General features: G+C 42.1%; 2 protein-coding genes across 7 annotated transcripts; one reads left to right on the forward strand and one right to left on the reverse strand.

The window, feature by feature from the left end:
* Positions 1–31,055: 31,055 nt before the first annotated feature.
* Positions 31,056–92,014, reverse strand: EPDR1 (ependymin related 1). 2 transcript variants are annotated; one of them, XM_048839185.2, is made up of 3 exons: positions 91,338–92,014; positions 58,458–58,666; positions 31,056–31,891 (listed from the first exon to the last, which is right to left on the reverse strand). In XM_048839185.2, exons 1-3 carry the CDS (start codon positions 92,012–92,014, stop codon positions 31,785–31,787), a joined length of 993 nt encoding a protein of 330 aa, XP_048695142.1. In that variant the 3' UTR covers positions 31,056–31,784. The 2 variants fall into 2 exon arrangements, with proteins under 2 accessions (XP_048695142.1, XP_048695141.1); XM_048839184.2 differs by lacking the exon at positions 31,056–31,891 and adding an exon at positions 48,433–50,451.
* Positions 91,536–105,483, forward strand: SFRP4 (secreted frizzled related protein 4). 5 transcript variants are annotated; one of them, XM_048839189.2, is made up of 8 exons: positions 91,536–91,635; positions 93,584–93,676; positions 94,073–94,979; positions 95,868–95,948; positions 96,052–96,117; positions 99,133–99,331; positions 102,353–102,416; positions 104,973–105,483. In XM_048839189.2, exons 3-8 carry the CDS (start codon positions 94,538–94,540, stop codon positions 105,159–105,161), a joined length of 1,041 nt encoding a protein of 346 aa, XP_048695146.1. In that variant the 5' UTR covers positions 91,536–91,635; positions 93,584–93,676; positions 94,073–94,537; the 3' UTR covers positions 105,162–105,483. The 5 variants fall into 5 exon arrangements, with proteins under 5 accessions (XP_048695146.1, XP_048695147.1, XP_074981718.1 ...); XM_048839190.2 differs by having other exon boundaries at positions 94,373–94,979; XM_075125617.1 differs by having other exon boundaries at positions 91,620–91,635; positions 93,581–94,979.
* The last annotated feature ends 4,890 nt before the right edge of the window (positions 105,484–110,373 follow it).

A 110,373-nucleotide genomic window follows, 5' to 3' on the forward strand; every position in this document is an offset into this window, starting at 1 on the left:
ACCCGTGTCCCCTTTGGCTTACCCTTTGGCTGCGTGGAAACCGAATTCATAGGATATCAGGATTGGAAGGGACCTCAGGAGGTCATCTAGTCCAACCCCCTGCTCAAAGCAGGACAAATCCCCAACTAAATCATCCCAGCCAGGGCTTTGTCAAGCCGGACCTTAAAAACTTCTAAGGAAGGAGATTCCACCACCTCCCTAGGTAACCCATTCCAGTGCTTCACCACCCTCCTAGTGAAAAAGTTTTTCCTAATATCCAACCTAAACCTCCCCCACTGCAACTTGAGACCATTACTCCTCGTTCTGTCATCTGCTACCACTGAGAACAGTCTAGAGCCATCCCCTTTGGAACGCCCTTTCAGGTAGTTGAAAGCAGCTATCAAATGCCCCCTCATTCTTCTCTTCCACAGACTAAACAATCCCAGTTCCCTCAGCCTCTCCTCAGAAGTCATGTGTTCCAGTCCCCTAATCATTTTTGTTGCCCTCCACTGAACGTTTTCCAATTTTTCCACATCCTTCTTGTAGTGTGGGGCCCAAAACTAGACACAGTACTCCAGATGAGACCTCACCAATGTCGAATAGAGGGGAACAATCACGTCCCTCGATCTGCTGGCAATGCCCCTACTTATACATCCCAAAATACCATTGACCTTCTTGGCAACAATGGCACACTGTTGACTCATATCCAGCTTCTCGTCCACTGTAACCCCTAGGTCCTTTTCTGCAGAACTGCTGCCGAGTCATTCGGTCCCCAGTCTGTAGCGGTGCATGGGATTCTTCCGTCTTAAGTGCAGGACTCTGCACTTCTCCTTGTTGAACCTCATCAGATTTCTTTTGGCCCAATCCTCTCATTTGTCTAGGTCCCTCTGTATCCTATCCCTACCCTCAAGCGTATCTACCCCTCCTCCCAGTTTAGTGTCATCTACAAACTTGCTGAGGGTGCAATCCACACCATCCTCCATATCATTAAAGATATTGAACAAAACCAGACGAGGACCGACCTTTGGGGCACTCCACTTGATACCGGCTGCCAACTAGACATGGAGCCATTGATCACTACCCGTTGAGCCCAACAATCTAGCCAACTTTCTATCCACCTTATAGTCCATTCATCCAGCCCATACTTCTTTAACTTGCTGGCAAGAATACTGTGGGAGACAATGTCAAAAGCTTTGCTAAAGTCAAAGAACAACACATCCACTGCTTTCCCCTCATCCACAGAGCCAGTTATCTCGTCATAGAAGGCAATTAGATTAGTCAGGCATGACTTGCCCTTGGTGAATCCATGCTGACTGTTCCTGATCACTTTCCTCTCCTCTAAGTGCTTCAGAATTGATTCCTTGAGGACCTGCTCCATGATTTTTCCAGGGACTGAGGTGAGGCTGACTGGCCTGTAGTTCCCAGCATCCTCCTTCTTCCCTTTTTTAAAGATGGGCACTACATTAGCCTTTTTCCAGTCGTCCGGGACCTCCCCCGATCGCCATGAGTTTTCAAAGATAATAGCCAATGGCTCTGCAATGACATCCGCCAATTCCTTTAGCACTCTCGGATGCAGCGCATCCGGCCCTATGGACTTGTGCTCGTCCAGCTTTTCTAAATAGTCCCGAACCACTTCTTTCTTCACAGAGGGCTGGTCACCTCCTTCCCATGCTGTGCTGCCTAGTGCAACAGTCTAGGAGCTGACCTTGTTCAGGAAGACAGAGGCAAAAAAAGCATTGAGTATATTAGCTTTTTCCACATCCTCTGTCACTAGGTTGCCTCCCTCATTCAGTAAGGGGCCCACACTTTCCTTGACTTTCTTCTTGTTGCTAACATACCTGAAGAAACCCTTCTTGTTACTCTTAACATCTCTTGCTAGCTGCACCTCCAGGTGTGATTTGGCCTTCCTGATTTCACTCCTGCATGCCCGAGCAATATTTTTATACTCTTCCCTGACCATTTGTCCAATCTTCCACTTCTTTTAAACTTCTTTTTTGTGTTTAAGATCAGCAAGGATTTCACTGTTAAGCCAAGCTGGTCGCCGCCATATTTACTATTCTTTCTATACATCGGGATGGTTTGTCCCTGTAACCTCAATAAGGATTCTTTAAAATACAGCCAGCTCTCCTGGACTCCTTTCCCCATCATGTTATTCTCCCAGAGGATCCTGCTCATCAGTTTCCTGAGGTTGTCAAAATCTGCTTTTCTGAAGTCCAGGGTCCGTATTCTGCTGCTCTCCTTTCTTCCTTGTGTCAGGATCCTGAACTCAACCATCTCATGGTCACTGCCTCCCAGGTTCCCATTCACTTTTGCTTCCCCTACTAATTCTTCCCGGTTTGTGAGCAGCAGGTCAAGAAGAGCTCTGACCCTAGTTCGTTCCTCCAGCACTTGCAGCAGGAAATTGTCCCCTACACTTTCCAAAAACTTCCTGGATTGTCTGTGCACCGCTGTATTGCTCTCCCAGCAGATATCAGGGTGATTGAAGTCTCCCCTGAGAACCGGGGCCTGCGATCTAGTAACTTCCGTGAGTTGCCGGAAGAAAGCCTCGTCCACCTCATCCCCCTGATCCGGTGGTCTATAGCAGATTCCCACCACGACATCACCCTTGTTGCTCACGCTTCTAAACTTAATCCAGAGACACTCAGGTTTTTCTGCAGTTTCATACCAGAGCTCTGAGCAGTCATACTGCTCTCTTACATACAATGCAACTCCCCCACCTTTTCTGCCCTGCCTGTCCTTCCTGAACAGTTTATATCCATCCATGACAGTACTCCAGTCATGTGAGTTATCCCATCAAGTCTCTGTTATTCCAATCACATCATAATTCCTTGACTGTGCCAGGACTTCCAGTTCTCCCTGCTTGTTTCCCAGGCTTCTTGCATTTGTGTATAGGCACTTGAGATAACTTGCTCTATGTCCTGCTTTCTTAGTATGAGGCAGGAGCCCTCCCCTTTCGCGTTCTCCTGATCGTGCTTCCTCCGGGTATCCCATGTCCCCACTTACCTCAGGGCTTTGGTCTCCTTCCCCCGGTGAACCTAGTTTAAAGCCCTCCTCACTAGGTTAGCCAGCCTGCTTCCAAAGATGCTTTTTGCCTCTGTTTTCCTCAATGCTTTTTTTGCCTCTGTTTTCACTAACAAGGTCAGCTCCCAGACTGCTACGCTGGGCATCACAAAATGGGGAAGAGATGGCCAGCCCTCTGTGGAGATAGAGGTGGTTAGGGACTTTTTAGAAAAGCTGGACGTGCACAAGTCCATGGGACCGGACGAGTTGCATCCGAGAGTGCTGAAGGAACTGGCAGCTGTGATTGCAGAGCCATTGGCCATTATCTTTGAAAACTCGTGGCGAACCGGGGAAGTCCCGGATGACTGGAAAAAGGCTAATGTAGTGCCAATCTTTAAAAAAGGGAAGAAGGAGGATCCTGGGAACTACAGGCCAGTCAGCCTCACTTCAGTCCCTGGAAAAATCATGGAGCAGGTCCTCAAAGAATCAATCCTGAAGCACTTACATGAGAGGAAAGTGATCAGGAACAGCCAGCATGGATTCACCAAGGGAAGGTCATGCCTGACTAATCTAATCGCCTTCTATGATGAGATTACTGGTTCTGTGGATGAAGGGAAAGCAGTGGATGTATTGTTTCTTGACTTTAGCAAAGCTTTTGACACGGTCTCCCACAGTATTCTTGTCAGCAAGTTAAGGAAGTATGGGCTGGATGAATGCACTACAAGGTGGGTAGAAAGCTGGCTAGATTGTCGGGCTCAACGGGTAGTGATCAATGGCTCCATGTCTAGTTGGCAGCCGGTATCAAGTGGTGTGCCCCAAGGGTCGGTCCTGGGGCCGGTTTTGTTCAATATCTTCATAAATGATCTGGAGGATGGTGTGGATTGCACTCTCAGCAAATTTGTGGATGATACTAAACTGGGAGGAGTGGTAGATACGCTGGAGGGGAGGGATAGGATACAGAAGGACCTAGACAAATTGGAGGATTGGGCCAAAAGAAATCTGATGAGGTTCAATAAGGATAAGTGCAGGGTCCTGCACTTAGGACGGAAGAACCCAATGCACAGCTACAGACTAGGGACCGAATGGCTAGGCAGCAGTTCTGCGGAAAAGGACCTAGGGGTGACAGTGGACGAGAAGCTGGATATGAGTCAGCAGTGTGCCCTTGTTGCCAAGAAGGCCAATGGCATTTTGGGATGTATAAGTAGGGGCATAGCGAGCAGATCGAGGGACGTGATCGTTCCCCTCTATTCGACATTGGTGAGGCCTCATCTGGAGTACTGTGTCCAGTTTTGGGCCCCACACTTCAAGAAGGATGTGGATAAATTGGAGAGAGTCCAGCGAAGGGCAACAAAAATGATTAGGGGTCTGGAACATATGAGTTATGAGGAGAGGCTGAGGGAGCTGGGATTGTTTAGCCTGCAGAAGAGAAGAATGAGGGGGGATTTGATAGCTGTTTTCAACTACCTGAAAGGGGGTTCCAAAGAGGATGGCTCTAGACTGTTCTCAATGGTATCAGATGACAGAACGAGGAGTAATGGTCTCAAGTTGCAGTGGGGGAGGTTTAGATTGGATATTAGGAAAAACTTTTTCACTAAGAGGGTAGTGAAACACTGGAATGCGTTACCTAGGGAGGTGGTAGAATCTCCTTCCTTAGAGATTTTTAAGGTCAGGCTTGACAAAGCCCTGGCTGGGATGATTTAACTGGGAATTGGTCCTGCTTTGAGCAGGGGGTTGGACTAGATGACCTTCTGGGGTCCCTTCCAACCCTTATATTCTATGATTCTATGATTCTATGCTCTTCCCTCTCTTCATTAGGTGGAGCCCATCTCTGCCTAGCACTCCTTCTTCTTGGAGCACCATCCCACGGTCAAAAAATCCAAAGCCTTCTCTCTGACACCACCTGCGTAGCCATTCGTTGACTTCCACGATTCGATGGTCTCTACCCAGGCCTTTTCCTTCTACAGGGAGGATGGACGAAACCACCACTTGCACCTCAAATTCCTTTATCCTTCTTTCCAGAGCCATGTAGTCCGCAGTGATCCGCTCAAGGTCATTATTGGCAGTACCATTGGTGCCCACGTGGAGACGCAGGAAGGGGTAGCAATCCAAGGGCTTGATGAGTCTTGGCAGTCTCTCCGTCACATCGTGAATCCTAGCTCCTGGCAAGCAGCAGACTTCTCGGTTTTCCCGGTCGGGGTGGGAGATAGATGACTCAGTCCCCCTGAGGAGAATTCTGTTGCCCAGCTGTGTGTGATGTTCAATATAAAAGGCAAAATGCGACCTTGTACCTAAAGCACATGTGCTGTCTGCTGTGAATTGCTTGATTCACTGTGAAAGAGTCTCCCTTTTGTTCTCAGAAATGTATCATTGAAATTTTACTCTCCCTTTCTATCCCCCTGCAGGTGCAAATGTTTCTATGCTCCCCCTATCATCTCCGTCCCTGAGGTTATCGCAGATTACAAGGCGGAAAAAAAATGCACTTGCAATGACATATTTTCCGAGCTTATGCAGTTCTCCTGCACTGATAGGGCACAGCTGAATGCATGGAGGCATTCAGTGGCAGAGTCCAGGAAAGCATTAAGTGAGCACGATGAGGTGAGGCAGGATGCAGTGCTGAGGCTAATGGGAGAGCAAACGGACATGATGATGAAGCATCTGTTGGAGCTGCAGGAAAGCCAACAAGAGCACAGACTGCGTGCCCTCCTCCCCAAGTTCCATATCCTCCTCACCCAGACACCCAAGAATGCGGCGGGGGGGGGAGGGGAGAGCCTCCAGGCACCCAGCCAATCCACTCCAGAGGATGGCCCAAGCAACAGAACGCCCACTCCAAATTGATTCCTGACTGACCGGTAGCAGTCAGGCGTTGCAAGCTTCCACAGGACACTTCAGGGTGGGGGAAAGCAACTCACAGAGTTCCAGGAAAATAACTTTACGCATGCAAAAGTTTCGCAGCCACTGAAAATCATCCCATACCTGCAAGACTATGCAGTCCCACCAGTCTGTGCTTATTTGTTGGGCCCAGAATCGGTGTTCCACTGTTTTAAGCAGCCCCACTGCCACCATGATGTCCCAATTGCCACATCCCATGCTTTCAGGAACGTCTGTGTCCATGTCCTCCTCACAATCATCCTCGTGCTGCCGTCTCTTAGCCAGGTTCTGCACATACTGCAGTATAATGTGCAAGGTGTTTACAACGCTCGGAACAGCAGCAGTGAGCTGAGCGGGTTCCATGCTTGCTGTGCTATGGCGTCTGCACGGGTAATCCAGGAAAAAAGATGCAAAATGATTGTCCACAATTGCTTTCACAAAGGGAGGGAGGAAGGGGAGACTGACGACATGTACCCAAAACCACCCGCGACAATGTTTTTGCCCCATCAGACATTGGGAGCTTAACCCAGAATTCCAGTGGGCAGCGGAGACTGCGGGAACTGTGGGATAGCTTCCCACTGTGCACCGCTCCATGAGTTGATACTAGCCATGGTAGTGAGGACGCACTTCGCCGACTTAATGTGCTTCACGGGGACATACAATTGACTGTATAAAACTGATTTCTAAAAATCGACTTCTATAAAATTGACCTAATTTTGTAATGTAGACATACCCCTCGAGAAACATGCAGAGAGTCTCCTACCTCTAGGTACTGCACTGTGAACTGCAGACCACTAATACGGTTTTATGCCCAGTGAAAGACCATACCGCACTTTTTTTCCAGTATCCACTGTTTGTGGTCCCAGTACAGCTCCTGCAGCTCTCCCTATTGCTCCAAGAGATTTAAACTTATTGTTGGGACCATGACAATTTAGGATAATCTGAATGATGCTGGACTCAAAACCAGAAGCTAGCATATCGGGGACATACTAGCATATGAAGTATGAATCCTGTATGGGAGATTTTTAAAAATTCACAAAACCAGGGGTAAACATGGTTTGGATTGTCCATCTGTGAGATGGAGTTCTACTTCCAAGGCAGTGGGAGGGAACCTGTCCTTCCCAGAAATCTTAAGAGCCAACCTGGATGAATTTCTGAGACACACTTAAGTGACTGATTATGCTGGAAGATAAAGCATTCACCTGGAATGGATTGCTTCATTGATAAAAGGTGGGTGAGGGAATATCAAAAAATTCTATGTAAACCTGAAAACTTATCTGTTTCACCCACAGAAATTGGTCTAATAAAGGTATTACCTCACCTACTACAGTACTTGCTTCACTGACTCAGACATTGCTTAATTACTTAGTAATAATCCAAGATCCAGCACAGCCCTTGTGGCTTTCCCTACTCATTTCAATGAATCAGAGCCTGGCTTGAGTGGAATGGGATGCGGGGAGGTCAGCTAGGAGCAGCAACAAATTAATGTGGGGCCCAGGGCCCAAGCTGTAGCAGGTAGCATGGTCTGAGAGAGACTTTCTGAGTAAGTCCTCTGTGGCGAGAAAAGGTTAGTTTAAGACAGCTATACATTTTTAGCAGTGCAAAACCAGTTCATAAATAGGTCATGCACTGGGGACACAGTAAAAACAGTGCCCTCGTGTGCATGAGGAAGACTGGTGCTGGTTGGTAAGATAATACCCAAAGCCCTGAAGGCTCAGTCAAACATTCAGCAGTGTTTGTTGACTTTAAAAGCATATCCAGAAGTCAGTCTTTTTATGGTTTTTCCCCTCACTTGTGGAAAGTGGAGCACTAAGAACTGCACCCTCCTTACCTAATTAGGCATTAATTGTGGCAAGACATTCAAGAGAACACCTGAAAAAAAAAGTTTTCTATAACCAATGCTGCCTATATTAGATACAATCAATTCTGACTGACAGATTTTATCCTTCGTCTTACCTCACTGGTTATTTCAAACTGCTCTTGATTTTTAAATTTATTATAAAGTCTTAAATTTCATTTGACCTATTGATCATACCACAGCTGCCACTGGCATGCAGCACACACCTGCTATTTAATTTTAGCTCATGCATTTTAATGTTACGTTCCATTTCACTACACTTGTCACCATTCCTATCACCTTTAGGCCTAGCTCCACACTGAAGCTGAACCAGTATAAAAGCTCTCCTCTTTTCAGCATGAACTGTGCGTGGCTGTATAACTTGCTTTCTCCCTCAGTGCTCTCCCATGAATGACTCTCTGGCCTTCCACTGATAGAAATCAGTCTGCTTCATAATTAAAGCAACTCTGTATGAGTGGGACTTAACTCTGCTTATTGGCAGGGTAGAGGCATCTGACTTCCCATTTAAAATGCCAGTGAAAGCAGTCCTCCCACTGGTGTCCCACAGTGCACTGCTCACCGTAGCCATGACCCCATCCATTTACTTTTCTTCATTCTAATACTCTGGACTAGAAGTTAACTACCGGCTCCAGAAGCACTGAAACACAGAGGAGTCTAATTTGCAAGCCACTTTTATACAGTAAATGCACAACATTTCAGAGAATCCAAAGCTTCATTACTGTGCCTTATGTCTGCCTGGAGTTAAACAACAGCTTCACTTGGGAGAGTTGGGGACAGGGGGAAGCGGGGAGTGTAATCCCAGATAGAAAGCAGTTGCAGAGTGCATCTGACCAGATGGCAGCGGTGGGCAGTTAGACGAGCATGCCACTGTCTGGTCTATCTGTTTTCACTAAATGATAGAGCAGACTGGCTGCAAAGTAGCAAGGAAAAGGCACTTGCACAAAAGCAACAGGACACCTTGCCATCTAGTTAGTGTTCTGCAGGGGTAGATGATTGAGGTTTTTTACTGTCCCCACTACCTGATGAGCCAGGATGGAACCATCCCGGGGTTGAGTAGCTTTGAAGGTGTAATAATATCAAAGGAATTCAAGTACAGATATCATGGAGCAGCAGCTGGCATAAAAAAGTCTGGATATAATCGGAGTATAACAAATTTTAAATCTTTGGAATGTTCTTATTGCAGCCAGGTGGGACACAAGGCAAGGGAGTGACAACTGGAGGAAAAAAGTTAGAAAAGGAACCTGTGTTCTCCACAAGAGGAATCCAGTACCAGCCATCTAGATGTTAATTTCCTTCTATTTATGCATACTTAAGAGGCCTCCTAGGAGAGCCTGAGTAGTCCTTTATCCACAGCAAGTAAATGCTATTTAACATGTTAAAGCATTTTATGCTATAAAAACCCTCTTGCATCTCAAATTAAGATAGGAAGATAGTCTCCTGTTAATCTGGGTAAGAGTTCTTGTATCAACCAGGCAGTTTTTAGATTTTATTATTGTAATTTCACATTGTTTAATAATGCTTAACATGGTAAAATGTGTAAATTTATTTTCTACATGGGTGTTTGAAGACTTAACTTTAACACCTCCTCACAGCAGGCATCTCCCACTGCATCTTATTGACATGATTCCTTGTTCTTTCCACCTTCCTTGGGAGCACTGAGCAGAGAACAGTTTCCATAGTAGTGGTTGTGTGGTCTTAGGCTAGTTTGTTAATTGTTTTTAAAAAGCATTCTCTTTGGTTTAATATATTATACAAACCTCTGATCAGTTACTGCAGTAGAGAGATCAGAAACTTGGTCTGGTGGGTAAAGTTTTGGTTCTAAATTGGCTACTTAATTAAGGAGAAGTAACTTTTCATCTGTGACCCTGCATAGTGTTTTTCTTCTAAAACTATGAAAGCAGATCATCTGGAGCCATTGTATAAAACCATTTCATTCCCCCACCTCCCTATCCTAGCCATTTCTTTAGGTCACAGTGTCTTCTTCACATGAATCAGTGACAAATATGAACCATCTCGAAGACAAAACACACAGTCTTAGTTTACTGAGCTATAAAATAAATAAGTGAAACCCTTAATTCAAGTCCAAATGTTAGTTAGCACCAAAGTTTTGCTCTTTTGAACTGGAGCAGTCTCAAGGTTACTTCATTGATGTGAGGTGGTCAGGTATTGGCACAAGGGGGATGAACAACCTCAAAGTCTATAGCACACTGCTATAGATTAGGATGCATTCTAAACTTTACTATCAGCACTTGTAACTTCCAAAGCCTTGGAAATATTAAGTGACTGCCACAGTATTTAGTCTCCAAAGAGATTGTTACAGGGCAAATTGATTCCATCAAGTCTTAAATTCTGAAGTATGAAGAGTGTATGCCAGGCCTCCACAGAACACTACAAAGAATGGAAGTTCCAGAATGACAAGTGTTAGTCTGAGAAATACATTTGGCACAGGTCTATCTGAAGTCATATTTTGCACTTACCATTGTGCAATTCTTTATCCAAATAGCATCTCATAACACTGCACAAAAGATAATCACTATTTTAGAGACAGGAAACCAAAGCAGAGATTATTTGCTTAAACTCTGTCAGTGGCAGAATTGGGAACACAACCCATGTCTCCTGACCTAGTCACTTGCCTCTTCCTTGATCTAAACTCCAGTTTTTAAGAGAGCTATAGCTAGTGTCTGCAAGTAATTCTAAAATTTAGTCTTATGCACATTTGTGTGAAAAACCCAACCGTTTAACAAGCAGTATATTATTAATTTGCTTTGCAGTAGCCCTTAGGAGCTCTGGTCACAGATCAAGACCCAGAATAAAATTGGAAGAATGATTCATCAGATGTCTGCAATCGTTCCTTGTTCCTAGTTAAGTCTGACACCACTAACACCTATGAGTCAGCAGAGACTTGTTGGGAGTATGGTTTGCCTGCCCTGTTTTCAGTCTGCTACAGCAGGATCTTTACCCAGTGCTGGAAACCGGCTTTCAACACTCCTGTCACTTTTTCCTATCCATTATCAAATATCACCAGCTTTGACTATGAGGAAAGGTCTATTACTGTACTCCAAGATGTCTGCAATATGGCTATAATATTTAGCCACGTATCTTTCCATGCAACTCAGTAGGAGTTTATACCCTCCAAGGAGCGACTGCCTTTTAAAGTTATGACTAAAGATTTTAAGTAAACCTTTAATTATATTCAAGTCTACAGTCACCATCTGATTGGATCATGGTTTGTTGGCACAAGCCACGAAGGTATCTTATGTATTTCTTATCTCCAGATTAAACTACAATACTTTCTCTACATAAGGCTACATCCTAAATTTCAAGTTATAGACGGTGTAGAATTCGGTAACTTCTTTGTTTGTTACAGGGTATATCTTTTCCAGGATACCTGACACCACTGGTTTTGGATCTGCTATTTACTTGCTACTGGGCAGAATTTAAAAGGTGTTGGATTTGACCTACAAGCCCTAAATGACTTAGGACCTATTTCTGAAACCCCACCTCTTCCTCAGGGACACTGCCACAGTCATGGTCAGCAGAGCTGGACCATACCCATGTGAGGGGACAGTTGGAGGGTATTCTTTGTGACTACCCCTAAGCTTCGGAACTTCCAAACTCCATTGATATGAAATAGTCCTGCTTTAATGAACCCTCAGCCCATGCTACAAGACACATTTTCCTGAACTGAGAGGACTCTGGGGATATCATAAAAATAAGTGGTTTTAGCTGCTGGTTTGTTATTTACTGAAGATTGGGCAAAAGGGAAGTGCTTGGATTAATCTATTTAGATAAATTTTTTTTAAATAAATCAAAGAGCAGCTAGAGCAAAGGAAAGGTGCATTTTTAATGGAATGTGTCCATAACTTTATATGTATTTTACTCCATGTAATCCACTTCAAAATTTACATCTTCTAATTCAGGGCTGTACTGCTTTGCCTGAGCCTGTATTTCCCAATAGGGAGGTGGTAGGTGAACAAAAGTTCACCTGAGGGTTGACGATCACTATCTGATTTAGAGGCCATCATAATTTGTAGTCTAAGATATTTCTCATCTCATTCATAGATTGTCTAGGCCAGAGGGATTTAAAAAGGAAAAGCTCCCTATACAGATTCAGTGGAAAGATTACGAATTTACCCATTCTCAGGACTGAGTAGAGTATGGAAATCTCCCCAAAGAACAAAGTTGCTATATGAGTACTTTTCTATAAAAGAATCAATGAGAGATTCAAGCTGTCCCCAGAAAGACTCATTGTAGAAGGAGGTTAAATATTCATGGCTAATAAAAACAAATGTATCTGAAAAGAAAACTGATGGCCAGGAAATAGGGGTTATTTGTTTTAATGGAAACAAAAGGCTAGAGGGCATGTATACCCCCCTTAGCATGCTTAATACTCCCTTATAAAAGAGATTCAAAGCCTGGAAGACAAAAAGGCTCGCCATTAGATAGCCAAATTTCTTGAAGGGAAAGTAATCAGATTGGGATAAAATGATTTCTGTGTTCCATATCCTGAGATTTGCTTTTGGGACCACCAGTATTCCAGGAGGCAATCATCATGCAATATTTTAATGTAGTCTTGCTCAGGCCCATCTCCTAGTCATTCTACCTCCTTCTCCAGAGTCTTGGTTAGAAGACTGCGTTGGTAAACAGCTCCATTGGCTTTATAATTAGGGTTATATCTCTCAGAATTACAGTCTTTAACCCTATGATTAACTCATGGGATTGAGCAATAGTGCCTAAATTTGGACCATTTGATTTTACCTGAGTAGTACGGTTTTGGCAGAGTTTACTTGAATAATTTGACCATTCATTTTGTTATCTGGAGCTGAAATTCTCTTCAACTGAACATTTTTAGACTGTTTCCCTTTTACCCTTTCTATCAGGTAGCCTCTGTAGCTAAGGAGTGCTCTCATACTCCAGATTTTCTTAACAGCTCAGCAGTCCTTAAAATTCCATCTCCATGTTTGTGGTTCTACATGAGAAAGAACCTTCTGACTTGGTATCTGGGTAGAGATCACACTACTTGCTCCAAAATGTGCATACTCTGTGCTGCAGTTGGACCTCTGACTCATCCTTTCCCCCAGAAATATAAACACCAGGGACACGGCCTAATTATGCTTTTATTTCTTAATCTTGATTCTGAAATACTTTCAATTAAACAAAGATGAGAGGTTGGAATAATTCCTGGGAAAATATGAGGCTGCTCTCTAACCTCAGAAATATGAGAGGGAATAACAGGAGTGCTTTGGAGTATTGACATTGCCCTTCTGGAACATACCAAGTTATTATTAGGCTTTGAATCCCATTGTTAAGATTGAAAATGAGAGAAACTTGCATCTAATAACTTAATTTAAAAAAAAAAACCTACCCAGTATGAAGAGTGTGTTACAGGTCCATATGGTATTTACTGATAGTTAAAATGACTGGATAATTTGGCTATGAACAGGGGATATTTTCATCCCATGAAAGAAAATCTTGTATGATTTGGATTATTTTGGTTATATACATACAACAGCTTCAGACTATGGCTAGGGCTGTTAGAAATAGGGGCTGTAGCAATGTTAAAAAAACATGCTAAGAAGTTTGATCAAAGGGCCCTGTGGAAGCAATTTGAATTTACTACCATCAAGACAAATTTATTCATATAGGTGGCAATTGTAAGGTTAACGTAAATACTAAAGCTCTTACCCTTATACATTGTAAGAGATTTTTTCCCTCCTGTTCTTTAGTAATACCCTATCCGCTAAACCTCTGGCATTGTTTGTCCTGATGGACTTTACCTATTGTGCTCTTCTGGAACAGCCACATTTTCCATTAGGGAAGTTTAAATTTAAATCAGTCATCTTCACAATAAAGCTCTCAGTGAAGGTATTATTCCAGCAGAAATGTAAGGATAGTATCAATTGGAGGGCTCCTCTTTTAGCAAATTTACCAATAAAATAACAGGGACATTCCCTGCCAGTGCATCTACTGGTATTATTTTTCCTCTATTACAAAGGAAATAAAAGTTACTCTGAGAATTATTGTCCAGTAAGCCTTACAGATCTCTTCCATATACCTCCTGGGGAGGTTAGAAGACTGGTCTGAGAGCTGAAACTTTATGCAGAGGAACAAGCTGACTTTAGGAAAGTCCCCTCAACTATAGATAATGTTTGTGCTCATATTGGACCTATACAATTCTCTCCCCTTTGGAGAAGCAATGTGACCTCAGATTTGAAATCTACCTATGATGTTGTTTATACAGGCAGTCTTTGGGGGGAAAACTGAATACTTAATCCACAAGGGCTGGGATATCTTTAGAGAAAATCTTTTCTGGCCAAATGGCATCTAGAGTTAGGACAGGGAAGAAGGGTGAGCTAACATCTTATTTCCATTAGGAGGGGTAGGAGTCAGGGTTGTTTACGGGTCCCCATTTTTAATTTTTATATTCATGAGGTAGTGGCACAATTAGAGGGCGAGCATTATTCCGCCCCTAGAATTCTGAACAGACCAAGGTCAGTCCTCCTGCGTGCAGGTATGGTTTTGTTGCCCCAAACTCCTTTGGTCTGAAGCATCTGTTTAAAAGATTTCAATTTTATTTTTTTTTGCATCAGCAGGAGTGTATGATTCACTTATCAGAAAACTAAAGTAGTTACCTTCAGCCGTAGACCAAAATTGCATAAGGGGATAATTGCCCACTGTACAGAACAGGTTGAGACCTTTTCTTGTCTGGGTATTTGCTTTTTTAATACAGGGGTGTCCAAGACAAATATATACAGGAGGCTTAAGGGCCATGCAAGCAGCTCTTAGTTTCTTATGTGCATGGGGTAATTTAATTGCACACACTGGCTCTCAGTGTTTAGTGCTAACATTTATGCTCAGATATTATATGGTCTGGAAATTTGGGACACGAAAGAACTTATGTCATTAGAGATGGTGCAAAATCAGTTTTAGCAGAATGCTTGGTCTCCCTACTTACACCCCTACTGCTTTACTTAGGGTAGAGGTGGGAGAGTGCTCCATTTCAACCAAAGCACAATGCCTCTCTAACTGCTTATGAATTCATCATAAGAATTTATATCTGATGACAATGTCTCAAACTTTAAATTTCCCTGGCTTTTGCAAGTACATCTATATCTGCATTATGTATGGTTTTCAGCAACAGGCTTGGTCAGCACTTTAAATGTAAAAATAATTAAGCTTAGAATTTAAGATATTTGTAAACAATTAGATATAGCAGATGTTAAACAAAACAAAGGTCTCCCTTGAAGGCTATCTATACATGTGAGAAATTTAGAGTAAAATAAGCTAAGGCAGGCCTTCAGAGCACTGCTTTCAAAACAATGCAGTCAGCTTATTTAAAAAGCACTGAAAGACACCCCTGCTGCCCATCTTTTTGAAGATTTGTTACAACTTTTTTTAAAATCAGCAGCCATTTTCCCCTCACACAACAGTTTTCAGTCTTGGCCCAGAAGCCTTTTGGCTCATTGGTTTAAATTAAAATATTTGTTATGGAGAGATAGTTCAGTCATATGGTCAGTTGTTCTATTTACCTAGGTAGCAGCAAAAGCAAGAATTATGTGAAGCTTCTCTTTATGGTCTAAAATAGATCAACTTTAACTTTTGAAATGTTGTTTTATGGGCTGTTTGAAAAGTGTAATTTGAATTTAGAAGGGCTAAATCTTTATTTGTATTGTGACAATTTTAAAATTTCTCCTTGTTCTGTCAAGCATTGTGACTACTAGCACTGTACTAATAAAATATTTTACTCCTTATAAGAGATTCCTAACATGACTTAGTGACACAGCTGAGAACTTTGCCTGTTTTTGCCCTTCGTTCACTGATTGGCTAAAGTAGGCTTGTTTCACTTCACTGGACAGACCTTTCATTGCCACCCAAATGGTATTTGACAATGAAGTCTGAAGGTTTGAAAGTGTTCATTAAATGACAGACTACAACTTGTCAAAACTTAAATAAATTAAAATTGATGTGATGAACAAGAAAGTCCTCAATTCTGCTCCTTTCCAGGTTTGAGAAGCTGTATTTTTATAGAAGCCATTTGCCATCTTCTCCATTTTTCTGACTAACTGCTTTTAATATTCAGCACAAAGAGACCTCTTCACTGAATCAGACTAGGACACAATGCAGGCCAAGCGAGAACTCTATCTCTGAGGCTACAGTTACTCTGAACCCCTGCATTGTGAATTAGGCTAGGGGGCAGGGTAAGCTGAGGAGCAACACGTTTCAAGAAGCTTAGTAACTTAAGTGCACACCGGTTAACACTAAGCCAGGTTAAAACAGGTGAGCTAGATCAGTGTGACTTGTGTAACCTTTGGGTGGGCAAGAGCAGGGGTTCTCAACCTTTTTCTTTCTGAGCCCCACCCCCACCCCCCATGCTATACAAACTCCACGGCCCACTTGTGCCACAGCAACTGGTTTTCTACATATAAAAGCCAGGGCCAGCTTTAGGGGTTAGCAAGCAGGGCAATTGCCTGGGGCCCCCCGCAAAGCTAAGTTGCTCGGGCTTTGGCTTCTGCCCCAGGTGGCAGGGCTCAGGGCTCCAGGCGGTGGGGCTTCAGCATTGTACCCTGGGCCCCAGAAAGTCTAATGCTGGCCGTGCTTGGAGTACCCCCTGAAACCTGCTCACGGCCCCCCAGGGGGCCCTAGCCCCCTGTTTGAGAACCACTGGGCTACAGCAGTGTTTCTCAACAACCAAACCATGGACCAGTTCTAGTCCCTAAGATCTCCCGGGCACAGTTTAGGAAGGCTGTAAGCTGGTCCCTGGTATCAAAAAGGCTAAAATACTGGGCTAGAGTTTACTTCACCGTGCTTCTCCACTTCCTAAAAAAACCCAGTTCCCAGAGAAAAGCACCTGGAGACCCAGAATTCAGTCATTGAGGCTTTTCAGCAAGGATCACACAGGGTCAACCTGCCCACTATCAAGTCCAAAAAGAATAAAAGGAATTAAACTTACTTCTTAAGTAACAATTTTATAGAGATAAAGAAACAACAGTAATGACTTAATTTCTACAACAAACATAGCTACGTTATAATTCACATATATTATCTTCATATCTATATAAACAAAGAAAACAAATTAACTCTAAACAGGTGAGTCCCCACAGAAACACGGTGAGAAGAAACTCAGAGTTCCCAAAAGCTTAGGCTGAGTTCATCTGAGTCTCAGTTACAGATTTTGATTGCCAAAAGCTATACAGTCTGCAGCATCGAAAGCACTGCAACAACAGCTTACCGCTTGTTGAAATCTTCAGCTGGAATCCATGCAGACGACTCCTCCTCCGCTGAAATCACAGTTAGCTAGTCAGCTAACTGATTAGCCAACCACTAGATTAAGTATATAGTTTTTTAAAAACCCTGTTATAAGAAAAATACAGAACTGAGAAGAGCAAAATAAATGACTTTCCCCATCATCACATTCAAAAAAGAGAAAAGTGAATCATACTAGTTGAGACAATTTAACTAAAACAGTGTGGCTAAAATCAAATGGCATTCCAAATATAAAATTAAAATAAACTAAATCAGTTTTCTCCTTTCTATAATTAACTCTGCCGGGGCTTCCCTGTGACAGGGTTAACAATATCACTAACCTACTGCAAAATGCTTCAGAGTTAGGGAAAACAGGCTGCTTTCAGCTCTTGTGGCTCAACTTCTTCAAATCTACACATGGCCACTTACCCTCATGGAGTTCAAGTCTACCTACAGGGATCCTATTAAGCATACCCAAAACTACCACACCCAATTCCAGAAACTTCTGAGTATGCAAAGTTAATTGGGTATCTGTCTAGCAACAATGAAGCAGACAACTCATTCATACCTGCCCTCCCCCATACATCTCTTAAAGAGATATCTCCCTATTAGGCACATGGGTCACACTCACCTGCTGCTTCTGTCCACAAACTTTCTTCATGAGCAACTTGCTCCCAAGGAGAGGACTACAAATCCCAGCATCCTTTGACTATTTGTAGTTCTTAGTCCCCAAGGGGATACCAAAGTGCTTCAGATTTAGGCAGCCTGAGTCCTTACATCAACAGACCTTCATTGCTTTGTGAGGGCCACATCTTAACAGAGTACTTCACTGAGCACTTCTCTCCTTCCATTCATAATGGTCTAATATCCCTAACCACAGCGATTTCTTTCTGGAGAAGGTGATAGCTGAAAATACACTAAATATTTTGCTGTCTTAACGGCTCAGAATGAGAGCCACCCCCAAAGGCCTAGCTAGCTCTCAGCAGGCCAGTTTGACAGCCCCTATTCTGCAGTTTGTCCTCTCTTTCCTTTTGACAGGCTCTTCTTTCCTGACCTATTTCCTGTTGCCACATGAATTGCATCTATTGCTCACACCCACTAGGGGTCAGACTTCTACATTTTACACTGAGTTACCAAGGCCTTAAGATGACACCAATTTGAAGTCACGTTCTGTCACAAAAGCAGTTTCTCTAAATAATCCTCATCCTGGAAATATGGTAAGAATAAGTGTTCATTCTGTATTTGATTGAAAAACTGCATCACAGTCCTTTAGGATGTTAGGTTTCCCTGAAGCACTTCTGTCATGAGTGCATTTTCCCCACATGCAATAAGAAATCAGCACTTCCTGCTGCAAATGACTAAGGAGTAATTAGGTTTGGTGCTATTCATCTTAAAAAAAGAAAAGGAGTACTTGTGGCACCTTAGAGACTAACCAATTTATTTGAGCATGAGCTTTCGTGAGCTACAGATCACAACATCTGATGAAGTGAGCTGTAGCTCACGAAAGCTCATGCTCAAATAAATTGGTTAGTCTCTAAGGTGCCACAAGTACTCCTTTTCTTTTTGCGAATACAGACTAACACGGCTGTTCCTCTGAAACCTGTCATCTTAAAAAGAAATGTATGCTGATGAGGGTCTCATAGGGCTTAAAGCATGACAGCATTGCTAATTCATTCCTGCTCTTTGTATGGCATCTTTGGAGTTTGTTTCTGTTTAATTGCCTTACTGGAAAGTAACCAGTGATTCTCTCTTGCTTCAGGCATTTATGATGTGGAGGTTTTCTTCTAGTTTTCATTTAAATATTTGCTAGACACTCAGTGTAGCTATAATAGAAGTTTTAATATGGGTGTAGTTTGCTAAAATCCTGAACAATGTGTTACTTCCCTCACACACACACAAACATAGCCAAATTCTCTGTATTTTTGATTTTTTACCAAAATGTACTTCATAGTGCCCTTAAATTTCCATCCATGGACAAATAGTGGAATGTGATAGAAAGAGAGAAAGCTATGCGTAGGTTAGCTGATGCTCTTTACAGAATTTAAAATACCTTGTAAAAAAAGGTTTCTCAGTTTTTCCTTAAGTGAATTTCCCCAAATGCATTAATCATTCTGCAATCTTCATGTCAGTATACAAGAAGAGCTGGAAAACAGTCTAGCTCATCTAAAGAACAGTATCTAATATTCTAGCACCCAGCCTGACTTGGAACTAGTACTTTCTAAACATGTTTCTGTTTTAAGTTCCTAAATGAAATATTACAATAGCTTGGTATGAACTCCTATCACCCTAAGCAACTAACCTTTGCTACCTCTAGTTATTCCTTCTTTTCTAAAACTAGATTTATGCCACTCTAAGTCTTTTATCAACATCAGCTGCAGAATTCCACCCACATTATTAGCCAATCAGATATGAATTATCATCTAAATTAAAAGGTCTGCCTACAGAAGGAAACCAAGCTGAAAACAATTACTGATTATATGCCAAAAAAGCCACCTTATAAAAGTAACAATCAGAGTAACAATATATATATATTTTCCATACATACAGTTTTTAAATTCCTTAGAACCCGCGGTTAAAACCTTTTAAACGTTAAATTAAAAATTAACTTCTCAAACAAATTCAAGGAGACAGACAGTAGAGTATGCAAATCACAGTTTCTATCTTCCCATTGAATGATCCAAGGCCAATTGAATGCAGTGGGAGTCTTTCCAGTAAAATAAAGGTTTTATCTTTTTAAAATCCTCTCCTCAGACAGTACAAGCAAAGAGCAGAAAGAATCTGATGAGGGAAGGTTGGTTGGCAAACTTCTGAAGTATCTCTTTGATATGCAATATGTGGAATGTGTTAAGAATCCCATTTAAATTGTTATAATTTAAATATTTCACACATACTGATACAAACACTTTGTCTATAATCTGTATGCTTTATATGGGAGGCAATGTGACGTAGTGTGTAGAACGTGGAACTGAGAACTGATCTGTGTTCTATACATTGGTTTGTACTATAATCTTGACTTGACTATAATCAAGTCATTTGGGCCCAAATAGTGTATTCATGAGTATTTAGGCACCTAACTAGCCTCTTTGTCCTTCAGTACCCCATCTGTAAAATGTGGATAAAACCCACTTTTGCAGAGAGCTTTGATATCTTTGCAAGCAAAGTGCTGTAGCAAATTCAAAGTATTCTTTTTATTGTTATATACATTTTCTATATAGACACTGATTTTTATTATATGAGAATATAATATAGTTTTGTAATAATTTTAATAAGTGAATTATAAACCTGCATTAATACAATGTTAATTTTGCATAGCTAAAGTCCTAAAGAAGCTAAAGAAGTTAGCAATTGCAAACAATAAATTGCAATAATAGCAACAATAACTCAGCCAACCACACTGTATATGCTGTGTTTTAAGCCATAAATATAGGTCCTCATTTTGTAAGTACTTGTGCTGTACCCTAAAGGTGGCATGAACTATTGTATTCTAGTGAAAGCACAAATAGAGGCTATATTTGTGGGTGGGGAGGCATAGTTCTCTATGCAGTAGTAGTAAGTCTCAAGCCTCCTGTACATCGAGATCCTGATCCAATACTCAAGTGAAGTCAGTGGAAGGTGTCCGGGTGGATATGTCAACACTGCAGCTGCGAGTGAACCTCCCAGTCTGCTTGAGCTACGGTTCCCCCACTCCCCTTTATCCTTATTCCTGCTACTGGGCAGAAGTATATTGGCAGCCACATAGCAGTTTTGGCAATGCAGGACCAGCTTCTCCTGCATTTCTTCTTCTGCTCATCTCTAATTTATTTATTTATTTTTTTACTGTCCATACACATATGCAACATTCTGCATCTGCACTGAACAGGATCAAGCCCAAGGTGTCTACTTCAATGCTTTGAGCATCATGTAAAACTAGTTACTTGGGAATTTACAAGCTGTGCTGTCAAAGCTCTTGCATCTAGTAATCTCTGCAAATCCAAATCTGCATCCCTAGGTTGATTTAGCTTTTCTTGGAAAATCTGTATCCTATAACCCTGTCCAAAATGTATTTTTAAAACTTTGCTCCTGTTTATGTATCTCTTACTAATAATGAGTATGATAATGTTTCTAAACAGATTACTGGAGATTTAGATCAAGTTCTGAATCTTATAGAATCATAGAATATAAGGGTTGGAAGGGACCCCAGAAGGTCATCTAGTCCAACCCCCTGCTCGAAGCAGGACCAAATCCCAGTTAAATCATCCCAGCCAGGGCTTTGTCAAGCCTGACCTTAAAAACCTCTAAGGAAGGAGATTCTACCACCTCCCTAGGTAACGCATTCCAGTGTTCACCACCCTCTTAGTGAAAAAGTTTTTCCTAATATCCAATCTAAACCTCCCCCACTGCAACTTGAGACCATTACTCCTCGTTCTGTCATCTGCTACCATTGAGAACAGTCTAGAGCCATCCTCTTTGGAACCCCCTTTCAGGTAGTTGAAAGCAGCTATCAAATCCCCCCTCATTCTTCTCTTCTGCAGGCTAAACAATCCCAGCTACCTCAGCCTCTCCTCATAAGTCATGTGTTCCAGACCCCTAATCATTTTTGTTGCCCTTCGCTGGACTCTCTCCAATTTATCCACATCCTTCTTGAAGTGTGGGGCCCAAAACTGGACACAGTACTCCAGATGAGGCCTCACCAATGTCGAATAGAGGGGAACGATCACATCCCTCGATCTGCTCGCTATGCCCCTACTTATACATCCCAAAATGCCATTGGCCTTCTTGGCAACAAGGGCACACTGCTGACTCATATCCAGCTTCTCGTCCACTGTCACCCCTAGGTCCTTTTCCGCAGAACTGCTGCCTAGCCATTCGGTCCCTAGTCTGTAGCTGTGCATTGGGTTCTTCCGTCCTAAGTGCAGGACCCTGCACTTATCCTTATTGAACCTCATCAGATTTCTTTTGGCCCAATCCTCCAATTTGTCTAGGTCCTTCTGTATCCTATCCCTCCCCTCCAGCGTATCTACCACTCCTCCCAGTTTAGTATCGTCCGCAAATTTGCTGAGAGTGCAATCCACACCATCCTCCAGATCATTTATGAAGATATTGAACAAAACCGGCCCCAGGACCGACCCTTGGGGCACTCCACTTGATACCGGCTGCCAATTAGACATGGAACCATTGATAACTACCCGTTGAGCCCGACAATCTAGCCAGCTTTCTACCCACCTTATAGTGCATTCATCCAGCCCATACTTCCTTAACTTGCTGACAAGAATACTATGGGAGACCGTGTCAAAAGCTTTGCTAAAGTCAAGAAACAATACATCCACTGCTTTCCCTTCATCCACAGAACCAGTAATCTCATCATAAAAGGCGATTAGATTAGTCAGGCATGACCTTCCCTTGGTGAATCCATGCTGGCTGTTTCTGATCACTTTCCTCTCATGCAAGTGCTTCAGGATTGATTCTTTGAGGACCTGCTCCATGATTTTTCCAGGGACTGAAGTGAGGCTGACTGGCCTGTAGTTCCCAGGATCCTCCTTCTTCCCTTTTTTAAAGATTGGCACTACATTAGCCTTTTTCCAGTCATCCGGGACTTCCCCCGTTTGCCACGAGTTTTCAAAGATAATGGCCAATGGCTCTGCAATCACAGCCGCCAATTCCTTCAGCACTCTCGGATGCAACTCGTCCGGCCCCATGGACTTGTGCACGTCCAGCTTTTCTAAATAGATGTCTTGGATCTTGGATGTAGATGTCCTTGTGTGGCTGAATAACTGGTATAAATGTCTGCTGTGAAGAGATTAACTATGCAACAACACACATTCACTAATCTTGTACATTTATTAGGCATAGTTTAAGTCTAAATCCTCATTGCTATATGATACTGAGCTAATTGTAGTTTGTCTTGCATGACAACCTTTTCCCCCACTCTTAATGCAAAACTGTTGACTTGGCTCATCTTCTCCTTTTGGCTCTCAAGCCTTAACCATGGACTGAGTGCAATCAAATCAAGGTCCCCAGTGTGCCTATACTGTAACACAAAGTTACAGACTAGGTTTGATACAGAAGATCTGATCTGCATGTAAGATCTCTAAATATAACTGTAAGTCCCAGACTAGCTCATTCTGAGGTTTTGCATTCTTTACCATAAGTAAAAAGAAAAGGAGTACTTGTGGCACTTACCACCATAAGTAAGCTAGCCAAGGGAAGCCTAGGTCTAGTTGCTCAGTTGCAACGTGGTTGAAGTTTGTAGTAAACTTTCCTCTTTTCCCCCACCCTATCGAAAAAAGAAAAAAAATCCAGACCATTACAGATTTTTTGTCTGTGGGGAGATCAGCATGAAAAATGCGTCTGTATTTACATAATTTCACAGTGTGAAAATATCATTTTGATTAATACCAATATATTTAAAACAATATAGTTTGTTTAATGAATTATTGAAAGGGGGAATTTTATTTTTTTTACAGGCTAGCTTTGCTGAGTGTCAGTGTTATGGGGAAGGACAGAGATGAGTTTTGTGTGCAAAATTTTGGAGTCAAAACTTCATTAGTTTTGACCAGCTGGAAATAACCAAGACATTAAACAGGTAGTGCTGGTGGACAAACACTCCTAAATCTGGCTGCCCCAGCAACGGATATTACTTCGCTGTCTCTAGATCTGGTGGAAATATTTTGCATTTTTTTTTTTAAAGAAAATGGCCCCTTTTGCAACAATAAAACTTTTTGTAAAAAAAAAAATTATCAACATTATAGAATGTTTCCAGTTTTCTGTGACTTTTTTTTTTTGAAAATTTAAATCCTTTCTGATATTTTTTACTATAGGAAACTTGGTTTCAATAAGAAAACAGTGGTTTTAGCAAATAAAATATGTCTATCAGAATATTGGTAAACTTTCTGTAACAATTTTGGCAAAAACATCACTAAAAGTTTCAAAAAGATGAAAAAACATTTTGAAATTTGCCATGCATGTTTCTTCCTGTTTTTTGACCAGCTCTGTCTCTCTGTGGAGAGGGAAAATAGAGACCTCTGCTGCAGACTTCTATCTGCCTGAGGCCACCTTATTTGCCTCCTTCCACCCATTGCCAAGTACAAAGAGCTCATCCTCTGGCAGCTCCTACTCTGGGGGCTGGCCAAACATGCTCTATTTCTGGCCTATCCCTGCTACCCATCACAATATTTTCTCTGCCACTGACTTTCCAGGAAGACTTAAAGGACTTCAAGCATCTATGACAATGTATATTAACCATTGTTGGACATATTACTGCTATTTGGGGGAAACAAAACCCAGCAATCAGCCATTATGCCTTTGTGAAGCATTCCTCACCAGTCCCATGATAGCAGTCAAAGAAGTCTAGAGCCAAATTAGCTTATCCATGAAGTAGATGGAAAATTCCACACAGTGATAAATGCTTGAAGCTATGAACGAGTGAAAAGAATCTGGATTCACCCTCCAGAACACTTCAGACATTAGTCATGAAGGAAGGGGGGAAAAAATCTTAACCACAGTCATGGGAAAAGGATACACAAACTCTGTGGTGCAATCAGTTGGCTTTGGAAGGAGGTTTCTGCCACTAACTTGCTTGTCTCTGTCTGCCTCTTACTTGTCTTGGGTGATCTCAGTATAGTAAGAGTGATCTAGGAGAACAAAGTGAAGCACAACACATTTAAGGGTTATGGTATCAATGCCCAAGAAGAAAAGGTGATCACAGTATTCTAAAGGGACAGGAAAGAGTGGTCCAGTGGTTGAAGAGCATTTTCATTCAGAGTTCTTAAACTTCAAACCAAAGAGAACAGGAAAAGGAGCATAAACAACAGTCGATGACAAAGCTGCTGAAATAAAATGGGTAACCAAAGAGGCACACTGGCAGACACTGTCTGTGAAAGAGTCCCACAGCAAGGGACTCTGATTGAGAAAGTCTTAGCTCCACTCTGGTCTAGTCTAAATCTAAGGACTAAGAGCAGATCTAGCCCACTTGATCATAACTGTCTTGTCTCCCCAGATCCATCACAACAGGGACTAAAAAGTCCACATACCGATAACCAGTCCCACCCTCAGCCTGCCAAATCCCCACCTCCCAACGATGTTAACCTTCTTTCAGGACTGCTATGTATGCGGACGTAGGACAGACCTGGCTCCTAGGGCTGAGAGTGCAAACAGAGACCCTCAGAGTAGAAGGTAAAGGACATCTTACAATAAACTCCATCATCACCTCCCCCTGCCATCCCAGGCCAGGCGCCTTGGGGGAAGCAAACTTTCTTTAGGACACGTTGCTTCCGTTGTAGAGAACAGGAGCAGTGGAGAGGTCTGGCCATGCTCTTAGCTCTTGGTAGGATGCTGGTGGTTGCCTTGGAGCTACCAAGTTCTCACATTGTATTTGATTATTTTTTGAGCCAACTTAGAATCATAGAATCATAGAATATCAGGGTTGGAAGGGACCCCAGAAGGTCATCTAGTCCAACCCCCTGCTCGAAGCAGGACCAATTCCCAGTTAAATCATCCCAGCCAGGGCTTTGTCAAGCCTGACCTTAAAAACCTCTAAGGAAGGAGATTCTACCACCTCCCTAGGTAACACATTCCAGTGTTTCACCACCCTCCTAGTGAAAAAGTTTTTCCTAATATCCAATCTAAACCTCCCCCACTGCAACTTGAGACCATTACTCCTCGTTCTGTCATCTGCTACCATTGAGAACAGTCTAGAGCCATCCTCTTTGGAACCCCCTTTCAGGTAGTTGAAAGCAGCTATCAAATCGCCCCTCGTTCTTCTCTTCTGGAAACTAAACAATCCCAGTTCCCTCAGCCTCTCCTCATAAGACATGTGTTCCAGACCCCTAATCATTTTTGTTGCCCTTCGCTGGACTCTCTCCAATTTATCCACATCCTTCTTGAAGTGTGGGGCCCAAAACTGGACACAGTACTCCAGATGAGGCCTCACCAATGTCGAATAGAGGGGAACGATCACGTCCCTCGATCTGCTCGCTATGCCCCTACTTATACATCCCAAAATGCCATTGGCCTTCTTGGCAACAAGGGCACACTGCTGACTCATATCCAGCTTCTCGTCCACTGTCACCCCTAGGTCCTTTTCCGCAGAACTGCAGGTGGTGATCTTCATGATGTTTGGAGAGCCTGAGTCATGGTTTTGATTGCTTGGGGTTGGCAGTACAGAATTAATGATCGTATTTGGCACTTAGGCAGTACTTTCCATGTAAGGTGGGCAAATGAGCCTGAGACTGCTGGAGCTGGTCAACTCCTCACCCCCTGGCACTGACACATTAGGTACAAGGGAGAAGGAGGGGGGAGCTTCAAGAAGGGGAGAGGGAGTAGTCGTAAGCCTTGACTGCCTGTTTACCTGTCCAACTGCAAAAGAAACCCTGATCACCACCTGCAGCCCTGCGTACAAGTGCATTTTAGCTCTGACGAGTGATAGAGAGATACTCTGGGCAGATGTGTGGCTGTCCTCCAGCTGGTGACAGTCAGTAAATATGCCACAGTCTGCTGGTCCCTGCTAGCTCCACCACTGGTAGTGAGGGTCCCAGTCACTGGCAATATTTATATGGAAGAGGACAGCAATTGCGACTGATGATTTTTGTCTTCCCCAGCTGCCTACGGTCCACACCACAGGAAAGGGGAGCACAGGCATCTGGCGGCAGCAGTGGACAGTGGTTGATACCAATGTCCTTGGCTCCCCCTGCTGTGTGTGGTGGAGGACGCTGCTTGTGGAGGAGTTGTCTTGCAAAGGCACATCTGACAGTGTCATGCCTTCCGGAAGTGGTTGGAAGTTTGTGTCAATGTTTTTTGGCTGCTCTCGCTGTCCATTGTTCAGGGCCCTGCAGAGAATTCTTTCCTCTGACAAAAAAAAAAAAATTAATTGGACCTATATTTAAAAATCAGTTTGGAAAATATGTTGCTTTAAATGAACTCAGTTTTAACAATCAGTTCAAGATGTGTCATTCCCTGAGCCAGCAGGGGCTGGGAGCACTGTACACGCAGCCCACTCAGCCCCTCAGCTTCCCTGGGGCAGAGGGAGGGTTACTGCAATGCAGGCGAGAGGTACTGCAGCTGTAAAGGAAAGGAGGGCCTACAACATCTAACAGAAAAACAAGGTGTGGATAGTAAAATACGTATTGATGCTTTAAATCTGTGTAATACGTCCTTTAATCAGGGCTATATCCTGCACTTGCATGGAGAATTGGCTGCAGTGTTTTAATAGGTCTTTTCCAGTTCTAACCTCTAAAACCCTACCTGTTCTTGTCAAATTACCGGCTGTAGCATGTACCAATAAAAGATACAGATTGCGAAGACTTGAGCAAAGGTGGTAACAACAGAAGCAAGCAGAACCAGGCTAGTGTAGCCTGCCAACTTCCCACCCCGCAGTTACTGGGACTCAAAGCCAATCATTGCTGCAACTCCAGAGCTTAAAATTCTTCAGAACACAGTCACACATTCTCTAAGGACAAAGTAGTGTTCCAAAAGCATTCTGGACACAGCTCTGCAGTTGAGGCTCTTGTCGATGTCTAAAGGCGTGGGTGATAACTGATAAGGAATAACTGGGAATTTGGCTGAGAAAATGAAGAACACAGTGCCATGAATAAATCAAACTGTAGGACTGTCAGAAATGGATGTCGGAGGAACATTAATACGATGTAATGTGAGGGGATAATGAATCAAGACGGACTTAGAAGGAATGAACTCTTCTAAGTAAGCAGTAATACATGACTGGGTATGTATTTGCCAGTCAATATTACTCTGGCAGGGCTTGCAATTTTTCTGGTATGGTGCACTCCTTTTATAAGAATCACCTCTGTCCTGGATGATTTGTTTCTTATAAACAGTTGATTCTTAAAAGTGGAGCATTTTAGAACTTTAGGAATGATTTTGTCCCAGTAGTTTTGATCACTATATGTGGTTGATTCTTATATCAGTGATTCTTATAAATGGAGTGCACTGTCCCACAGAATATATGTTCTTTGAATGTAACCATGGACATGATTTTTTAATTCAGGGCTTGATCCCGTTGACTTCAGTGGCTTGGACTCTTTCCATTGCCTTCAGTTGGCTTTGGATCAGGGTCTTTTTTCAGTAGATTGAGTTGGCAATATTACGTACGTGCAGAGACGCATATGCTAGATAACAGGTTTCAGTGCAAGGGAGACATAGTTTCCATTGAAGAGTTGCTGTATTGCTTAATAATGATCTGGCAACATTTTGAGATCTGCCCTATAAGAAGAATTTCTCGAAATAAAGAACATTCTGAGTACAGGAGAAATTTAAACTAGTGACCATAATCTGTAGTCAGTCCCAGCCATCTGTTCTTTCTCTTCCATTTTTCTCTTCTCTTTCCCACCCTTTAATTCCTTCTTGCACCCTAATCTGTACCGTACATAGTGTACAAAACATGGATTCCAATATGCTCATTTGACTTTTGTGTTTTTAATTGTGTTGCTGCTTTTGGTGTTTGTGCATGTTTGTGATCTACAGCTATCTTTTTTCCAATGTAAATTATAGCTGTAATATAAAATATACAACGATGTGGTGTGAAATAAAGGTTTTGTTTGCATAAGCGGGTCCTCCTAAATGAGCACCAATATCACTTTTCTACGTCACCTCTCTTGCAGACAAAGCCATCTTTAAAATATTTTAGGGAGTTTTACAATTTTTATGACAGTTTTTCCCCCCAATTTTCCATCTGAAGATACAGACTCTCTTAGTTATTTACCCTGAGTTCAACTGCTCTACTCACTGCTCAGTGATGCCTCCTCCTGGCTGTTCTGGGGATTAGCTCTGCCCAGCCGACACCCCTTTCCAGGGGTTGCACTCCATCATTCTCCATTTCTCTCTCACTCCAGGAGCTGCTGATTTCTGTTCATGACTCAGTCCTCTGGCCAGATCACTAAGTGGTTTCCCCTTCTGAAGTATGATATTTTCCAAGTCTCTCAGGAAAAAACAGCGTTCAACAGTCCTCACGCCCACTGCCCTGACCCTGTCACTCCTGCTGTGACTCAGACAGTCTGCTAGTTCACTGCTCCTGGCAGTACCACTCAGCAATGGTAGATTTTTTTTTTTAAATAGTGTCTAAAGTTAGGTTTCTTTAGTGTCCATATTTAGGCATTTTAAATAGTGTCCATAAATAATGTCCATATTTAGGCATTTTAAATAATAATAATTAATAAGGTTTGCTTTTTTTCAGAAGAGCTAAGTACCCACAACTCCTACTGAAGTCACTGGCCTGTTTGAAAATCAGCCCACTTATTTCGGTGCCTAAATATGAGCTTAACTTTTGACACTCAGGGTGAAATCCTGGCCCCGCTGAAGTCAATGGCAAAACTACCGTTGTCTGCAGTGGGACCAGGATTTCACCCCCCATTATTTAAATGTTTGGCCTTCATACCTAATTCTTCAGTGTCACAAGATGTAGAGCTGTAAATTGATCACTGAGCAGGGTTAATATATATATATTTCCCCCTTTGCATTTTGATGTAATATATATTTACTAATATTTATAGGGTAACACTTGTGTTCTTTCTCTTTATATTGATATTATAGGGCCCAGTCATGCTCCCACTGAAGTCAATGCTCAGTAGGAGCAGAAGTAATTACGTTTTCTTATTTTTAAATAAAGAACAAGTTGACTACACACTAAAAAGTAGAGATCTTTGTTCAGACGGTAAAAAGGTTATGGATGAGATTTTAACTTTTAAGTCTGTTTGCACATCATAAGACGGAAGGAAAGTAAGAGCAAGAGACTTGAATAGAAAATGAAATCTATATGAACCATAAAATATAACCACTGTGCAATAATGTGTATCATTATCCATAGGGGAAAAACCCTGGCAACTCTTGTTGAAATATACAGCATACGGCTACAGTAATCAGATGAAATATAAGAAAGGCTTGCAATAATATTGTACACATTTTCAAACATTGGTGCCTAAGGTTAAGTGCCTAGGGATTAGCATTAATGGGAATGAGGCATTCAGATCCCATATGCAGGTTTGAAAATCTCAGCCCTAAATCCTTACTTGGATCCCAAATAATTGGCCTTATTTTCAGATGTACTAAATTCGAACAGCTCCCACGGACCTGCAACTTTTGGCTCAATGTTGTTATTGATTAATTGAAGCAGTCTGTACAAGTCATTGAGTTAAATGCTGATATGCTTGGATATGCACTTTTCCACAGAAATGTGTAACTATTGTGCTTTAACCACTCTTGTTGAGTGAATGCTACCACCCAAACTTTACATGTAGGCAGAACTTTAAAATCAGTTCACCTCCCTCCAAACTGAGGGCTGACCGTTTTCTATTCAGTACGTGCATCTAACATGCAGTGCATTTTGTTTTTGCCAACCCAGTAAAAATGTAAATACTGTATATTCTAGGTTTCTCCTTACCCCTTAATCCAAAATATAGAGAGAGGGAGAGGATGAGAGAAGGAAGGAAAAATGCTGAAGAGGCTAGACTTTGTAAATACATTTTCTCTTTTTTTATGTTTTCCCCTACTTTGGCGGAACGGCTTTGTTGAAATGAACAGTAATAACAAATTGAATAGGTTCACCAAACTGTATTGGGTGGCTAGCTGATTAGATAAGGATCACCCCAATATACATACATATGTGAATATACACTAACTCAGAAAAACAAACAGGTTAGATTGTCAGCTGTTTGGAGGAAGGGACTGTCTTTTATTAATATATGTGTGCACAGAGCCTAGAACAATGGTGCGTGGCTGGGACTTCAAGACACTACCACAATACTAATGACTAGTAATGATAATTAACAGGAAACGCCAAGCACAACTGTCAAGGTTCCTTCCCCACTCTGAACTCTAGGGTACAGATGTGGGGACCTGCATGAAAACTCCCTAAGCTTACTTTTACCAGCTTAGGTTAAAACTTCCCCAAGGAACAAACTATTTTACCTTTTGCCCTTGGACCTTATTGCTGCCACCACCAAGAGTCTAACAGATATATAACCGGGAAAGAGCCTGCTTGGAAACGTCTTTCCCCCCAAAATCCTCCCCAAACTCTACACCCCCTTTCCTGGGGAAGGCTTGATAAAAATCCTCGCCAATTTGCATAGGTGAACACAGACCCAAACCCTTGGATCTTAAGAACAATGAAAATGCAAACAGATTCTTAAAAGAAGAATTTTAATTGAAGAAAAAAAATAAAAGAATCACCTCTGTAAAATCAGGATGGTAAATACTTTACAGGGTAATCAGATTCAAAACATAGAGAATCCTTCTAGGCAAAACCTTAAGTTACAAAAAGATGAAAAAACAGGAATATACATTCTATTCAGCACAGTTTATTTTATCAGCCATTTAAACAAAACAGAATCTAATGCATATCTAACTAGATTGCTTATTAACCCTTTACAGGAGTTCTGACCTGCATTCCTGCTCTGGTCCCGGCAAAGGCAACACACAGACAGAGAGAGCCTTTGTTTCTCCCCCCTCCAGCTTTGAAAGTATCTTGTCTCCTCATTGGTCATTTTGGTCAGGTGCCAGCGAGGTTATCCTAGCTTCTTAACCCTTTACAGGTGAAAGGGTTTTTCCTCTGGCCAGGAGGGATTTTAAAGGTGTTTACCCTTCCCTTTATATTTATGACAACAACTAAAAGAAAGTTAAATGTTAAGCAAAATGGAAACATAGAAAATATTGTTACTCAGCCTTCTAGAATGCTGTGATTGCACTATGGAAATGTTGCTATTTGCTTGCATTTCGCATTTCACTAGAGCTGTCACTTGAAAAAGTGACACTATTCACTGGTAAAAGTAAAATGTGTCACCATTAGTTGGTACTGCCTGCAAGCTTTCTATAATACTGAATTCACAACATCCCCATGCTAAGAGTTAATTAATTACAAGAATAGAAGTGCTGCCTCTGTAGTACGCCAGTATGTTTGCCTCCAACTCTTCAGTGGCGTATGCTTATACAGCCTTGGAGAATTCTGATACCTGCTGTGCCCTGCAAGGTGAAAAAGAAATGACAGTAAATTCAAGAACACTCTCATCCACAAGTTATCCTAAAATGTTCAGCTTCCATGACACCAGAGAGGTGTTATTAGAAATTATGAGGTATCTTCCTGCATCTTCCTCTGTAGAGTCACTGGCACTTTGGGGGGTAGTTACACTGACAGAACAGTGAGACCTATTAGACTATGGTATTGTCTCAAAAGGGGAGTGACTGAGGCATCATTTTGTGGGTCAGTTAAAATTAGACTGGCTGGAACACCTTAGCTTACACTGCATGGGAGGATCCTGGTTGACCTACCAGTTCTTTTAGATCTTTTGCTCCCATTAATGGTAGGGATGGATTTTTACAAACGGCAAATTATAGATGAGGGATCAGATCCTTACCCTATGTAAATCGGTGTCGTTCTCCTGGATTTAGGGGAGCTACACCAATTCACACCATCTGGCCCAAGTTCTGTTAGGTTTCCTGACTGTTGTGATTCATCCAGACCCTTACTGAAAAAATAAACCCATTCTTGTTTACCTTAAAAATTGAAATTAGCTGAACTAATTAGTGCTTAATTTCCTACTAGCACCAAATGCAGCCAAGGCAGCTATTTATAATTTCAGAATGTCTCTGGAAGATTTATAGCTATCACAAAAATCTTCCTTTTCAACTTCCAAAGGTTTTAGCATTACACTTGCTTCTTAACATCAGTTCATCTTTAGATCCTGTGGAAACAACACCAAACCCAAACATGGAATGGGAATGAGCTCACACCATCTGCAGAGACTTCTCTTTGGGACATGAAGTGTTTAACTAAGGAAGACCCCTACGTGAGCAGCAGCAGTTCAAATATAAAGCCTTCTATAACAAGTGCATTTTAAATGGTGTTTATGGTGATACAAAATGTTACACTAGCTGATATTCGTTCCAGGATTCATTACAAGGAAACACTAAGATAGAAATTAGCTTCATGAGCAGATGTCAGACTTTCTAAAATGCTAGGTTAAAACAAAGCATCCTATTGAAATGGAAACTACAGAATGAGGCTAGGAGAGGTTTATTATAGCCAACAAAAGTATAGTGGTTGCAACATTTTCAAATGTGGCATTACGTTCATTATATATAAGATGATCATGCTTTTTGATAACAGTCATACATATAGAAGCATAATAATTACAATGATTAATACCTTCATACTTAGCACTTATTTGCATATTGAATCTTCAAAGCATTTAAATAACCTAAGCTAATGAGTTTTCACAGTATGCTTGTGAAGTAAGATGTAAGTCTTATTATCCCCATGCTAAATGGAAAAACAGAAGCAGTGAAATTAGGAGACTTGCCCAAGGCACCAAAAAGAATCAATATGAGGACTGGGATTGGAAGGAGACATGACAAACCCATGAAAAAAACACAGAAATTGGGCCTGTTTTTGGCTTAATTAGCTTGCGAGTTACTTGTTCGTCAGTTTTTGGCTTGTAGCTTGTTGCTTGTTTGGCTTGTGGCTTGTTGCTTGTTGTAGATTGTTGCTTCTTTTTTTTTGATCGGCTCCCAGAAAGCAGGGGCAAGTGGGGCCAAGGGAGGGATAGAGTCAGGGGTGCACAGCGGGCCCACCACAATCCCAGACTGTATGCCAGGGGGATCTAGTCACATACAGTGTTGGGGTTCTTAGGGACTAACTTGTTTTGGCCTTGTTTTGAAATGGGATTAGCTTGATTTTTGGTTTATTGTGAAAGTCAGGGTGCTGATTTAATGTGTGAAAGTTGGCAACTGTGATTGGAAGTCAGAAGTAGGATGTATGCAGAATGAAGAACTTTGTACAAGAGGATGATAAACTGATATGGCTGGCAGATGGACTGTGATGGCACTGAGATAACCTGGATTGTTTGAGAGCTAACAAAAAGTCCAAATTTTAAAAATTGTGAAGCCAATGGGCCCCTTACCTTCTCAGAATTCCAGTGGTCCTTGTTGTTGGAGTCTTCAAGCCCTCCAGAGATATTTGTTGAATTTTCAGGGAATAGTCATAATCTGAACTGATCAATGAGCCAGTATCAATATACTAGTCTCAGTGATTTCAGATCTGGGTGGAGAATATATGCCTGCTCTTGTTGTAATGGATCTGGCAGAATTGAAAGTATTGCTGGAGGTTCCAATTCTGAGGAAAGGAGATCTGAGAATCAAAACTGAAGTGCCCAAAAATGGAGCTATTTTACGTCACCTGAACTTTGTCCTGTTGGTCCTCGTGATGACCCTAAAAGAAGCGTTGTAGGGAAGGCAAAATTCTTGACTCTGGTTCAGAAGGAAGCATTAGGGAGAACAGATCTCTGCCATATCAGGAGCAGAACTGAAGGTACCTTATATTCTCTTTCATGGTCCTATTTCATAGCCTCTTTCATGCCCATATTTGGAGCAGGAAGTCCTTGAAGGCCCCTCACGCTGGGTATTATATTTCCAGAATGAATTGTCTGCCAGCATGTCATCCTTGTTGTGAAAATGAAGAGCCAGAGAAATGATTTGAAGCTGACTACATTATTCCTGGTACCTGATATCCCCCTACAGAATGGTTGAGATTGACTTTCTCCTGTTGGTTAACATAATACAAAAGATTTCACCATGGATTTGTCTGCAAAGACCTCTCTTGATATGAGGGAAGAGAGCGTTGAAAGTCAATGAAATTGTCCTCAGCTCCCAAGACATTTATGTGAAGCATTAGTTCTTTGGGTTTGTAGAGACCCTGGGTCATACAATTGCTGAGGTCTCCAGAAAGCTATGTTGGAAGTATCTATTCGTATCACAGCTGATGATGAAGAAGAAGAGATGAATAGTACTCCCTTGCAGGTATTCTTGAGCTTTATGCACACAAGTAAGGTCCTGAATCTTCTGAGGTACGATCACAGAGACTCCATGCTGTCATGCAGAGGACTGTACACGATCCTTAATCAAGCTTGAAAAGATTTACTTTAAAGTATGGCAAACAATGCCATGTAGGTGAAGAAAGCCATGACTTCCATACCCCTGAGGAAGAACCTTATCCTCTTTTGACATTGAGATTACACAGAGAATAACGATCTATGAATCTCTTAAATTCTGTCATTTGACCAGTAAGTAACTGCAGAGTTGGTGTCCAAAACAGCTCTTGTGAAACCCAGCTGTGCTCTACAGTTACAGACAGATGAGCCTGTAAGGATTTCTCCAACAACAGGAGATATATGTTGGTGGGTGGCCTTCACCCAAGCACTGCAGAGACTGAGCCTACCAGTCTGTAAACAGTATCTTTCCAATATATAATGTACTGTATTTCAACTACAGTTCCTTACTGCATTCTGCCATATGTAACAGCCTAAATAGGACTGGCTGGAGCCAAAAGAATGGCTGCTAGCTGAACTCCGCCTGCTTTGAACCAGATAGGGGAACCCGTTCAACCCACAGACTAGGCAATGATACCAATACATAACCAATATTAAGACGACAAATCCTAACAACCACTAAAATAGGAACAAACTAGCTAATAGCTGACCAACGCATAAAAGAAGGTTCTTCCTTGAGTTAGTCAAAAGTTTCACAAATTTGTTGTTTATTTTCCTAAAAAGAGTTTTCATTCAAGTTTAAAAAATAATTCCAAGATTTGTTCCCCTACACTGTTTTAATCAGCTCTAGCTCTTTTAGCTTTTGCTGATAAGAAGGCACCAAGGGTTCGCTGAGTGTTAACGCTGCATTCTTGAACTCCGACTTGAAACCAACGGTGCACGCTCCTCAGAAGAGTAGGGATCAACATGGACAATGCTCAGAAGAAAACCTGGAGGTGGAGTATGCCATGTTATATTTTCAAAGCTATTATATGTGAATGTGACAATAATACTTTTTTGTTTGAAAAGGTGTAAAATCACAGCTCATCCAACTGCTAACCTAGTACAAGATCAGAACCTTACATATGTTTGCATTATGACATATAGAAATCCTGGATTTTACTGTGCTAAAATAGTGCAACGAGTGTCATGTAATTTCTATGTTTATTTGTGCACACACACTCCTCCCCTCAGCCCTTGGGGGATTTTCACACAGACAAACCCTGAAGAGAGGGAGCTATGCCAGAATTCTTGCTCCCCACTACTTCAAACCTAGGAGATTAAGTCACAGACAGAGGGTATGTCAACACTTACCATTTAAAGCATACAAAGTCCCTTTTTTGTGCTAAAACCACAGGAGCGTCTACACTTATTAAAAAGAAAACCACCTTCACGAGAGGCGTACAGCTCTTACTGCTGTTCTTTTCGCACTTTTTGCACTGAAAGTGAAGACACTTTGCACCAGCATAAACACTCTTTGGCCGCTGAAAGATATCCCACCGTTCCAAAAGCGACCACTCTGGCCCGCATCTCTGCTGCTCTGATGCTCGGACGTCCGCCCCTCCCCCTGTAAGCCCCGGGAAGTTTGATGCTCCCTTTCCCTTTGTTTGGAGATGTGGCGGGGAAAGCAGCCAGACAGCAGGAGGTTTTAAAAAAAATGCCAAGGAAGAAACCAGGAAGTAATGGGGCTGCTGAAACATGAAGCAGGGCAGCACGGGGCACTGAGCAGGGACCCAGAATGCCTTCCGCTCACCCCCCGCCCAAGATCTATCGAGAGAGCTGCACTGTGGGATAGCTGCCCTACAGCGCTGCTCTCATCAGCAATGGAAGTGCTAGTAGCCTAAACACTCTCTGACGCCTGAGGAATTGAGTGAGTACACAAACCAGCGCTTTACTTTTACCGGTTCCCTATCACCAGTGAAACTTACAGCACAAAAACTCTAAGTGTAGACATACCCTCAGAGACTTTAAGGCCAGAAGGGCCATCATGACCATCTAATCTTATCTCCTGCACATCCCCAGCCGCAGAACTTTGCCCAACCACTCCAGTAATGGACCCCTAACCTCTGGCTGAGTTACTGAAGTCTCCAAATCATGATTTAAAGATTTCAGGTTACTGTGAATCCACCATTTAATTTAAACCTGCAAGTGACCCATGCCCCATCCTGCAGAGGAAGGTGAAAACCCCCCAGGTCTCTGCCAATCCTGGGGGGAAATTCCTTCATGACCCCAAATGTGGTGATCCTTAGACCCTGAGCACGTGGGCAAGGCCTGCCAGGCAGGTACCTGGAAAATAATTATTTGTAGTAACTTAAACTAGTAACCCAACTGGTGTCCTGTCTCCAAAAGTTTGGGTTTTTGTCCCCAAATCAAGGGGGGAAATTCCTTCCTGACCCCAAAGATACAGTTGGACCCTAAGCACATCAGCATGACCCACCAGCCAGACACCTGGGAAAGACTTCTCTGTAGTAGCTCAGAGCCCTCCCCATCTAGTGTCCTATCACCGGCCATTGATGATATTTGCTACTAGCAGTTGCAGATTGGCTACATGCCATTGTAGGCAGTTTCATCATACCGTCCCCTCTATAAACTTATCAAGCTCAATCTTGAATCCAGTTAGGTTTTTTGCCCTCACCACTGCCCTTGGAAGGCTGTTCTAGAACTTCACTACGATGGTTAGAAACAGTATTCTAATTTCAAGTGTAATATTCTTGCTGGCCAGTTCATATCCACTGTCTCTATCTTCATCTTCCTCCCTCTCTCAGATCAGGCTGAGAGACGGAGGGTTCTGCCCTACCACGTTTGAAGTTTTATGCAGAGGGGGAGCTGTCCCGCTGATCTGGGCTTCCTTGGCACCTCTTTGGTCTGAGACTGCAGCAGAGACCTCAGATTAGTGTTCTTGCTCTGCGGATACACAGGCTCTGCTGAGCCGCACTTGCTGAGGACAGCACTGGGCCAGCAGGCAAGACTGTGTGGCCACACAGGCAAACACCTCAGGTAGAGCCCAGATCATGGGGGTAGAGTCAGCAAGGTCAGTAACACCTGGCTCCCGGAAGCCATCCACAGACACAGAGAAATGTATAGAGCTCAGTACAGTGGGGTGCTGTTTGCTCCAGAGGACTTTAGTCTATTTGAGCAGGAATGTCCAAGAGGTAGCATCTTTTTGACCTGAGATAGGAAGCTATATTCAAATGCAGTTAATGTAAGGTAATCATTAACATGGTTGCTGTACTTTGCTCATTCAGGTTGGGATGGCCAGTGCTAGCAGACTGTATGTAGAATTAGTATCTGGTTTTTTTAAAAATATGAATGGAACTGAGAGCCCTGTGGTTGAGACTCTGGCAATTTTGAAACCTTGAACCATTGAATTAATGCCCATGATTTTGGTGAGGTAAACTGCAACTGTTCCAAACTGTAAAAATAGCCCATTTCTTCTATAGGCGTTAGATCACCTTTTCCAAACTGCACAAATCCTTTATTAAACAGGCATGATGCGTGTTTGTATGAGATAGAAAATGTATCCCCAACCATGTGTAACTTTCATTTGTGACTTTCCCCTTGGAGAGTTATTTCTCTACCTCACTTTGTGGGAAGAAGTTCAGAACCTATATAAACCCACAGCACACCTTTCATTTCCGAATGATTTAGAACTTATAGCTGCAAATAACCTAAATAGGCAACTGGAAGTGGTAGGTGAGGTACCCGTCTTGTCTCATCATTCTTGTATGCCAAAATTCATATGCATACTCACATTTTGTAAATAAATATGTTTATAACATATATGTATGTATGTGTGTGTGTGTGTAGATTTTTTATGCTGTGACTGTGTGAGAAGCAAGGAAGAGGTTTCATTTTCCTCTACCACCGTTTCCACAAAAATTCAGAGAGTAGATTGGCTCCAGATCATACATAGTCTGGTTAATTCAGATTGCCTTTGCTCAGCAAGTATCGTGAGGCCCTCCTACTGTGCAGAAATGTTGTGTTATTTTGTTAATAACATTGATTGGGTGAGGGGCAAACTATCTGCTTCTGTGTAAAAAGAGTAAGGTTATGGGATGTAAGTGAAAACTTTGTTAGAGAAGGGCTGGCCCTAGGTGGAAAATGTTTTTTGCCGAGCAAAAAACCAAACCAAAACAGCTGAATGAGGTGATGATTTCCCACATGCTGATTTGGCGGCCCTAGAAGTTAACATCCAGGTCAACTGCCATGATTGCCCAGCCCTGCAGCCGGCCCTGTGTTAGAGCTTCACTTGGTATCCCTCACTGAGATGCTGGAGGTGTTGAGAGAACTCCGGGTCACAACATGTGAAGGCCAGGAAGTCCATTTCTGGTGCTCACCTGGAACATCTCTCTTAGAGAGGACAGACAGCCCCTTCTTTAACTTGCGATCATATCTAAAAATGACAATTCACTGTAGTCTGGGTTAAAAAAAAAGAGATTAAAAATGCCATTCATAAACTTGAGCTGTATGTTATACTAGATGTGATCTTATGATTTACATATGAAGACTGGAATACAAGGGACTGGTAATGAGATATGGAGGCTTTCACCCATATATTACCAGTTCGCATCTAGCTCAAGTTAATAGCAACCAGCAGTTGTGAGTATCTGATGACTGTGTGATAGGCTATGTAAAATGAGTTAGTGTTGTCAGTCTAGCTACTTAAAGACATATGTCCACATCACAGAAAAATATAATCACAGCTGGTGGTAACTGGGCCTCCATTTTGGCACTTGAGTTAAAGGGCCAAAGGACTAAATGGGCATGGATAATGAAGTAGTTGTCAGGGTTGAGACACATTGGTGGGGTAGCGTGGAGGAGTTTGCACTAATGCTGCCTGTGCTGTACTGTCCTGTGAATAAGTAATAATAGTACTAGTGAGCTCTTCTCCAGAGCTTTTCATCAGTAAATCCTGAAGCGCTTGACAGAGGATGTCAGTAGAGGATTTCGGTATCCAGGGCTCTGAACATATAGTACTTTTCATAAACACTTCAGTTGTTTAATGAAGACAAGGTGGTTGATGATGATGATAACAATAAAAATACATTATCTAGCACCTTTCATCTACACGATCTTTCAGTTGGTCTGTCTACCCCGCAGTGAAAGGCAACCAATGTTTAAAAATATATAGCAACACTAAATAATAGTCTGGTTCAAGAATTGCAGCATAAATCATAATTACCCCATTCTTTCTTTGTCCGATTGAAACCGCAGGGGGAATTTAGGTAGGTATGATGTAATTACCTGTGCTAGAATTTGGCCAGGATATCTGGATCAAGTGTCTTGATACTGTGACTCTTAATTTATTTCAGTTAATAAATTTGCAAATAAAACCATCTCTTAGTGGATGCCTAATAATTAAAACAATAGTTAAACAGTGATTTGGAAAATTGATGCAATGCTAGCAGAAGACCACCAAACTCTGTCCACATAAATAAAAGAAACGCAACCCGTCCTATATCCCATCAGTTAAGAAGCCTGAGTAAACATGGGCCAAGCAATGTGCCATGAAGTCAACAAATCTGGCTCTGATACGTCAGCCGGGTGAGTAAAGCCAGAGTCAAATTCCCTCCCTAAAAATGTCCTGCCACCAGGTTGCTGTTAGTTCAAGTACTCAAGCTAATTACAACTGTGATGGTATCACCAAGGAACAACACAGTCTTTTAGGTGGTGAGGAAATAAGCTATACAGTTTTATAGGCCAAAACTTACGTTTGAGTTATACTGGTAGCCATTGCAGATTATAGAAACCAAGTACAATTTACTCTTAGTGAAGAGCTCCACAAAGCAAATGGGCTGCTGAACTATTCTCAACTAGGTACAATTTCTACATTATCTTCAGCTATAGACTCGTACTGTCTGTAGCGTACATCATAGTAAGCTAGTCTGGAAGTGAAAAGTGCTACATAACTGCAATGAAGTCCACATCCAAATGGAAAGGTCTTATCTAATAGCCAATGTAGATGGAAAATGTTTGGGGAACACAGGTGCTACTAGATTTTCTTCTAAATAAAAATGTCAAAAGATCATTAATGGCCAGGTCTAACCATAAAGCTAAGGGTAGCCTAGAATTCCTCCTTACCTGTAAGGGGTTAAGAAGCTTAAACAACCTGGTTGGCACCTGACCAAAAGGACCAATGAGAAAAGAAGATACTTTCAAATCTTGGGGGAGGAGGGGGGGCAGGACACGGAAGGCTTTATTGTGTGCGTTCTCTTGGGAAGCAGAGAAGCATCAGGTCAGAAAACTCCTCCTATAAACCATCCTAAAAGTCTCTCATATTACAAAAATTGTAAGTAAAAGCCAGGCAAGGCGTGTTAGATTATCTTTTGTTCTGCTTGTGAATTTTTCCTTTGCTGGGGGGAGGGTTATTCCTGTTTTTTGTAACTTTGAAACTAAGCCTAGAGGAAGTTCTGCTGTGTTTTTGAATCTTTTGTTACCCTGTAAGTTATTTTCCATCCTGATTTTACAAAGGTGATTTTTACCTTTTTTTAAAAAAAATAAAATCCTCCTTTTAAGAACCTGACTGGTTTCTCTATTGTCCTAAGACCCAGGGGGTTGGGTCTGTGATCACTTTGTAACCAATTGGTTAGGATATTATTCTCTAGCCTCCCCAGGAAAGGGAGTGTAAGGGCTTGGGGGGGATATTTTGGGGGAATAGGAACTCCAATTGGTCCTTTCCCTGATTCTTTGTTAAATCACTTGGTGGTAGCAGCGTACCGTCCAAGGGCAAAGAATTTGTGCCTTGGGGAAGTTTTAACCTCAGTTGTTAGAAATAAGCTTAGGGGGTCTTTCATGCGGGTTCCCACATCTGTACCCTAGAGTTCAGAGTGGGGAGGGAACCCTGACAGCTACATAACTGCAATGAAGTCCACATCCAAACGGAAAGGTCTTAGCTAATAGCCAATGTAGATGGAAAACTTTTGGGGGACACAGGTGCTACTCGATTTTCTTCTAAATAAAAATGTCAAAAGTTCATTAATGGCCAGGTCTTGGGTTTACAACTTGTCCCCCAAATTTTTGTGTGAACTAATATTAGTCAATGGAACATTTTAGTGTGACATTTTTCAGTATAAAATAAGTGCTGTTTACCAATGAGCACAGGACTTCTACAAAGATATTGTGAAACAGGTGGACCTAAGTTCTTTACATGGTTTGAAACACCTGACCAAACACTTGGTACCTATTATATGCATCTCAAAGCCCTTTAAGAGCCAATGCTTCCAGCAGCTGCCATGGAAATAAAGAAGAATATTTGCAGGAAGCTTTACAAAATGTATTGTCTTTGGCCAACCTTGTGTGGTGTTTTTGGCTGGATGAGATGCAACTTGCTGTTAAGATATTATTCACATTTACTACTGCTCTTAAAGAGAACCTCCAGAGAGGGTAAGTTCATTTCTGAGCAACACTTTTGATGTCATGCAAGTACTGTATAATATATACAATATTACCAGCAATCTCTGAAGTATCATACTTCTTTGTTTTCTGTGGCTTAATTTTCTCATTTGCCTGTTTTGCAATTCCAGCTCAAGTGGTTCACGTGGTAGGAAAGGCAGCAGGTACATGCGAACGTATCATCATGCCTTGTTTCTTTTTAGACTACTCCCTGTGATTATTTCTCAGAACATTTCCTGTTAGGCCCATTTGTCCTTTTCATTCACATCTGTAAAAGTAAAATCACTGGAAAAAAAATAATCCTAAGGGCAATATAGTTTTGGCAGTGTGCTAGAAAAGAAAGAGCACAAGATGGAAATTACATGGAAAGAAGTAAAGAGCATTTAATTTCCAACTTCAACAGCTCAGTTAAGAAAGCTTTTCTTGGAAAGAAAAAGACGGGGTCATACATGATGACTGTTAATTTCCACTAACTGGGTAGGATTTTGCTTTCCAATAATATCTACCTATCTACTTACCTACCTACCTATTTCATTGGGAGTGCAAGTAGTTGGCACGTCTCAGAATCAAGCCCAAAAGGTCAAATTCACCCTATAGCAGAGCCCACACAAAGCCCCATGCACCACTTGAGCCATACTAAAGCCCTGGGTTAAAGGTTTAACACCAATCTCCACAGGCCCGGGGTCTATCAGGTTATGTCTACACTGCAATTAAAAGCCTGTGGCTGACCGTGCCAGCTGACTCAGACTAAAGAGCTCGGACTAAGGGGCTGTTTAACTGAAGTGTAGACATCTGAGTTTGGGCTGGAGCCCAGGCTTTAGGACCCTGGGTCCCAGAGCCCAGGCTGCAACTGGAGCCCAAATATCTACTCCATAATTAAACAGCTCCTTAGCAGTGTTGACATACCCTTAGTGAGCGGCAGGAAGCGTTTTGTACGTAGGGATGAGCGCACCTTGTGGTGTTTGATATTTTGTGAATCTGCAATATCCTTTGGGGGTTTGTGGTGTTCTCAAGACACTCTTACTTTAAATCCAGATGTGTGCTTTTCCAAGAAAGAGTCGATATTTTTTTTAAAGTTAAAGGGCAGCCTAGGCTCTGTTTAGCAATTGCACAGGCATGGGCGAGCTGCCTGTGTACAGTGTATTGTAGACTCTGGACTAGATCGTCATCTGCACCGGAGCTCCACTTGCCACAGCTGAGGAGAGCAGGGCAAAGTTGCCCCTCCATCTCACAAAGCAATCAAAGAAGGGGCCAAGGAGCCAGTCCTCTGGGGTGTATTAGGTATCTCTTCCTTCATTCGAATTTTCTCTCTCATATTGCTCCCTTTTTCAATCTCCTTACAGGGCACTCTCATTCTGTCCACTCTCTGCTCCACTTTTCACCCTGTTCTTTCTCGGTGCGCTGTTTCCTCTCTCTGCTCCTTTCAAAGGTCCTCTCCTAAACAGAGCATGGCCCACTTAATGTCCAAGGCTGAGATGAAAATTACAACTCAGAATGTCTGAGTAGGTTGGGAATTAGGCAAAATGAGTTTGCTCCTCCCGAATTGTGAGCGTCTCTGAAGTGAGCGTGGGATGTTACTTTATTACCCATACCCTTTAAATACAAAATTGACAAAAATTCTGGGAAGTGTTTCATTAGAAAACCAAAAAAACCCCCAAACTGAATTTTTTTTGGTCGGAAAGCAAAATCTTTTTTAGGTTTTTGGCAGGTTTTGGCTGATTTTATTTAATTTATTTATTTATTCTTTGGGTGCAGATTTTGGTTTTGTTTTGTTTTTAATTGAAAAATCAAAATTTTCTGCTATTACAATGAAAACCAAAAATATTTTCATTCACATTTTCTGGGTGGAAACCCCCATTTTTCCAGCCAGCTGTACTTGTGGGATCACAGACTGAGATGCATGGCTGCAATGGTATGAACAGGCTTCTATACTGATAACATTAGCAAGCATTTTACTAGCGCACAGATGATATACAATAGAACCTTGCTTATCTCTCCTTCCACATGGTATTAGAAGAGTTTTTTGTTTTTTTTTAATCACTACCCTCATATTTATGGGTAGAAACCCCAAGTCGTGGCTGTTCATAAGTTGACTGTATAGTTTTAAAAGAAAAAAAACATTTAAAAATGTTTCTCGACATAAGTTTTTTGTCAGCATATATTTCCTATCAGTCGGGAGTATATTGTCCCTTGGTTGTGTCAGCATAAATCCAATTAGCTTTCATGGGAACAGAATGGTTTATTCATCTGCCCATGGGCAATGCATAACTCCTATTCAACCCTTCATAGCTATGCTTCTGGTCCAGCTTCTGAGTTGCCACTACTTCTGTTCCTGTTCTGCCATTCCACAGGAATCACAATGGAACTTCATGACGTGCCTGGAACAATGATGGTGTGTTTTGCCTGACAGCAGCAAAATGAGGTGCATAGACATGCGTGTGGATAGAGAGCAGATGTCACTGAAAGACAATGCCCTTCTGTTGAGAGAACCATCTTTATGTGCTAAGGAACACGTGTGAAACATAAATAATCCTTTGTGAAAAGGGTTGATTTAGTTTTAAGAAATGTATGTCCTTTTGTAAAACTGTAATTTTTCCCTTTAAAGTAACCTACCGTATCTTGGTATTTATGCCATACTTGTCATCACTAATATCTGAGCACCCAGAGCCACAGTTAAATGTACTTAGTTAATTGAATGCATGTAGAAGGTGCCCACTGTGTGAATATGCACACAGTGACAGTACAGTAAATTAACAATATTACAGTATTAAATAAATAAGAACCACAGGAAAAGACCACCAACCAGCCGAAAAGGAAATGGCAAAGAGCAAGCCCTGTGTCATTAAGGCAAACCACCCACCAAACAAAAGACAGCAACTCTTTATTAAAACGAAAACCAGGAAAGACAAGGAGTTAAGATACCAAAAAGGAAATCAAAACAAAGGAGAGGGTCCAAAAAGAGTCAGGGGTAACCCTGATTCAATAACCAGGCCCGAGAAGCAACCCATGAAGTATCACATGTGGGAGAGAGTTCTCCAACACAGGTCCCTGGCCCAAGAAAGACAACCGAAAGCTGACTCATGATGCTGGCCAGAAGTACACAGCAGGCCAAGAAATTATTATTGAGGCATTTAGGGCTTGGATGATTTATGTATTACACTATCTCTTACCGCTTTCAATTTCGATTTCGATTTATGACTAGCCGATGGCTCCCTGGAATGCAGCTGTGCAGTCAGGAGCCTCTCTACACTTGCCTAACCCACATAAAGGTCCCCCAGAATTGGTGTCCCTGTGCTTGGAGGAGTGCAGGAGATGCGACTCAGTTGCTCACCCGAGCAGCAAGTCACTGGAAAGGGGGAGGGAACTAGCTGTAGCAAGTTGGTTGGCTCTGTGTGTTGGGGTGAGCTGGGGGAAAAAATTGTCCTGTACCCTTAAAGGGGTATCACAGATTGCCTCCCAGCAGTCCCTGGTTGCACAGAGAGTAGCACAATCTGCCTCTAGCTACATGCCCCCATCCTGTCCAATACAAGAACAGAAACCAGCACTGAAATGAACTTGTCTGCCTACTGAGAGAACACTTCTTTCACTGAAAATAATACTGAGTTTGTAACTCTGAGTGAAGGATTGTTTTATTGGCGAGGACAAAATTCAAACCTCCCTTAGTGACGTGGATTGCAATGTAAAAAATGACAACTGAACTGGTGCCGTTTCGAGAACATCAGAACTGTTTGTTTGCTAGAGCGGTCAAGCTTGTGAAAAACCTATGGCATGTGAATCCAGTGAGCTTTTCTTTTCTTTTTCCAGCTTAGCCACGTTTGCCTGGCTTGACTTGAGCCTGAGGTGAGCTCAGTTAACACTAACTGGCCTTTGGAGAGGTCATGATTCACAATCAGTGTACTCAGCTAGCACATATGGGTGTAGTAGAAATACATGTATAAAGTCGGGGCTGGCCCACAGCATTTTGGCACCTGAGGCGGAGAGCTCAAATGACGCCCCCATTCCCCCTTGCTTGGGCCAAAACTTTGAAACTCTGGGTCCTAGTGCCCCCCCCCCCCCCACGGTCTGGCACCTGAGGTGGCTGCCTCAGTTCACCTCTTGGTAAGGCCAGCCCTGTATAAAGCATACATTTTTTGTGTGTGTGCAGCAGGAGGAAGACCCTGACAGTCCCTACTCCATAGAGTTTATAAGCTACATAAATAAGACAGACAAAAAAAAAGTGGGGTGAAAAGAAATGTTATTATCCCCATGTTACAAGATGGTGTAGCAAAGCACAGACAGACCTGTACTTTGCTACTCCATCTTGTAACATGGGGATAATAGCATTTCTTTTCACCCCACTTTTTTGTATGTTCACCCTTTTTACAAGACCATGATAAATTTTGTACAAAGCATGCTTTGTGAAGTATCATTTGAAAACTCATAATCTGCTGAACATTATTGTCCCGGTAAAATATGTGTATCAACATTGTATGTAAAGTTATAAATTTTTCTACTGTATAACATTGCCATAACATGTTCCAGAGCTAGAAAGGCAGGCCTAAACCAGTTCTTGGAGACAAAGACATGCTCGCACCCCAAAATAGATATTAACAAAGTCAAGTGGGCTATCACTTAGTTAAGCAGCCATTTTCTGGCAGGGGAAAGGCGTGAACAAGAAATTTACATTTCATCACAAGGACAGTTCAAACCTCATGTCCACAAGAGACTGTTTGGCCACCATGACTCAGCAAAGATATTTCTAGCTCAAGAAATTGAATTAGAAAGAGGAGAAAAACACTTGACCTCACTCGTCTCCTTCTTCATCTCTGCTCATGACATCAGTGACATGTAAAGAACTGAATGGGGAGAGCAGAGACTTTTCAATTAGTACAGACTGCTCTAAGTTTATGGTGAGGAAAAACCTTTTGCTTTTAAGTTCACTTAGTTTGTTAAGCAGTTAGTGTGTGTTTTATCTTATTTCTTTTGCAACCAATCCTAACTTTTATGCCTCATTACCTGTAGCCACTTAAAAACTTTCTTTTCTTTCTGTAGTTAATAAACCTATCTTATTGTTTTATCTTAACTAGTGTGGATTAAAGTGTATAGGAAACTCAATTGGGGATAACAAGGCTGCTGCATATCATTTTCCATTAATGAAATGACAGACTTTATATGAGCTTGCATTGTTCAGCAGTGTTGGACAGCACAAGATACACATTTCTGGGGGAAAGTCTGGAACTAGAGAGCTTGCTGGTATTGCTCTGCAGTTTAATTCATGAGTGGCTAGCTAGTCCCATTTACAATGGAGTTCCAATGGGACAAATCCGGGAGGAGAATCACAACCCAATGTCAAGGTTAATTTTAGTGAAACAATCTTTTTGTAGTACTGCATTCCAGTCCACTAGTACAAATTGTCTTTTCCCCCTTTAAAGTTCAACGCATTCTGATGGCTACACCTACGCAAAACAAGGGTACAAATATTTTTCCACCAAGCGGAGAAACAAAAATGCCACACAGTGAACGCAAGTTAATCACCAAGCGCTAGAATTTTGCGGCCAGTTTTAGATCAATCCCAAGTTCGGTAGCAGTGCAGTTTCCATCCAAACCTCGCAAGAGAAACTACGATTTCATATAAACAACAATTGTGTAAGCATTACATCAAATGGAATTGGGGATGTTCAGGAACTCTGCAAATGAGACTAGTGAGGTGCCTAAATGTGGACTTTGGGTCAAGTTTCTCAGAAATTGGAGCCTAAATTTAGGCATCTGAGGTAAAAATTTTAATAACACCTAAGTGACTTACGAGCCTAAGTCCCACTGACAATTAGTTTGTTACTACTTAATTTCAGTGGGTAAAATTTTCAAAAGTGCCTAACTGAATGACAATTGGACTTAGGCTTTTTAGCCACTTAGGCTCTTAATTCGCTTAGGCTCTTCTACAAATTTTACCTTCACATCTATATTAAGGCACCTAAATAAATGGCCTGATTTTCACAAAAGCTCCCTATCATGAAGCCCTCATTGATTTTAATGGGAAAAGAAAATGTTTGATTACTGTATTACACCCAGGATAGTTGTTGTGAAGAAATTACTGTCCCACAGTTTCATTTACACGAAAGCCCCTTTACATCAGTCAGGCAGTGGGAATGGACCTTAAAGTGGGCATAAATGTAATTTACTCCCACTACAAAGTACTTAACACTGCCAGAGTGGTGTAAGAGAGCCAATAAGCAATGCTAAGGGCCTCTGTTGAAGACTATGATAACAAACTAAGCAAACTTTTTGGTTAATGACACACTCGTTTAGAACAATGAGAAAACAAATCCAAGGTTCTTTGTTCTTTCTTTAACAGGTCCCTTTATTGAATATATAGGGCAGAACTCAAAAATTCAAAAACAGCATTGTTTTAAACCGTATATATTTTGCCATTGAAAATTAACTTGGATATCACTGCAAAATTTTTAAAAGCACTTTGTGTTACAGACATCTGCAAATGAATATTAAAAGACCATCTAATATTATTGTTAGAACCAATATAATTATAGACACGGTATTACACCCACATGCAGAGAGATTACATAGTTATCTGTCAAACCACAACAAAGCCTAATGATGTGGAATCACAGTTCCATGTTTGCTAGCCAAGTTTATTATATTTTCCAGCTTTCAGCAAGAAGCCCTAATGAAAACAATATGCAATTAGTATTTAAGTTGTCACAAAATTACAGAGGAATCACATAGACTAAATGCATACTAAATTGATAGGAAATCCAATTCTATTTCCACTAGCACATCTCCATAAACTTTAATGTTTGGGAAAATATCATTAATTAGTTATATTTCAGCTAGTTCACATGTATACTTGCAGGAAGAGCTCCACTAAAGAAAATTCCTTCATGACTCCAGCTCTGAAAGGAAAATACATAATGTGCTACAGTGTCTAAGTGATAAAAGCTAGTACTGCTAAAAATGTACATTACCTGTGGCTTTTTGGTTTTTCTCTTTCTTTATAACTAAGCTCTCATTCCTTCCACCAGCAAATAGCTATGTGTGGATGATAATGTTTTGGAATGCTGATTTAACAATGAACATGTTCAGGGATCAAAGGAATGTGTGCAAACAAAAGCAGGATTGTCATTCGTGTTTCGCTCATAGTGCATTGTAATCATACCGCGCAAAAGGCCTTTAAAATACCATTTTCCCTTTTGTCACACATTTAGGTTTTTCATTTGAATTGCAATGTGAGGAGCTGTATGTGCATTAATATAGCTTTGACTAGTTAGGTGACAGGAGCAGGTGCTTTTTACTTCTACCTGAAATTGTAAAGGCCTTTCATACTCTCTGAAAAAAAGAAAGACTTCTGAAAATAGGAGTTACAGACAATTATAGCAATTCAGCATGCAGTATCTGTTAATTTCCTTGCATAGGTTAAAAGCAAAAATGCCTTGACAAAGCATTAATTAGAAATGAATAAAACAGAAAAATGTCTAATCAGAAAGGCTTCACTGAAGGATTAGTAAATGTAAGAAAACTTTGGCTTAATTTTTTATTTTCCACCCATTAAAGTATTACATCAGTCACATCGTATTATATGAATAGTTACTCTGGTTTCTTTGCAAAAAAACCAACAACCTCAAACCCCTGTACACTTGACTGACATCTTTTTGAAGAGCAAGGATAAAAAAACCAAGAGAATGCATTTAATCACTCTGATGTAGTCGTCTTAAGCTATGCCATTTTATGGTTACAGTTAAGCTCTTAAGCAGAATATATTTTACCAACTCCATAAAACCCTCCAAACAACTTTTCTTTTATGTTAATAGGAGCACAATATACTTTTGTGTTGGCATTTTAAAATATTAAATAATGAAACTTTCAAAAAATATTCACAGCTAACTACAGATCCTATAAACATTACTTTTTCAGTAACAAACACACCAAGTGCATCGTTGAACAGAGTTTAATTTAGTGAAACACTGACATAAAGATATCCTTTCTGTTACACATCTTACCGTCCTGTTCAATTAAATATTGTGTTCTCTTTCAAATGAAAACTCACTATTCCAAAAAGAGCAAAAAACAGGTTACATGTCAGTTGCTGATTATTAATAATTATCCTCCATGTTATTGTTTGCATGTGGCAACCCGTTGTTCATAATCAGCATTCATCTTTCATCTTTATTGGCTGGGCGTCCTGGCAGGTGCTGGGTGGGGTAAACACAGAGGGGTCAGTAATACCCAGCTGTAGATCAAAAAAGCGGGTGGAGGTTGTCACGCTGTAGTTCTTGGTGTAGGTTTCCTGCACTGGGTAACAGTCTTTGACTGTGTAAACGCCAACCCAGGACTCAACTATAATGAAGCACAAAATGTGACTATTTTATGGGACAAGCATGAATTATTTTAAAGTTGTTATTAAAGAGACAAAAGAACATTTGCATATTTTCCTGACTTCAGTGACAACTTTCCAGGAATTTTGGACACCTAGAACGTTGAAAATCCCAGCCTTAATGGAGAAATGAAAAGAAAAATGTTTGGCATGCTGTTTCAAGATAAAATGTTTAGTCATGAGCTGAATATTAATTTATGGAGCAGTTTTTGAAAACTCTGTATGCTGTATATATATCTTAAGCAAGTCATGAGCTGGACTGATATCTGCTACTCTAATGGACAGCATCAATCAATTTAGGATTGGGTTAATCCAATAGGAGTTAATCCCTAATTACCAGGAAATTGTTCTGATCAGAGAATCATGTCTGCAGACTTCCCTTTTTCGATCTAATATTGCCCTAATTCGTGCCAATACTGCCTCCCTAACCCCCCACTCTCTTCCATTTCTTTTCCTTCCTCAACTCACTCTCTCAGTTCTTTGGACCTTTCTGACATAATGCTTCCTTTGCCTTTATATTCACCTAAAACAAGTGTTGACCTATAAGTAGGGCGGTAAGTTTGTCAGGGTGGTAAAAATGTCATGGATGCTCTGACTTTTGTTTGTCTGAGATTTTTCTTTGTGCCCATCATTTTAATAAAGCAGTTATATTCCAGACCCTGGGTCATGACCCATCAGTGGGTTGTGGGAAGCACCTAGGTGGTCGCCAACCTGGTAGAGAGGCGAGGCCCCAGTGGAAGGGGTTGGAGAGCAAGCCCACCCCATACTCATCCCATGGTGACAGCTCCTGTCCTGCAAGACTGGCCCTGGCTCCCTCACATCATGATGGATTGGTGGCCAGGCCAAATTTGAGTGAGTTGCACTGTGACCTGCATGCCAGCTGGCAACACCCAGTGTGGGGAGCCAGGCCCAGTCCTATGGGACAGGAGCTGCTGCTGTGAAGTGAGTGTGGGATGGGCTTGCTCTCCAGCCCTCTCCTCCAGGGCCTTCCCTGTGTGGGATTAGGGCTGCTGTGCCGAGGCAGAGGGAACTGCTACAAGGTCAATGCCTCTTCCCGCCCCCCATTGCGGTGAGGGCAGTGAAGAAGGAGGCATTTATGTATATTGTATTTAAAGAGGTATAGTTGAAATTTCATATCCATGACTTTACAAACCGGTTTCCCCTAAACCTGTGACTTTTACTAAATTTACAAATGAGTTTTGATCAAAAAGTGCGTTGGCAAATCTGCAGCTCCACCTATAAATATCAATTTCTCATCCACGTAATCAAGAAAGTAGGTTTCTCTCACCTCTCCATCTGACTCTCTCATAGCTCCCACATGCCCCTCACTTGGAGGGACATCACTTATTTTAATCCTAAATTTACGTACGTTCCACACAAATTTACATCATCTCCTTTTTATTCTCAAAAATTATTTACCTCACAAATAAAGAACCATGAAATTGAAGTTTTAGAAGGAGTTATTTACACTAAAGGGAGGAACTCCACAGCATTTTGTGTTTCCTGCATGAAAAATGTTTTGGGTCCCACATTTCGAGTAAACATCAAACACTGCATCCCACAGGTATTCCGAGGTAGTTGAAGAGGTCTGAGTATCCTTGATGGTCACCATAACTTGAAAACATATCTCTTTCTGTAGTTAACACATTGCCAAATGTATTTCTTCCTTCTGCTACTGAAGGCTCTTTCTCCAGTCTCATACTACTGGGCCTCAGAGCCACCTTTGACACTATGCAATACTCAGTTTCCATAGCTATGTAGGATATCTGATTTCCTCTTACCTATGAAGTCGCTCATTCTCTGTTTTGGTGGGAATTCCTTCTCTACACCAAGACTCCTCCTCTGTGGAGACCCACAACCTTCTACCTTCATTCCTTTTAGTTATCTTAATTCCTAACTGTGAATTTTATACTGATGAACTTCAGCTGTACATATTTTGCCTTTTGTCACATCTTTAATGAAAATATATATGGCTTCTTTTAATCTTCTTCTAGTTAACTATCTCAAACACAGAAGTGTTCATCCTGGAAAAGAAGAAGCATTCCCAAACACAGCTCGAACTCCTCTACCTCTTTCCTTGACTCATTCCTCCCATCTCCCTGTAAATCCTTGGCACCATCCTAATCCCTAAAATTTTACTTCTCCCACAACTCTTTGTCTGCAAATCTGCCCATCATCTTCTCCACAGCATTGCCCATATAAGCCTTCCCCTTGCCTGCCCCCATTGTGGAAATCTTTACCCATACCTTCATTAGTGCAACTTCCACCTCCCTAAGCATCTCCCCTAGCTCACCATTCATTTGAAATCCTGTTCAAATCCTGCACTCCTTGGACCCTATTCTCCACTGCAAGGTACAAGTCAAGAGCACAAAATTTGTATCCTGAGACGGAGAATACATCATGGACTTAGTCCAGCCTAAGTCTCAGACCTCCTCTCTCTCTCTGGTCCTCCACCACTAGTTTTCCCTTTGTCAATTCATGTAATCTTGCCACTGCTGATGCAAGAATTTCTCTCTCTACAGCTTCCGCCATCCAGAAGGGCTTCATTGATTCACCAACCTTTTTTAAATCTCACCTCAGAGCATATATTTTCTCTCTTGTCTGCACCTCTTAACTTTTCTCTTCCCCTTTTTTAACTTGGTGACTGTATAGTTTTAGGGATGTGCTCAAACACCTTGATGACCTAGAGCCTACTTTTGCACATTATTTGGGACACAGTTTGTATGAAAGAGGCGATTCAAAGCTGAATTTTATTGTATTTTATTATACAGATTTTAAAAGGTGCCATAATTAAACACTGGCAGAGCAGATATTTTTCCTTTGGTGTAATAATTAAGGGATTTCTTCTGTGGAAGGCTCTTTTGGGATTATAAAGATTGATAAAAAATTGGTTACTGTCTAACAAATAATTTGAAAAAAAATGAGTTTCTAACAGTAAGACTAAAGATCAAGAATTTAGAGCATTTTAAAGTTGTTGATTCTATCTTGGCTTTTTAAAAAATGTTATACTTCTTGAATTTGGATGTGTATATTATTTCAGCATTGTATCCTTGCATAAGCTAGAATCTGCACTGAAATTTCAAAATTGACCAGTGCACCAATTCCCATGTGTCTCCTTGCTCAATCACAGGGAGGTTAACATACATTACAAATTAAATTATAAGACATGGAGAGGGAGAATACATCTGAACATAACCACTTGATACTTTTTAAGTTTTAAACCCTAGATGCTACCAAGTCCAGAGATCCTTCCAGTAAACCCTAGTGCATTTGATTAGTATTTCTTATTACAGAAACCCTGATTCCAGCCCCTAATGGATGGAAAATATACACCATCATGCTAGATGCAGTGACATCCGCATTTCAGTAACCCCTATTAGTGACATTTTTTTTCTTTCTTCCAGCCCTTTAGTGGCCTCTACCTTCTCTTATCCAAATGGTCATGCACATTTATTCTATCATTTTAAAATTCAGTCCACATTAACAAAACAATTTGAGTGGTGATACACACACAGAACGTCTAAATAAAGGCTGATAAAATGAAAAATAAATTCAACACACTTCTCATAAAATCGTAATACATTCGTGAACATATATAAATAAACGAACAGTCTACAGGATCCTTTTCAGACCTGCTCATTATGGTTTTTGTGAATTTCATATAAAAATGAATGCAAAATAAAATGCTATTGAAGTACAATATATTTCCATTGAAACCAGAATAACCTTACCATAATAACAACCTCCAGAATCCAAACCAAATTAGTTCTGAGGGAGGGAGGGATGTATGGATAGACAGACATGAACAGGACATTGTTTTCTTTCAATATTATGAAAGACACAAAAATAACTGTTGGTGTACAATATAGCAGGGCATATTCAAATGACTTCAAGAGTGCAAATTGATACTATCTGGATATCAAGTACCATAAATCTGCCAATGATACTGGATCTGAATAACAAGTTTCCTGGTGTGGGTGGTGACATGTCTCTAGTGGAATGTGTGAGGATGCATCCAGTCTAGTTAGAGTTCTAACAATCTTTTCCTTTGTTTTATTTTTAATTTTTTTTATTAAAGAAATATTTTCCCTTGGCTGAGTATTAAGGTTCATAACTAGCCGTATATTTTGTTGGTCATAACCATAAGTATTGCATTAACTGGATAATGCTGTAAATTCAATTTAAATTCAGGGGGGTTTAAGAACTATTTTTTATAGTTAAGGTCTGGGTGCGATGCTTCCCAGAGGTACCCAGGGTTGTGAGGTATCTTGCTACTACCTACTCTTAGCGCGAAGAAGCTTTGTCTATGCCTGCCATGGGACAGCTACCCAGTTCTTTCAGTCAGAGGCAACACAAGCACCCCCTTCTAGATCTACATAGGCCCTCCTGTCTCTCTACAGGTTAGCAACAGGCACACTCTAACCTACGACCACTTCAAGCCTCTCCCTGGAGTGTCCAGTCCCTGATACAGTGGACTCTGGTAGTATTCACAGATTTGCCATTTCCAAAGAAACAGTACATCCCAGATTACCATTTACACCTAAGATCACGGCTCTGCTTAAAGCACAGCACTTAGATATTGTGACAGGGTCTGGCCAGATGGCTACAAGAAAGTGATCCTATTGGGATCCGGTATGTGGGTGGGTGAAGCCCACCCACTGCTAAAGGATCCCCCCCGCCCAGCCTAAGAGGGAGATCCACAGGACCTGGACACCAAATAAATGCGGGGGGGCAACTAATGAAATAACAGGGACAGGAGTGTGGTCAAAGGGTCAAACGAAGGGAACCGGACGGGGACACCGAGCAGAGAACCCTGGACAGCACCCACTGCTCCTCAAAGGCATCAAGGGAGTCAGTGGATGCCACCCAGAGGAACTCTGCCCGGAGGCGTGAATGGACGGAGGATCAGAAGTAGGCCCCACAGTCACAGGAGACGCCATCGGCCAACCTCCTCACTCTGGTTTTATAGATGGCCATTTTAGCTAGGGCCAGGAGGAGGTTGACCAGGAGGTCCCGTGACTTAGTGGGGCCACAGACAGGGAGTGCATACATAAGGAGGTGAGGGGAAAAGTGCAATCAAAATCTTAACAAAACATTCATGAGGAGCCAGAATAGGGGCTGCAGCTTGGCGCACTCCAGGTACACATGCGCCAGGGTTTCCCTCATGCCGCAAAAAGGGCAGGAGTCCGGGATTGGGGTGAACTGCGCCAAGTACACGGCCGTGCTCATGGCCCCGTGAAGGAGCTGCCAATTGATGTCCCTGGCGGGCCTCGGGACCAAGGTGGAATAGAGGCTGGCCCACCGGGGCTCCTCACCCTCTAGAGGTGGCAGGGGTCCCGCCACTTTGTGTCAGGGCGGGACGCAAGGGTGAGGACGTGGAGGGTGTGGAGCACGAGCGTGTAGAGATGTCGTTTTGGCGCGGTCTGGAACCGGACCGGCTGCAACTCGCGCAGCCGGCTCACGGTGAAGGGGGAGGGGGGTTGGTCGGGTCCACGGGGCAGGGGCCCGATGAAAAGGTCCGGAGGGCCTGGGGTGCAGGGTGGGCGGGGCGCGCCCTCTCGCAGGACCCGGTCGAGGTAAACCCGAGCAGTGGGCAGCAAAGCGGCCCTCACCTCCTGAAGTACGCGCAGGGCAGTACGAGGTCTGGAGAGCCCCATGCCCTGAGCGAGCGTCAGGGGATCCAGCCAGTCTCCTCGGTCGTAGTCCAGGAGGTCTCCGACTCTGGTGACTTCCGCCAGGACCAACCTCTGGTGCACCGAGGGCGACTCTGCCACCTGCACACGGAGCTGGGGGTTGTGTAGCAAGGGCTCCGCGAGGAGATCTTCCCCCACAGAGGCCGCCACGGACTTGGTCGCTGTGAACAGTTTCCAGGTCCAGAGGAGGTCCTGGTAGAAGACCGGCAGCCCGGAGAGGTCTCGCGGAAGACCTCTCGGATGGAGATAAAGGAGCTGCCGGTCATATCGGAGCCCCCGGAGGCGGCGCAGGAAGGCGTGCACCAATGCGCTCCACGCCGGACTACCTGCACCATAAAGGAGCCTCTGCAGGGCCTGGAGGCGGAAGACATGGACCTGAGTGCGGAGACACTTCAGGCCCTGCCCTCCCTCCTCCAGGGGTAGATGGAGAACCCCTGCAGAGACCCAGTGCAGTCCTGACCAGAAGAACTCCAGAATCAACGTCCAAAGGTTGGCCAGGAAATCCGGGGCCGGGACCAGGGTGTTGAGCCAGTGCCAGAGCATGGACAGGACCAGTTGATTAAGCATCAGTGCCCTCCCTCGAAGGGAGAGACACCAGAGTAGTTCTGTCCATTTCTGGAGCCACTCTATCACCCTGCCCTGCTAGAATCAATTAAGGCAGGCTAATCAGGGCACCTGGGTTTAAAAAGGAGCTCACTTCAGTTTGTGGTGCGTGTGTCAGGAGCTGGGAGCAAGAGTCATTAGGAGCTGAGAGTGAGAAGGTGTACTACTGGAAGACTGAGTAGTACAAGCATTATCAGACACCAGGAGGAAGGTCCTACGGTGAGGATAAAGAAGGTGTTGGGAGGAGACCATGGGGAAGTAGCCCAGGGAGTTGTAGCTGTTCAGGAGGCACTCTAGATAGCTGCATTTCACAGGGCCCTGGGCTGGAATCCAGAGTAGAGGGCGGGCTCGGGTTCCCCCCAAACCTCCCAACTCCTGATCAGACACAGGAGGAGTTGACCTGGACTGTGGGTTCATGAAAACAGCCAAACTGGGGGCTGCCGTGAATCTCTGAGGCGAGCAAATCCGCCAATAGGCACAAGACCCAAGGTAGAGGAGGAACTTTGTCACAATATGTTTATAGAGAAACCAAGTACAAGTTTATTTGTTATAAGTATAACAAAGCACAGTGATTCAAGTAATAGCAAGTAGAAGTATCGGAAACAAATGGTCACATATCAAATAAAATCGTAACATGTTTTAGAACCCGGACTTAATTAACTAGATACTTTCATGTCTTGTAGAGCAATGCTCACCCAAGGTCCTTCCAGTGTTTTTCAGCCAGGTTGGCTGTGACCCAATTTTCATGAGGCAAAACATGGTGTCAATTTGCCTTCTCAGCAAAGGATCCAGGGTGTTTGCATCCATAGACATATCAGAACAATCCACTGTCCTTATTCATAAACAGGATGCCTATATACTCCTTTCTTGTAGACTTTGCAATCTCTTAATCAACAACTGGCTCAGTATGCAAATAGGTCTACAGTGTGAGGCACACAATACACAGTACCCAAACGGCCATACAGGGAGATAGGCATCTGCTACCCTGTGCCCGAAAGGAACCCGCCCAAGGTATGTCACCTCCTGGTAATCTGCCTTAACACCAGGGCCTTAAGAACACAATTTCCAGTTCAGATACGTAACTCCTCAAATATTATCCATGCACACATTTTGACATGATTAGGATTACCATTGGGCTACTGGCTCTCAGCAGAGACCTCACATGCTACCCTTCAGTGATTATTGTGCATATATCTGACCCAAGGGAGCCCTATAAAACCCTATGGAGCCCCAATGCCCTCTGTCAGTTGGCTCCAAGAAGTCCTTGGGTCACACTGGGTAATCTCCAAGCCACACAGGTCACGTGCAGTTACTCCTTAAACTGTGAAAGAGTCTCTCTATATTATAGATTTTCTTATGAATAATTCTGGGCTCAGATTACTGGACTCTAATGGGGAAATGGTGTGATTTCATCCCAAACTTTGTCTGAGACATGCAAACAACTCCATTATATGCTCCTGTAGATATTTAACCCTTCTTAGATAATGAGGACATTTTCTTTAATACAATACAATGAATATGATATACAGTATGTGCTGGATATTTATTACATGTTATTTCTTCCTGCAAATTTTGTGGTAATATGAAAGCCAATACTAACAGTCAGCTGGAAAATTATATCTTGGGTAAAGGAGATGCAGACATTTTTTAACAAAACCAAACCAAACACTTACATTTCCTGGCTGGTTTTCTGTCAGACCATTCCTGTACCATAATTTCATCTCCAGGCCCCCCGATGTAGTACTGATCTTCATAAGTGGAGTTGTTAGGAATATCATAAGGATCCCATGGCTCAGTCAAAGCAATCTTTGAGCACAGCTTTGTGACTTGTTCAATCTGAAACATCACTGCATCTTTATAGAGAAATATATATTCAAAGAATCTGAAACATTTAAAAAAAGAAAACAGTTAACGTTCATGATGTTTTTACAGCTAGTAGCACTCCCTGTAGTTAACATTGCCTGAGACTTCTCTTTATAACACCCTGTTTTTAGTCGCTTATAACTTTGTCAAATTTTAACCATTTTGGCTGAAATTTTCCATATTGGGTATCTGCCTCAGTATGAGGGTTTTATTTTTTTTAAAAAAAAGTTTCAGCTGAAGTCCTTCAGCCATTTCTAAGAATGAGATGAGGGGAAAATATGTTTTGCCCTGGTTACATTTTTTAAACAACATTTTAGTTTAGAAGCCCTAGCACCTGCCAGTTTTGTGGAGCAAGGGCTTGACATTTGGCAGGAGGATGGCCTTTGTGTCAGGGTTATATCATTTGTGTCCCTGTGAAAGTCTGTCCAAATTTGGGCAAGGTATAAGCCTTTGAAAAATTTCAGTTTTCATACACTCAACTTGTTTGAGTTTAGTGGTTAAATTCTCTGAAGATTCTGTCCTCAGTGAGCATGCTTAGTCCCCTCACAGGTCTTACCATGTGAACTGAGGCACAGGGAATTGAGGCTCAGGGCAATTAAAGCCAAAATTTTCAAAACGTCCTCTAATTTTGGATGCCCAATTTGAGACACATAGTGAACAGTTTTCCAGAGTATTTAGCATGTGTACAGCATATTATATGTTCAAAGCACAGCTCCAGTCAGATTTTTCAGTCCAGTTGCAGTTGTAAGCGCTCAGCACTTCTGCAAATCTGGTGTCAAGTGTAGAAACTGAGCACAAAGTTAATGGCCATCTGTGAACATTTTAATGTAAGTATTTGGCTTAAATGATTAAACCAGATCACAACTCTGAAGTATAAGAAAAGACAGAATCCAATTCTTCAGGGTGGCATTCAACTTCCTTAACCAGAAAACAATTTCTTCTTTTCCTGAAATCACCTGCCTCATTCACAACCCTTGCAACAAGTGAGGCACGGCTCCTACAAACAAAAGCCTTACTCACTATACAACCTTGATTCATTCTCAGAGTACCATCTATCCCCTGCACTGATGTAGGGGTCCTGTGGAAAAAATAGGTGTGATTATGTAATTAAAGACTCTATCATAATGCATATGGGGAACCTTAATTGTGGCATTTCCTAATTTTTGAGTGCTTGACTTTTCAACCCTGAACATTCTTGTAATGTAATTTTTTTAATGTAATATTACATAAGACCAGGTGGAAGTAAATGCAATTCAAAATGTTATTAATTCACCATATAAAATATATATAGGTAGGAATCACTTCACCCACTGCTCAGGTGAAGTTATTTAAAGGTTAAAACATGAAAAACATTTAACAGTGGTTAAAAGCCATTTAGCAACACTCACAGCAGCTCAAGAGAGAAAGTGAAGAATAGTGTATCCAAATACAGGGGGAAATGTAGGTAAGTGAAATGTAATTAGACAAACTGGAAGTTGATTAAGACATCCTGATTCTTTCAAAAATTGCCACAGAATCATTACTGGCCTAAAGTAAATTTACATTCTCTTTGTTGAAAGAAAAGTTCACACCATTGTGATAGGGGTCAGGAGAACTATCTGGTATCTGGTCAGTAAAATGCTGAATTTGTGAACACTTAAGCATGTGCATAACTTCTGTTCCACTGAATACAGTGGAGCTACTCATGTAAGTACAATTATGCATATGCTTAAGTGTTTTCAGGATCAGGTTTTAAGGGTTTAAATCCAGCTCAGCTTCCTCTTCTGCTTGCATAAGTTCAGCAGTGGCGTCTTGAGATTCAGAGAGAAAGAGAATGCCTTTGGGAAAGTGAGCTGCACGCATGCAGCTGAGTCTCATGGCATAGCAATAACTTTTGACCTTGAACTATCATCTGGAAAATTTGCAAATTAACCAAAGATAAAAATGCTGATTTATCTTTTAAAATGATGTGACATACACATTACATCCTGTCTGGTTTTAAAGGATTTCACTTCTCTTTCTTCCTTCAAATCCCTCCTCAAAACCTATTTTCTTTGGAAATTCTTCCTACTTTATTTCCCCTAACAATCATCTCTTCACACCTTCCTTTCCCTGAACTGTTATCCAGTGTTTTGCCTTCTCTGTCTTGTCTCTCATATATTATAAGGTATTTGGGGGAAGGGAATGTGTTTTACCCTGTATTTTGTAAATCAAATTATATATTATTTATATTACATAAGAGATATATTCTGCCACCCTTAGTCAAGTGGAGAGTACCTTAGGCTTCAATCCTCCATATGCTTATGCATGTACTCAACCTTAAGCACATGAGTAGTCAGTCTAACTTCAGTGGGACGACCTGCATGTTTAAAGTTAGGCGTGTGTATAGAGCTATGTTCAGAATTGGAGCCAAACCCTGTAGATACATTTAGTTGACTTTGCTTTCTCAAACATAAATACCTAGCAATGTGTATATTAATAAAACAAAATAAAAAACCCTAAAAACACAAGATACTTCACTGTACACACTTCTCACCCTGGGGAGAGGATGAGAAAAACTCATTACAGAGGTTAGTAATGTCGCTTAATGCACAACTGGAGGGCACTCTGATACTAAAGTGATGAGCACAGAATAAGACTCTAAATAGAACAAAATAGACTACTATGCCCACAATGAAATCATTGGTGTGCAGAGGTGTGTGTGATAATCTTTGATAATAAAGCAAGTAAACAAGTTTATACTGTAAATAAATATACTCTCCCTAGGTCTTACAAAAAATTCAGACATACCTATTATTCTAATTTTTACAGTGAGGATTGCTTCTGTGTATGTCTATATGCCTCCACACAGTGAACATAAGGTACTCTGCAGTTTTGCCAGACTTTTATTTCATTACACATTATTGAAGGTGAACTGCTAAACTGTTATTTTACAAAAAGAACTATTTACTAGTCAAAAACAACAACAAAATGTGCATAGACTTAAAAAGGACAACCTGGCATATTTTAAAACAAAAAAATTGAAAACCATTTCCTCTTTTACTTTCCTACCAAGTCCTAAATGTACTCCCTGTAGTTGTTTTAGGTGCTTGAGATGTCACTGGCTTCCTAAGGGGAAGCATGGATTCCTGAAAGTAGGTTTTTGCAGGAGAACAGATTTTTCAAATACTTTGTTTTTTAAAAAGTAAATGTAGTTGGAATCTTTATCTACAATTACTATTATTCTGTTAATAATTTCATTTCTTAAACAGTTTTTTAAAACAACCCCCAAAATCCTTTATACCTCGCCTTCAAATATAATTTATAAAGGAGCTACTTGGTCCAGTTTCTATCTTTCTGGTTTAGATTATTTCCCTTCCTCTCCCCTACTTTATGCTGTGTACTTAAAGGGACTCTGTTAAAAGCCTTTACAGTCCTTTTTTATATGACTTAAAATTAATAAAATCCTGTACATTAAGGCATGTATATAGTGTTTACTTCTCCTTTTGTGAGCATAATACTCCCTCTCACTTCAGTCAGGCCTTATATTAGCTAATAATGTTTACAAAGCATTTGGAAGGTGAAAGGCAGAATGTTATATATTAGTATTATTATTATTGCTGATGTGTTATTCAGATGTGAACGATGTCATTTTAAATTGTTGCAAATGAACTTCAAAGTTAATTTTTTTCACCTCCACTAAAATAACTGGAAGTGTGGATAATCTACCTCTGTCTTGATGGTATTGTTTAGATTTGTCTAGCTGCATTTTCAAAAAGATCATTGGTGCAATTGGTTTAAAAACATTGTGAAAGCCTTCTTCACAACTAGAAGTGATAGAAATTTCACTTTTTAAAAAACAAGTGTTTCTATTCTGATAAATATAACAAAACCTACAGGTAGCTCTACATCCTTAATTCTTTGGCTTTCTTATGCCCTGTTTGATAATGTATACCACAACTTTCATAGAAATATTGCTTCTTTTTCCAAATCAGTTTTCTAAACAAAATATTGATCAGTGTATTTCACAAGCCTAGTTCATTAAATGATGATAGCAACAGCTAATCTCTTCATTTTAATTTTAAATAAGAACATTGTAGAGGAGACAAAAAGCTGCTGAGTAGACATTCAGACAGATGATAAATACTTTTTTTCAGGTCAGGAAGACTTCATCTGCTTTTGGAAATCTCTGGCCAACTCATTTCCTAACTGTGAAGCATTCATTTTTTTTTTTTTTTGGTATACTTCTGGGAACTCCATTCCTCTTTCCCATGATGTTTCAGTAATTTCAGACTTATGTTTTTTTTCTGGTATATCTGACTTCAACAACAGTAATTACCATATTTGATCTCACATGTTTGGCAAAGATGCAGAATTATAATATATTGTACAAATACGGTATTGTATATATACACATGTGGCAGTACATGTAATCTAATGTTGTGTCAATGCAGTACTTTTTAGACTGACCAAAAATGTTCTCAGATTTTACAGGATTTTCTTTTCCAAGGAGCCTGAGCCTTCTGTATCAGGTATCTAATTAACAAGTTATAAACAGAACTTTGACAATACGAGTTTTGAACTGGAAGACATAGGCAGCTTAATCCAGTTAGTTATGAAGTTCAGGTAAAAAGAAAATTTTAAATATAAGAAAAGAATCAAAACCTGAAAAGTCAAAGCTAAATCAACTAAGAGGATTACATATTTCTGTGATTTTACTGAAAAAAAATCATTAAAAAGTTATACAACCTTTTATTCTCTTGATTTTTGTAACATAAATTCGATTAATTACTTTGCCAAAAATGACAGGAAACTACGTTTTTCAGTAAGAAAAGATTTACATCGTTTTCTTTGCTGTTTCTTGTGGGCCAACTGATGTTCCATAATATAGAGCCTAATCTAGCAAGCTTTAATAATCCATTCTAATTTAAGATGTGATTCAGGAAAACACTTGAAACATGTTTAAATTCATTCCTATTTAGGATAGCACTTAAAGCACATGCTTAACTTTAAACACAAGCTTAGAGCCCACTGTCTTGTGTTTCAATGGGATTTAAGCATGTGCTTATGTTCTGTCCTAAATGGGGATGCATTTGAGCAAATCTTTAAGTACTTCCCTGAATTGGGGCCTTTAGTAGTCCCCTTAAAGACAATGGGGTTATTCATAAGAAATGAGATGGAAAATAGTAACAAAAATATTACAATACCTTCATATAAATCAATAGTGTGGCCTCATCTGCAACACTGTGTGTAGTACTGGCCACCCTATCTTTGAGTTTGTACAGCACCTCGCACAACTGGGGCTCCTAGGGCATACAGTGTACAAACAGAAATAATAAAAGGATATTGCAGAACTAGAGAGGGTTCAAAAAGTTGGGGAAAAAAGTCTTCTATTGAGAGGCTGAAAAGACTGGGTGTGAAGGAGCAGAGAGACCTCAGCCGGGCACAGCAGGGGTTAAAGAACACCTGTGGGTTCAGCTAGCCCCACCCCGTTATACCTGCAGCCAATGCCAAGCCTGGAGGGGGGAGAAAAGAAGGGAGCCTGGCTCAGTCAGGGGCTGACTGGCAAAGAAGCAGGAGCTCTCTGTATGCCTGCCTGAAGGCACAGACCAGCAACCTGCCTGCCAACACAGCCACTGGAGGCAAATAAGTCTTCCCCGGCCAAGGGGAACCTGCAGACAAGCCCCAATTGCGGGAAAACTGGACTAGAGGGGCCATGCCCCAAACTAAAAGGACTTAAATAGGGAGCAGCCCAGGAAAACAGGCCATGAAGCCCTCCTCACAGCTGGGAGGAAGGTCCATCTCCCCTGCTTAGGGGTGAGCGACACGGGACCCTGGGTCAGGACCTGAGGGAGAAGAGTTCAGGTGCCCCTTCAGCCCTCCCTAACCAATGATCTAGCCAGTAGGCTTCATGGCCACTGAAGCCCCTATCACAAACGGTGGAGAGTGTGGGCCTCACCCTAGTCCCTGCTGAAGGAAATTTAAAAAAAAAAAAAAAAAAAAAAAGAGAGAGAGAGAGACAGTCCCGGGGACAAACACTTGAATGGAGATGGAGCAGCTGCTGAAATGGATGGCAGAGGAAAACACCCAGCATCAACAGCAACAACAACTACTGCAGCAGATGGCCACATAGCAGCAGCAGCAGCTAAATCGCAAATTGGCAGCCCAACAACAGCAGCAGCAACAGCTGGTCCAACAGGTGTCATCCATTTTGCAATCTGCTGCTCCAGCAGAGCTGCCTGCCCCTGCCCCTATCAGGCTTGCCAAAATGGGGCCTGATGATGATCCTGAGGCTTTCTTCAAGACTTTTGAGTGAGTGGCCACAGTAGCCTGGTGGCCCAGAGACCAATGGGCTGCCGTGCTGGCCCCGTACTTAACCAGGGTAACACAGACTGCATCATGTGCTTTAGATCCTACTGCTGTCCAGGACTATGCCCAAGTTAAAGCAGCGATCCTTGACACCCTAGATATCGCAGAGGAAACCTTTTGGCAATGCTTCCAGGGGGACTGGTACCCACTGGGGGCCCGACCCCGCCTAGTCACCCAGAAGCTGCGCGACTCATGCTGGAGATGGCTCAAACCAGAAGCCAAGACAGGACACAGGTTGCTGAGTGGGTCCTGCTTGAGCTGTTTGTCCAGATCCTGCCCCCTGGAGGAAGAGAGTGGGTGTTGCGGCATCACCCTGACACCACAACGGATGCCATCCAACTCATGGAGAACTACCTAGCCGGCCAGTCCCCCATAACAGCACCCCCTTTGCATTCGGCTGCAAATAAGAGCCCCATGTCCCTAAAAGACTCATGGACCCCAGGATCGTGAGGAACGCCAGCACCCTTCCTTCCTCTCAGAGCTCTGGAGGGCTCAAGGATCTAGAGGTGCCAGAGCTCTCCAATCCAGAGGTCCAGAGTTATTTACCCGCACCCCAGCTTGGGAGACCACAGGTCCACCAGAGGCCTTGCCAGGGCCCTTGTTTGGCCCAGAACTCGGGGAGACCCGTCATGACCCGACCACGTAGGTACCCAAGTAGGAAACCCCATGTGCCACCCAAGTGTTTCACATGTGGCTGTTCTGGGCACTGGTCCAAAGAATGTCCGTACATGAAATGTAGCTTTGGGAAGATCTGGACTCCGTGAGCACGAGCACATGCTGGGGACCCAGCAAAACTGACCATCACACTGTGGGTACATGGGAGAGAAATGATGGGACTAGTAGATTCAGGGTGTGCCCAGACCCTGGTACAAAGTACAGAGGTGCCTAATCCCAGCCCAACTCAGGGCACCATTATGTTACAGTGCGTGCATGGGGATGTGAGGGCCTACCACTGCACAGAAGTGACTTTAACAGTGGGGAGACGCGAAGAGCCCCTGATGGTCGGGCTGGCCCCAACACTGGCCTACCCAATTATTTTGGGCAGGGACTGGAACTATTTTGGGGAATTGTTAGTGGAACTGCTGGGACCCCCGTTCAACGGTCAAGGGCCCCTACCTCTGGCCACCGGCCGGCCTGAAGCTGCGACCCTTGTGAGGTAGGGGAGATTGCTGACCCTGCTGAAGTGATGTCCCAGTCCTCAGCGTCAACCCAGGCCAACCAGGCCCCCTCCTAGCCAGGAGGGAAGCTCCCCCTATTATCCAGATCAGAGATCCTGACTTGCCTCTCTGACTTTGTGGAGGAGCATCGGGCTGACGATACCCTGAGTCGGGCATACACCCAGGTGGCGGCAGTGAACAGGGAGACTGTCAAACCCCACCAAGTGGGATGGTTCCCACACTTTGAGTTTCAAGGTGACAGTCTGTACCACATACATAAATATCAACCAACTGAAGAGATTCAACATAGCTCTTGGTGCCCCGACCTTACTGTAAGGAAATTATGCAACTCGCCCATGCCATACCCGTGGCTGGGCACCTTGGAAGGGAAAAAACGTTAGCCCAGATTTTAGCCCAGTTCCTTTGGCCAGGGGTCTACAGAGATGTGGCAGATTTCTGTGCCTCATGCCCACAGCGCCAGCTCCCTGCACCTTGGCCAGCTGAGGGAGCCCCTTTCATCCTTCTTTCACTTGTAAGTGTACCCTTTGAGCAAATTGGAGTAGATATAGTCAGCCCGCTGGAGAAGAGTGCTGCCAGATACCAGTTCATTCTTGTTGTGGTGGACTATGTGAGCTGGTACATCGAAGCAGTGCTGCTACGCTCCATGAATGTCAAGGGGATGGCTATGGAACTTATGAACACCTTCGCCCGAGTCAGGGTGCCCCGGGAAACCCTGACAGATCAAAGGACAAACTTTGTCTCAGACGATCAAGTAGCTTTGCCAGTTACTTAAAACCAAGACCCTACGAAATGGATGGCCTGGTGGAGTGCTTTAACCAAACCCTAAAAACAATGCTCTGAAGGTTCATCCTGACAGATGTCCGACATTGGGACCAGCTGCTCCTGCCTCTCTTGTTCGCGGTCTGGGAAATACCTCAGTCTTCCACTGGCTTCTCACCGTTCGAGCTTTTGTATGGGATGCAACACCAGGGATTTTAGACCTTGTTTGAGAAATGTGGGAGGAGCAACAGTCATGGTGCAGTATGTTTTAAACCTGTGGGAGAGACTTCAGGCTCTAGGCTTGTCTGCCAGGCAGAACCTCCTACATGCCGAAGATACCCAAGAGACAGCCTACAATAAACAGGCGCGTCTCTGAGAGTTTCAGCCCGGTGACTGGGTGCTGCTATTGTTGCCCAGTTCGGAGTTGAAGCTCCTGGCCCACTGGCAAGGACCGTATGAGGTGATCCGGTGTGTGGGGTAGGTGAACCAGACAAACGTAAGGTACGACAAATCTACCATGTGAACCTGTTAAAACCATGGAAAGCCCCAGAAGGCTTGCTAATAACACCGTACCCACCAGAACCTGAACTAGGCCCAACAGGCAATGAAGGCTTCAACTCCAGGGATCATTAACATTGGGGACAATCCTACCCCAGAGCAGAAGGGTCAGGTGCAGAAACTGATCACCGCTTTCTCTTCCATTTTCTCGACCCGACTGGGGCGTACTCACCTAATAACTCATCATATTCAGACAGAACCGGGTATTAAGGTAGGAGAAAACCCCCAGCCCCTTCCCCAGAAGCTTAGAGAGGCCATGAAAGACCAACTCAGGTCGATGTTAGCATTGGGGGTGATTGAGGAGTTGTTTAGCGACTAGAAAAGCCCCGTGGTACTGGTCCCTAAGCCCAGTGGAAGCACCCGCTTTTGCATAGACTTCCGAAAGATCAATGCAGTATCGAAGTTCAATGCCTACCCAATGCCACAGGTTGATAAACTGCTTGATCAGCTGGGAAAGGCGGAATAGATTTAACCACTTTAGACTTAACAAAGGCTATTGGCAGATCCCACTCACACCCGAATCCAGGGAAAAGACAGCTTTCTCCACCCCCTTCGGGCTTTTTCAGTTCCAGACCATGCCCTTCAGTTTGCATGGGGCCCCAGCCACATTTCAGCGGCTAAGGGACAGAATTCTTCACCCCCATAGTGGGTATGCAGCTGCGTACCTCGATGACGTGGTGATTTATAGTCGCGACCGGCAACACCATTTGGAACATGTGACATCAGTCCTGCAGTCCCTCCAGGAGGCCGGCCTCACAGAGAACCCCACCAAATGTCACCTTGGGAAGAAAGAGACCACCTACCCTGGGTACACATTGGGAAGGGCTTAATCTGACCCTTAGTTGACAAAGTCCAGGCCCTCCAGCTGTGCCCCCCGCTGTCCTCAAAGAAACATATATGCTGATTCCTGGGACTAGCCGGGTACTACTGCCACTTTATCCCAGGGTTTGCCTCCATTGTGGCCCCCCTTTCCGATCTCCTCAAGAACAAGAGTCCTAAAAGGATCCTGTGGACCAGAGCCTGTGAGGAGGTGTTTCAAACTCTGAAGGCCCGGCTCCCTCAGGAACCCGTCTTGTACAGCCCTGACTTCGCCAAGGAGTTCTTGTTACAAACAGACGCCTCAGACGTGGGCCTAGGAGCAGTTCTATCGCAGGTAGTAGGGGGTGTCCAACACCCCATTCTATATATTAGCAGGAAGCTGTTCCCGCAAGAGAAGACCTATTCGGTAATCCAGAAAGAAGCCCTCACGGTAAGGTAGACCCCATGGACTCGCTCCGTTGTTATCTTCCGGGTGCGCACTTCACCCTCATTACCGAACTTGCCCCCCTCTGCTGGCTCCATGCCATGAAGGACACAAATCCCCGAATCATGAGGTGGTACCTTTCCCGCCAGCCCTTCTCCTTCCGCATCCAGCACCAGGCCGGGAGAGACAGAGCCCATTTGAATTCAGACTTCTTTCCACTGGATGGTGGAGAGCAGTTGGAGGGGGGGCAGACCCCAGAGGAGGTCATGGGTGTGGGGGGGATGTGTGAAGGTTCATAGAGAGTGCAGCTGGGCACAGCAGGGGTTAAAGAACACCTGTGGGTTAATCTAGCTCCACCCCATTATACCTGCAGCCAATGCCAAGCCTGGAGGGGGGAGAAAAGAAGGGAGCCCCCCTCAGCCAGGGGCTGACTGGCAAAGAGGCAGGAGCTCTCTGTATGCCTGCCTGAAGGCACAGACCAGCAACCTTCCTGCCAATGCAAGTAACTGGAGGCAAGTAAGTCTTCCCCTGCCAAGGGGAATCTGCAGAGAAGCCCCAGTTGTGGGAAAACTGGACTAGCGGGGCCACGCCCCAAACTAAAAGGACTTAAATAGGGAGCAGCCCAGGAAAACAGGCCCTGAAGCCTTCCTCACAGCTCAGAGGGAGGTCCATCTACCCTGCTTAGGGGTGAGTGACACAGTACCCTGGGCCAGGACCTGAGGAAGGAGAGGTCAGGTCCTCCTTCAGCCCTCCTTAACCAGCCACTAGGTTGCTCAGCCACTGAAGGCCCTATCACACTGGGATAAATATAAACTATCTTAGAAAGGAGATGGATAAGAAGGGCATGATGATAAAAGTACAGAAAATAATGAAGGATATGGAGAAGAGAAATTGGGAACTTCTCTTCTCCTTGTCTTATAATACAAGAACAAGAGGACATTCAATGAAATGGAAAGGTGGATAATTCAAAACTGACAAAAGGAAATATGGTACTTTTTCACACAACAGGTGATTAAACTGAGGACTTAGTTGAACTTGATAAGATTCAAAAAGGGATTGGAAGACAGGCCATTTTGAGTCAGACATCACAGTAGGGAAGTTACATTCACTTTAGCTTTCTAACATCTTTATTCAAAGCTTTGAGTATAGTTTATTTTTAAATAAGCTCTGTGCATGATGAAGATTCACTTCACTGAAAATAAAAACAACCTGAAGTTCTGGCTCTTTCGTCAGGTTTCCTTCCCAACCTAAAAATAACTCTCCTTTGCCTCATCTAGAATTCTTTGTGCAGGTCTCTCTCTCTGTCTTTCCTTGCTACAGAACAAAGATAATATTGTGTATATCAAAGGAAGCTCAGTTTATACACCAGTGGATGGGCTCAAACCCACATAGTTTGATGAGTTAAAATCCTGGGTTGAATAAACATTGATTAGTATGACGGGTTGGGTCACAGAAACCCCCTTGGGACTGCCACTTAATGTGCTGAGACTATCTCTGAGCCCATTTTCCCTGGCAGCTTGGGACTTCAGTACCCTGTTTTGTTAAGCCAGACATGCTAGCCTGCTACAAACACAGACCCAGGTCTGAACCACGTCCCCCAAAAGCTGCAGGCTTAACGGAAAACAGATTAAGAAGTGCTCCTGTCTCCAACACCAAGGTCCCAATGGGGTCCAAACCCAAATAAATCCGTTTAACTCTGTATAAAGCTTAAACAGGGTAAACTCAAATTGTTCGCCCTCTATAGCACCGATAGAGACATATGCACAGCTGTGTACTCCCCCAGGAATTAATTACTTGCTCTGGGTCAATTAATAAACAAAAAGTGATTTTATTAAACATAAAAAGTAGGATTTAAGTGGTTCCAAGTAATAACAGACAGATCGAAGTAAGTTATCAAGCAAAATAAAACAAAACATGCAAGTCTAAGCCTAATACAGTAGGAAACTAAATGCAGGTAAATCTCACCCTCAGAGATGTTCCAATAAGCTTCTTTGATAGACTAGATTCCTTCCTAGTTTGGGTCCAGCAATCACTCACACCCCTGTAGTTACTGTCTTTTGTTCCAGTTTCTTTCAGGCATCTCTTTGGGGTGGAGAGACTATCTTTTAAGCCAGCTGAAGATGAAATGGTGGGGTTTACAGGGCCTTATATAGTCTCCTTTGTGGGTGGAAACCCTTTTGTTCTCCTTTGTAAAATCCCCTTAACAAGATGAAGTTTGCAGTCACCTGGGCAAGTCACATGTCTATGAATGATTCAGCTTTTGACAGGCCGATGCTATTGTTTACATGTTAGTTTGAAGGTTCCCAGGAAAGCTCAGATGTGGATTGGTGTCTCCTGAAGTCCACTGTCAGTTAAGTGTTTCTTGATTGGGAACTTACTGAGAATAGTCCTTTCTCAAGAAGCTGACCAAATGCTTCACTGAGGATACGTAGAATCAAACAAATACATAGCCAATATTCAGAACTTCAAATACAAAAATGATACACACATACAGACAGTATAATCATAACCAGCAAACTACAATCTTCCCATAGAAACCCCACTTGGCCTCCTCTGTATAAGAATTGGTGCAACCATAGGACCCTGGTTGCAACAATGATCTATATGGTCACAGTTTATGTCAATAACATCACAATTAGATGTGCAAAACAAAGAGTATCATGGGAGATAAGAGGCGGCATGTGAGAGAGACAGGCAGCGACACAGGGAGAAAGAATTAAGCATTCATAGTTATGTTCATAAGGGAAATGGCACTTTGGACAATCACTGCAGTAAGCAAGTGTGGTACAATATATAACAAGTGTTTAAAAAAAAACATAGGTTCATAATTATGGATCAGTTTGTGACACTTAAATTGAGCAATTCCAAATCCATCGCAACCCTATACTACCTTAAAGGTAGTGAAGAGACAACAGGTTCATCAGATCACCCAAGTGGTGTCAGTCTCACTCAAGAAACCATTTTTAGACATGAATAACCCCGCCAGTTGTTGTCCTGTCTCAATTCTCCTAATTTTAAGGAAGGCTATTGAGAAAGTAGTTATAGGCCAACTCCAGCTGCCCCTGGATTCCGTCAGTGTCTTAGATCCTTCTCAAGTCTTGGTTCAAATGGTACAAAAATGAGACTGCGTTGATATCAGTGGTTAATAATCTCCTTCTGGAAATGGACAAGGTTTAGATGTCAGTGTTATTGTTATCAGCTGTATCTGCAGCTTTTGATACCAAGGTACTGCCATCTGCAGAATCTTGCCAGAGTGGACCAAATGGCTTTTCTGAGAGCTTCCAGAGAGTAGCGCGGGGCAACTGCTCATTCTCTTTGAGGGTCCTCACATGGCAGTTCAGTAAGAGTCATTTTGTAACTCTTATTCCATGGACATATGAAGCCACTAAGGGAGATTCTGAAATATGGGGGATTGCAGTGTCTCCTGTACACTGAGGATACTCAGCTGTATGTGTCTTTTTCAATTAACCCAAATTACACCATCTCATTATTCCCCAGTGCCTGAACGAGTTAAAGGCCTGGACAAAAGCAGCCTGGCTAGAGCTCTGTACAGATAAAATGGAGGTGATGCTTCTTGGCACTGGGAGACATGTGGCTGCTTTTCACCAAAATGGTTCCAAGTCTTTGGTTTCTATTGAATCCATTGTACCTTTCATTAATTACAACTGGTCAGAAACCTGCAACTATTCCTCTGATCAGTAGGTCTTTCCACTGTCACCCACACATTTGTCACCTCCATAACTGTTACTTTATGCACTGGCTCTATCCTTGCTGCTGTACTGGAGATAAATATAAGGACAGATCCTGATCCCTAATCTTACCATTTAAAAGATACACAGATAAAACAAGATGCACTGGGAGAGCCAAATTAGAGTGCAGGATTAGAGAGTTTATTTTATTTTGTTTCATTGATCTCACTCTCATCTCCTATAATGTAATATTGTGTGGAAGAGGCATTCAACAGAGGCTAGTGTTATGGGGCGCTACAGAAGTGAGGCTTAGCGAGGCTTTGGAAGGGAGTCCTTTGAAGTATACTGCCTGGAACCTCCCTCAGCGTGTGGAGAATACAGCTGGCGACCTCTGGAATGGGCCACTATGAATACATAACTCTGTACTCAAGTCTTCCCATTGGCTTCGTGATCATTTCTGAGGTCAGTTTAAGGTGTGCATCCTAACCTTTAAAGCCCTGAATAGTCTGTAACCCAGCCATCTTAAAGGAGGCTTCCTCTCACTCTTTCCCTCTGTGACATTTAGATCAGCTGGAAGGCTCTTTCCTGTTTATTCTTGAGGTTAAACACTGCACAATCAGCTGCAGGGCCTTTTCCGCAAAGGGCTCTTGCCTAGAGAATTTGCTTTCTTTGCAGGTCTGCCAAAACATGAGTCTAGTGAGTGCACAATGTAAGGTGACAACATTTGGTTAGGTATCTTTCAGAGCATTTGTGCTTTTTTATTTCTGTTTGATTTTATTTCCATCAAAAGCAGTTTTTAAATTTCACCTTTATTACATTAAAATTTGTAATGACAATAGGTATCTAGCTGCTACTGTGATAATTGTTAATAAATTAATGAATAATAATCCTTGTTGTTGAAACTAATTTTGACTGTAAAGATGTAAATATTTAAGTAAATAAGAATTTTTAAATATGTTTTTAAAACGTCTAGTGTTTGCTCTAAGGTAAATTGCTAAAAGTATATTTGCTACAGAATTATTTCATACATTACCCGTTAATATACTGCAGAAATTGACCATCATTGTTAAACAACTGTTCCTAAAGACATGACTTTCAGCTAAAACAGATTGGCTAAAGACATTTCTATTTTTAAGTTATAGCCATTTTAAATGTATTAAAACAGGTGTGACTAAACGCCTGACTGACATTTATTTTTTATTCAAGGACAGGTCTAAGAAATAGTAGCAAGGAAGACAAGACCTGTAAATAACAGTGGTATAAAAATACAGCACGGGCACTGCTGAAAGTTTTCCATTACTCAGGAAAAGGTCACTAGACCTACTTAATATGTTTAGACTACCCCATGCTGATTAAAACATGACAGAAATAGGTTTACCATTTGGCATTTGACATGAATACAAAACCAAAGTCTCTGGCAAACAGGTAAGACTGTCTAACTTTCCTGACATGAAAGTGTCTGTGGCAGGTATCAGCTGGAAAAAAGAGCTGCTGTTCACTTTGAACATTTTTCATCAGCAAGAACTGAGAACTTTTCTTATATGTGCAATAGTGATTTACTTTTTTCCTTCCAAGAAACATTTTCTCCACCATCACAACAAATATTCTTACCAAAGTAACTTATCTTTTGAGGTGGACAAATTATTATTATTATGATTATTGATAACCATCCAAAGTGTGCATATTGTAATTTTCTTGTATTTCCAATTTCAGGCACATTTAATAAGAAGTAATGGCCAAGATTTTCATAAGTGACTAGTGATTTTGACTACCTCATTTTTGGGGTGTCTGATTTTCAGAGAATGAGTATTCAGCATTTTCTGAAAATGAGCATGGATGCGCAGCATTTTCTGAGAATCAAGCCTGTTTAAGTTGTCTCAAGTTGAACACCCAAAAATTAAGATAAAAATCATCCAAAATCATTAAATTTGAAAATCTTGATCAATGGGCTGCTTGCTTGTCTCTATTGTTTGCTTAAATCAGGGGCCTCAAACACGCAGCTTGTGGGCCGCACGCGGCCTGTGGAGTTATTTCCTGAGGCCTGTCATAGCTCCCTTAACCCCCCGCCTCTGCTCCTCCCCCCCCCCCCGAGTGGGCCGCATCCCTGCTCCTCCGCCTACCTCCCAGCGCTTCCTGCCACCAAACAGCTGTTTGGCAGCGCTTAGGACTTTCCAGGATGGAGGAACGGGGACACGGCACGCTCAGGGGAGAAGGTGGAGAAGAGGCAGGGCCAGGCCGGGGATTTGGGGAAGGGGTTGGAATAGGGGCAGGGAGGGGGCGGAGTTGGGGCAGGAACTTTGGGGAAGGGGTTGGAACAGGAGGAGCAGGGATGGGGCCTCATGGAAGGGGTGGAGTGGGGTTAGGGCTGGGGGTAGAGGCGGGTGGCTTTTGTATCTTTGTATGTAAAGGTGTAAATGATGCAGCCCTCGGGCCAATGTACTAGTCCTCATGTGGCCCTCATGGTGATTTGAGTTTGAGATCCCTGGCTTAAATTATTATCCTAATATACCAGAAGATCAGCCTTCCTACTGAGGGGGTCTCATGCCTCCAGCTTACATTTTCAGGACTTCCAAAGCTTAGGCATTTCTGGCACATCCGTACCTCTTTACGGACACATTCTTCAGGTTGTATATCCAACCCTTTGGGGTTCTTTTCTCAAAGGCTACCTTCTTGCATCTGTGACTGGGTAGATGACTCTTCAGAAAGAGCTACATCAACATTAACCACTTATTCACCAATACAGTTGAGACCTGTCCCTCCAACCTCCCACATGGCTATCAAGAGCCTTTTCACACTTCATCATCTACATTAGGTTCCCAAACACCTGCTACTATTTACAGATCCCTTTCCAGCACCCTCTCTATGAAAAATATGTACACCAATATACTTATCTCATTTTCCATCACAGTGTGAGTATGAGACCCAGCCATCCCAGTACAACCAGATAATCGCTATCACTCCAGCTACTGTACAAATACCAGCATAGACGACAATGAACTGTAACATATTTTCCAAAACAAATTTAGGGCCTGATCTAAAGCCCAGTGAAGTCAGTTGAATTAAATAGACTCTTAAATCAGGTCCTTATTACTTGTTACACATGGAGTACAAAGAGTAGTTGAAACAAAAATCTAAAAAAGGCATTTGAAATACTTAGCACAGATGCCAATATCCATCAAGTGGATAATGCAGATTATATGGGTGCATGCTGGAGTATGGAATGAGGGCAGAGAGAACGTTGTTTGTAAAATCTTAATTTCCAAAAGTTTATTTTTCACAAATTTACGGTAACTGAATTTTCTGGTTTTAATGTTCTAGAATTTATTTTAGGCAAAATAACTAATAGACTATATCTTTACATCCTTGATTATAACCACCTGAATTATCTGGTGCATATTCCCTGCCATAAAGAACTGTGCTGGTTTTGGGGACCTCCCTTTTTATACTCACCAATCTTCAAAGTTAATTGGATAACTTCTTAGGGCAGTGGTTTTCAACCTGTATTTAAGATTTCCAAAGGGGTCCACACCTCCATTCAAAACTTTTTAGGAGTCCTCAAATGAAAAAAGGTTGAAAACCACTGTCTTAGAGATGTGAAAGACTTTTTTGCTCCATGTAGCATTTTATTGTAATTCCGTATCTCAGAGATGCCATGGTCTAGAGAAACTCCATATTTTTTGTATGAGGTTGACCCTGAAGAGGAGTGAGGTAGTAGAAGTTCTTCAGGGAGTGACAGGGGCTACTGAGAGTTTCTCAGAGATGGGCTTATAAGGCGTTGGTGAATCAAAGAGTAAGGATCTGAGGGGAATTCATTGCATATGAGGGGTGAAGATCCTGCTGCGGCTCATCTCTTCTGGCAGGAAGTGTTTGTGGGTAAATATGGCAGAGGCCAGGAGTAGGATCTTAAAACAGAAGGCCAGACAGTCCTCTACACTACATGACTGCACCAAATGGAGATTTTCCCTATGCTGGGAAAAATTCCTGGGTAGCTAGTTAAGCCCTTCTTTGTGCTGCTGGAGTGGCACATATGGGAAACTGTTGCCCTAAGCTCCAAGAGCTTCTTATGGCTGTCATACTTCAGGTGAGAGTTACATCTGCAATTCATTATGCATGGGTGCACTGCTTCACCTGTGTAGGTCTGTATACATAGAGAACCCCACTAAAGTCAATGGGACTTCATGTGGGAACAGCGCTGCACCTATGCAAAGTAAACTCCAGGATTCTATGTTGTAAGACACTACCAGCTGCTTCATCAGAGTTTTAGATTCAGCAAACTATAGTTATTAACCTGATAAACAGAAACAGATGGACATCTATGTGTAAACTTGACCAAATTTTGTTTTTAGTTACATTGATGTTTGGCCTATCCCGCACTCATTATACTGGAATGAATTATAATAATAACATAAAAATTACAATTATACTGATGTGCATATATTGATATTTTAAAGATAATTATGGCTAATGTAGCTAAATATGTATGTTTGTTGTTTGCTCTGCTATGTTTGCAGTTTCAGTAGATAGAGTCCTGGCTGTCATAGATTTATGCATATATTCTTTATATTCTGTGTTTACGAACACTCGATTCTAATAGGCATCATATAAAATGGTAATGATGATCTGCTATTTTTTAAACAAAAATTCTAGTAACATTTCTGAACATAAAAACAGAGAGAGAACTCTGTTTATATTGAACTTCCCATGGAAAGCCAAAATTACACTTGAATAAGTTTTGGGGGGAATTAATATGAAGATCAGGTTGATGTTAACAGAAGGTAGTATTTAAAACCAATGGGTAATTAAGCATGGGCAAGCTGGCCTAATCTGACCCCTGAGCAAAAGACTACAAATTTAACTCAGGTCACCTGTTTTTAAAAAAAAATCCCAAAAACATTTTTTACATTTATAGTCCCTATTGCTATGGCATATAGGTATCTCAGTTACAACGTATATTCTGCAATGTCATAATCCAAATTTTATGTAGTTTTGAAGGATTTTTTTTATTTCATTCAAAACACAAATAGGCACTTAAAGTAAATTCAAACAAACAGTGCTTTAAATCCATAACAGTATTCATAGAAATAGAGAAGGAGGTCACCACTTCTAACAACAGTCAGATATATATAAGTACTGTATAATATAATTTTATCTCCTAATGTATGGTTTGTATCTAAGTGGTGCTTCCAAGTTTGCTGTTTTGTTTCATTTCAGAAACCTATATGCTGTCACACTTTGTGCTTGCAGTCATAAGGTTTCACATCCATGAGTATTATATATTACAAATCATCACAGCTTAAATATAGTGTAACAAACAAAAACAAATCTATAGATAAACAAAGAAAGAGTAAAGAAACAAATATATGAGTAAACATTAATTAATAAAATACATATTGAAAAATTATATTTTATAGAGAGAGTTAAGATTCAAACCATGTTTGTGCATATTCACACGTGGTTGTAGTCACAAACAGCTCAAGCACAGAGTGAAGAAAAACGAAGTATCTCATCTGCACAGCCCTGATGATAAGATGGTAGTCTCATACAACATCAACAACTGGATGAATGAACCTAGTCACCTGATGCACTGGGGGACTCTATTAGCCAACATTAGTCCCATCTTCCCTTCATTTCTTTTATGTCTCTGTAGCAGGGTGGTAACCCCGCTCCTGCCAGAAGGGGATAAAGCAGCCCCAGAGAGGGCTGCAGTGAGGAAAGCTGGGCTAATTGGGAAAGCAGCCACAGCTGTAGCCAGTGCAATCAGGGCCAAGCTGACCCTTATAAGAGGGTGGTGGGTCAGAAGGACTCAGACTCTCTCTCTGGCTCTAGACAGGGAAGGATCTGGCTACCTAGGAACCTGAGAAGGGTACCTAGGATGGAGCAGTGCTGGGGAAGGGCAGAGGGAGCTGGGAGCTACAGTCTAGCAAAACCCCAGGCTGCAGGCTGAGTTAAGGGCCCACAAAGGGTACTGGGGCTGCAGAAGGGCAGCCCTGAAATAGGCAGAGGCAGCAGGTCCAAACCCCCCCTTGCCAATGATGAGTGGCCTTTAAAGACTGCAGTCAGCCCCAGTGAGTGGGGGCTAGATGGTGACTGGCAGTAGCCACTGAGGCGAGGTGGGGATAGGGGGTTGGGAGTTCCCCAGATTGTGGGTTGCTGCGATGGGCAGAACCCCTGGTAAAAGGCACCGGGGTCTGGGAGGGACACAAGGTGCCAGGGGCAGGTGAGATATCAGCCAGCAGAGGGTGCTCTGGGGCTGGAAAGAGCTAATTCCCTGGACAACCAGCAGGCGGCACCACGCCGGTGAGTCGCCACCCCGCCACAGTCTCCCATCCTAATTTTCCTCCTCATTGCTACAAAAAAGTGTAAGAGACACCAGAAACATCTTGACTCTTCTACCACCTAGTCAGTTATATAGTCAAGGTTCCTTTTCCCTCTTTTGTAAGGCATGTAGAATAAACATAACAGACTGATTGTGTGTGTGGGCGGGGGGAGGGTGGGTTATGCGTATGTGCCACAGTGTAAGAAACAATGAATGTGTATCTACAGCAGTAGGTATAGGATAATGAATCTGGATTAAGTTAAATTATAACAACAATGCCTGATCCTTTATGGAAACAGGTTTTCCAAATATACAATCCCTTTAGAAAGAGTCATACCCATGCAGAATGAGTAAACTTTCCAGTGCTGTCTGCCTAAAAGTGTGACAGAAACACAAGTTTCCTGGCAAGAAAAGCATTCAAATATCATAGAAACCACAGATGCTAATGGTATAAGGAAGTAATGAAACTGAGTACAACAAAATGTCTTTCCTTGCACTTCTAAACAAATGAAACTGTTCTCCACCTGAGCATTCAAAAGTTTTAGCACAGTCATGTAAATCATTACACTTTTACACTCTTCAGGTGAAATCTAGCTTCTCCCCCTCAAAAACATAAGTTTTATATGACACAGGTAGGTATATATTTCCTAGTGAGAGAGGGTGAAATCTACCACTTTGCAGAAGCCTGGCACAAAGTCTATGCACCACCTTGCCCCTTATTTTGAGGACTAATGTGGGACTGAAGAGGTGGACAGAATTCATGCTAGCCATCTACACAGGAGTGAATTCCATTCAAAATGTTTTAAAGAACTGAGAAAAGCAAAGGGTGCTACATTTTTGTGCATTCGTATATTCAGATCTCCCTGATTCTAGATGAAGTATCAACCTCATCTTGAACTGCAAGGAGATGACAGAAGGAAGCTGATAGATTTTGCTATGCTAAATATGAAAGTTCAAGAACTGACAGAGAAACAGATGGACAAGATTAATGCCTGAAACCTGAGTGGACAGTCTTGTAACCGGTGGTTTTCATAACTATCTTATATTGTTTTCTTTCTGTAATTAGTCACAGGTTTAGAACAAGAACGCAGCAAAAAAAATAAGCATAATTATTTTGTTCTGTTCCTGTTGGGAACTGGTGCCATTTAATGATGTGGCATTTTATGATGAAAACCTCAAGGATAATTACATTAGTTCTCTGAACAACTTCCATAAGAAAACATCATTTAAATTATAGTTGCCACTTTTGGATATTAGCTGCAGACTTTTAAAAACATTTCATCTTGAATAAACCCCACAACAGCGTGCTTTTAACAGATATGCAAGGATCTGTGATAACACTAAATTAGTTACATAGGACCAGATTATGATACCCTTACTTATTCTGAATCATTAGTGCCCGAAGCTGTATGCACGGTACCCACAGTGTATAGCATAGGCCAGGGGACCAACTGGGGCGGGGGCAGGATTGCCCAGGGTGAGGATCAGTTTTCTCTAGGCCCCGCCCCCCCATTTGAGAAGGCCACTAAAGCAAGTGAGGTTGTAATGTGGCGTATGAGTTCACCACACCACTCAGGTTTGGCCCATTGGCTCCTTGACAGACGGGTGCTGGGCCAAAGCTGAGTGGTGCGGCGACCCTGTGGAATGCGTTGCAACACCACTTCATGAAATTTGGCCCAGCAGCTCCTCCCTCATGACATTTTAATTTAAAGTGAGAGTGGTTCAGTTGTGCATAAGATGTGATAAATTTCTGGAGATGCCTCTGTTCTGAATACCCCCTTTAAATTGACTTCAGAGGGACTATTTATGGAGTAATTTATTATACCACTTGAGTAAGTACAAAAGAATTTGGCCCACTGTAAGGTAAATAAATCAATGGAGAGTGGAACCTTTTTACAGAGCAGTAATTTTTCTAACAGATCAACTTTACTATAAGAAAAAGTTCACTGTAACCATTATTAAAATGTTTACATTACACTTCACTGAAGTAATATTGGACTTTATATTATTTCACCATAAGTTTCACAGTATCAGAGTTTAGTAAAACTGGCTTTCACTGTATATAATACATAGAGAAAATATAATACTCAGTTTAAGATGCAAAGCTACATTTTCTCTCAAGGAGAAAATAACTTCATTTTAAAGAACAATACTGCACTTCCACTGCTACAGTATTTTATTTTTAAAGAAAATTTTAAAGGTAGTTCTGACATATAGTATTTGGCCCTTTGAAGATAAATGTAATGTTGCCATCTTAATTACATCAAACCTCAAGTTGAACTAGAAACTAGTATAAGATCATGAATATAAAGATTTCTTTCACAGTGTTTGTATAACTGCTCAGTCATGTCATCACCACTGCCTATATCCTGTCTGCAAACACAGAACAAATTAAGAATATATATATACACTCACACACACACACACACATACACATATGTCCTAACTCCTTTAGTCAGGATGCCAAAAAGTCCCCTAATGCAAATAATAACAATTTCTCTTGTGAAAACATTTGTCCTGTGCATCTGATTCAAAGACACCCAGACATAATGTACTCCTAGTTCAGATATGGTTTTGCTTTACTTTTATTAATAGTAGTATTACGGTAGTGTATAAAGGCACCAGTCAAAACTGGGACCCAGCGTGCTAGACACTGCACACACATATAGCAGAAACAGTCCCTTTCCCAAAGAGCTTACAATCTAAATAGAAGAGACATCACAGTGGGAGGAATAAAGTATTATCCCCACTTTATGAGGTTCAGAAATATGAAGGATTTAATCCAGTTCCCATTAAATGCAATAGCAACCTGGTCCATAAAGAACTATGAATTAACAGTGATTGTCACTAAGAAGACATCTTTTTTTTTAACAACCCCTCAGCAATATTTAGAATCTACCAAAGATCCCCTGAGAACCTCAGAGTTACGAACACCTCGGAAATGGCAGATGAAGCTATAGGCAAAATTATTGAAGTGCCTAAGTGACTGAGAAGACTAGGTCCTATTTTCAAAAGTGACTTGGGCACTTAAAAGCCTAATAGTTACTTAGGACCTAAGTTCCTGTTAGTTTTGAAAATGGGACTTAGGCTGCTGAGTCACTTAGGCAATTTTGAAAATTTTATCCATAGTCATATTTTATTTCCTAAATGTTGAGTAGCAAAAACCACTCTCAAAAGCAAGTCTGAGAAACAAATTTGCAGTCATTCAGTGATGTGAGCTCAATGACTTAGACTGTTAAGTCATCATAATGGCCACAGAAACAAAAAGAATTACATTATTTTAATAGGTCAGATTCCACTGTTTTTCTCTTTACAACTGCACAGCCTTAAACAATTAAGAATTGGCTCAAGATAAATCAGAGACACCTGCCCACACTCTTGCTTATTTTGAAAAGTGATCATCTCATCTCTGGACAGATGCTGTTATATTTGCACCTGACCATATGGTTCTTCTTATCAGTCTGGGAGAAGGATTGACACAAGTATGCAGACAGGCTACAGGAGTGCAAGATGCACTTGCCTAATCATAGCACTGTGCCTCCTGTACAGCATCAGCAGCTTTTGTTCTCAAGTCAAAGAGTTAAGCAGATTCATAATTTGTGTCTGTCCTTTGAAAATAGCACAGAGACTAGAGAAATAATCAATAATCATTTTTGTTATTAAATAAATATTATCATCTTTTTAATAGTTCAGATTTTTTACTCTCCATTATTATTGCCATTATAAGTGCCAAAAGGAATTGACCATATTAGGGTCCCATTATGCTAGGCACTATACGAACATACCGTAATTGTAGTTCCTGTCCCAAAGAGTTTATTGTTCATGATATACTTATAGAAGGTTGAATATGAAATATCTTCCTCTCTTCATGGTGCTGACCATTCGGTGAATTTAATATTTTTCTTGTATTTCTTATAGAGTAGAAGCTAACACCAATGTGGATTCCTTTTTGTGTATATCTCTGTATGTGCATGTAAAAGCTGTGACGGACCAAGAGTGAAATTTTATGAGTCCTGCAGCTATTGTTCTCCTTTCAATTGAATCCAAAAGGTATCTAAAAGACCTACGCGCTCAGGCTAAATTGAAGCTTGCAAAATATAGCATGAAGGTAAAATAGCACCTGAGCTTCTCTTCCAATGTCTCACTGACTCGCCCTATTACCTTTGAAAGAGATCACATTCAAATGAAACAAATGCCTCAGATCCCAATGTGTAAAATAGGGATAATGATACTTACCACATTTATATAGTGCTTTTCATCCATGGATCTCAAAGCACTTTACAAGAACTAGGTATTACTGTTACTATATACTATTGGCACACTTAAGTTCCTTCCAGCATTAGACAATAAAGATTTAAGAGATATTCCCTATTTTTAAAAAGGGGAATACCACAATAAATGGTAATATCTCTAGAACCAGGATGAACTTTTTAAGCATGCTCAGTGAACATGATATGATAGCACTACTGGAGTGAACTATGGAATAATATAATAAAACATGAGATGGCACAATCTAGTGGATGAAAATTATTGTTTTCTTTATTATTTGTATTATGGTAGCACCCAGAGGTTCCAGCCAGAATCGGGGCTCCATTGTGCTGGGTGATGCACAAATGTAAAATAAGACAGTCCCTACCCCAAGAATTTTATAATTTACAATAATCTGAAGAACACAATGCAGTGGAGAATGGCAGAAGACATGAGTGAGTGAAACAGGAATACCGGGCTGCCTTTATTAGCTAAAACTGGGATTTTCAAAGAAGTTAGGCACTGAGCTCCCATTTAATTAAATATCCTTTGTCAATCTCAGCCTAAGTGCACAATTTGCAGAGTTCAGTGTTTGTTTGTTCTTAAATAAGGTAAGTGAAGAAAAGAGATTAATGAAACACTAAGAATGTCTACACTGCAATTAGACACGTGTGACTGGCCCATGCCAGCTGACTTGGGCTCACGGGGCTCAGGCTGCAGTGGCTGTTTAACGGCAGTGTGCACTTACGCGCTTGGGCGGAAGCCCAGGCAGTAGGACCAGAGGTGGTGCTAGCCCATTGGGGGCCCTAAGCAGGAATATTTTTGCTCCTCCCAACACACAACACATACTAATAATAGGGGGCCCCCATAAGTTGCTCGAGGCCCTAAGCAATTACTTAGTCTGCTTATGCCTAGTGCCAGCTCTGTCTAGGACCCTGCAAGGTGGGAAAATTCCAGAGCTCAGGCTGCAGCCCAAGCCCGGAAGTCTACACTGCAATTAAACAGCTCCCCAGACCGAGCCCCGCAAGCCTGAGTCAGGTTCAGCTGACACGAGCCAGCTGTGGGTTTTTAATTGCAGTGTACACATACCCTAAGAGGCCACCTACCTCACTATTATCTTTAAGCAGTTCACTGTGGGCATCATGGCTGAAGTGGGTATGAAAATACCACGATTTGTTAGTTTCATTTTCAAACGTATACCTTAGTGGTGGGCAACCTGCAGCCCATCAGGGTAATCTGCTGGAGGGCCGCGAGACAGTTTGTTTACACTGACTGTCCACAGGCACAGCCGCCCGCAGCTCCCAGTGGCTGTGGTTTGCCATTCCTGGCCAATAGAAGCTGCGGGAAGCAGCAACCAGCATAGCCCCTTCCCGCAGCTCCCATTGGCCAGGAACAGCGAACCGCGGCCACTGGGAGCTGCGGGCAGCCATGCCTACAGATGGTCAATGTAAACAAACTGTCTTGCGGCTTGCCCATGTATTATCCTGATGGGACGCAGGTTGCGCACCATTGATATACCTACATGGAAAGCCCTAATAAGTATAGTCCTTACTATGGTTACCATCCTGCAAGCAGGCAGATCCTTGCACTCCTTTGGGTCCCATTGAAATCATGCAACTTCAGTGGGGCTGGGCATTGGCACAAGAGTCCCACAGCATGGAACAGTTTGCAGGATTAAGGCCCATATTTGTAGGATTTAGAAAACATTTTGTTATTTACAATTTAATTAAATCTTTGGTCAGCACTGATTACTGTATCTTAGTTACATTTGATATGAGTAAAGTTTGTATATTGCTGCTCATGAGAAGTGTTACTAACAGTTCTCTAGAGGGTTGCATAGCAGTTTTGTTTGTTTTTGTAGTCAGTGCCTTGGCCTAATTATCTTTCTCTTGCCAATAACAAAACAGAGGTTAGGAGACAGAACTATTTTTTTCAAAAATCTGGAAAATTCCTTTTGATTTTAACTTCTGATGCCTTCAGGATATGACTCACTATGTCCAAAGTAAAATGAAGTTATGATCACACCTTGAGGCCTGATCCAACACCTATTGAAATCCATGGAAATCTTTCCATTGACTTCAGTGGGAATTGGATCAGGCCCTTAGTGGACACTATTGGCACACGTGATAAAATCGCCCTACAATTTTGTATGACAGGAAATCTGCCCACCAGGAATAGTGAAGGTCAGAGGATTGTCTGCAATAAATGAATGGTACTCCTGGGGGAATTCTGCATTACTACATGTGTGCAGAATTCACGTCCCCTGCAGATTTCTTTGCTTCCCCGCAGAAAAATTACTTCTGATGGGGAACCAAAGGGAAGCCACAAGAGCGGTCACATGCCCCTCCCTGGCAGCACAGGCATGTCAGTTTGGGTGCCTGGAGCAGCTGGTAGAAATGTAAATCACCGCCAGGGGGAGATGGGCGGCTGTGCATGTGAGAGAGAGGGACACTGTCCCGCTTGCTCATTATTGCGGCTCATTTGGCATGGAGGGGCTGGGCTTCGGGGTGTTTCTGAGGAGCTAGAAGTGGGACAGGCTCTGTCCCCAAATGCAGATCGTAATGTATACTCCTGGGGGAATTCTGAATGCAGAATTTGCAGAAATTAATGTATGTGCAGAATTTATTTTCCCCCACAAAAACGGGCTGCAGGGCCCTGTGGCTGGGCTCTGGGAAAGAGGAGGTGTGAGTATCTTGGCCGGGGGTCCCTGTGGCTGGGTTCTGAAAGGGAAGGGATTCAGGTGTATTGGCTGGGGGGGCATGGCTGGGCCCTAGAGAGGGCTTGTGGGTGTCTGGTTCCCCAGCTGGGCTCAGGAGGTGGGGAGGGGGCAGAGAAACAGGAACTGGATTGTCACCGGGGTTTCTTTAACTTTCTACTCCTGGGGGAATTTGTGTGCGTGTTTGTATTGTTAAAGACATACTTGCTGACAGGTATTTTTAAATAAATTACCAAAATAATTGAAACTGGCGTGATTATGTAGTGTTATTTTGACAAATAAAATTTGCAGAATTTGCAGAATTTAAAATTATTGTGAGCAGAATTTTTAATTTTTTGGTGCAGAATGCCCCCAGGAATAGAATGGGTAGCACTAATGAAGGGAGGCTTCGACTGCACCTGTCTGCCCTGTGCCCAGCTCTATCAGCCCAGACGTAGTTGAATCCAGTCCAAATATGTAAAATATTCAAAAAATATTTAAAAAAAACAGAATCTTCAAATAATACAGCAATATGTTTGTGCAAACATGGGAATATCTGTTGTACAGTTTGCATATCAGAACACAATACAACATCAGATTTTCTAATGCACTTTTCTACACTTGTTTCTTTTTTGAAAAACAACCTAGAACTGATATATGATGAAGAAACTTGTACCTCATAGATCTCCTGAGATCAATTTAAGACATGTATGACAAGGAACAGATCCCAGGAATGAATTACCACCTTTCATGTTTGACCTATCTTATATTTAATACGGTTAAAACTGTTCCTTTCCAAAATATCACTAAAAGAAAACCCCACAATTTAGAAAGGGGAAAGAAAATTTAGATTTAAAACAGGATACAGAATAAGAATGTTGTGACAACCATTCTGACACAGAAAAAGAATTCAGGAGCATGCAGTTTAGAAAGATTTTTAAAATGATTATATGATGCTGGAAAGAATGGAAATTATTAACAAAAAGAGCAAAAATATTATTTTTGTTACATTTTAGTGCACTAAGAACTGTATTAATTGTTAAAGTATCTGTCAATGCATGCAAACAAACAGTACAGTTTGTAAATGTCAAAATTTTTGAAATCATTGGTCTGAAGTTTGGGAGGCCACAGGATGGGGATCAGGTCTCCTGAGGGAAAATCCTAAACCCGGTGAAGTCAATGGGAGTTTTGCTATTGACTTCAATGGAGGCAGGATTTCACCCATATTTCTAGCTCTGCCATTGGTTTTCTGTGTGATCTAGTGTAAGTCACTTAACCTCTGTGATTCATTTTACCCGTCTGTAAAATGAGGTACGGTGAGAATTAATAAGTATTTGAGATATTTGGATGAAGAATGTGACAGAGTACTGGGCAACAGCAGCTGAGCCAGCACACTTATCCAGGATATTAGCTGGTGGCCTGGACAGTAGAGGATGGTGATACAATGCTGCAATGGCTGGTAAAACAATAGGCAGAGATGCCAAAGATGCTGCAAAGCTTCCAGCAGTTCCACCATCTGGAGAGGTAAGCTTTACGCGCTGAGCAACAGATGAGCCTGCAGGATCTTAATAAGAGAACAAGCCAACAAACAGCAGCAGCTTTTACTGCAGATGGTGAGTTTTGTAGCAGTGAGCAGCAACTGGGCACCAGCCCTGGGGCTCCGTAAGATGGGCCCTGCGGACAACCCTGATGCATTCCTGGGTACCTTCAAGAGAGTGGCTATGTGTGCAGGCTGGTACAGGGAAACCTGGGCCCTACAGCTAGCCCCTTATTTGACTGGGTAAGCTCAAGTGGCCTCTATGGCCCTGAATGATGAGCAGGCCAGGGATTATGAGGGGGTCAGGTAGCCGTCATAGATCAAGTCAGCTTCTTCACTGAGAAATAATGCCACAAAATCAGAGGCGAGAGGTGAAGTGTGTGTGTGTGTGTGTGTGTGTGCGCGCGCGCGCGTAGCCCCAGGCATTCATTCAAAACTCGATGGATTTGGCTACCCGTTGGCTCAGGCCAGACACCCAAATGATGGGAGAGATAATGGATGCTCTGGTGCTGGCACAACTCCTTCAGGGCCTCTCCAAGAATATACTGGAATGGGTTAGATGGCTTCAACTGATCTCTTTTGATGCAGCTGTAAAACTGATGGAGAAGTTTGAGGAGGTGGACCTATGAAGGAAAGAGGGTCAACCCTATAAAGGACTGGAACTAGGGAGGAAATTCAGGGAAACCACAGCTACCAAGGGTGTGGAGATGAAGAAGGAAGAGCCCAGAACTAAGAGCTTCAGCCGGCGTTTGACATGACGTGTTTCCAGTGCAGGCACCAGGGACACATAAAAAGGTGCTGCCCTGTGGCAGAGGTAAACCTGGAAGACCAGGGAAGGTTTAATTGGAAGTGAGTTGGGGGAGTGGACAGACTGCCCCATGCTGTTGTGTTGGGCACCAACTGGAACCCGTTCCCATTAGGAAAAGAAGGTGGTGTTAGGGGGCCACAGGCCGAGAAACAGAAAACCCGAGAGGGAAGAAACAGAGCCCAAATGGAAGGGAAAAAACCCTAGATAACAGAGCCTAACTCAGGTGAAAGGGGAGAAAAGGAGAGTCCTCGCAAAAATTGATGGGGAGGGGATAGGAATTAAGGAAGCAGAAATAGTGGAGAAAGACAACCCAAGTTCCAACCCAAGCTCCTGTAGCCCACCACACCACAGCACCAAGGAAAAGCTGCGCAGGTACAGTTCAGAGGTCTGGGAGAGTCCGAGGCCCTGAATAATCAGGGGGATGAGGGAAGTGCTCTCAATCCACCGCCAGACACAGAGGGAGAAAGCACTCCCCTAGGGTGCCCATGATGTGGCGAATTGTGGACTGAAATGGAAGTGTGGGGGGTGTCCTCCCCACACCAAGTTTGATTTCAATGGGTGGGAAATGAGTGGGTACCACAAAGATGACCTAGATGATCAGCCTAAGGACCAAGAGACACCCACACAGGGTGGCACCTCCAGTAAGTGCAGAAGACAACAGGAAAAGAAAAATCTGACTGTCAGGTAAGACAGGAAGGTGTGTGATGGAGTGCTGGGCAACAACAGCTGAGCCAGTGCTCTGATCACTGCAACTCCAGTGGGTGGCCCCTGAGCACACGTGACTATGGGAACAGTGCCCAATTGATAGACTGGAATGGACTGGGGAGAGTTAAAAGGCTAATTAACTCATTAGCCCAGAGGATACAAGAGGCACAGGAAGGAAGTGTGAAGAGAGGAAGAGAGTGAGTGGGAGAGAGAGAGGTTGCCTTGTAGAGTCAGAACCATGAACAATCTCTCCCCTCTGGAGCTGAGAACTCCATGGTACTGTTGGTATGTAGCTGCATCATCCTTAAGTGGTGGAATAGAACACTGTAAATATATTGCATGATATGTTTTACTCGAACAAATGTCTCTGGGCTGTTTGAGGGCTAGGAAGTAGGTAGGAGCGAGTCTGCTCTGCCACAAAGAGCAATACAGAACCCTCTCTCTTCCTTCCCAGTGTTTGATGCAGGATGAGAGCAAAACTGATTACACTTAGTTTGGAAGAGTAAATTGTAAGTTCATTGGGGCAAAGATTTCATCTTCCTTTATACATGTTCAGCACCTCGTAAATTCCAGGCACTACCACAATACAAATAAGAAAGAACAAAAACAAATGCCAGTTGGAAGTACCAAGGGAATGAACAGATTTGGTACCTTCATTTTTCCTCATGTGTCTTGACGTAGTGACTGAAATCTTGTTTCGATACCTAGAATTATATTCCATTGAATCAGTGAAAAGGCATTCTCAATTGAAGGCCTCATCTCAGGAATGAGTTTTCCCTAGAGGTCTTCCTGAGTCTGAGTTGGCAAATGGGAAAATAATGAAAGGCCTATCGCCACTCATTGAAAAGCACCTAACTCCAGAGCAAGCTGGATTCCATCCAGGCAAGTCACACACCAGGCAAGTGCTGAACATCACCCAATACACTAAAGATGGTTTTGAAAATGAAGTGGTAGCAGGCACCATGTTTGTTGACCTATCAGCATCACTTAAAGTGTCTTACTAAAACATATGTGATGAAATATCACCACCTCCTACGACTGCTACAATTTCTATTAGAGAATTAATGTTTTTATGTCAAACTATGTGGAAGCAGAGCCAATGATGGCAACAGAAAAAAAGCCTATAACAGGGGAGTGTATTCTCATCATACTGTTTAACATCTATACCAATGATCAACTAATCCATCTTGACACAAGAAGTTTTATCTCTGCCAACAACCTATGTGTCGCTGCCCAAGCCAAAGGTCTTGGCCAGACAGAAACTGCATTAACACTGCACTGTCTGGTCTCTCAGTCAATTACAAGAACCAATTGCGTGCCCAACCCAGCCAAAATGCTAGTGCGGTGGTTCTCTAAGTGGGGTCTGCGAACCCCTAGGAGTCCATGAGAGTCCTCCAGGGGATCCGTGAGTCATGTCCAGCTCCAGAGGGTCCACAAGTCCAGTAAGATTCACAAGCTGCCACTGATAAATATAGTAAAGTATATTTATTGAGCATGGACATCAGTCAAGTCCCTGATGGCTCTTTTCCTGTTGCTTGTTACATAAGTATCTGTCACCATGATATGACAGCTCAGTTCACTTAAAAGGCTCTTTCTGGTTTTGCCTTTAACCTCCATATCACCTCCCTCTCCTAAGAAAAAAAATGTAATGGGGGAAGCCCTCTGTCACCATCCACCAGAAATCACCTCATCTCACTGTGCTTACCACCCATCACTGATCAGATCAGTTAAAAACATGATGCCAAATCCTGCTCTCAACTAGGCCAGTGTAAAATCAGAGAAATTTCACTGACTTAAACTAAGTTACTTTTGATTTATACTGGGGTAAGTGATCTGAATCTGATGAAAATGAAAAGGGCAGAATCTGCTGGACCTGTGGGAGTCCAGTTTTGGGGAATGGGTCTAAAGTGAGCTACACAATCTGCCAAATTACAGTGGCTGAAATAAATGATTTATCTGTGACATTCTTTGGGCAGGCTCACAGCACAATGCTAAAGCTGTGGCCTGGGATGCATAAATGATATAATAAGCATGGGGAAGCAGACTGATAAACAAACCCTGGGGAAAATAGGAGGAGGAAGAAATGCATCCCCTGGTTGCAAACTGAGTAAGGTACTGATGGTGGGATGGATGGAATGGAAGCTCTCTCTCTCTCTCTCTGGGCGTTTATACCACCTTGTCGGTGTGTGGAGGAGGGAGCAAGGGGAAGGGGGCTACAGCCCTTGAACAGGGGACTCTCTGGGACTGTGCTCCCCAGTAGTATTTGTGTAGCCATTTGGGGCGTGTTCCAGTGCCCACTGAAGTCAGTGGAAATACTCCCATTGACTTCAACGTGCCCTGACTCGGGCCCAGGGTGCACCTGAAAGCTTTACCGAACCACACCCTGCTCCAGCACCCTCAGGTCCTCTCTCTCCCGCCAACGCCAGCACTGCCCGGCCGGAGGGGGGCGGCGGCGGGGGGGGCTTGTTTAGAGCAGGTTTGCAGAGGCAGCAGGTCCCTGACGGCCGAGAGGCAGCGTGTGGGATTTCCCGCCCCAAGCCGCCCCTTCCCCAGAAGTGACTGGCTGACAGGCTGCTCTCCCCTCCCCCGTAGGGAGGGGCCACCCCCGTGGAGCTCGCAGCACCTACTTCTTGCAGGGGATGAGCCCCTTTCTCTCCTCCAGGAGCCGGAGGCGCTGGCCGGGGCCGTCGTAAGACACCGCCGCCCTGGTGTTCCTGCCGCTGCTGTGGTCGTACGCCACCGTGCGCCCTTCCCACTGCAGCGGCGCCTGGCACGGGGTGGGCGGCTGCCCCCGCCCAGCGCGGCCCTGCGGGGCGGCCGCCCCCGGAGGCCAGCCCGGCAGGCAGAGGAGGCCGCCCAGCAGCAGCAGCAGCCGCCGCCGCAGCCGGGGTTGCCCCAGGCAACCGCCGCCGCGCGCCATCCTCGGTGCCTCCTCTGGTCCGCGCGAGCCCGGTGGGGTGAAGGGGGGAGGGGAGAAAGCCCGGGGCTGCTGAGGCGCTGGAGCGGCCGCCGCTCGCTCGCTGGCCCCTTCTGCGTGGCTATGTCCGGGGAAGGCGAAGGCGGGTCTGGCTGACTGCGGCAGCGGCAGGCGCGGAGCCAGGGCCCAGCAAATTCTGCAGCTGGGAGAGAGACGGGAGCGGGTGCGATGCTGAGCTAGGGCGGCTGCCGTTTGATCTCTCTCTCTCTCTCTCTCCGGCCAGCAGGGGACTGCGGAGGCAGAGTGCCGCCTGCAGCCCGCCGGGCACCAATTATTTAAACAACGGCCACGGTGGGAAAAGCTACACGGGTTTCCTGCCGCGGGCATTGCGCATGAGATAGATAGCCCCAATTCTGTAGCTGGATTTTAATGCCCGTGCTGTAGGAGGGGAGCCATCATCTGATGCCAGTGTCGGAGCTGGGGGGCAGCACATGATACCAATGCTACAGCCGGGAGCTCTGCTCCTGATGTAATACTCTGGCTAGGAATACTGGCTATTAAGCCTGTATTTGATATCTGTTCCATATACCTCTTTATGTTCAGCCCTGGACGTTTTCTCCTTGAAGGCTTAATTAAGATAAAAAGGAAGCAAACTATATATGTTAATGTCGTTGCTCAGTTTACTTATAATGATCACATATTTCTTATTCAGCAAAAAAAGAGGAAAAAAAGGACAATATGTGCTTTAAAATACATTCATGCTCGTGCTCCATATATAAACCAGAATAGGAAAGTAGACACTTTTCAGCAAGGAGCAAAGTGGCCACTTGTTCGGGAAGCTGATGGTTTGCTTGCTTTCCATTTGGACCCTATATTTTGTGCTCTGTCTTTGACAGGAGCTTCTGTGATGTGGAATTTGATTGTGAGCAAATCTGATCACTTTTTCCTCTGTGTTCTGTGCGTGTGTACGGTCAAGGGTTCCTATGCCGCGGTGAAAGCACATATTTGAGCATACAATTTTGCTGCTCCCCAAATTCCTACTACTCTCAAAGCAGAGCTACTAAGCGAAGGACTGGAAGCTGCAACCAGTTTTATCATATCGACATATATTCGTGTCCATTTGTTGTGTGTTTGGGGCTCATGGAGGAAGGGAGTTGAAGAATGATCTGCTTAGAGAGACCTGTCTAAAATGTTGCTTTTGAGGGAAAACATTTCACTTTCCCTGGCATCTGCTCTCCAATGGCTAATAGGATCACCCCTTTTCCCCCAAACATACCCGTTCTTCCCCCATTTGCCTTGGAGAGCCCTTGGCCTAAGTTTGCTGTCTCCTCCTGAGCAGTTTCCTAGAAAAGAGGGGGAGAGACTAACATAGGCAACATAAAGCACACACAGGGAACTAGAAGGGAGGGCGCTGCTGCTGCTACAAACAGGAAAGCACATCAACCTGAGTTTACTGCAAATGCATCCTACAAAAGAATCTTAATGAGGGGATGGGAAATTGCTACCCTAGGAGGGCCACAGTCTGCCTTCAGTTACATCCCCGCTATGCCAGTGACTGCAATATGCCATTGTTCTCACTGGAGTTGCACAGTTGAACTGAGGGCAGAATTTGGTCCCTGGTAATCAAGGATGAAATTCAACTCTTTTAATAAATTGTAAATCCGGAGCAATTCCAGTGAACACTCTGGGGTTACTCCTGAATTACACCGATGTAAAAGTAGAATGTAGTCAAATGAAAGCCTCGGCGTTCAGACTACTGAAAGGGACAAAACGACTCGAATGTGAACGGTCTGCACTGTTTTCTAAAACTCTGGCGGCTGCTGGTTTGTGACACAAAGTGCTTTTGAAAAACTTTAAATAATAGATCTTCCCCTCGCACCGATTCCTTTGCTGATCCGATTTATGGGGAGATTGTACGAAGGCGAAGTGGGTGGCTAATGGGATTTCTAACAGCAGGTGCAACACGACTATTGGAGCTGTTCACTGAGGTTCACTCGAGGCTCGGATTGGCTGCAGCTGCTGCCCCATCCAAGATCGTTTCCAGAAAAAGTAATTGACCAGTTTGTATATTTCTTTTTTTGTTTGTTTGTTTGTTTTTTGATGTTGTTGTAAAGTCTAAGTTTCACATGCTGTATCTACCTCTGGAGCCATTGCAGTAACTGCGTAACCACCTACAGGCGACAGAAATAATAACAGCGTTTTTTAAAAAGCTGCAAAAGTTTCTGTGCTTTGTCAGTGAAAATGTAGGAAAAGGGCATAAAGTTCAGAACTGCTTAAAAGAGTACCGTCCTTGCTCCTATTGAACTTCCCCTCCTTGTCTCTTAATTCTGCCAGTGAATTTGCAGACCGAGGTAGATGAGGGAGGCGGTTTTTTTTCTCTCTCTCGTCTTGAGAGAATTTATTGCACAGATCAACACTGAATGGCTTGCTGAAATTTATCTTGAGGCGCAATGAGAAATTTAGTGATGTCGCCCTGGGATTAAACCGAGTGGAGGTGATGTCACCCTGTCTGAAAAGAAAAACAAACATACACACACCCCAAACGAATGATGCTGCCAAGAAGAAAGACCAACCCCCACGTCACTTGTGGCACTGGTATAAATATGGCCCTGCAATTTCCATGGCTGTCTGTAAAGCTCAGATCGTTTGAACTTTGGAACAAGAGAGAAGCTCTGTGTCTTTTTAGCACTGAGGCACAAGGAGCTATAGAAGTTCATCTTTGCCTGTGGTTTTTATGTGCCAAAGTGATAGGGAAGAACTTGGATAGACCAGCATCTCTTTAGCCCTTTCCACTGAAAGCTGAATGAGCGACAGGATCAGCCTGTGAGACTGATTACCCAAGACTTCGGGAGAGGAAGCCGAGAGTCTCCGGAGCGCCAGACTTTAGTCCCGCAGCTAAAGGCTGGGAAAATGCTAGCAACCTTGGCGGCGCTCTTTCTGTGGCTCCGGGTCAGCACAGGGGTGCATGGTGCTCCCTGCGAGGCTGTGCGCATCCCCATGTGCAAGACCATGCCCTGGAACATCACCAGGATGCCCAATCACCTGCACCACAGTACCCAGGAGAATGCCATCCTGGCCATCGAGCAGTATCAGGAGCTGGTGGACATCAGCTGCAGCCAGGTGCTCAGCTTCTTCCTGTGCGCCATGTATGCCCCTATCTGCACCCTGGAGTTCCTCCACGACCCCATCAAGCCCTGCAAATCTGTGTGCCAAAGAGCCCGCGATGGATGCGAGCCCATCATGAAGAGGTACAACCACAGCTGGCCCGAAAGCCTGGCTTGCGATGACCTGCCTGTGTATGACCGAGGGGTCTGCATATCTCCTGAAGCCATAGTCACCGATGTCCCTGAAGGTGAGGAGGGACCCCCCCCCAGGGGGCGTGTGTGTGTGCGTGGTGGGAGGGGGACGGATACACAAAGGCAGGGCTCATGGAGTAAAGAACCTTGATTATAAGGTGGCAATTTTGAATTCAGATTTGTGCCCTTCTTCACCAAGTCTCTGGAAAGCAGAAAGCTTTAGTTAAGTGGGTCCCAAAAGCACAGAGCTCCAGAAGCTCCAGCACTGTGTAGGCAATCTGTCTCTCAAATATAACACAGAGACAGGTTTTGGCGAGGATTGCAACTACTCTCTCGGGTAGTTAAAATATTTGTCTTTTTTTTTTTTAAAAAAAAAGGCTTCTCGGCAACAAACAAACAAACCCAAACAAGAAGAGATTGAATTTCCTATGGGCAGGCAGCTTTTCTGAGAACACTGAAAAGCCAATCAGGGCAGAAGGACTCCAATATCCTCTCCAAATCTCACTGGTGTTACTAGTCAAAACGAGAGAGGATTTAGAGTTAGGCATACGTAAACATTTAATAGTGATGTTTAAGCATGCCTTTCAACTGTGAGTGTCAAATTGGCAGTGCACTACACAAAATTAGGCTTTTGGCCATGAAGCGAACTAGCAATCATACAATTATATATTGCAGATCTTGTTCCCTTCTTTAAAACCATTTACAGTGCTGTTAAAAAAAAACAAGTGTCAGACCTGATGCAGACATATTTTCAAAAATATAGTGAATCTGTTGTTTTTAGGACAGATTAACTATTTTAAATGCTCCACAAGATGTGTGTGCTGGGGAAGTGATTCCGGAGATATCAGAGATGATTTTTTTCCCCGTATCTTCTTGTGTTCATTTCTTTTCGGTAGCAGAAACCACGTTCTTCGCAAATCTTATTTTGTATGTTTTTTAAATAGATGTGAAGTGGATGGATTTTACTCAAGATGTAATGGTCCAAGAAAAACCTCATGAGTCTAACTGCAAGAATCTAAACCATGGTGCGTCTTCGTAAGGGTCGCCCTTTATTTCTCTCGAAAATAATTCTGTAATTGACATTAATTTGTAATTTTTCCTTATGATCTTGGGTTTTTTTCTTTGAAGCTCGATGCAAGTGCCGGAAGATAAAGCCTACCCTGACAACGTACCTGACCAAAAACTACAGCTACAGTAAGTCAACCAGTGAAATAATCTCATTTTCAACTCTTGGCAAAATTTCTCTATAATCGCACTATCTTCCAGTTCCCTTCCCCTGCTTCTTTTGGTATTATCAAATTATTATAGCTCCTTTGCTTGTAATCCATGACAAGCCACAGCGTAGGTTTTAAGGTTAAATCAATACATGAATCGTAAAGAAGCAGTTTTATCTGGCACTTTAAACGATGTTGCTCCCGAAACCTTGTTTTCCCGAAAAACAAGAAGAAACAAATATCTAAAGTTAACGTGGTCATTAAAATCACAAACTTGTTGTAGTGTTTTTAGAATACAGACCGGTCTAACACAACTTAGTGGGACATATTGTTTAGCAAAAATGGAGAGGGTCATGTGAGCCGTTTCTAAATTTTCCTGACGTTGTTTAACGCGACTCAGTCTAGTGACAAGTCACAAAATAGCTGGAGATCCTATGACTTGCCATTTTTATTTTGCTATTTCAGCTGGAACAAATTGGAATCTTGATTGATCAAGTAAGCACTACTGTGCAGTTCTCACTCGATGAAATGAGTGCATGTGAAAACACTGAAATTGGAGAGACATGAAAAGCCTGAAAAGCAACTTTTTTGTTTTATTTAATCACAAATTAAGTCATAGAATACTTACTATATTTTGTATACTAGCCATTAGAGTGCAATGGCCAGATCCTTAACTTATGTGAATTTTCATAGCTCTATTGAGGTCTATGGAGCTGTGACAACATACGCCAGCTGAGATCTAGCCCATGGGTTTTATTGTACATTGTATGGCATTTTGACAAGTGCCCAGCCACAAAAAGGATTTCTGACCAGAGGAACTCAAAATATTTATTTATAATTTAGTTCTTCTTTCAATAACAAGTCTGTAAAATTAAGAGTGAATGCAAAGTGAGCTGTGAGTTTAATATGTAATATTATGGTTTATTGCAGTTTACAGTGACTGTTTCTGGGAGGATATTATTTTAATTTTCTTATTTTAAGCAATGGATAGGAAGTTTAAAAAAACTTATATTCAATATCAAATTAAAACAAAAATGTTTGGGTATGTGCTTAAGTCTTTGTTGTTAAATAATCCTTTAATTCAAATTCAGTTTGCTATTAGCAAGACAGTTGTGATATTAACCTTACAAAGCAAACTGCAAACACATTTCTTTTAAATTGTTGCATTCTGATGCACTTATATGAAACATTAATATTTTCTAATATCTAATTTCCTAATCTCTCTCTCTCTACAACACACACTATCATTTGGTGGAACACTGAGATTCTGCATTGTGTAATATATACATACATCTGTACTCTGTGTGTGCATATAAATATATATGGTAACTTAAAATGTCTGTATTCTGAAATAGAATTTTTTAAATCATGTTTGGCCCAATCCTGTTTCCATTGACTTCAACAGGAGTGTTGCTGAAGAAAGATGCCGCTACTGGTCCTACATTTAAAAGAGCTGAAAACACTGCATTCCATTGACGACATTTGTATTCAAGATTTTAGCTTTGAGATGCAGGGCCTTGTTCTGCCCATAGTGAAATCAATAGGAGAGTTACCATTTGAAGTGGGATGGGGAGATAAAGTGGGAGAAAAGTTGAAGTACAAATCCAGTTTTTGCTAGAAATCCCCTTTAAATAGTATATACAGTTAACCAGTAATTTGTAATGAAAGAGGTGCTGGGGCTCAAGCAATTTTTTTTTAATATTCATAACTGATGCAGCAAGCCCAGAGGTGCTGGGGCTGTGAACTGCCAAGCCTAGAGGTGCCGGGACTGAGCACTGGCAAGTCCTGGCACAAATTAAGCACTGCAACTAACACATTCTTCCAGTTGATTAGGGGGTACTGTTTAGTTGTAAATACAAAAGAATCACTGATGGTTATCTGGGTTTAGCTATGATATTATAGCTTATTTTGTAAACAGTTCCCAACAACAATTATATTTTATAGTACGTCTATATGAAGTCTTCCAGCTTTTTAATTGTAAAGCAAATTTCCAACTAAAAATTCATGTAAAGATTATGGGTAGACATTTTCAAAAGCATTTAAGTTACATAGGACCCCAAATCCCATAATGTTTCAGTAACTTTTGAAAATGGGACATAGACTGTTAACTCACTTAAATGCTTTTGAAAATGTCACCAATATCCCTAAAACACTATGTGGATGCTACAGATTTTGATATAGTTACTGTTAACACAGATAGCACAGATTGTTATAGCTACTGTTCTCAATAGATATTATTCCTCCTTTATGTGAAACCTTGCTATATTTCTAGAATTTGCAAGTTACTAATGTTATTTATTGGAGATGGAATAAAAAATGTTAAAAAAGAAAGTGGAGACACTGCTCAGGTACAGGATGCGCCGCTGATCAGGTGTGTCCTTTGAGACTAATGAGTGGTCCGTTCTTAAATCCACGTAGGTGTATAGTTTTCTTCAGGATGTTTAGCATTCCAGAGTCCAAATACAATCTTAATTTCTCCTTTATATAGTCAGGTAACAAGAGTCAATGGATATTGTATTTGGGTCTCTATTCTGGGTAAAATCCACAGTTGAGATACCACTTTTAAAACAGTTTCTCAAAGACTTTTATTTGAAGGAAGACTATAAACTATATACATTGTGAAAACCTTAGCCTATTAATTTTTCAGCTTTTCATTTAAAATCAATGTTTTTTTTTACAGTATGTTTGACGTAATTAATTTACACCTGGAAAATGTATCCAGTTTTTAGATGTAATCTAGACATCAGTAGTTTAAATGGTTTATTATTTAAAATAGTGTGGATTTCATGGTAATTCTTTATGACAAATATTTATTTGTCATTTGTCATTTATATTTATGACAAATACCATTTCATGGTAAATCTTTATGACAAATATTTTTAGCTAATCATAAATAACAACATGTAAGGAGTGAAAAAACAACTTTTACTCATATTAATAGTTCTTATTAATTTACATTATAATTTTCTTTGCCTATATATTTTCCTACTTGCAGTTATTCATGCTAAAGTAAAGGGTGTAGAGAGAGGTAGCTGCAATGAAATAACTACAGTGGTTGAAGTGAAAGAGATACTTAAATCTTCAGTGCCCATTCCTCGGTCTCAAGTGCCTCTTCTTACTAATTCATCCTGCCAGTGTCCACATCTTCTCCCAAATCAAGATGTTCTCATTATGTGTTATGAATGGCATTCAAGGTAAGCAATTACAATACAGTGCAGAAATGTACTGTAGTCAAGTTTAATAGAAAGCAGGCAAGCAAGCAAGCAAGCAAGAAAAGGCCATTTTCTCTGTTCAGAAGCACATGTGAACCTAGTGCTGAGTTTAATTCCCCTGATTAGTATCCCATATACAGTTCAGGGGAAAATATATAAATATTCTATTACTTTTACAAGACCATGGCTTCAGGTAACAACATTAACATTTCAAAATTCACTTACACATTTCATAAGCAACCTGAACTCTGACCTACAACACATAGTTACAAACTTTGATGTGTACATGGAAACGAGACTCAGATGTGTAGCATGGTAAAATGTGGCCACCGCAACTTTATTTGAAATTATTACCCCTCTGGGCTAACCACCCCAAACTACCCAGCAGGAATCAGTTAGAGAAAACCAGTGAAAGATCACCATCTGCTTTTTTATGACTGTGGAAAACGAAACTAATCACCAAATATGTTGTGAATGATTTGGAAAGGTTATTGAGGTTTTTATTTTCATATGCTCTGCTAAAATGGATTTGAAAAAACTGTTATATGTTTCCTGTTGAACTCAGTTGTATATAAACAGAAGGTTTTGAGTTACAGTGGCTTTTTACAATGTCAGAAGTCACAACTGATAAAATCCTGTCTCCCTTGAAGTTGATGGCAAACACCTATTGATTTCAATGGGACCAGGATTTCACCCAATAACTAGTTTTGAGCTGAAGTGACATCAGCACTGAAGGAAATATCACGTGGTTTCATTCATAATGATTTCCCCTTCAGATTAATGCTACTATTTTTTTCTATAATCAATACTAGAGGAGGGAAGGAGTGGTCTATAATATTGGCCAGATTCTCCACTGCGTTGTTATCTGTTTAGTCATTTAAATCTGTGCAAAGGGGATGTAAAATGCTACCAACTCTGCATGGTACCATTTTATACTCACTTTGCACTGTGTACATGACTACCTGGGGTGCAAGACAGTGGAGAATCAGGCCCTATATTAGGTAGTGCAGATGCCCAATTAGCAGTTAAATGTCATATGGAATCAGGCATATTTATATCAATGTTTTGCTTTCTTCAGCTGATTAATGCGGGCATCTTAATTGATATCTGCAAAGTCTGGAAAATTATTGCAGGATTGCATTGCCTCGACTATTCAATAGGTTTAAGGTCTGGTATCTCATGATCAATGAGGGTCTGAAATGTGTGCTTTATAGCATGGAGGTTTGGAAATCCCAGTCTCCCAGTGAGACAACAACACATGATTCTAGATTGTGAGATATCAGACCTTAAAACTGTGATGATATGATTTTTAGATTAAATTATTTTAAGCTTTTGTTAGAGGCTTCCGACATTCTGTAGTTACAATTTTATTTTTCTCATTCTGCGGCCTGTACTATAGCTCTCTTGTACTATGGCCAGCTAACTTTACAGGGGGAAAAAATGCAAATACTAGTAGCTGAAAGCCTGTGCTGTCACATGGGTGTGGCATTTGGGTCAAGTAGTCCACCATCTGTGTGCAGTCTCCCTCATACACCCAATGAAATTGTTGCATGCAAATTAGTGGCTGGTGATTGGTTGAGTTACGTCTGCTATCACAATACTCTAGGACTCTTGGCATGGCATAAATACATGCCTTACTATGGCTGTACACTGCATGGCTGTAATTCATAAAGTCAGTGTGGCTGAGAGCTTAAACACTGATGGGTAACAGACAGCAAATCCCAGTGATGATTGAACCTGGAGATCAGGGCTTAAATTCAGCTGGAGCTGTCCAGAGTGGAACTCCGGTTAATGTTTTCAACCCCCCCTGGAGTGTTTATTGCATGTTGGGCTGGGGTTTGTGCGGGCTCCTGGAAATACTTTGTAAGAATTTAAGCCCTGCTGGAGATATTCTGAAAAAGAGCTGTCAACCATGCTTATAGCTGTTTCCATTACTTCACATTGACTCAACAGACATTCTAGGCTTCAGAGTGACATGCAGTTATGCAAGACAAACAAAATGTAAGATTGGACAGTGTGGTATAAAGTTTTTATACCTGCATAACTCATTTGTGGTTAGGGACATGGGAGTATTAATATTGTTCTACTGGATCAAACCAGTGGCCCATCTAGTCTATTATTCTATGTCTGATAGTGGCCTCTACCAGCTGCTTCAGAGGTTTATGTTTCTCATGAGTAATACAATTGTCATAAATAAGTGCCAATGAAATCTTTATACCACAGTGTATAATCATGTGTACTCTTTCTCCTGTGACATTTCCCAGCTGGAGTTACAGCAGAAGCCCCTCTATGTCACTGTGCGATAGGGCCACTGGAGCCCCATAAGTTCAGATCCCCGGCCTGCTCACTCTACCCCGGCCTTTCCTCTACCCCAACCCACCATGGCCCTTGGCTGCAGCCTGTGTTGGACCAGCATAGAGACCCTCTCTGTCTGACAGTGGGGGGTATGGAGGCATACAGTTTCTGCCCAGCAATTATTCCAGTGAGAGACTGAAACGATTGGGCCTTGTGCTGTCCTTCACGATATAGATATAGTTAGACAGAGAGAGAGATTAATTAAATGGAGTGTCATGGGACATGCTACCCAACCCATCATTCTTCTTTATACCTGGTGAAGCTGGGGTATCTTTCACCTACAGCACTATGGCAGGTAAGGACACAGATTCTGAAGTGTTTCATAGGCACCAGCACAATGCCTATGTTGTATGGGTTGCAAACATGTCAGGGAAATGTTGATATTTTTTAAAACAGTGTTTTCATTAGAATTTAAAAATTAATAATGGAAACATTTCTGTTGGTCTTAGGTTTGCAAAAGTTTATTTGTGGAAAACTTAAATTTGGGATCATTTTGACCTGACTGGTTCCCTTTGGAAAATATTTTTTGTCTAAGGTAAATCAACTGGAATGATGACTAAGCATATAAAATCAGGGATCATATCTTTTAGATACCTTGTATATAGGAAACTAGCTATAGCTCACATTTTTATCTTTTAAAAATTTTAGGTTGATGCTTCTTGATGGATGTTTAGTTGAAAAATGGAAAGATCAGCTAGATAAAAGATATAAGGTAAATATAACCAATGAAAGTAATTCTTACATTCTTAATAAAAAGTCAGCCATCAAAATCTATGTGAGCACCTAAATAAATGACCTGAATTTCAGAGATATTGAGCAGTGGCAGCTGTTACTGTCTTCAGTGATGGTGTTTAGCACCACTGTAAGTCGGACTTCTATTTAGAGGACTAAATGTACATTGAAGTGTGTAAGTTTGAATATTTTGGCCTTAAATTTTGGAGAGGGTTTCTCATAATGAGACATTTATATGTTTATAATTTTCTTAGAAGAAAACAATTTTTACAACAAACATCTATGAACATTTAATCCATAAACATTTAACAAAAATCTAAAATATTTTGAATATGTAAATGTTTTATGTTAGTGTTCTTTTCTTAAACACTGATTTGTTACAACAATGAACTTGTGAATTATTTTCCTAGAGTTGCTAATGCATTAACCTATGAATGATAACCTATCGTTGTTAACGTTTCAGAGTAGCAGCCGTGTTAGTCTGTATTCGCAAAAAGAAAAGGAGTACTTGTGACACCTTAGAGACTAACCAATTTATTTGAGCATAAGCTTTCGTGAGCTACAGCTCACTTCATCGGATGCATGTAGCTCATGAAAGCTTATGCTCAAATAAATTGGTTAGTTTCTAAGGTGCCACAAGTACTCCTTTTCTTTTTTCTATCATTGTTAAGTATACAGTGCTCATTACAAAGTGAATATGAGAGTAAGGCCAAATCCTATTGCACAGAATAAAGCCAATGTAAACAGGCTTTGATCCATTTAGAAACATTGCAGGGACTGAGGCATGGAATCCTATGCACTAAGGTCCCACCCAAAGTCTACTGAACTTATTGGGAGTCACCCCATTGATTTCAATGGGCTGCAGACTGGACCTTAACTGGCCTGGATGCCTGTGCAGCTACATTGTACCTCCTTCTGCATGGGGAGGAGGAGTAGACATAGCACACTTCTCCCTGACTTTACAAGGTCACTGACCACCACCACCAACAACCCCCGGCCTGCTCACAAATCTTCCTGTAAGTCCCAGGGCAGAGATCCACCATGGACAGGGTGTTATGGAGTCCTGATTCAGCTGTGCTCAGCATGGAGCCTGAGCATATTAGCAATTGGAGGCAGGGTTTGTTTGCCTCTTAGTTCTGAAAAAAAGTTTGCAAAGAATTAAATAATGGGCTGAGATCATACTATTTTTATTTTTATTTTTATTTTTTTTTTTGCTTTTAATTATTGGCTGGCTGGAGAATGCCAGGGAGGAGAGAAAGAAGGCTAATTTTTCCCTAAAGAAGCTTTTAAGCTACTAATCAACTCTTTGCTGCAGCTGTGTGTCTGCTACATTTTATTATTCTTTTTATCCAGTCCTTTGACTATAAACTACCTATGAAATGGGGAAACACACTTTTAAAAAGAGTTAAAAAAAAGAAATGGGGGAAAAAGTAAAACTAGATTATAATAGCAATAAGGCAGCACAGGCTGTGATTTATGGAACCATTACCATGTGACTTGGGCATTTGAAAACACTCAGCCTTTAACCTCATGCCTCCTCTCTGGCTCATGGTGTGATTTAATGGCCTTCAGATAGCACCTTTGTCATGTCTGACTACATAATTAGACATCTCAAAACCTGCTTAAACAATAATTTATAGACCGCTACAGGTTTTATGGATATCTTACAAGTTGTGGTGCTTATTCACTGTATTTTGTTCAGTGATTAGTATGTTTTTGTCCACAGTACAGGAAATAATCACCTTTTAAACCTGTTGCTTTTAAATATAAGCCTAAGTACTAACTGGTATTTTTGATTTTGTTTAATGGGCTGTGTGCGGTTGTTGTTGAATCACACAAGACTCTCTGCCACTCTGCAACACTTCACAGGGCTGATGCTTTATATTTTGTCACCCTAGGCAAAACCGCACAAACTTTGTCCTTCACAGGTGTCACATTGTACCCCTAAAAATTCAGTGGCTTAGGTGGCCATCTAGCTGTCCTATTCCTAACATCAGCCCTGTTATTTCTAGTCTAGTGAAAAGATTAATCCATAAATTAAATATAGCTTTCCTATATGGGGATATGTTTACATATATATATATATATATATATATACACATTTAAAGGATAGACTGCTCTCTACTTAGGCGAAACACTAGGCCAAGTAGGCGTGTTCTGTAAGTCATTTAGTAGTGGTCCTGCAAAGGTTATGCACATACAGACCCTTATGCTCACTGACTTCACTGAAGTCCCAAGAAGTTGTTAGGTTTTGCATATGTAGATCCCTTTGCAGGATAAGGGCCATAGTATGCAGCTATCTATTGCACCAGTTTCATTGACAATATCACTGAATCAATGGGAATTTTGACTGCACCAGGAATACAGGTCCAGGCTGTTACTGTAGACATCGGTGACATACTGACAGTAAGTAGAGTAAAATATTAAGCTACTGAGAGCTACATTAGAGTTCACAGTTTACGTTAGCTTTTATGAATTAACTCAGAATGCGGTAACATTTCTTTCTAAGTGTTTTGTTTTGAAATTATTTCCCTAGAGGTGGGAACAGAGACTGCAAGAACAAAAGGTGCGAACAGCCCATGATAAAAATCAAAACGTTGGACGCACTGGTCGCAGTGGTGCACCAAAACTGAACACTAAGAACACCAGCCCAGTGCTGAGGACCCCCAAAAAGACCACTAAAATAAGAAATGACCAGAAAGAAGCAACCCCCCAAAAAGTATGAGTTATGAATTTCCCTAAGGGAAGACTTTCTTGCATGATGAGGGTCACAAGCTGGCTTGAGTGGCATGTGTATTACTACAGAACTCATCAACTGCGGTATTCTGCATAGACATTTTTTGTAGCACTTTACTTTTAAATGTTTGCTTTTTATTTTAAGCCACTGCAAACCATAGATTGTAGGTTTGCACTGATGTGTGGAAATATTAAAGCTGATTGATGGCGCTTATCATATTCAGAGCAGTCGAACGCATAGTTTACTAATAAGCATTGGGATGTGCATTATCCAATTTTTTTATGTGTGTGCCATAAATACGCTTTCACTATTGGTGTTTGAACTGTGTGTGTTTGTGTAGCAAAAACACATCAAACGGAAACATTTAATTTTTTTATTGTACTTCAGACTGGCTTCTGTTGTTATAACTTTAAATATATTTAAACATTTAGATAAAAAAAATCAATGTTTTTAAAAGGAACAAATTAAAGTGAAACAAAAGAATAGAGTGCTTAACAGTAACATTTACATGTTTGCCATTTGCTGAAATATGGCTTTGTTATGAAAAGTGATTTAAAACAACTGGAAGGAAAATATTATTCTGTTACTGTAAACATGCCCTTCAGTTACTCTGTAGTGCAGATGTTCAAATATTCAAGAGAGGGACTAGAGTATCTCAGGAGTAAAGTGGGCAATTAGCCATTTTACCACTGGGGACCTGATTTTAAATTTTGCTTAGATCACACAAGCAAATGAGATTGCTATTCCCTGTTCATAAACTCCTCTACACTACCACACAGTTTGGCACAACTGGAAGGCACTCGTATTGAACAAGGTCCAGGACAACGTTGATGCAGCTACTCATGTGCTCGAGGATAAGCATGTGCTTAAATGCTTTGCTGGGTCAGGGCTTAAAATTGCAAAGGTGTGAGGTAACTTAAATATGAGGTACATTGGCACAACTCTGTGGTGCAGTTTACACTGCTCCTGACTGCACCTTACCTGGCTCAAGCCATTGCTACTGTTTTTTGCTGACACCTATTTAATGCCATTGCCTAATGAACATTTGGCTGTGAAAGTTTCAATACCCCTGAGCTTTAATTAAGCAGTTAGAGCTCACAACAAATGTCACAGAGAACCCCCAGAAATCTTGCAGCAAAACCAAAAAATACTAGACTTAAAACCCCTGATATTTTCTATTTTTTAAGGGGCAAGATACCATTCTTAAAAACAAGCAAGCACCCAACTTTCCTGCCTTCTTTATCCATCTTAAATAAGAAGAAAAAAAGACAACCCCAAGTTTTAAAAAATCCTTTGCATGTCTGCCGATTTATTGTGTCAACACATTAGCATGCTGATCTAAGTTACTGTAGGAATCCTAGGTTTCAGAGTAGCAGCCGTGTTAGTCTGTATTCGCAAAAAGAAAAGGAGTACTTGTGGCACCTTAGAGACTAACCAATTTATTTGAGCATAAGCTTTCGTGAGCTACAGCTCAAATAAATTTGTTAGTCTCTAAGGTGCCACAAGTACTCCTTTTCTTTTTATAGGAATCCTAATGAAGGTTGCATGTATTTTATATGAGGGCATAATTTGTCACCCTGACTCGGTAACAAAATGATCTAGCACAAGCAACAAAAGATGCTCAAATAAATCCAAATAGCACCCAGCAAAAATATTACTTTCCTTAGCCATGCTCGTACCTGTGCAGCATAATCATCTTGCTCGCTGGCGTGCAAGCTAATGAAATTTTCACGTGTGCAATTTCTAGCTGTGAGCCCCCTAAGTGGCAATGGATGTGTGCTTTGTGTACTTACACAACTAGAAGAACAAAGTGACGAAAAGCTCTGGCCAAAATGTCCAAATGTGGGCATCCTAAGATAGGCACCTCCAGCCATTGTCTTTGTGCAGATGCAGAAATTCAACCTTGCAGATATGGGTCTGAGATCTATGTTTAGGTACCTAAGTGGCCTAATTTTCAGAAGTGCTGAGCACCCATAGTTCCCATTGATTACAATGGGAATTGGGGATGATCACCTTTTCTGAAACTCAGGCCATATAATTAGGTGGCTAAATAAAAATTATGGATGAAACCCTGTTTTCATTGAAGTCAACAGTAAAACTCACATTGGCTTCTTGGAGCCAGGATATCACTTGAGATGCCTCAATTAGACACCCAAGTTTGAAAATATTGACCTAAACAACCATAAGCAAAAAAAATCAGTATTTTTAAAAAGCTTCTAAAATAGTATGCTTTTAGAGCAGGAATCGGCAACCTTTGGCATTCGGCCCATCAGGGTAAGCCCCCTGGTGGGCCAGGCCAGTTTATTTACTTTCTTCGTCCGCAGGTTCGGCCGATTGCAGCTCCCACTGGCCACGGTTTGCCACTCCAGACCAATGGGGGCTGCGGGAATGAGCAGCCAGCACATCCCTTGGCCCTTCCCACAGCCCCCATTGGCCTGGGACAGCAAACCGCAGCCATTGGGAACCGCGATCAGCTGAACCTGCAAACACAGCAAGTAAAGAAACTGGTCCGGCCCGCCAGGGGACTTACCCTGGCAGGCCGCGTGCCAAAGATTGCCAATTCCTGTTTTAGAGCATTGTGGAAGTTCTAATGCTTTGTTTTCATATCAATCTCAAGTTAACCCCTAAAAAAAAGCTGAGGAATACATGTAACTGTAATGATTAAAAAAGGATCAACATTCCTAACATTGCATTGTTAAACCAGCAAATACTGTAGCCGTGATACTTCACTTTAACAAGCTTTGTTGTGAGCATACAATATTGTGAGCACAAGTGTGTTTGTTGAATGAAACACCGCTATTTAGAAATTATAGCAGCATTACATATTATTTTACATCTGTTAAAATCAAACTTTTATCAAGAGCTTTTTTGATATTAAAGAAAAAGTGTAAAAATTATTTGCTACATACAATTTGCGCCATTCCTTCATATAATGAGATCATTCAACATTCCACTGTATGGGAATAAATGTTGATGCACCAATACTAGTGGTTTTGTATGTTTGCTTTTACATGTTCCCTAGTGTATGTTATATGCATGTTTTATGCTGACTGCACTTTCACTTTCCTAGTCCTTACAATTGGAAATACCTACGGTTAAAAATGCTTGGGAATGAAGGCCAGTACTGCAGATAGCATGGGGCAATACTGTATAAGGAGCAATCCTATCCACACAAGGGAGATGGACTGGATGAGCTAACGTTCTATTTTCCATCTCTAGTTTTTATGATACCATTATATAATACTATATACATATGTAGTACTAATATAAGTCTTTACCTTTACAAATTACCTTACAAATATTGGCTCACAAATCCACACAATGCCTGTGTGAGGCTTCTAAGTGAATATTTTAACATTTGAGTGCTATTTTGTTGCTAAAATATGGATTTAGGCACTTAACTTTAGCTACTCAAGTTTGAAAATTTGGTTAGAAGTCACATATCGGAGGCCACAGCAACTCATTGTCACAGCCAGGGTTAGAACTAAGGGGTTCCTGACTCCCAGTCACTAAGATATATGTACAGTTATTGGAACAGCAAGGCAGAGTGGCACAATGAGAATGTGCTGGACTCAATCTATATGTTGATGGACAGAAGTCATCCTCTCTGTCTTTTTTTAGTGTTGGGCCCAATAGGAGTTGTGGAGGCAAACAATTTAATTAGGTTGAAGAGAGAACTGGACAAATTTATGAGTGTGATTATATTTCGGATTTGTTTGTGATGGGTAGGGGGCAGGGGTACTCTGGGGCTCACTTCCAATGTATGTCTTACGTTCCTAAAAGCTTATGTTTAAGGTTTCAGCTGGCCAATTACAGGGGTCAGGAAAGGATTTTCCCCCCTCCTAATGTATTCTGGATGTGGTTTTTTTAGGGCTTGTCTTCACTACCCGGGTAAGTTGACCTAAGTAACTCTACTCCAGCTACGTGAATAATGTAGCTGGAGTCAACATAACTTAGGTCGACTTACCATGGTATCTTCATTGCGCTGTGTCGACAGGAGATGCTCTCCGGTCGTCTACCTTACTCTACTCAGAGTGCGGGAGTACCGGGCTTGACCGGAGAGTGCTCTACAATCAATTAATTTAGCAGGTCTTCACTAGACCCACTAAATCACCCCGTCCTGCATTGATTGCAGCAGACTTGATCTCCCTGTACTGAAGACAAACCCTTAATCTCCTTCCTCTAAAGCACTGGGAATGGCCATGGCTGGAGATGGGACATTGGATGGGGTGGACCAGAGTTCTAAGGGGTACCGAGCATTCTCCCTCTTAGGTGCTTGGCTGGCTGGTTCTTGCTCACATACTCAAGGTCTAACTGATCACCATATGTGCAGTCAGGAAAGACTTTTTTTTTTTTTGCTGGTCAGATTGGCAGTGACCTTGTGGGGGTTTCATCTTCCTCTGCAATGCATTGGTGGGGTCACATGCCAGGATTATCTGGGTATATCTCACTTAATCATTTATCTGCCATTGTGGGGGCCTCGGCCACTGGTGTACCTTTGCTCCTCCTATTTGCTGTCTGTGGCACATAATAGCCTAGTCTCCTGTTGACTGTAATACTTGGGTGTAATTTTGGCTGTTGGATTTAGTATGCAGGTGCTGGGTGGTTTTGGTGGCCTGTGATCTACAGAAGGTCAGACTAGATGACCAGGTGGTCCTATCTGGCCCTAAACTTTGACTCTAAGAAGGTAGCAGGCCAAACTGAAGGGCCCCAGCTATCTTTTGTGGTTATATGGTCACCTGCCTACTATAGGGTCTGTTTTTGAGGGGGTGGAGGTAGTAAATTGGGAGTTGAGGACAGGGAAACTTACAATTCTCAGAGTCAAAGCTCGGGAGTTTTAAATGTAATTGAGATAGAAGCTTTTTAAAATTATTTCTAGTTTCACAAGGAAGCCCTGACCAGACTATTTGGTGTGCATTGCTAGTCCCATCTCCTTGTGTAGCTTTTCTTCCAGTAAAGTTATAGCACCACCTTGCCCATACCCCTAAAATGGGTATCAGTTGGGTATAATCCTTTAATACATAACTTTGACAAATTGAGAGGAGAGCGTTTGGCTGCTTCACTAATGTAGTTAATGTGCCCAGATCCTAGATGCTTTAGCTCCGGCTCTTTTGTCACCACACAAGCATGTATCTAGTTTAGTAAGAGATAGAAACTTAAGGATCACAACTTTCTTATTAAGCACATAAAATATTTCAAT

This window comes from Caretta caretta, chromosome 2 (genome assembly GCF_965140235.1).
Source record: "Caretta caretta isolate rCarCar2 chromosome 2, rCarCar1.hap1, whole genome shotgun sequence".
NCBI classification, from domain to species: Eukaryota; Metazoa; Chordata; order Testudines; family Cheloniidae; genus Caretta; species Caretta caretta.

Excerpts from the sequence above, each read along its gene's own strand:
- EPDR1 (XM_048839184.2), bottom strand. The coding sequence starts at position 92,014 with ATGCCCGCGGCAGGAAACCCGTGTAGCTTTTCCCACCGTGGCCGTTGT. Across the intron at positions 58,667-91,337 it reads GGGCTCATCCCCTGCAAGAA|ATTCTTTGAATATATATTTC; the intron begins GTAGGTGCTGCG and ends TAAATGTTTCAG. Across the intron at positions 50,452-58,457 it reads CAGAAAACCAGCCAGGAAAT|TTGAGTCCTGGGTTGGCGTT; the intron begins GTAAGTGTTTGG and ends GCTTCATTATAG.
- SFRP4 (XM_048839189.2), top strand. The coding sequence starts at position 94,538 with ATGCTAGCAACCTTGGCGGCGCTCTTTCTGTGGCTCCGGGTCAGCACA. Across the intron at positions 94,980-95,867 it reads AGTCACCGATGTCCCTGAAG|ATGTGAAGTGGATGGATTTT; the intron begins GTGAGGAGGGAC and ends TTTTTTAAATAG. Across the intron at positions 95,949-96,051 it reads CTGCAAGAATCTAAACCATG|CTCGATGCAAGTGCCGGAAG; the intron begins GTGCGTCTTCGT and ends TTTTCTTTGAAG.